Source organism: Anolis sagrei, chromosome 5 (genome assembly GCF_037176765.1).
Source record: "Anolis sagrei isolate rAnoSag1 chromosome 5, rAnoSag1.mat, whole genome shotgun sequence".
Classification (NCBI taxonomy): Eukaryota; Metazoa; Chordata; class Lepidosauria; order Squamata; family Dactyloidae; genus Anolis; species Anolis sagrei.
In genome coordinates this window covers 138,673,152-138,817,330 of record NC_090025.1, presented here as the reverse complement: position 1 = coordinate 138,817,330, position 144,179 = coordinate 138,673,152, and the positions used below count along the sequence as shown (strand labels likewise).

At 38.5% G+C, this 144,179-nt stretch overlaps 2 protein-coding genes across 2 annotated transcripts; one reads left to right on the top strand and one right to left on the bottom strand.

The window, feature by feature from the left end:
• Positions 1-50,736: 50,736 nt before the first annotated feature.
• On the bottom strand, positions 50,737-68,345 carry ATP23 (ATP23 metallopeptidase and ATP synthase assembly factor homolog). Its single transcript, XM_060777553.2, has 6 exons — positions 68,029-68,345; positions 63,278-63,323; positions 63,079-63,160; positions 60,986-61,123; positions 59,839-59,922; positions 50,737-51,191 (listed from the first exon to the last, which is right to left on the bottom strand). Exons 1-6 carry the CDS (start codon positions 68,207-68,209, stop codon positions 50,988-50,990), a joined length of 735 nt encoding a protein of 244 aa, XP_060633536.1. The 5' UTR covers positions 68,210-68,345; the 3' UTR covers positions 50,737-50,987.
• A 152-nt stretch (positions 68,346-68,497) lies between these two features.
• On the top strand, positions 68,498-95,393 carry RPAP3 (RNA polymerase II associated protein 3). Its single transcript, XM_060777551.2, has 17 exons — positions 68,498-68,891; positions 70,044-70,227; positions 70,896-71,036; positions 72,167-72,289; positions 72,735-72,862; positions 77,237-77,358; positions 79,700-79,770; positions 79,902-80,033; positions 80,527-80,654; positions 81,322-81,443; positions 82,739-82,809; positions 82,937-83,053; positions 84,040-84,269; positions 86,892-87,093; positions 88,930-89,027; positions 93,149-93,249; positions 94,873-95,393. Exons 2-17 carry the CDS (start codon positions 70,075-70,077, stop codon positions 94,956-94,958), a joined length of 2,025 nt encoding a protein of 674 aa, XP_060633534.2. The 5' UTR covers positions 68,498-68,891; positions 70,044-70,074; the 3' UTR covers positions 94,959-95,393.
• The last annotated feature ends 48,786 nt before the right edge of the window (positions 95,394-144,179 follow it).

Sequence of the window (144,179 nt, the reverse complement as noted above, 5' to 3'; positions counted from 1 at the left end):
ACAACTCCCAGAAATCCCAGCCAGTTTACTGGCTGTTAGGATTTCTGGGAGTTGATTTCTGGGAGATGATCTAGCACAGTGGTTCTCAACCTGGGATCCCCACATGTTTATGACCTACAACTCCCAGAAATCCTAGGCAGTATACCAGCTGTTAGGATTTCTGGGAGTTGAAGGCCAAAAACATCTGGGGACCCCAGGTTGAGAACCACTGATCTAGCAGATCATCTTTGGTTAACAGTTTGATTACTTGGTATTTTCTCTAGACTGTATTAATAATAGTTTTTCAAATGTTTTTCTGGAAGATCTTTTGTGACATAGCCCCCCTGTTGAAACATTGGCTGTTGCTAATAGATTGCAGATTGCATATTGTATGAGCCACAACATTGTTAATATATACAAAACATACCATATTATAAGAAAATACTGGGAACTGCACATTGCAATAACACTGGCTACAGAAAAGGAAACAAAACGCTCCTCTTCACGAATACATCCTTTCATCTGAATTTATAATGCAAATAAATCCATTGATTGAATGTGGCCCAACTCATATAACCCCAATAGGGAGAAATCTTCATGGTACTCTGTACTTTTAACAATATATATGAGCAATCATACTCTGACCTTGTGGAGGCAGTTCAGTGGAAAGAAAATTCTCTGCCCTGTCTTCCACAGAGACAGAATTAATTTTTCTCAACTGCATGAACCCATGCTACGAAAGAGCTTAATAGTTTGCAAATAGTTTTTCAATGTCACATTTCAGTTACAGTGTTATGGAACAAAACTAATTGCTGTCTGTAGTGGATTCAATTCTATTCACAGCAAGATAAATTGGATATCTAAACTGCGATTTCCATTGTATTACCTCCATGTATCACGAGAGCTATCCTGATATGCACAGCAGTGGGCCTCTTTACTTATACAGTGAGATACTGCTTTATGTTGAATCCATCACTATACTGTGTACTCTTTCTCCAGGTCAAAAGAAAACTGTAAGATTAATTACAGGCTAACATATATGAAAGGGGTTAACGAGGACACCAGCTATTTGGGATCAAGAGAAACATGCAAGAAAGGTGATAAAACTTTTTAAGAAAACGAGACTGGAAAATAAAAGTCCCCTTCAAAGGATTTAAACATTATTCTAAGCAATACATTTAGTTGCTGGATTTCAGCTATTGTGGGTTCAGACTCTCAGCGGGAGTTGTTTCCATTGAAGAATGTGAAGTGAATCAAAACTCACAGCTTGGGGGACTTTAAAATATTCCTTTTTGTAATGCCTGCTAGAAAACATGGCACAGATGAAAATATTAGCTGCCACAAGTTACCCGCAATAAATTCATGGACTGATTAGCCATTTTCATATTTCTCAAAGGGCAGTTAGTTATATGCTATTAAGGCTGTGATATTTCTTTTACAGACAAAGATACTGATAAAGCCCATAAATTTCAAGGTCAGTTTCTTTCACTATAAGGTACACACAGTGATTGTAGCCACGTTTCCTAAAAAGTAAGTCCCATTTTATTGGAGAGATCTTGCTCCCAGGGATTGTGTATCAGATGGGTGCTTTAGAATTTCAGGCTTTGTCTGCTGATATCAAGGGAGAAGGTTTGTTGAAATCCTGGTTAAGTGAACAGAAGGAAGGACATTGAAAATTATCTACCATCATAAACTTCAGAGAACTGTAACACATTATTTAGGATCAGGTGGCAGAAGTTTAGGGGCTTCCATTTGAAATGATTAGTAGAGCAGTGAATCAGAAAAAAAATATGCTGCATAAAAGGAGAGATATAGATTCAGTCCTGTGGGCTGAAAAATGTGCATCAGGGATATATTTCATGCTATAAATTGCAATGAAACTCCAATGGTTCCAGCGACCAAGGGACTCTTTTAGAGTTTAAAGCAAAATAGCATGCCACATTCAATACAGATAAGTTTGACTATCTGCACAAAGGGTGAAATGGTTGGAACCGTATAGGTCAAAACATTAGCATTAAAAATAATAGCTGCTAGGTTGGCCAAAGCAGAAGCAAATAAAAGTCAGCATGACTATATTGCCAAGGTAATGATGACCTGCAATAAGCAAAATAATAGCAACTTTTCAGTTTGACAGTATCTGTACTGATATACTGCAGTTCTATTCAACTGTAGACTCAGAAAAAATGTCTCTAACCAGAGTAGTAAAATCTTTTCACAAAGAAGGATTTTTTTGTAACTAATTCACAAGCTCTCTATTAAATGAATAAAATGGAATATGAATTCATTATACATTTGAATTAATGGGAAAGTATAAAGTTCTGTTCATTGGTCTCATGCCAATAGACTATCTTTTTAAAAATTATGATACTTCTAGCTTGGGTGTTATGTCATAAGTATACCAGGCTCTAAGATTTCAGATCTAAAACCTGAGATCTAAGGGTGATTCCTAGTAATGTCTTGGAGGACATTACCTAAGGACATCTTAAGGAGTGGGTACATAAAGTATTAATCACTATCAAACTGGGGTTCCAAACATTCAACCCCTATCAACCCCTATCACTATCAACTATCAAACTGGGGTTCCAAACATTCAACCCCTTCTGCGGAAGTTGCGCCTTTCGTCCAAGGAGGAAAAACCCAACAAAAACAAACTGTCTTTTAGCAAAGAAAAGTTTATATGAAGGTATTTACAAATAAAGCAGAGTCCTTAGAATATCCAGCTGCTTCCACACAATGGTTTGTAAACACAAAGTCCTTATCTCCAGATAAGATGCCACAGTCTTGCTCTTCAGACGTTGTAACGATAATACACCTCCGGCAGATCCAGCCTTGGGTTCCAAACTCTCTCTCCAATCTCCAAACTTTCTCCAGCCTATTTCCAGCCTTGAGTAACACAATGTACTTAGTCTCTATTATTAGTACTTCAACTCCCACAGGTGGCTTGATTGTTGCTGGCCATACAATGATTGGACATGATTCTTACAATCACTTACCCATTTTTCACTTAAGAAATGACCTAAACAATATAAAACTCTGACAAATTCCCTCCAAACCCCACCAGTATTCAGAGTTGGGCATGTTGTGTGTGGGTGCCAAAATGTGAGAAAAGAACATACAGTCTTTCTGGCTGAGGGTTTCTGAGAATTGTAGTCCATGTCCGTAGAGGAATAAAAAATTATGTGTATGAATTTCTGCAGTGTGTGAAGCAACCCTTAAAAGCTGCAATAAGGAAAGTTATGATTGTGTTAAACAAGGAGCCCTGGATTTTGATAAGTCATGTCTTACTCCTTACAGAAATGAACAGTAATCAGAGAAAGAATGGGATCTTGGATTTATACTGAGCGGTTCAAGGTTAGGAAAGGTTATGACTAATTGGCATGAATTAATAAACCTAAACCAAAGAAGCATACCATCCCTCCTGGACTCTGTCCACAGGTAAATGGGATGTGACAGTTATGTTAATAATTTAATTAATGCTATGCATACAATTAGCAGTTGTAGATTATCACTTGCAAATATTAATTACAAAGAGATAAGATGCTGGCTCCTTGTATTGAAAGTTACCTATTTAACCCTATTTCACATAAATTCCTCCTTTCATTTGAGCTAATTCATTAGCATGCTACTGGGAAGCCAGAGCTTAGGTCATTATTTGCATAATATCTCGACCTTAGTTTGATCGCATCATATCCTTCAGACTATACCTGTTTTTCTCGGGTGTCTATTTAAGACATTTCCATCTCAACCCTTTCAAGTAGAAATGTACATATTTGAACTGAACAGAATATGAGGACATGGATTCCACCTTGAAGATGGGCTTAGGTTTCCTCCTCCACTTCTACTACCTTTACCATTTAAATAATACATTTAATATTATCATAGCAACAAAATGGTCCAACATGTCTATTATACCTACTGTGAAAGAAACCTCCTAAACCTAGATACAGGGAATGGGCCAAAAGTTAGAGTCTGGAAAACCAGTAAAATAAGTTGACGTCATCTTAAAGAAATTATCCATTTGCGACTTCTTCCATGATATCATTAAGCTCACATGTTGACTGGTAGATCTCACATCAGAGAGATACAAGTCCTTCTGATGAAAAACCTGCACTTAATCTGCTAGTTTGTAGATTCATATCTTGAATGAGCTAACTAGTAACGTATAGGGCTGGGCGGTTTCGTTCGTTAATTTCGTAATTCGTTATTGATTCGTATTTAAATTAGCTTACGATCCGATATTGAGCCATGCAGGAGCAACTAAAAATCAAACGAATTTTTCAATTTATTTCGTAATTGGTTCGTAATTGGTTCGAAATCGTTTCGAAATCGTTTCAAAATCATTTCGAAATTGTTTCGTTATTATTTCCATATGTCTGGTGCAAGTTTTATAGTTGTTGTTTGTTTTATCAGTGATAAAAAAAATAAATTATCACTCCAACAGTCAACAACAGAGGGAGAGGGAAGCTTCAGAAGTTCCCCCTGTCCCATTTGGAGGTTTTTTTAGTGTATTGCGCAATCGCGTCCGCCATTAACGAATCAATTCGAAATTTACGAAATTTCGTAAATAACGAAAAAAATTTAAAGAAAAATTCGGAATTCTTTTAAAAAACAAAATGCAATGGACCCCCTAAAAATGAAACGAGTTTAGAAACAAATTTTTCCGTTGTTACCCAGCCCTATGTATACTTAATTAAATGGTCACTCCTGGCCCAACCCCTCCAACCTGATAGAAGTATCAGGCCCTTTCTACACTGTCCTATATCCCAGAATCTGATCCCAGATTATCTGTTTATGCCAGATTATCTGGCAGTGGTGACTCAGGACACTTCCAAACAGCCCTTTAACCTGTGCCCAATCGGGTTTAAGAAACCCAACTGGGCATGGGTTAAAGTCCACACACCACCTGCTAACATCCACACTTTCCTGAGGAGGTTTCCAGATGCCCTGCCAAACCTTCTGGCAGGGCACCCAGACACCAACAAAAAAAATCAGCAAAGCCGTAAAAACAAAAATTACTTACCTGGCCAGGTTTTACTTTTTAGAGTTTTTAAAGTGTTTTGGGGAGGGAGTGGGAGCTGCCTTCAGTTTTCCGGGCTCTAGGAGCCTGGAAATCCCAAGACATCTGTGTGGATTTGGGCCCAGAAGTCACATGAAACGAACCCTGGGCCCAATCCACACAGGGTCCACCGCTGGAAAGAACTGGGTCTTTCCATATGTCAGAATAATTCAGCACAGAGCATGGTTTTCCTGGTTTGTGCTGGACGAATTTGGACATCTCCAGTAAAAGTGTGGAAGCTTGTTCGTTTTGTGAGCTGTATGGATGCACCTCATTCATCTCTGCTCCAGTCACCAGCAGAATGTGCTTTTATTGCCTCGTGCAGCTGATGCCCAGTGAAGTCAGTTGGGAAATGAGTTATAAATATGGCAGTAATATTACAGTTATGACTAAACAACAATCACTAATATTAAATAGCTTCTTAGGAGCCCCCGGTGGCACAGTGGGCTAAAGCACTGAGCTGCTGAGCTTGTTGACCAAAAGATCATAGGTCCGAATCCGGGGAGTGGCCTGAGCTTCCTCTGTTAGCCCCAGCTTCTGCCAACCTAGCAGTTCGAAAACATGCAAATGTGAGTAGATCAATAGGTGCTGCTCCAGCAGGAAGGTAACAGTGCTTCATGCAGTCATGCCGGCCACATGACCTTGGAGGTGCCTATGGACAACGCCGGCTCATCGGCTTAGAAATGGAGATGAACACCAGAGTCAGACATGACTGGACTTAATGTCAGGGGAAAACCTTTACCTTTTTACCTAGGCTCCTTCTACACTGACATATAATCCAGATTATCAAATCAGATAATCTGCATTATCATATTCTGGGATATAGGGCAGTGTAAATCCAGCCTCAGTTAAGTATGCTTGAGTAACTACATAGCCCCCTTATTATTTTGATACATTTGTACTCACCTGGGGCATTGAATGCTTGCCTTTTTGTGTGTGTATACCACTCTGAGTCCCTTCCAGGAGAGAGGGCCATCTAGAAATAAAGTTTTATTATTATTATTGCACAACTGAATAAAATCCCACAATATCTGCTTTGAAATGGGATTTTGGCCTGCATCAATAGGAGCATAGTGTCTAGATCTAGGGAAGTAATGCTACCCCTCTATTCTGCTTTGGTTAGACCACACCTGGAATATTGTGTCCAATTCTGGGCACCACAATTCAAGAGAGATATTGACAAGCTGGAATGTGTCCAGAGGAGAGCGACTAAAATGATAAAAGGTCTGGAGAACAAGCCCTATGAGGAGCGGCTTAAGGAGCTGGGCATGTTTAGCCTGAAGAAGAGAAGGCTGAGAGGGGATATGATAGCCATGTATAAATATGTGAGAGGAAGCCAAAGGGAGGAGGGAGCAAGCTTGTTTTCTGCTTCCCTGGAGACTGGGACGCGGAACAATGGCTTCAAACTACAAGAGAGGAGATTCCATCTGAACATGAGGAAGAACTTCCTGACTGTGAGAGCCGTTCAGCAGTGGAACTCTCTGCCCCCGAGTGTGGTGGAGGCTTCTTCTTTGGAAGCTTTTAAACAGAGGCTGGATGGCCATCTGTCAGGGGTGATTTGAATGCAATATTCCTGCTTCTTGGCAGGGGGTTGGACTGGATAGCCCATGAGGTCTCTTCCAACTCTTTGATTCTATGATTCTATGATATAGCAGTTTGGATTCAGATAACCCAGTTCAAAGCAAATATTGTGATTTATTCTGCCTTGATATTCTGAGTTATAATGGCTGCATGGAAGAGCCCTTACTGGTACCTGAATATCACCAACTGCCTGGAAAGAGATATTGAATTTCACACTTTACATTTTATGTACTGCTGGTCATCCTCTTTTTCAAGTACAATTTGTACTTGATCTGTTAAGAGCAATCTATTAGGGCACAGGGCTAGTTGTAGGGTCAATAGCAATAAAACGGTTGCCAAGCTAGTTTTGAAGTTTATGCGTTTTTAGTTCTTTATACTTTTTAACTGATTAAATGTACATTAAATCATAGTGCAACAAACATTATTGTCATTTTAATTTTAAAAATAGTTATTGGCAAAATAAACCTCCTAAAAGAAAACTAAAGGACACACAGTGTATAAAGAGGAAAATAAGCAAGTAGAGATACTACTGTTACAATAAGCAGGTAGAATGGAAACCATTCTAGGAAGCCAGACAATAGCTTTTGACCCCATATACACTGACCACATAATGCAGTTGCAAACTACATTATATGGCAGTGTGGATGGAGCCAGAAAATATAATGCAGTTTGAAACTGCATTATATGGAACTGTAAATGGCACCGCAGTCTCAGGCCAACTGATGGAACAAGTTTCACTGCCCCAGCTTACTCTCTTTGCTACAGCCAGATGAAATAACTCTTAAATAGTAGATACTTGATCAATATGTTTTCCAATTGTGAGGGGAAACCCTGCAGATGTAAAAATGTACAAAAGTAGACGTACTAACATGAAGCTCCCAGGACTTTGACCAGTTAATGGTCCTGGTAAGCACAGAATCATTCTTCCCCCATGCTTATCTATATTTAGGATCAATTCATATGTTGTCTTGGACTATAATGGCTACTTAGATTAGTATGTCGTTGAATTATTCCGTGACGACAATAAAGAGTTTTCTCGGCCTTTTGACTAAGATCAAGTGTATGTGTAGAAGAGTTTTTCTTCAGAATTTTTCAAGGAACTCATATCCTATGAACCTTCAAAGGGATTTTAAATCACACTGGTGAATTTGTTTCTAATGATTTTGTCTCTATTTGATGTGGCATATAAAATCAGGACATTAACAATTACTGTTCATCATCTCATGTTTACTCTTGGTCTTTAAAACATTTTTTCAAGCCATCCCTTACTAATTGACATGCAGCTCGTCTCATCTTCAGAATATAATCAGGTAATTAGTATTAGGCTATGATTGTAATATGGTGCTCTATGCTTCTAGACATCACTCCTAAACAAATAGGCATGGGTAAACATATCTAAGTCAATGTTAAGCATATTTCTTGTTCATTTATTTGCAGCAATAGTTCAAAGCTGTTGGAAGCCCACTTTCCTCAAAGGTATTTTCATATTAAAAGACTTGAGTTCTATGTAAATTTCTTAAAAGTAAATTCTACAGCACACAAAGGAATGTATTTCACAAAATCAGTTGTCATAATTCACCATGTAGTACTCACACTTTTTATCCCTTTTTTTCTTCAGAAAAAGGGGGTGCAACCATTATGTGAAGATTTTTTTTTACAGAGCCAGCAATGTCTGGGGCTTTTCCTCTCTTACTTCCAAGGAGGCAGGAGGGAGAAGGCAAAGCCCCAGACCCAGCTTCCTCCTCCGAAGTAAAATCATTTTAAAAAGAAAGGAGCCGACTGAGTCTGGAGTTTCTCTCTCTTACTTCTAAGGAAGCAGGAGGGAGAAGGCAATGCCCCAAACCCAGCTGACTCCATTTGTATTTTTTTAACTGTCTTACCTCTGAGGAGCAGGCTGGGTCTGGGGCTCTCTAGTCTTCCTCCCGCCTCCTCAGAGGTAAAGCAATTTTAAAAAATGGAGCCAAGCTGGAATCTCTCCCTCCTGCCACCTCAGAAGTAGGAGAGGGAGAACCCCAGATCTAGCCTCTTACTCAGAGGAAAGAGTTTAAAAGAAAGAAATAAAGAAATAAAAAGGGAGCTAGCTGGATCTAGGGCTTTCCCTCTCTTACTTCCAAGGAGAAAGAAGATCCAGCTGACCCCATTTGTATTTCTTTTCTTTTTTTAAAAAAATTGCCTTACTTCTAAGGAGGCAAGAGGGAGAAAGGAGAGCCCCAGACACAGCCAGCTCTAATGTACATGAAGAAAGGAAAGGTACCAATTTGGGAGACTGAAAAACGTGGGGTTTTTATTCTGCCATTATTCTGTGGCAGCTATTATGCAGTAAATTACATCATTGTAATTGCACACAAGATCCATCAGCTGTTCCTAGGTTGCACCAACTCTCAGTGAATTCTATTTTGTACATCTTTATGGCAGCATGCTCTCTACTATATACGCCTCAAGTGTCCCAGTTTAGTGGGTACTATCTCAGTTAATCCAGTGAAATGTCTCACATTTTCAGCTGCTTTTAAAATGTCGTAGTTTTTCTCTCTTTTGCCCTCTTTTCCTCTTCATCCCCTTCAACTTAATTCATCTGCAAAGTGAGCTCAAAGTGTTTCAGTAGTTTGCACTGAGTTAATTCAGCAGGGGAAGGGAGAGGAGAAGAGGTGGTGGATCCTTATCCTCCCCAGTAGCTCAGGCAAAAACAAACTGCTCCAGCCTCTCCTTATGTGTTGCAACTTTTGTGTTCTTCCTCATGAATAATTTTATCCTCTTGTCTACACTCTGATATTGCATGATCACATGTGTCCCAGTTTTCAGCTGTAAAATGTTGGATGATATGCCATGATCATTATTTTTAAATATGAAATCTGTATAAACATTGGTTTAATTTTGGTGATTGCAATAGTCTTAACAGTGTTGCACTGGAAATATGTGTATTTTCAATTTTAAAACACTACAGAACGCTTGCATTTCAAAGTACATTCTTTGTGATATTGCTGGGAGAACTTTTTGAAATTTGTAATGTTAATTTACAAATTTATCAGGGAATCCCTCTTATCAGGATTTCTTGACACCTGGAGAATATGTTTGAGACCATTTTATTACTGGTGAATATTGTTTGCTTTTCAACCCCACACCAACTTGAATGTGACATCACCAAAGTCTATGTGTATATGCAATTCAATTGTGTACATTATAATCACTTTAAAATGTATATATCTTTCTGAGTGCTCTTCATTTTTCTGAAGCATATCATAAGCCTTGCAAATAATATGCATTTCTTCTTACAATGATTCTAAGGTTGTGAAAAGAGGCTACCTCAGTCAAAATTGTCAATCCCCCCCCCCCCCCAAGTAATTTTTTTTCCCATTCCTAGCAACATCAGAACCCAGAGTGAGGTGGGGATTTTCTGTTTTCGACTGCAGTTGATACTACACTATTGGTTTATGCAGGCTAGGGGTGGTAGATATTGCAGCCCAACATCTGTAGGGAGCCCCACATGTTTCCCTCATAATGAAACAGATGTCCAGCATATTACTATTATAGTCATCTATAATATTTTCTTCACAGACTGCTAAAATAAATGTCTTATTTATAATTTATTGACAATTCTATCTGACTCTTACTCTCAGGGCAGCATTCAATATAAACAATTTAAATTATCACAAGAGAAAGGACTTTATCACACAGACATGATACATTGGCATAGAGACAGGACCATAACCTTTACTGACCCAGTCCTAGTCTACAACCTATACTCCCCCCCCCCCCCCCCATGTAAAAACCATTTCCCTGCTATTCACAGGCAAAACCCATCTCTCTGTTTCATTCTACACTGGTAATAAAAAGTTTTTTTAATTTATTTTTTATGATACTTTCCTGGAATTGCAAATTTTCTTTAAAAGATTAAAAATAAACAAACTGGAGTAGCAGAACCTCAGGAAGGTGGTATTATACCACTAAACTGGAGGTATGGCCACAGGACATAAGATTGCTGAGGAGGTGCAATACCAAGAGGAAACTGCCATAATCCTGGATTGTGTGGATGGTACTAGATAGTGGCATCATGTTTTAAAAGTGCTAAAAGTTTAAATAATTTGAACAAGATAAAAGCATATTAAACACAGCAGTAGTTAAAATAGTTTAAAAGTACAACAATTTAAAACTATGCACATGTATACTTTAAACATATTAGTCCCTGCAATCATTTGTTAAAAGCCATGTTTTAAGTTGACACAAGAATGAAAGCAATATTGATCTGAGTTGAACCTCCAAGGGTCTCTGGTTTTGTAATAGCTAAACTCAAAATGCAATACAAATGAAGAATTTCATATTGAGAAGTAATAGGAAAGCTGAAGATTTCAAGTTGTACATATGTTGGGAACTCTAGAGAAGCAAGTGCCTCACTAGACATCTTTTCACCATCTAAATTGCCAAGCTCCTGACCCAAGCTATCAGTTTCCCAGGCAACAGAACATTTATCTTGACCACTGACCACATCAATTCACTGTCTAGCCATCAAATATGTATTAACATTTCTTTAAGTGCTGGGAAAAATCCTATCCCCGATAATGCAGCATTTGTAAAGTATAATTTGATATAATCATATACCAGTGCAAAAGAAAGAAGAAAAAACAAAGAGAGGAAGAAAGTGCAAAAGAAAAAAAAATAGAAAGAAAAATGGAAACACTAAAAGTTGTGGTACTTTATGCTATACTGTGATAGAAACACTGTCTTCATTCTACATAGAATTCAGTTAAAGCCTTGCCAGTTTATTTTAACATTAATCTCTTCTTGTAAATGTATATTAATAATATTTTTCAACAGCAGCAAGATTCTGAAGCCAAGTATTGATATTCAGAATTTTCCTAATTTCTGATTTTGCAAAATTATACCTTTAGCCATGAATGTAATTCTGTCAAAGCATTTCTCTGCCATTCTTCAAGTCCCACACATTAGAGATGCTGCCCAATAAGCTATCCACCTCATCACATGGTTGTTGGTTTTTTTTGGTCCCTTACTCCTCTTGGGCCATGGATCCTGTTGAATGCCATCATATGACACAGGCCATGTCCCAGCCCCTTTGATGGTCCAAGTGACGAGGAAGCATTGCAAGAAGCTTCCTCACCAACCACAGTAGGTAAATTGACTTTTGGGTAGCTCCAATCAACCTATCCACAGTTTTTGGACTTTCCCCCCATCTGATGGAGGAAACTTCAGTCCAGAAGAGAGTAATAACTGTGCATAACCACAAAATATGTGCCAAGTTGTCTTCCAACCACCTATATCTTCAGCACTCATTCCTAGGGTCAGAACCAATATCTAGAAATGAACCAGTAAAAAATATAAACAGTAGGATATCCAGTATTGAAAATTATCTACCCACCTAGTGGCCTACTAGATATTGAAGTATCTGTTGTTGATCGACCTATCCATCATAGCGGTCAAATTGGACAGCTTGTACTCCTCCCTGGAGAACTCTGGTCCTTCACCGAAATACAAATCTCAGGATTTTAAAGGATATTGTGATGTCAGTTAAGTGGAAACAGGCTCTAAATGTAGGTGATGACAACAAGTATTCTTCTCAATTTTTTTTTTCATGTCAGGAGTGACTTCAGAAACTGAAAGCTGCTTCTGGTATGAGGGAATTGGCCATCTGCAAAGACATTGCCCAGGGGACACCCAGATATTTTACCATCTTGTAGGAGGCTTCTCTCATGTCCCTGCATGAGAAGCTGGAACTGACAGATGGGAGTTCACCCCACTCCCCGGATTCAAACTGCTGACCTTTCAGTCAGCAGTCCTGCAGGCACCAGGGTTTAACCCATTGTGCCCAGGGCCGTAGCCAGAAAAATATGGGGGGGGGGGTTGAAAATTTTGGGGAGGGGGTTGAAACCTGCCTCCTAGCTCATACTGAAGGAAAAAACACAGCAGGGGGCAGAGCAGCCTTCAATAGCCTGCAGCTCTGCCCCTGTCAACCACCTCCACCAAGTCTGGGCTCCTTAATGAGAGCATTCAACACCCCTCCCCCCAACTTGGTTGCTTCGCTACATCGGCTATTGCTGCAAGTAATGACAGTGTGAATAAATTGTCAATATTTGCTTGAGATAGTGCTTGCAGTTCTGGAGGGACTCTTAATTTTTTGCATCTGATAGACTTAGCATGGGGATTTGGTTATCCAGTTAAAATTCATGAGCAAACCAGTATTTTTTAACCTGAAAAATTTCGGGGGGGGGGGTGGAACCCCTAACCCCACCCCCACCCCCCCAAGCTACAGGCCTGATTGTGCCACTGGGGGCTCCTTCTCATGTCATCTGAAGCATTGTTTCAAGCAGTGGTAAAGGCCAAGCCCATAAATACAGGGCTCTCAGTTACTACACATATAAACCTGGAAAGATACTTACACCACAAAGGGAAAGCATTTATCCTTCCTTACAGTATAAATGTGAATCAAAATGTAGTTATAACTTTATTAATTTCAAGTAACTAGTTCCTTATCACTAGTAATTTTGACTTACTGTTATCCATATAGAGGCTGAATTCTAACCATAAATATACTTAAGTTGCTTGCATGAAGTCTCTTTTTCTGCAATTCAAATTAGTCCATTTAAAAACCCACTTTCAAGTTCACAGGAAATTGTTATGTATTGTCTCCTTCTCTAAACTGTAACAACAGTGAACCAGAGAAAAGACTTAATTAAATATTGTACACTCTTAATTCAGGGTAGCAGATCACAATAGGTGGCATTTATCTATTTCATCATAAAAGAAATTTGATTTGAATTGCAGCAATGGAATTATCTTGATCAACAATACATTTGTTTTGGAGAAATCCACTGTTAAGGTTCTCTAGGGTCACTTTTTGGAAAGCTCATTAGTTAGATGTTTTCTATTTATTTTATTTTATTTTTCATTACTTTTGTCCCCTTGAGTAATGTTGCACGTTGATCAACAATAAATTTTATTTCCCTTATGCCAGTTGGATTTTAAAGCTCATATCAATCTCGTAAATCTTTCTTACCACTCAATATACATTCATTATTCTTCCAATCACTGTGTCACTAGCTCTCCATTTAGCTAGTTTACCCTCAGTTCATGAAATTTATGTAGATTCAAAAATGCAGAATTAAACAAAAAGCCTACAAGCATCTCAGTAGTTTCTTTGAAGGGCTGTGACCCTTTACTTGCCAAATAATCTTGTATTTTAACATTCTTCTTAGCTGCTCCGGATGTAATTTCTGTCATTAAAATGGAACCATTTGTAAAGAACTTCACCTCCACTTTGGGAATTAATGGGCAAGGCAATCTAGTAAACTGCAGGCTTAATTCAGCGATAAAAGAGAGACAATAAATAGCATGGACTGGCAAGTTTGAAAGAGTGGCAAGTTAGAACAGGGCTGGTGGGAAATGGATTAGAGCAGTTTTTCTTAACCTGGAAGTTGGGATCCCGGGGGGGGGGGGTCACAAGGGAGTTTCTGAGGGGTCGCCAAGGTCGCCAAGGATTGAGGGGTCTTAGGAACCCCTTTGGGGTGAAAATCTCTTCGCCTATCTTTCTCTTCCTTTTTGGAAACAGAAGGCGAATCTTCCCACCAAAAAGCCATCTTCTGCTGTGATTGGCCAGCCACACAGCTGGGAGGACTGTTTCTCCAAGGGGAGGGCTGTTTCTGAGACTCCAAACGGAGGGGAGAGCAAGAGTGCTCTCTCCTAAATCACTGTCAATTCCTCCCAAATCCTCCAGTATTTTCTGTTGGTCATGGGAGTTCTGTTTGGGAAATTTAGCCCAATCCTATCATTGGTGGGGTTCAAGAGGCTCTTTGATTGTAGGTGAATTATAAATCCCAGCAAATATAACTCCCAAATGTCAAGGTCTATTTTCCCCCAAACTCCACCAGGGTTCACATTTGGGCACATTGAATCTTTGTGCTAAGTTTGGTCCTGATCCATCATTGTTTGAGTCAACAGTACTCTCTGGATGTAGGTGAACTACAACTCTAAAACTCGAGATCAATGTCCACCAAACCCTTCCAGTATTTTCTGTTGGTCATGGGAGTTCTGTATGCCAAGTTTGGTTCAATTCCATTGTTGGTGGAGTTCGGAATGCTCTTTGCTTTTAGGTTAACTATAAACCCCAGCAACTACAACTTCCAAATGACAAAATCAATCTGTCCCAACCCCACCAGTATACAAATTGGGCATACCAGCCAAATTTGGTCCAGTGAATAAAAATACATCCTGCATATCAGATATTAATTACAATTCATAACAGTAACAAAATAGCAGTTATGAAGTAGCAACAAAAATAATATTATGCTTGGGGATCACCACAAAATCAGGAACTGTATTAAGGGGCCGTGGCATTAGGAAGGTTGAGAACCACTGGATTAGGTCAGGGCTAAATCTAGCATTTCTGGGGTATTTCTGAGATTTGTGCCTCCATCCCCCAGATGGCTACACAATTGTCTCCATGATACCATCATATGACATTCTAAGTTGTTGAAGTACTGTAACTCTCTTCTATTTTGTGTTAATGTAGCAAGAGCTTTATGCTAAAATTTGCTTGCATTTTCAGTTCCACCTTTGTAATTTTTTTACCCCTCCGACATCAAAATAAAGCCCCAAAGAACTTCTCTAAAATAGAATTCAACCCTCAGCCTGAAAGAGAGCAGAAACCAGGCATCTCCCTTTCTTGTTTTAAGCAAAAAAACCCGCTTGACCTGTAAATTTTATAATGATCAAGGATGGATACATGATCCACTTTGGCCTTTTAGACATTTGGATATCTGTTGTTATTTGAACCTATAACATTCTGGATATTGAATTACTCTTAAGTGGTAGAACCATTGTAATTGGACTGTTACTCATAGTTTCAAATTACATAACTTTATTCTTTGTAAAGCAGACAGCCGAATTTAGTATTGAGCATACACAGAAGGAGAGAGAGATTATCCTTAATGCTCACTTATATAGTATAATTCAAAACAAACTAGAAAACATTGCATCTGGAAAGGAAAGTGTCTCTTAAGAGGAGCTATGACATGCTGAAAGGCATTGGGAGACAATCCTATAACCATTGTTTAATGGGCTCATTTCTAATTCTATCAGCCTCTCAGCTTTTCAGCTTATTTTTGTTGATTCAGTGCATTGATGGTTCTTGTTTTCAGTAGATAATTACCTTTGGTTTATTTCCACTCCACCCACTACCCACCTCCCAATCTCTTACTGATATTGATTTTTGAAATGCAAAGCTAGCTTTAATATTCCAGAAATACTAACGGAGTCATAACTCACCCTTCATTAGCAAACACATTATGGGTGCCTAACTCGGTTTTCTTTCCTCGTTATTAGTAATAGCTCAAGGGCACGACAGTCAAAATGTAAGCAATCTATCTTCAGGTCCCCCTGCTTTGATGGTGAGGATGAGGCATATAAAGTCCCTTGTCTAGTTTGCATGTGAAAGGACACTGCTGGCAGGTGGTTGGTTGAAGATCAGAAGCTGCCTCTTCCCATGTCAGCAAGGGCAAACTCTTCTCACTGACATGAATTGATAATCAGAAGCATATTAAATACAATTAAAGAACTCTCTCACACACTCATTTTTCAATAAGTTCTGGGTATTTTGATTAGCTAGAATGTGAAGCTGATATTTTTCACTGTCCCACTTGGTTCTATTTCCTGGAGATGCTTGCATTCTAATTCCTTTTGAAATGTCACTAACCTCCAGGAATTTGCCAAAGAAGCTTGGAGAGCCATCAGTCAGTCAAAGGAGACACTATTCCATTGGATTGGAGGGTGTACTTATATACACAGGCTCACCAAGGGTGCAGATACACTATAAAATTCATGCAGTTTGACACCACTTTAACTGTAATGGTTTAAAACCATGGAATCATGGGAATCATAGTTTTACAAGATCTTTAGCCTTTTCTGCCAAGGAGTGTTGATGACTCACCAAACTACAACTGAATGCTTCCATAGAATTCAGCCATGGCAGTTAAAATAGTCTCAAACTGTATTAACTCTACAATGTAGACATACCAAGTGGAGACAGTCATTTAATTAAATCACTGTCAGTGAACAATCACTACCAATGAACAATATTTTTAACAATATGAAAACTTCTTTTTAGATATGGTAACATATAACATTTCTTTTTAATTTTCCCTCATATTCCTCAGGGATTGGGGTGACTGATATGATCTTGGCATCTAATATGTCTGAGAATTTAACCCAATCTGCCTTTTTGAAGTTGAATCTTCATTTAAATTGAACTTACTGCAGTCTTATAGTTGGGAACAACTAGCATACTATCGGCCGATGCTGCGTGTTTGGTATTGGTGGCCCCACTGATTTAGTGCATTGCTGCACAATGCTGTCGTTCACAAATAGGTGGTCTGGGTTATATCCTTGGTGTCATCTCCCAGTGTTGTAGAACTTACTATCATGAATAAGCAATAGTTTGTGCTTCAGCCCATTTTTATCCTCTTGAGCATAGCCCCATATAGGGCTATGGCTGTTTAAGTCACCAATTACTATCACACTTTGGTGCCCATCAAAGTTCTTAGGAGAGAAGAAACAGAACTCTTCATTTGGGGGCTTGTACAAACAGGTAATTGTGATGTTTTTAAGCTCTATTGTTATAACCTCTATATTGTTTTCTTGGGCACTGCTGACTTGGAGGCTTGGTTTTACAAAGACAGCGCTTCCATGCTGCACATGTGGTCTTTCCACCATTAAGACCATTCCTGGAACTTTTGGTTGTTTCTGATGTTTATTCCTATGTGTTTCTGGGACACATAGCACATCACATTTCTTATCTCTGCACAGTTCATAGAACAACTGTTCTTTGGCAGCTGACATGCCTTCGATGTTGATTGAGATTATTGTCATAGTTTGTCCTGAAAATGTCCGTTGGCTGGTTTGTTTGGTTTGTTGCATGCTGCAAGTTGCTTCTGGTTGCTTTTGGTGTGAGAGAATCAGCCCAGGGGACACAGAGATGTGTTGTATTCTGCAAGGGAGTCTTCTCTCATGTCCCCCAGTTTTTCCTGCTATGGTAGGAAAGAGTCCTGATTTATCCTCATCATCCCACATTTTCAGCTCCTTTTAATATGTGGCAATTTCTGCCATCCTTCCACTTTCCTCATTTGTCCTAAGTTTACTGCAGTTGGTGCTAACTATGCTCAAAGTTCAGTAATAGTTTGCACTGGGTTTATAGGAGAGAATGTCATCCTACCTTTCTCTGTAGATTAAGGTAAAAGCAAAATGCTAAAGCCTCTCCTAGCTTGTCAGTGCTTCCTTATTAATAACGGTGAAATTTTAGAATGTGTGTAGTGGACAGCATACAAATAGATCAAATTGTTCTGAAATAAATATGTGCATAAATATTTGAACTTGTCTTCTCTTTTGAAGAACAGTCCAGTCCAAATTGACTGTGCAGATGAAACCTAAAGAACGATAACTGAGGTCTTGAAGCTGCCTCTCAGCACTTTGCACATGGGCAGTGGACTGAGCAAGCTTGCAGATTCCCCACTGTAGTGTTTCTACTGAAAGTACCCTGATAATGTCTGGATTTGTTGCTCTACAAATTAATATATGCAGAATGTTTTCATATCTATGTCCCCCTTTGAACCGTCTTTTCTAAATGATGCATGTGCTTGTCTTGTGGCCACCTTACTTATATATTTAATGTGGCCATTGTACTTGTATTTAATGCACCTTCTACATTTATTTTGGAGAACTGAACAAAAGCACTTGAATAATGCATCAAGGCTAAAAAAGAAGCCACATGCCATTTGCTATAAAATGCTTTATAGTATTAAAGCCTTGTAAAATTATTACCATACATCGTTTTATTATGTAGCTCATTTTAAATGGGGCAGAATATTTTAATAGTCTAAAAATAATAGTTTATAGCTTAAAACTGAAGATACATCTGTAATTTTTTCCCCATTAAATATGCATGCATGATTTTCAGCACCATTTAACTAACGTGTTTTGGAAAGGTTTTACAATAGTAAATGCAAGAAACCTCAGTCAAGACAGAAAATAATGTATAAAGTCTGATTAATGGCAGCTGTGAATGTTTGTGCATGCATGTGTGTGTTTAATTCTGCAGAAGCCTGAATTTCGAAGCATGAATCACTTTAGGTAGATGGACTCAGTATTCCCATGCAGCTTAACAAAGCTGAATCCATTAGAGGTAAGGTGCAGAATTGAAAATTATGCTGGAGAATTAAACTGTCAAAACATCATAAACTACTCACAATGTATTTACCAAAAAAAGCAAAGAAGAAGAAAAAGGAATGTAACAGCTCTTTGAATTGCTTGGAAACCCAATCAAAAACAGGGTATCTGCTACTCCGATGATGCATGTTAATATAGATCTTTTTTAGGTTGAAGCCATGTTCCAAAAGAGATAACGGTCTTTTAAGAACAGGAAAGACCGCAGTCCACGATTGACATGCTTCCATTTATTCTCTGCTACAATTATTTGATTGGAAAAGATATACTGTTTGCATGTTGATCTTTGTCAGCACTCAAGGGTGACAAGTATGTTGCTTTCCACATGTTGTTGAACTACAACTCCCAGTAGCACCAGGTAATTTTACCATGGGGAGGGATGCTGTGGGTTGCAGTTGAACAGCATCAGTACAGCTACGTGATTGATATTACTAACTTAAAGCTTTTAAACAAATCTACAAACATGATAAAGGGCAGCTGTGATACTGACAGTCAAGCCCACAGCCAAGGGGATTATTTACATATTCAACCCTTCCCCCTTTTGAAATGTTTTCAGGTTTTCTAAAAAAAAACTGGTTCACTCATGAATTTTAACTGGTTAGTAAAATCCCAATGCTAAGTCTATTCAGAGCTAAAATTAGAGTTCCTCAAGAACTGCAAGCACTATCTTAACCAAATTTTGCTAATTTATTCACACTATCATTACCTACCATTCTGCCATTGCCTACATTGCAATAGCAGCAATAGCCAACATATTGGAAGTGACCAAGTTTTGACATTGGGGATGTTTAGTCAACATTTTTGAAGATGACACAATCCACCGAAACTGACATCATGATCAGACTCCCCAGATTAAACTCTAGGAGAAAAACTTAAATATAAATACAATTTTGATGTTTCCAGGTATATAACAACCACGATAATTTATGCTAACTCCAGAAGATGCCTAAATTCATAGATTCTATGTTTTTGAGTTAATAGACAAAAATGTAAAAGCCAGCTATTGAAGATCAAGAAGGCAGCAGGTTGAGAATCATTGCAGAATCTGCTACTTACAGTATGAAGACCCCAGAACCTGCACACCTGTATGAAGGCTAAAGATCTTGTAAAACTACAGCCCCCATAATTCATAGCATTGAACCATAGCAGTGGAAATGGTGTCAAATTGCACAGCATAAATGCCTAACACATCTGTTCTATTACCCACACCACTTTATAGAAATTAGAAAGGTCTAGAGCAGTGGTTCTGTTTTAGTCGTTCCTTCATAACTGTAATTTTGTTACTGTTATGAATTGTAAATATCCAATATGCAGGATGTATTTTCATTGACTGGACTAAATTTGGCACTAATACTCCATATACCCAAATTTAAATACTGCTGAGGTTGGGCGGTGGATTGATTTTGCCATTTGGGAGTTGTAGTTGCTTGGATTTATAGTTCAATCAAAGCACATTCTGAACTCTACCAACGATGGAATTAAACCAAACTTGGTACACAGAATTCCCATGGCCAACAGAAAATAGTGGAAGGGTTTGCTGTGCTGAGTTTTGGAGTTGTAGTTCACTTACATCCAGAGAGCGCTGTGGACTCAAACAATGATGGATCTGAACCTAACGGCACGAATACTCAATATGCCCAAATGTGAACACTGGCGGAGTTTGGGGAAAAGAGATCTTGACATTTGGGAGTTGTGGTTGCTGGGATTTATACTTCATCTACAATCAAAGAGCATTCTGAACTCCACCACCAATAGAATTGGGCCAAGCTTCCCACACAAAATCCTCATGACCAACAGAAAATACTGTGTTTTCTGATGGCCTTTAGTGACCCCTCTGACACTGGTTTAGATTTTCACTTCCTTTTCTAAAAAGCAGATTTGATAGTCAAAACCAAGTGTGTGGTTGTCACCTGTTCTACGCCAGAATTATACATGCTGTGTTTTCTGGAGATATGAATCTCCCTTTTGAGGAGATGGTTCAAGGGTCCAGGATACATGTGGAGTTATACTGATATTATTTAGGGGCTCATGTAACCCACACTGCATAAAGTTGCCACACTTAAATTTGTCCACTAAGGTTACACTAAGCCTAATTTTTCTCTTTTTTCTGTTCAGCAATCTGTGGGAGCTGTTAGTATCAAATGAACCATCTAATGTACTTGCAGTATACAGAGCCATCCTGTAGTGCATAACTGGTAATTTAAAACTAGCAGTCTTAAGGGGGGAAATTGCTTTGGGCAGGGAGGCAAACACAAACAATGGACTTCTGACATATTACAAAAAACCCCAACTTTTTGAGGCTTTTTTGTTTCCCGATAATATTGGAAATAATTAGATTTTGAAAAAATTGTTTGTCTCTGGAAAAGCGCATTGATCAAATAATGTGAAATACCTTGCAGGCCAATCTTATGCACTACCAATAAAACAGAGTAAAATCTTTAGGAAAGTCTCTTGCGTGAGCGCAAGACTACACTAACTTTATGTAACTTCAGTGATAATGCTAGAGTAGAGATGGAAAGAATACTAAAAATGGTCAAAGAGTGGTAAAAACATACATTTCTCAAGTGTCAGGAAAACCTGATGGGAAGAATTTAGGACTGATAAGAATCTTCACAACTTTGGACTTGTTCTGTACAAAATTCACATGGGTTTTTTGTATATAAATCTTCATTTTCTGCACAGGGACAGCATTTTCCTGACCTGCAAATAGTCTTCCAAACTTTTCAAAGATTTTCTTCAGGCTTTCATTTTCTTCTTCCAGTTTCCTTTCCCGGATAAGGGTAAAAAAAAATCCCAGAGTTAGAAAGCTCCTTGGAGAAGTGAACATAATCTTCCTCACATTTGTCCGTTATTTTGTATTTTGAATGGTAAACTCTGAGAAGCTGTGACTGATGCTTAATGTGCTATGTTTATTAACATCTCCAGGACCCACCCGTTGTGACATCACATTTGTGATACCACCAGGGCCGATGCTTTGTGATGTCACAAAGGCTTGTTCTTATGTGTCAGAATGGGACTAAAATCCCATGTAGCATGGAATAGTCCTTACTTGTCACCAGTATAGTGACTTTGTTTTTTTCTAAATCATAGCATATCAGTTACTAGATCACAATATTTCTTCCCATTATTTCATAATCTCAGAATTACATAAGGAAATTTATTGCAGAAAGTAAACGTGGAACTCTGGGGCTTCACCAATCACCATTGTTACTCCTGACGCTCTTTGCAGTAACATTTACAAAGGTTGAGTTGCACTGCAACCCCTAATACAAAATAAAATATATCTGAGAAGTTTCTCATAGGGTACCATATATATTTATGTACAAGTCAACCTTGTGTATAAGTCAATGGCAAGTTTTGTGGGTTTTGTTTTGACTCATGGATAAGTTGAGGGCTGTGATTAATTCCCTACCCGTAAGGCTAGGAAAAGCTCAGAAAAGTAGGCTCAGGAAGTCCAGCAGCCATTTTAGAAGGGTGCCTGGGGGCATCCATCTTAGAATCTCATTTCCTGGAGGGGACGTGGTTAGGAGCAGCTTGGAGGGAAATGAGGGGAGTTTGCAATTGGTTGGAAGAGAGTGGGCAGAGCTTAACTTGAGAAAAGAAAAAAATATCTTTAAGGGGACGTTTTAAAATCTGACAGCTCAGATTGAGTCTGGGTGTCAAAGAAGAAGGAATGTTAGGATTTGGTGTGAAGAAGAGAAGAGTTAGGGAAGCCTGAAGTTGGTCAATTAGCCAGCAGAGTTGGTTAGTAAGAAGATTTACAGCTATTGGGAAAGATAGCTGGTGGAGGAGTGAAAAGACAGATCCAAAAAGGAAAGGACTGTCTGTGGGGGAGTTTAGGGTTACTGGGCAGAGAGGAATCCTGTCAGTAGTTTCTGGAGGGAGAGAGGAGTGTTATGTGCAACTAAGTTTGAACTATTAAAGAAACCACATGCTTTATTCAACCTCAAAACAGCTGTTTAATGCCTGTTTTTTTCAAGTTTTCTCAAATAAACACTATTGTTATTTGTTCACAACATCTTCCTCACGTGTGCCTCTGTGTGTGAAGTTTTAAAGCAGTTTGCTGAAGAAATCAAAGTCTAATGGTGGCAGCGTGTATTATTTAAATAGGAATCCCTTTAGTGTTACCTCAGAGAGCAAAGCCTGAGTGCAAATCCAGCACATTCTAGCCTAAAGATACTTCAAGTAATCCATGGGCTTAACATTTCTTTTAAGGGTGGTGGTAACCAGTGTTCTTTTGAGAGGTTTTTCGGCCAGAAGATTGTTCTGGCTTATTGCAGCTTTTGATTTTTATTTACCTAAGCCACATTCCCATTATATTTGGTGGCAGCTTGTGGGATTTTAGTCCTTACCTCTTTATACTTGGTGACAAGCGCTGGGATTTATACTAAATAAGCCCCTGCCTTTTACAAGGGCCATTCCATAGAGAAAGGAAAACACTAATGCCTTCTCAGTGGGCCAACCACCCCTGGCTCCCACCACCATTTGCTCATGCAAGCCTTCTTAAAGCCCATAAGCGATGCCATGGTGGATAAGTAGGGAGAATCTGCACTTCTTTTAGATTCTTCAGGGATTAATACATTTTTGCCTTTATCCATTCCACTCAGAGAATAGGATGGTTCCTTTTCTAAATAAGAGTTAAGGGACAGTACTCACATTGATCCATGGATAAGTCAACCCAGGTGTTTTGGATTGATTTGTTGACTAAAATTTCTAGACATATAAGAGAATATTGGGTAGTTCTGATAAGGCACTTCTCACTTTTGCTTATAATGGCCTAAGAAATTCAAAACAAACCTTCCTCAATCTAGTATCCTCTTATGGTTTGTAACTATAACTACCATCAGATGTCTTCAGCAAGAGGATGATGGGAATTGTAGACCAGCATTACCCGAAAGTTCTGTATCCCTCAACCTAGAATTCTTCATGTTTGCATGGCCATATGGGGTAGTTTGTTGGCTAGGTAGACTGTTATCCAGATAAGTAACTTTTCCTAGTACAAGAATCTTGACTATTATGGAATGCATTCTGGTGTACCCCTAATTTTGTATCTACTGTTTTTCAATAAGTAAAACAAACCTCCCAACAAAAACATGACAATAAACTGAATAAAAGAGAACACAGAAAGAATTTGTGGGTGATTTTTTTTTAGTCTCCCAAGCATGTTTTTCTTTAAATGATGACTAGAATTAAAATACAGCATTTAAATTTTCACAGATTATATTTAAGTACATGTTTTTATTGATAAATATTCAAATTAGGTTGCTGTGTGCATCTTTTGAAAAATAGTGGCATTTAAACAGCTTCCAAAGACTTGCTTCAGCACAATTCAAAAATAAATCATAACTCACAGCTTCATAATTTGCAATTATGTCTTCTGAATACATATATCAGTGTTACAGTCCTAGTACTTGAGCACAAAGTACATAGGTTGCAGCCAGGTACCACAAATCTGAGCTCTGCGTGTTCATGACTTGAGTCTTTCTGACACATGGGTTTTTTTAGCCACCTGTCTTTTGCTCTCTTGCTTTTTTCCATTTGTGTGATACTCTTCTTCCTTCAGGGTTGACTGCAGCAAATGGAAGGTGATACACTTTCTCAGACAACATGGACAACTCATTCGGCAACAACCAGTAAAAAAATGGTTTACCAGCTTCCTGTAGACAAAGTCCTATGGTGTGGGATAGTGTGAGTAGGTAGAAAGCCAGTTTGATGTCTTCCTTTTCTGCATTCCATGATGAAGCCCCCCGAGGTGATATAAAAGTGAGTGGTGTTCACCAGTTAAATAATATAAGAAAACAAACACAACTAACCCAATCATAGCTTTCATACAACCAATGTACATTCCAGGGACCATTTCACACAATACAATTACAGTGCTGTAGTTCCATTTTAATTGCCACAACAATGTTCTATGATTCATGAGATTTGTAATTTTTGAAAGGTTTTTTTAGAATTTCCAGACAGAACATTCAAGATTCTAATTAAACTACAAATTGCAGGATTTCACAGGACACATCCTTGGCCTCATTGAAGTGGAATCATAACACTATAATTGTGTAGATCTCTGAACCAACTCAAATCTCTACTGAGCCATAAAATTGACTATATGATTTTGAGGCAGTTACTCTTTCTCAGCCTAACATAACTCACAGAGTTGTTGTGAAAATAAAGTGGAAGGGAAAACCATATTTGTTGCCTTGAGATCATTGGGGTAAAGTATACCTAATACAAAGATATTTATTTATTTATTTCAGACATTTATATCCCATCCTATCTCGACTTCCACAGAGGGACTCAGGGCGGCTAACAAACCGGCAGATACAGTATTAAAGGGAAGTTAAAACGTATAACTCACTGATTCTATATAAGTGTTTACTGAAATGCATTCTGGCATATGTTACCAAATCATACTTCCTGAAAGGCTCTAGTGCCTCTGAAAACTGTGAGAGACAGGGAAGTCAGGAATACAATTTGTCTTATATGACATATCAATGCTAAGCTGTATCTACATGTCCATCTGCATTTTTTCTTTAAAAGGGAACAGGGAGAGACAGCAATAGAAATTCTTGTGATGTAAGACAATACCCGGCAACTCAGAGTAGCAGCTAGTGGCTTCCATGTCGATGAGGTGATGAAAATCCTCTGGAGTTTGAAGGAGTTTTCCAAGGTGCTGAACCTTGTTCAGCAAACCGAATAACTCCTTTGAACTTCAGACTAAAACCCAGAGGGAATTCACCACCCCACAGGCATGGAAGCCATTGGAAACATAAGGTTCTGTCCTCAAGTCTCTTGTCAACTTATGGGAAAGCAGAGGGATTCATAGGATTTTCCAAGGCAAGAAATACTCAAAAGCAAGTTTGCCAGTTCTTTCCTCTATAGCACCAGGAATCAATTGGTGGCTTCCCATCCAAGTAGTTCCCCTTAACTTCCATGATCAGAAAATATCCTGTGCCTTTCAAGTATTTAGACCTGCTTCTGTCCTACACACACATTTTGTTTACATTTTGGACTTTTTCAGTTTAGGTTTGCAATAATCCTGTAGAGTAGACTTGTATGGTACCTGATTTATAAACAGAGAACTGCACAGCCTTCCTAATGCCACAACCCCTTAATACAGTTCCTCATGTTGTGGTGATCCACAACCATAAAATTATCTTTGTTGCTACTTCATAACTGTAATTCTGCTGTTGTTACAAATCGTAATGTAAGTATCTGGGATGTATTTTCATTAACTGGAACAAATTTGGCATAAATACCCAATATGCCCACATTTGAAAACTGGGGGGGGGGGGGGGGCTGGGGGGTGTTGATTTTGTCATTTGGGAGTTGTAGTTGCTGGAGTTTATAGTTAACCTACAATCAAAGAGCAATCTGTGCTCCAGCAATGATTGAACCAAACTTGGAACACAGAACTCCCATGACCAACAGAAAATACTGGAAGTATCTGGTGAGTATTGACCTTGAGTTTTAGAGTTGTAGTTCACCTACATCCAGAGAGCACTGTGAACTCAAACAATGATGGATATGGACCAAACTTGGCACGGATCCTCAACATGCCCAAATGTAAACATTGGTGGAGTTTGGGGAAAATAGACCTTGACATTTGGGAGTTGTAGTTGCTGGCATTTATAGTTCACCTACAACCAGAGCATTCTGAACCCCACCAATGGTAGAATTGGGCCAAACTTCCCACACAGAGTCTCCATGATCAACACAAAACACTGTTTTCTGATTGTCTTTGGCAGCCCCTCTGTTATCCCCTTGCAACCCCCCTCCCCCCCCCCAGGGGTCCTGACTTCCAGATTAAGAAACACTGCATTAGAGCAAGGTATAAATCTTGAAATAAATATTGAAGATATGAAAATAAATGTAAAGGTATGACCAGTGACCTGGGAGTAAGTCACCCTTGAATGGAGTTTAATTCTGAGAAGACCCAGGTAAACCTGCATTCATGCAAATGCAAATTTGAGCAATGATCCACACCACTCTTTCGTAACAGGAGGCCATCTTATATTTGTTATGCATAACAAGCCAGACACATCATAATGTAAGCCAGGTGTTAAAGCTAGTTTCTAATTTGGGCAAAAATAAAGAAATATTCAACAACTTCTCTTTTTCCAAGTTGTTGAATATGACACTAGAGAATACATCAGCATGAAGGAGTTTACAATACTTTGCAAGAAAGGTTAACTCTACAAATAATATTGCATAAACAGCAATATTAATGAGTTTATGTGTGGCAGCAGCAGGTAAGTGGAGAAATGGCAAAAGGAAGCTATTGTGATAGGCAGATAATTACAATGGAAGTCATGTCTTGGGTAATGACTAGGATTCACAGCACATATCTTTCCAGTCACAGTACAATTTCCCCAGCTCTGTTTATGGTAATCTATGGGATTATTTGACAGCAAGGTGACATTTTGACTTTGGTACAAATCTATTTCATAGACAGTGCAATTACTCACTGGTATTGTGACATTCAATTAGGCACAGGCTGCTATGCAATTTTTAAAAAAATTAAAGAGGGGAAATATACAAATATTGGATCTATTTCTCATTAGTGCATAGGGTCCTTTGCTGCTTAACATTCTGACCTTTCTATACAAAAAGCAACAATCTTACAAACATAATTGTACTAATGTTCAAGAGAAATTGCCATATGTAAGTTTTAAATATATATATCCAATTGGACTGTAGTAGGTAGTAGGCAGTGCTTTAAAAAGCAACAACAGAGAAAATAATATAGTATGCTTCAAAGACACAGTCCTGCTGGGAGTTAATATTACAGTTCAGAGGTAGGGTTTTTCCATGTCCTAAACTATGCTAAGAATGAATAAATTATGCATAGAATTTGAAATACTGCTCAAAAGGAGGACACAGAACCTGTGAATCGGCAGGTTTAGCTTCTGGCTCTAACCACTGCAGTATATTATAGTTGGGAAGCTGACAGAAGATGCCTGCAAGAATTCAAGCTGACAGGTGCAAAACTTGAAATGGCACAGCAGGTTGGTGTCATTGTTCTTCTTTGCCAAAAGGAAAAAGAAAGATCCGAAGAGATGTGTATACCATAGCAGTAACTAGAATAATATAGAGATATATTCTAAAATGACCAAGTATCACATGGTTCATTTCATGTTGTGCTCGCTCCATATACACTCAGCTTTCTCACTAGATTCATCTCAACAAAACGTTAGAACAATACAATGTCATCCATGCCACTTAGAAAATAGTCCAGTTGCCATAGAGAGTAGTGAAGAAAAATAGTGCCTAAATATTGTCTCATCTCCAGTTTTATACAAACAGAGGAATGAAGAGAGATGGGGGAAGGAAGAGACTATTCACGACCCCAAGACATTAGGAATACAAATCTTTGCTTCCTTCCTTTTTTCATGTGAGAATGAAACATTTCAAAAACCTTTATCCTTAATAGATGTGGTCAGAAGGGTTTTTAAAAAAAGATTTGCCCATCTTGGAAAGAAGTGACAAGTGGAGTGCCGCAGGGTTCCATCCTGGGCCCGGTCCTGTTCAACATCTTTATTAATGACTTAGATGAAGGGCTGGAAGGCATGATCATCAAGTTTGCAGACGACACCAAATTGGGAGGGATAGCCAATACTCCAGAGGACAGGAGCAGGATTCAAAATGATCTTGACAGATTAGAGAGATGGGCCAAAACTAACATAATGAAGATACTCCACTTTGGCAGGAAAAACGAAATGCAAAGATACAAAATGGGGGACGCCTGGCTCGAGAGCAGTACGTGTGAAAAAGATCTTGGAGTCCTCATGGACAACAAGTTAAACATGAACCAACAATGTGATGTGGTGGCAAAAAAAGCCAATGGGATTTTGGCCTGCATCAATAGGAGCATAGTGTCTAGATCTAGGGAAGTAATGCTACCCCTCTATTCCGCTTTGGTTAGACCACACCTGGAATATTGTGTCCAATTCTGGGCACCACAATTCAAGAGAGATATTGACAAGCTGGAATGTGTCCAGAGGAGGGCGACTAAAATGATCAAGGGTCTGGAGAACAAGCCCTATGAGGAGCGGCTTAAGGAGCTGTGCATATTTAGCCTGAAGAAGAGAAGGCTGAGAAGAGATATGATAGCCATGTATAAATATGTGAGAGGAAGTCACAGGGAGGAGGGAGCAAGCTTGTTTTCTGCTTCCTTGGAGACTAGGACGTGGAACAATGGCTTCAAACTACAAGAGAGGAGATTCCATCTGAACATGAGGAAGAACTTCCTGACTGTGAGAGCTGTTCAGCAGTGGAACTCTCTGCCCCGGAGTGTGGTGAAGGCTCCTTCTTTGGAAGCTTTTAAACAGAGGCTGGATGGCCATTTGTCAGGGGTGATTTGAATGCAATATTCCTGCTTCTTGGCAGGGGGTTGGACTGGATGGCCCATGAGGTATCTTCCAACTCTTTGATTCTATGATTCTATGATTTAAGTATATTTTATTACAATTGGATACATGTTTATGAAATTTGTATGAAATCGGCCAATTTTTTGGAAAACTGTTGTGCAAAATTAACGTTTTCTGCAAATGTTAAAAATGCGCTTTTATACAAAATACAACTTTTTTCTATTGTTGGTTATATGAAAGAAACACTGATCCTTTTGCTCTTGGTATGGAAATGCAGACAAGAGTCAGAATCCGAGTCCAGCTGAGTACATCATATTGGATTAATTTTAAGCATCCACATATTTTGGTATCTGGAACCAAACCCCAGAAGATACTTTATAGGTCAAATGGCAGTCAGCAAGAATGGTGGATCTGGGGCCCAGCCGTCTTCCCTGGGTTCTCCTGAGAGCTGTAATGGAATGGCCAGAAGTCTACTTTTGGATTTGAAAAACAGGTGTAGAGTAAAAGTGCTGTTGCAACCTATTTAAAACGTGAATTGCCTTACTCTAAAGTTTCTGGGAGATGCTATTCATCATATGGGGAGGCGGAAATGAAGCAAAATCATCTCTTTGGGGCACTTGCAACCCCACAGCTGCACATTACCCACCCTTAGAATAAAGAATCCACTTTCTTTCCAATGTTCAGGAAATCTGCCCTATAAATTATGACACTGGAGGAAATGAGGAAACCTGCATTCTTCTGTAATTGTTTGAAAGTGCAATTGAGCTGCTAGAACAGGATTTTTCCCCATACAATCATAAATGTAATTATTCAAAATTTAAGCTGTAATCCTAGGCATAACTAACAAGTTCTAGTAAACACAATGGCACTTAGTTTGAAGGAGGTGTGTCCATAGGATTGTCCCCTAAGATCCATTTAGCCCAAAAGGATTTACTACCCAATATTGTTGGTGTGTTTAGCACTGTAGCTGTATTTCTCCCTGAAATGTAAAAATATATGCATAATTTCCTAAAGTGGCAGTGATTGTATGGTAACAAATCAAATTTTGGCATAAGTAAACATTTTTGTGAAGGCACAAATTACAAAGAAAATAAAATTACCCTAAAATTGCAAAGAAAGTAATAAAAGCCCCGTACAGTTACAAAAATAAATCCATACATCTTAATAATCTTTTCAAAAACCCCAGCAGGCATCTATCTGCCAAAGTTCATCCACACATACATGCATGCACACACAGAGAGAGAATCAAATGAAGAGCCAGATAAATATTTTCCCATTCAAAATATATGTGTATGTATATGACAAATAATCTGTATAAAAAGATGGCAAAGCTTATTAATCATTTCCATATTATTCCTTCTGTCGGCTCTTGATTTAAATGACTAGACTGAAATCAGCTTCTGAAAAGTTGGCGTAGGTAACTTATTTATAGTCATGGTGTGGAAAAAGACAATTTTCTATCAGTATCCCATTATTTCCACTTCTGTTCAGTAATTTGTGACCTGAATGAATAAAGCCCAAGGCTTTAATAGGCTGAGGATGCTGCAAAGATTTATGAGAGCTAGTCGGGAATATCTCACTGTTTTCTCTCTTGAGTACCAAGTTGCAGTGATAATGATCTTACATTTATTTAGTGGCTTTCACACCAAGGGATCCCAAAGTACTTTACAAATGTAGCAAATTATATACAGAGATATTTTTATCCAGTGATAGGAGGCTGCAACCTCAGTTATGATTTTTTTTTTTAAAAAAAAAGCCATGTAAAGCAATGTGTATCTTTTGGGCAGGAAGTGAATGTCCCTGCCATATTCTAAGAATAATTAAGTGGGAACTCAACTACAAAACTCATTAAGTGGGAACTCAACTTCAGAACTGGTACCATAATAATGTTGCCTTCTAGATCATCTCTCTGACAAGATAGAGATATGGGGATAGGGTAATAATGCATTATAAAGGAAGGGTGGGGAGTTCTCCGGGGTTTTTGGATTTCAGATTGGAAGGCAAGAAATCATGGACCAAAATGTCTGAAACTTTTAAAATTGGGTTCAAAAATCTGAAGACTCACATATTCTCCATGAAGTTTAGTCATTCTCTCAAGCATAGGTCTTGCAGCATTCCAGGACATGAGATTTCATGTCCAAAAGGTGAGACCCAAAGATCATCCCTGGTGGTGTCATTTAGCATGATGCCAAAGCACCAGCCACAGATGATTAGAGCATGTTATTCAAATATGAAACTCAGAATCTTACAACTATTTCCCTCACTGACAATTAAATGCTCCAGATTCTGCACTGGAAGAAAGAAAAAAAATACTGAATCTTTTTTAAACATTTTATAAGCACTGATTTAATCATATGGAAGTTGTGGATCTGCTTATAGAAATTCCCATGTAAACAGAAAGTTTTCCAAACTCTGCTTCTACAGGATTGAACTTAACCAATGCTCCCTCACTGGATACACATCCTTTCCTTTTTCTTCTAGGGGAATATTTGCCCTGAGCTAAATTGTGACTTTTGAGTATAGTCAAGGAAGCTGCTCAGAATTGAAGACAGATCCAACTGCTGGTTTAGTCAGCTTTTGTACAAGGAACAGGAGGGATATCACCATGCTGTTTCCCTCAGGCAGCGAAATATCTCAGACCAGCCCTGCATACTGATACTTCAAGGCAACAAATTTTGTTTGTGTTTGTATGCACAGAATGGCATTTAATTTTCTTTTAGAGTATCTTTTGTGGGCGGGAGGGGGGGTGACTGCTCGCATTTTCATGACTCCTATCGAAAACATTTTTGTATGGAAGCAAAAAGAATACAGTTGTGGTTTTTCTGTGCCACATTCTGTTGCTTCTCAGAACTAAAAAAATGAAACCAGGAGTGACATGTTATTTCTGATCATGGCAGGAGCACTAAAGGTGAGTAGGATGTCAGTTCCATTCCCTCTCCCGTTCTAAAGAGGTGAGAGAGAGAGAGAGAGAGAATGAAGAGAACCAGTTCCCAGCTCTGGCTAGTATGAGTTTTGATCAACGTGTGCTCCAGTTATCCAGTATAAGAAGCATGCATAATAACAGCTTGCAACAAAGATTAATGGCTAGGTTGCAGGGCTGTTTGAAACATCCAGATCTTAGGAATAGAAAGAATATTGGGAAATACAGTCTCCACATTCTCTGAGACTAGGTGTAAGACCGCTGTGAGAGTGGGAAAACTCTGACTTTAAAATGCATTATTTTTAAGCTGAGATAATAGTTCTCTAGAAATCTCTAAATATTCCAGTGTGACTCTATGGTCAACTTCCAGCAGAAGTTGATCATAGAGTTGCAAAGAGAAAATCAAGAGATTCCTAGAGACAATTTTCTAATCAAATCCACAAAAAGTCAACCCCGCAAATGCAGAGGACCAATTTTATTCGAAAATGGTTTTTTGTGTGTCTAGAAATCTTGATGAGAAGAATCCTAGAGTGACAAAAGTATTCAGAGTTTAAGGTTAGTTCTACACTGTGATATGTTCCAGTTTCAGATGGCAGATTAACTGCATTGAACTGGATTATATGGCAGTGTAGACTCATATAATCCACTTCAATGCAGTTCAATCTGCATTATATTAATCAACACCAGGCATGGGCAAACTTTGACTCTCCAGATGTTTTGGACTTCAACTCCCAAAATTCATAAAAAATAGTAAGATAGCTAGGATTTCTGGGAGTTGAAATCCAAAACACCCGGAGAGCTGAATTTGCCCATTCCTGGTCTACACTGATAATTATAATGCAGTTCAAATTGGATGATATGGCTGTGTAGATGGGGCCTAAGACTTCTCTGCAACATTTGCACATGACTAATTGCACAGAAAATAATTTCACAACAAAAAATTGCACAGAAAAAAGGTTTCATGTGAAGAAACTGCTGTTGTTGGTGCAAATCATCCACGTGCAAATTTTGTACTGAATATGTCCCAAATTGTGAATAGACAAAAAAAAACCATAATCCAGTGTGCGCGCGTGTGCGTATGTGTACATGTGTATTGCATCGGGAGGAAAACTGCTAACATTACTCATTGCTTGCTTCAAGAAGAAAATTAGTGAATTACTCAAAAGCTGTGCCTTTCTCTCTCTTCTTAGAATACCTCTGAGACCTATGTGAGAACCTACTATCCAAACAACATCTTTGAAATAGCAGGCTATCATATCTCCAAGCAAAAAGTATAAGTAAAGTACATGTTTTGCATACAGGAGATTTCAGTTTCCTCCCTTACAGTTTGAGCTAAGAAAAGCTATTGTATGGTACTCTGGAGAGTTCCTGCTAGTCAAGGTAGACTAGAAGTGGGGAGGGATGTATGAGCCTCCAGTTGTGACTGAACTACAGCATCCATCATCCCTAACCACTGGTTTCACAGGTTAAGACTGTTCAGAGTTGCAATGTGACAAAATCTAGAAGACCTCCTGTTTCCCAGCATTAAAAAAAAAATACTCAGCTAGATCTTACCCTCCAAAAGGAGAGAGGAGTCAAACTGGGCCCCAGGAAGAAGGGAGAGGAGAAAAAGAGGAGGAGGAAGCAGAAGGAGAAGGAGAAGGAGAAGCAGAAGCAGAAGCAGAAGCAGAAGCAGAAGCAGAAGCAGAAGAAGAAGAAGAAAAAGAAGAAGAAGAAGAAGAAGAAGAAGAAGAATTTCATTACTTATCCACCTCTCCCTGTGGCTCAAGGTGGGTTACAACACAGTTAAAAAACATGAAAAAAATATTGCAAAAATTCAAAAAATACACATATTTCTATAAAAGATCCACATTAAAACGGCATTTCTATAAAATACATACTAAGATACACATAACAGATATCAAACAAAGGACATGAGTTTAAGATTTATAGTTAAAAACTGTCCAGGTAGGCCTGCTAGAAGAGATGTGTCTTTAGATGGTTTTTAAATTCCGACAGCTGATCTAGCTGTTGGAGCTCTACCAACAGGTCATTCCAAAGTCTTGGGGCGGCCGATGAAAAGGTCCTCTGGGGGAGGGTCACCAGTCAGGTTCTAGGAGGATGGAGTAGCTGCCCCCCAAAGAACCTAAGTGTTCAGGGTGGGTTGTATGTGAGAAGGCAATCCTGAAGTAACCTGGACCCAAACAATAGTCAAAAACAACACCTGTACTTTGCCCAGAAACTAATTGGCAGCCAGTGGAGTAGGCTCAGAGAGGGTCATGCACACATTCACATACATAATTTACTGTAAGGCAACTTCTAGAATTAAATGGCACTCTATCAGATAAGAATGAATGTGAAAAGATCAGATAAATAGCAATCTTTGCAAGCAAAAGCACAACCTCTTTTAGTCAGAGACAAATATACTTTATATAGGCATTGATAACATTTGAAAAGTGCCATAAAGATGTTGACAATGGTAGTGTGAGGCTTTCACAGTTCTTGTTCTTCCGGGGGAGGAAAAGGCTTGACAACACACACACACACACACACACACACACACACATGCTTTGTTGTTGCTCATTCATTCAGTCATTTCCGACTCTTTGTCATCTCATGGACCAGCCCACGCCAGAGCTCTCTGCCGGCCGTCATCACTCCCAGCTCCTTCAAGGTCAATCCAGTCATTTCAAGGATGCCATCCATCCATCTTACCCTTGGTCGGCCACTCTTCCTTTTTCCTTCCATTTTCCCCAGCATCATTGTCTTCTCTAAGCTTTCCTGTCTCCTCATGATGTAACCAAAGTACTTCATCTTTGCCTCTACTATCCTTCCCTCCAATGAGGAGTCGGGCTTTATTTCCAGGATGGACTGGTTGGATCTTTTTGCAGTCCAAGGCACTCTCAAACTTTCCTCCACACCACAGTTCAAAAGCATCTATCTTCCTTCGCTCAGCCTTCCCTAAGGTCCAGCTCTCACATTCGTAGGTGACTATGGGGAATACCATTGCTTTAACTATGCGGATCTTTGTTGCCAGTGAGATGTCTCTACTCTTCACTATTTTATCAAGATTGGACATTGTTCTCCTCCCAAGAAGTAAGCATCTGCTGATTTCCTGGCTGCAGTCTGCGTCTGCAGTAATCTTTGCACCTAGAAATACAAAGTCTGTCACTGCCTCCACATTTTCTCCCTCTTTTTCCCAGTTGTCAATCATACTTGTTGCCATAATTTTGGTTTTGTTTTTTTTTTTATGTTTAACTGCAACCCAGCCTTTGCACTTTCTTCTTTCACCTTGACTAGAAGGCTCCTCAGCTCCTCCTCACTTTCGGCCATCAAAGTGGTGCCATTGGCATATCTAAGGTTGTTAATGTTTCTTCCAGCAATTTTCACCCCAGCCTTGCATTCCTCAAGCCCTGCACATTGCATGATGTGTTCTGCATACAAGTTGAATAGGTTGGGTGAGAATGTACAACCCTGCCATACACCTTTCCCAATCTTGAACCAGTTTTGCTTACATGATAGTTTTCTTGACAAACATTGAGAAATGTTTCACGTTTCCATTTTTGCTCTTGGCAGAACAATGGTTTGTAAAGTCCATGCCAGTATATCTCACATTTGGAAATTGGTGCAAATGAATGATCAGTTCCATTTAAAGTTAAGCATATTTAAAGGTTGGTAGTTATGTCCATTTTCTGTTAGAGATAGCAACCTCAGCATGACTATAATCATTAATTTCTAGCTTCTGTAACAATTTAGGCATAGAATATAGTCATGTATTTTCCTGTTTGTTGGACCTAGACATATCCCTTCGCTTACTGCAGTTTTTTTGGTGCGCAGTCAGGCTGTGTTGGTTATCTTCCATCTTATAGTCTGCAATTGTTTCTCTTTTTCATGTTTGAAGATAATTTCACCATGAGATGTTATGTCTTCACAAAGAAGACAAGGACTGCTTTTATTTCTCTGCTACACTGATCTGGAAAAGCCTGGTAGCTACTCATCTTATGCTTGCAAATTGTAAAAACAATGCTTGCAAAATCTACTTCATGCTTCAAGGTGCATCTATACTGTAGAATTAATGCAGTTCGACACCACTTCAACTGCCATGCCTCAATGGTATGGAATCCTGGGATCTGAAGATTGATAATGCACCAGAACTCTTTGGGAGAGAAGACTCAAACTCTTAACAAACTAACAACTCCCACAATTCCATAGCATTGAGCCATGGCAGCTAAAGAGATGTCAAGTTGAATTAATTCTATACTGTAGATGCAGCCTTATATTCCCCAATATTTTCCATAGAGTCAATTTCATTTCATTCATTGGATTTCCTTAAGGCTGTTTTGTAAGTCCTCTTCATTAAATGAGAAGTTTTGTGCTTATATTGCAAATGGAAAGCATCTATTTTAGAAAGGATTATGCTTATATTCTTTAATATGATTGACCCCACAGCAAGCCCAGAAAATATGCCACTGTAGGATGTCAAAGAAACTAGCAGTCACCTTGGTTCATATGTTATGTGAGTTGCCCTGACCCACTAATATTATGAGGGGTATAATATTATGCACGTTCTCTCTCTTTCTTTCTCTCTCTCTAATAGTATGTACAAAATATTTGATGCCTCCACCTCTCTCTCTCTCTCTCTCTCTCTCTCTCTCTGATGGAGCATCTTAACTTCCTAATCAACACATCCTCATTGCAAATGCAGCAGCAGCAATAGCTAGCCAAATGTATTCCACTTGCATTCTCCAGATCATTATTATGAGGAAGTAAATATTTCATTTTTGAACTCTCTGGGAGCTGAACAATGCAGTGGAAGTGTGTTTAATTTCTAATCTATTTTAACATTAGAGTTATGTAAATTTGATTAAAATGCAGATTTAAATAAAAATGGAAATGCATGCTGAAGTCACTTTAGATTCCCCCCCCCCCCCTCCTCATCTGCCTCGCTGCGGAGGACTTTCCAATGATACACCAGCTCCCTCTGCTGTACAGATGACTTTCCAGAGGATGTGAAGGCAGGAGTCAAATATCTTCCTGAAACAATGAGGTAAACCATGAGGAAAAGTGGCAGGTTAATATAATATATAGAGCAGTAAAATAGCTCCTTGAGACAATAAACACTAATGCATTGGTTTTTTACTGTCTTTTTCTCTTGACAGTTTAAGGAGGTGAATGCATTCTTCATTATGACTGAAATAGATTTTATATAGAGATATAGATAGTTGTTACTGCATGACTTCAAGTCATTTCTGATTTATGGAAACCCTAAGATAAACTTCTCATATATATTTTGCCATGATTTGTTTAGAGAGGTTTCCCTTTGTCTTTCTCTAAAGCTAAGAGAGTGTGACTTGCCTAAAGTCACCAAGTGAGTTTCTGTAGCTGAACAGGGATTCAACTACAGAGTCTCCTAGAGTCCTGCTCAAATGTTCAAACCACTATGCAATACTAGCTGTCATATATGATCATCAGGATACATACTTTTCCAGTCACTGTTGGAGATGCTTCAGGCTGTACTTGTCCCTTGCCAAGTTCTTGTAGTTGAGCCAAGTCTCATGCCCCTTTTACACTGGTCTTTATCCCAGGAACTGATCCCAAATTATCTGATTATCTGGGTCTCCACTGCCAGGTAATCTAGGATAAGAACTTGGCCACGATAGTGACTTGGCCATGGTAGTCCACGCTCTGGTTACATCCCGTATAGATTACTGCAACACGCTCTACATGGGGTTGCCCTTGAAGACTGCCTGGAAGCTTCAAATGGTCCTAGGGACAGCAGCCAGATTGCTAATAGGAGCAGCGCTCAGGGAGCATACAACTCCTCTGCTTTTAACATTCCAAAAAAAGTCAAGACGTGGCTTTTTGAGCAGCGTTTGCAAATGCAGATTAACTGACATAGAAAAATGGAACGACTAGACGATGGGACCAGACAATATTTTTAACAAGGAGACAGTAATGATATATGTTTTATTGATTTTGTTATGGTTTTTATTATATGGTAATATTTTTAATTGTATTTACGGTATTGTGGGCATTGAATTTTGCCCTGTAAACCGCCTTGAGTCACCTACGGGCTGAGAAAGGCGGTATACAAATACAGTAAATAAATAAATAAATAAGAAAAGATAATCTGAGATCAGATCCTAGGATATTGGGGCAGTGTCTAAGGGGCCTCAGAGGGTTCAAGAACCAGAATTTTTGGATTAGCAGAGATGATGATATTTGCCACCCTCTTGAAGCTTCCCACTGCACTGTAGCCTTAATGCAGGTGGATGTGAAATAGATTTCCTCAACACCATCGAAGTAAGAAACTCGTAACTATGGAGCTTATACCCACAGCTTCGGTTACCTGCATCTGGGAAAAAAATCTCTTTAGGAATTCATGATGTCCTCCAGTTGATTTTATGGGATGCTTCCCATGGAAGAGACCACAGAGTTTTGCAGAAGAACATAGCAAATTCCTGGAGATTGTACCTCTCTAGTTATCTCTAGATCCTTCAGTTCAATTCTATAATATGCTGGGGCTAGAAGTTGGGTAATTTGTGTTCAGTCATATATGTGGTTTCAGGTAACTGCAGTCCCCCATAGGTAGAATCATAAGGGTGGAAGAAACTACAAGGGTTATCCAGTCCAACCCCCAAATATAGGGGTCCTATTTTATATTGCTGCAAGCTGTCTTGAAATGGGGAAAATACTTGGAGGTATCTTGGTCTGCAACATTTAATAAAGTCCCACTAGCTTTACGAAAGATATTGAAAACTCACATGTACACATACACATGGATCAACACAGATACCTGGATGGTTCAACTTTCCGTGGGGAATTATCTGGTGGTAGCTTCTAGATCCCATTACAGCGAGGTGGTAAATCTGCTATGGGTTTTAGTCCAAATTTTAAAGGAATTATCCAAGGTGCTAAACTTCAGGTGGTGATAGGATTTGGCACTTTGGACAGGAATTCCAGGCTAAAACCTAGAACAAATTCTCTGCCCTACTGGCATTTATTTATTTATTTATTTATTACAGCATTTTAGACTTCTCCTACACAGCCATATGTTGTTGTTGCTTTTTTTTTTGGAATCAGGTGAACCTAAGGGAACAAAGTAAGACTAAATCTGGATCCTGTCCAGCCTTTCCAAGATCCAACCATTTTTTTATTTTGATTTAGTCTTCAGAAAGAATTTCCGATCTCTTCTTTGACTTAATCTCTTGACAATTTTTCAGCATTTTTATCTGACAGAGTTTGTTATGTATTTTTTTCTGCTTTTCTGCATTCTTCTTTCTATATTTTCCTTAACTACATGTATCTACTATATTTTATATTACATGTAATATTACTAATAATATTACAATAGAATAGTGTAGTACAATATAGTAATATATAATACTGATATTGTACTATGCTAATAATTTTATATATTGTATGTGTGCATATATATATATATATATATATATATATATATATATATATATCTTTAAAGCTGCCCTGAGTCCCCTTTGGGGTGAGAAGGGCGGCATATAAATGTCGTAAATAAATAAATAAATATCTAAAGGGGCCGCGGTGGTGCAGCGGGTTATACCGGTAAGTTGCATAACTTGCTGATTGGAAGGTTGGTGATTTCAATCCGCAGAGTGGGGTGAGCTCCTGCTGTTAGCCCCAGCTTCTGCCAACCTAGCAGTTTGAAAACATGCAAATGTGAATAGATCCATAGGTACCACTTCGGCAGGAGCGTAACACTGTTCTATGCACTCATGCCAGCTACATGACTTAGGAGATGTCTATGGACAATGCCGGCCCTTTGGTTTAAAAATGGAGCTGAGCACCACCTCCCAGAGTCAGACTCAGCTAGACTTAATGTCAAGGGGAAATCTTTAGCTTTTTTACATGTATCTACTTTCTATATCAGGTAGAATTTAGATCTCTTCTGCTCATTTTATTAGTCTTTACTGTCTTATCTCTGAAATTTGGATTTATACTGCTATCTTCTCTGTAGGGCATATTGATGCAATCCTATATACACCTGTAGCACAATTATATACAAGTTAAGATAAGGTTAAGTCCCACAGTGTTCACAGATACTTAACTTTTTTGTGTATATAGGACACTCTTTCTCAATCTGGGGGTTGGGACACCAAATGGGGTTGTGGGGAGGAGTGTTGTCGGAGGGTTTTTCAAAGATCATCAAAACACAGTCTTTTCTGTTGGTCATGGGGGTTCTGTGTGGGAAGTTTGGCCCTATTCTATCATTGGTGGGGTTCAGAATGCTCTTTGATTGTAGTTGAACTGTAAATCCCAGTAACTATGACTCCCAAGTGCCAAGTTTGGTCCAGATCCAACATTGTTTGAGTCCACAGTCCTCTCTAGATGTAGGTGACCTACAGCTCCAAAACACAAGGTCAATGACCACCAAACCCTTCAAATATTTTCTGTTGGTCATGGAAGTTCTGTGTGCCAAGTTTGGTTCAATTCCATTGCTGGTGAAGTTCAGAATGCTCTTTGATTGTAGGTGAACTATAAATCCCAGCAACCACAACTCCCAAATAACAAAATAAAATCAATCCACCCCACACACACCCGCAACTCCACCAGTATTTAAATTTGGCCATATAGGATATTTGTGCCAAATTTGGTCCAGTGAATACACCCTGCATATCAGGTATTTACATTATGATTCATATCAGTAGAAAAATTACAGTTATGAAGTAGCAACAAAAATAATTTTATGGTTGGGGGTCACCACAACATGAGGAATTGTATTAAGGGGTCACAGCATTAGGAAGGTTGAGAACCCCTGATCTAGGACAACTTTTCTCTAAAGTAAACCTTCATTGACTATCAGGGGACTAAATTCCAAATAAACCTGCATACGATTAAGTTACAGTTTTCTCTTTAAGCCTCATTTGTCATGCACAATTTCTTCACTTCATTTTTATTTCATAGTTATAGTAACACTTATAAATATTTAAGAGAAATATATATATATAGAACAAATCACTGGCACCATTTAAAGGAATAGCTGTGTTAACAATCCCATTTTCATTTTTATGTTCCTGTTTCATGTGCTTTGAATCCTCCTCCCATCCTTGCACTGTTTTTCTTCCTTTATTTATTGGATCAATATCCCCCCTTTCTCTCAGAAATGGGTCTCTGGGTGGCACGCAGTACCATTCAATAAAGCTCAAAACGGAATTAAAGCAGTAGCACAATTTAAAATACAACTGAAGAATACTTCACTAAGTAAAATATAGCTTCCAGCTGGTAACAAGCCCCATTCTCAGCAGACAGCCAATTACCAAAACTGTGCCTGATTTCTTTTTTTAAAAAAAATCTTTATCTGTTTCTTTAGTGTGTCATTTCCTGCATTATTATTCTTGTTTCATTCTGGATTGACATTTGACATGTTATTCCGCTTCCTACACTCCTAGACCTGTTTCCGTTCCCTTGTGTATTATGTTTTATCTTATCACATTGTAAGAATGCTGATAAGATCACCGGGTATAATTTTGGTATAACAACCAATGTAGCATGAGACAATTATGAGTGGGTACTTACATGTTTATGGATCGTCATATAATTCAAAATATCTACAGAATTTTATACATCAGTTTGCACTCTTTTATCTCATGGGATATGGATAACATGAACTTGGAGACATTGCATTTTAGCATTAGTATCTTGAAACTGCAGAAAGGTCCACAAATGGCTTGAAAAAAAGATCACCACACAAAGAGAAATTCCAGTAGTCATATGTAATCATATAGATTCCTATGAGGGATTCTTGTCTAACACACTAAATTAAGGCCCTGTGATTTTGGTAGAAAATAATGTCCCCTCATGGCTATGAATAAGTTTACATCTACACCTGTAGAATAAAATTAATTCAGAGCTTCATGTATGCCAAGGGCATTATAACCAGAGGTCAGCTGTTGCCAATGGTGTTGTGGATTTTTATGAGGTATGAATACAGGATGAAAGGAAGACATGAGCCAAGAGGAAAGCATGTCAAGCAAATCCTTGTTGTGACTGCATTCCATCTGGAAATCTATGACCTCAGTGTAAAAGACCATCTGGATCCAGAATCGGTCTTAACAGTCATCTACCACCAAGACTCTACCTCTAGAAGACAATCATACTCTGTCATCAGTGATCACCTATGATGATGATCATGGTAAGTAAAAAAGTAAAGGTTTTCCCTTGACATTAAGTCTAGTCATGTCCAACCTGGGGGGAGGGGGCTGTGGGTGCTCATCATTTCTAAGCTGAAGAGTCGGTGTTGTCCATAGACGCCTCCAAGGTCATGTGGCCAGCATGAATGCATGGAGCACCGTTACCTTCATGCCAGAGCGGCACCTATTGATCTACTCACATTTGCATGTTTTCAAACTGCTAGGTTGGCAGAAGCTGGGGCTGACAGTGGGAGCTCACGCCACTCCCTGGATTTGAACCACTGACTTTCCAATCAGCAAGTTCAGCAGCTGAGCAGTTTAATCGACTGTAGCACCGGGGGCTCCACCTGATGACCATGGAGGAAGGTTTAAAAAATCAAAAATCAGACAACCACATCGACTAGGATTAGGCCTGTCACTAATTTGTGGGAAGCACACTTTTTAAAACTTGAGAGAACACCACTCTGGGAATCTCTTGGTCCAACATCCACTGGAAGATGGCCACAGAATCATACTGGAGGACCTAGAGATTCAAGAGAGGTGCTCCTTCTTGGAAACTCTAGGCCCAACAGTATGTCTTTGTGGTCAACTTCTGGTGGAGATTGGTCAGAGAGTTACACTGGAAGACTGAAAGATTGCTTGAGAGAACGCCTATAAATCCTCAATTAATTTATTAATCTACTAAGGTGAGACACAGAAATGTGGAGGGGTGGCTGTACATGCATTCTACACAGGACTGTCTCAAAAGGAGAGTTTGGGACCCTTGTTATATACATATACACAGACCAACAGTATAGTCACAGTGAAATCATTGTCCCTAAATAGGAATTCTCCCACATTCCCTCAATCCCCATTTTCTTAGTTTCACAATGATTTAAAAACCTTAGTTGAAAATTTAGAAATGCAGCTTAAGCATCCAAGGAAGGTGTGGAAACAAAGTTATCAAGAGAAAATGAGTACAGCACAATTAAGAGTTCCAGACGTGAACAATTTTCAGTCTCTCACTTTCTAAAATGCTGAAAATTTGGAGACTGATGAAACGTTTGTCTCAATCACCACTGAAATGCCACTTAAAGATCTTCCCCAAAATGAAGTTTACTCTCTGTATTGGAAATTATTTCTCACACATAGGACTTTATTACACAAACCTGCTATTCCTATACAGTCATCCTATCCTTGATGGTAGAACAAACTGGATTGAGTCCGATGTGTTGTCCAAGGCTTTCATGGCTGGAATGACTGGGTTCCTGTGAGTTTTCCAGGCTCCATGGCCATGTTCCAGAAGCATTCTCTCCTGACCTTTTGCCCACATCTGTGGCAGGCATCCTCTGAGCTTGTGAGGTTTATTGGAGTTTATATATGTATGGAATGTCCAGGGTGGGAGAAAGAACTCTTGTTTGTTTGAGGCAAGTATGAATGCTGCAGTTGATCACCTTGATTAGCATTGAATAGCCTTGTAGATTCAAGGTTTGGCTGCTTCCTGCCTGGGGGAATCCTTTGTTGGGAGGTGATTAGCTGGCCCTGATTTTTTCTTGTCTGGAATTCCTCTGTTTTTGAGTGTTGTTCTTTCTTTACTATCCTGATTTTAGAGTTTTTTAATACTCGTAGCCAGATTTTGTTTATTTTCATGGTTTCCTCTTTTCTGTTGAAATTTTTCACATGCTTGTGGATTTCAGTGGCTTCTCCGTGTAGTCTGACATAGTACTGTTAGATGGTCCAGCATTTCTGTGTTCTCAAATTACATGCTGTGTCCAGGTTGGTTCATCAAGTGCTCTGCTATGGCAGATTTCTCTGGTTGAATTAGTTTGCTGTGCCTTTTGTACTCCTTGGTTCATGTTTGGGCAATGCTACGTTTGGTAGTCTCTATGTAGACTTGTTCACAACTACATGGTAGACTCCTGCAGATGTGAGAGGATCCCTCTTGTCCTTTGCTGAACGTTGCATTTGTTGGATTTTCTTAGTGGATCTGCGATAGTTTGTAGGCTGTGTTTCTTCATCAGATTCCCTATGCAGTGAGTGGTTCTTTTGTTGTATGGGTAGATCTTTGTCTTTACTCTCATGGCTTGTTCTTGGTCTTTCAGCTCTTCTGAAAGGCCTTGGCCTGTGAGGCCTTGGCCTGTGTAAGCCGCATCGAGTCCTTCGGGAGATGCTAGCGGGGTACAAATAAAGCTAATAATAATAAAATAATAATAATTCTGACGATTGTGGTGAAATATCCATTGGCCTGTAGAGTCCAGTTTGATTGACTGAGTCCCTTCAATATCTCCTCTCTCTTCAATCATGCAATTGCATTGATTTGCCAATTTATGGTCCTGCAATAGTTTGTGTGTATACCTTGCCTTCTCGCACTGACAATGTTACTTTATTTTGGAAAAAAGTTATTTTTAAAACCATTGTGCAATATTTATTTATTTATTTGCCATATTATATACCGCCTTTCTCAGCCTGAAGGTGACTCAAGGTGGTTTACAGTCGGCACAATTCGATGTCCCCAACAACATAAAATACAATTAAAAACATTTAGCATTTAATATAAAAACCATACAGAACCAATAAAAACATAAATCCTCAGCGTCTTCTTACTAAAATCATTTCCCAGTCGCATTGTCCAGTCACATTTGCAGTGTAACAGGGAAATCCATATAAATAAAAATGTAATGTTAATTTGTGGGATTAACATAACTCAAAAACCACTGGACGAATTGACACCAAATTTGGACACAATACACCTCTCAGGCCAACGAGTGACCATCACTCATAAAAACACTGAAAACCACAGCGGAAGAGACTTTAAAAACCAACAAACAAAAAATACATTACAACACATGCGCAAAACCATACGAATAATAATAATAATAATCATCATCATCATCTTTATTTATACCCCGCCACCATCTCCCCAACAGGGACTTGGGGTGGCTTACATGAGGCCAAGCCCAGACAACATATTACAGCAAAATAAAACCAAAACAGAAGCAACAAGCAGCAACATCATAATTACATAAAACATATGAATACATTAACAATATAACATTACAATAAACACAATCACAGTGACAGTGGGCAGGCCACATGTGCAGGATATAATGTTAAAAAAACACACATATATACACACATACACACGCACACATATATACACACACAACACATATACACAGACTGGACCACAGCAACACGTGGCAGAGGATGGCTAGTATAGCTATAAATTAGTTATAAAATCTAATATAACTATAAAATATATGTTTTAAAAGAAAATGGACAGTTTGGGAATAGTGGAGGTAGGAGAGAAGGAGAAGTGGAGGGAAGAGGAGGAGGAGGAGGAGGAGGAGGAGGAGGAGGAGGAGGAGGAGGAGGAGGAGGAGGAGGAGGAGGAGGAGAGGAATTCCATCTCCTGAGACCACTTTACTGCCAGCCTCATATGAACAGAGAAAGTGGAAGGAATTCATTGCACCGAGGCAGATGATGGGAACACTGCCGAATTCAGAGTATTGATGAGTTTTAATCTTTGTACCATGTATTTGAATACATTAATGCATTTTATGTTGATATGTTTTGACTGTGTTGATGATGGGAGAATCACAGGGAGGAGGGAGACCGCCAGAGAGATGCCAACAGCATCATGCTAAAAGCAATGGTCCAGCTGCAGTGCTGATTTGCCTGCCTTGTGCCATAAAGTTCTTAATCTACAGTCTCCACCGGCATCATCTTGCACAAAATTTCAGGTACTGGCAGAGTTTCCAGGACAAGTTATGCACCAGCAGTGTTATGTCTCGGTGAAACCGAGACAGCTTGTTTAACTGACAAAAGCAAAGCCTGTGTGAGTTAAAAATTCAGGGTGAAAATACTTGATATAAATGTAGTAGTGTGATTTAAATATAATAGCAATCTTCACAGCAATGATGTCACGCCAAGTGTCAGATGAAGGACAGATATTCTATGCATGACTTTTATGTGCCTTCTGAAAATGCAGTCTCATGCAAAACATCATCAGAAATGGAGAGCTGGAAAAAAGCAAAGGTTAAAGGAATATTAACGAGCCAGATTATGCCATTGCAGGACTAAGCTTATCCCCAGGGAATGTAGAAAAATGCAGAAGGTCGGCTAGATTATATCAAAGGAGGCAACTTTTAGAATTTAGTGTGCAATTTTCTCCATAGGTGTGGAAAGTATTTCTCTAACGGCTTTTGTTCAGATATTCAGCCACTTTACAGCTAGCGGCTATGCAACAGTGGGCTGCTGATAAAATTACCTCTTGAAAACAAGATTAGAAAATTCTCCACATGAGATATTGGAGGAAGAAGATGGGAAGCAATATATTGCAAAATAACTAAGCAATATATCGTAAAATAACTAACATGAGGTAACTAACTCTGTGTACCTGTGAATGACAAGATGAATAACCATATGCACACCTTCCTGGAGTAATTGAATATAATAAGATTTTCTTTGGAGTAGTCATATCTAGGCTTGAGTTGTAAGATACTTCAACCCCAGAAGTTAATGTTAACTCTAGATGTACACCCTGATTCATAACCAGGGATGGCTCAACCCATTATGCAAAGTAAGCATTTGCAGTATAGTTGATTTTGCCCAGGGGCGCTCTTGAGGCGCTCCTGGGGGAAAATAGACCATGACATATGCGAGTTGTAGTTACTGGGATGTATAGTTCACCTAAAATCAAAGAGCATTCTAAACTCCACCAATGATGGAATTGAACCAAATATGGCACACAGAACTCCCACGACGAACACAAAATATATATCAATGATTGGTTGGGGAGGTGGGGTGTCAAAATACTGTTTGCTTACCAGTGAAAATTACCTAGGGCCGCTTCTGTTCATAACAATACATTTTTAAACATAAGTTGATAAATCACAGTTCAAGCCACTTTTAAAAGGATTCCTATCTAAACTAAAGAAGGGTCTTTCCTTCCATGATTCTCAGAATGGAATTTGGAAAACGTCACTTTTTTGACTACTGCACCCAGAATTGCATAGCAAAAAATTCTGGATACTGGAATTCAAAAAGTAATGTTTCCTAATTCTAGTTCGTGATACAAATACCAGGAATTCCAGAATGAAAAAAAATCTGTGTTAACTACTTCAAAATAATATGGTAGTTAACACAGATTTTTTTTCATTCTGGAATTCTTTGTATTTCTATCACTAAATGCACTACTATGAAAAAACTGCAGAAATCAGGAGAAATCTAGCAAATACATTCCACATTAAGTTGCTTTTGCAGTGAAAATCAACTGATATTCTACCAATCTGCTTCCAGGCAGAATTCCAAGCACTGGTTAAAACTCTACACAGATTGGTCTAAAGAACTATATAAAAGATACAAGCCTGAGTGAGATTTCAGACTTTCAAAGAAAAGTTTTTCCTCCAGCCCCAGCCTCAACACAGGCCCCACAATTCAAGAGGGTTATTGACAAAGAGGAATGTGTACAGAGGAGGGTGACTAAAATGATCAAAGTTTTGGAGACTATGCCCTATGAGGAGTGTCTTAAAGAACTGGGTATGTTTAGCCTGCAGAAGAGAAGGTTGAGAGGAGGCATGATAGACATGTATAAATATACGAACGGATGTCATAAGGAAGAGGGTGCTTGTTTTCTGCTACCCTGGACACGAAGACTTGGAGCAATGGGTTCAAATTACAGGAAAGGAGATTCTACTTGAACATTAGGAAGAACTTCCTTATGGTAAGAGCTATTCAGCAATGTAACTCTCTGCCTCAGAGTGTGGTGGTAGAAGCTCCTTTCTTGGAAGCTTTTAAACAGAGGCTGGATGGCCATCTGTCAGGGGTACTTTGATTGCACTTCTCCTGAATAGCAGGGGGTTGGCCCATGTGGTCTTTTCCATCTCTATGATTCTATCCAGCCAGTTTTATCATGAATTGCGAACTCACGTCTTGTGTTTTGATTTTTGTTCTGTGTATTTTAATATGTATTCTGTAGAAATACATTTTAATATGTGTATTTTATAGAATATTTGTGATGGTTGTGTGTTTTGAGCCATAAAATTAGCATCATCACTGTTGTTGTTGTTAAGGATTTTGGACGGAATCTTCTCAGTGGCTTCTCCCAGACTGTGGAGATTTGTTTGTCCCATCGCTGCTCTATCCACAGGCAAGGAAAGACAATTTGATCTAGGGTACATTTAGGTAAAGGTAAAGGTTTCCCTTTAACATTAAGTCTAGTCGTGTCCGACTCTGGAGTGGTGCTCATCTCCATTTCTAAGCCAAAGAACCGGCATTGTCCATAGACACCTCTAAGGTCATGTGACCAGCATGACTGCATGAAGTACCGTTACCTTCCCGCCAAAGTTGTACCTATTGATCCACTCACATTTGCATGTTTTTGAACTGCTAGGTTGGCAGAAGCTGAGGCTAACAGCAAGAGCTCACCCTGCTCCCCGGATTCAAACCGCTGACTTTTGATCAGCAAGTTCAGCAGCTCAGCAGTTTAATGGTACGTCTACAATGTAGAATTAATGCCACTTTAACTGCCATAGTGCACTACTATGGAATCATGGAACTTATAGTTTGATTTGACAGACAATAAAATTTGAATTCCCATGATTTAAATGCAAAGGCAGTTAAAGCTGTGTTGATTATGATTTTGCCATTTACATAAGGGAAACCATTTTACTATGACATTGAATGGGATGGGATTTGAGCATCCACAGGTTTTGGTATCCATGGGGTTGTGGGATGAAACCAAACATAAGTGAATACTAAGGGTCAATTGTGGATCTTTAATTAAAAAAAAAATCTTTTGTCCATCTCATTTAGTTTTTAAAACATCTTGAACCGTTATAAAAAACTCTCATCTTCAGTCTTCCATATGAATCCACTTCAGTAAACTGTCCATCCAGAAGCCTTTATTTAAAGCTTCCAGAAGGGTTTTCTCCAACCTTGCTGTCTGCTTTTTCATTCCAGTTTCTCTAAGTGTGGTGTTCTTGTATTTCTGATGCCAAGCTGTTCCTCAGCAATCTTAATTCACCCAAAATTTGGCTTAATTCAAAATGAGAACAATTTCAGCCTCTTTGGAATCAGATTCAATTGAATTAAGCCAAATTGTGTTAATATAGCTAAACATCAGGTGGCAGTAGAGTACACATTTTCCTTCAATTTTTTTTTGGCTTGCTGTTGCTAAGTACAGTAGTCTCACTTATCCAACATAAATGGGCTGGCAGAATGTTGGATAAGCGAAAATGTTGGATAATAAGGAGAGATTAAGGAAAAGTCTATTACATGTCAAATTACGTTATGATTTTGCAAATTCTGCACCAAAACATTTTTTTACAACAAATTGACAGAACCGTCCTGAGTCCCTCTACAGAGGTTAAAGAAGAACGGTATATACACCGTAACGTTATATAAGAATTACTGTATTTATGAATTTAGCACCAAAACATCACAATGTATTGAAACAACTGGATTGAGGTGGGAGGCGGGCTGTGTTGGATGAGTGAAGGTTGGATAAGCGAGACGACTATACAACTAACTTCCCCTATTTACTTCTGGTATCTTTTTTCCTGGGAAATTTATTTTGTTTTGGCTTCATAGACAAACAATACTTGAATCCTTTGATGGGTATGTATACTATTAGCTGTTATGATTAATCCATCCCGCAAAATTTAATAGATTTGGCATTTCTTGACTATCTTCTTGAAAGTCCATCAGCAATGTGGGGGAGTTAGCCGTGTCTCCATCTAGTTTCCCGATAATAAATTCAGATTACTCATATCTTCCAACAATAGAAGTTACAGTTTATGGGAGTAATTTTCCAGCAGGCAAGAGTGAGTCTCATAAAGTAAAATCTCTGTTCTTTCTTTAAAATGGCAATTAAGGAGTTCCTTTTTGCTGTGGGTTTAACACAGCTGCCATGCTGGGATGGGTATTTTTTCCTGACCCCTATCTCCTTTGGCCCCCGAGGCGCAAACAAATGCCTTGGTAAGCTATCAGAGGTAGAATCTTCAGGAAAACCTCAGTTTCTTCCTTGCCTGGAAGAACGCTGCCACCGGACTAAGATATCTCAGAACCGGTGATAATCCACAAATGGTGAGTTCTTCCCTAGGCACTTATCAAGAGAGAACTCTACAGTCCACCATCTTTACCCGATCTCTCCAAATCACCCAGTTGTGTTACATGTACATGATACATCACCAAAATACCCAACTATCCAAGTAATGATAACCATGTTTTCCCAGATATTCTGGACCACAGCTCTTATTGTTTCCATTCAAAATTATTACAATATTGATTTAAGTGTATTTTAAATGTGTTTGTGTATTTCGTTTATGCTTTACTAGGATGAGAGGTAAAAGATAATTAGTCATGTTGGCAAAGACTGATATCAGCTGCAGTTGAAAACTCTGGAGGGGTCTAGGTTGAGAAAAAACTGATCTATACATATAAGAATATGTGTGTTTATTCATGCTTACACACAGACACACACTCTTAGCAAAATAACATTTATTCAACCAATGCATTTACAAAACAAATTTCCAGTAACAGACATATATACCTTTATGTGCTCATTGGTGACACATCAACATTGCTAGATTCATTCTTATGTTGAATGAAAACTAGAACAGAGATTCAACAGTGTGGGTATTCTTTATTCCAAGGCTTCAGTTATCTTCATTTTTAATCTTTTGCAAAACTTTTCTCAAACGGCACAGTTCAGAAGAGGAGATGAATAGGCTCATCTATAAATTTCCATAGTATCTGTCACGGTTCTGAAAATTTCTATATGCATGCTTTGCATCAGATTTGCTGTGAGGCACTCTGCCAAAAGGTTCATGATCATTGAAACAGGATTCAAAGACTTCATCTACAGTCTTCTCTGCCATTTCTTTGCTAACTTTTCTAACAGCCAGGATGGAGCGAACAGCTCTGTATCTAACGCAGGCCTGTGAATTGTAAAAGAAAACAAGATCTGGTCACAAGAGGGTTCCGGTTGGTGGCCGCAGGATGGTGGACGTGCTCTGAGCTCTCTCCGGGAAGAGAGCCCAGAGCAACCGGGTTTTCGCTGGTCAGGGGGACGACTCCCCTCCTTTTGTCGATAGTCAGAGGTCGCAGAGGCAAGACCCCAAGGTGTTGTCGGCCGACGGCGTCTGAGAGGTGCCCCCCTCAAGGGGACACCCAAAAGACGTCCGGCAACGGACACACAAGGGTGGACGCAATTCCTCGGTAGGAGGCTATAGCCTTCACTTCCCCCATCGACCACCAACACACCGAAAAGGAAAAAAAAATGAATAAGAATCTTGAAACAAATACAAGGCGATCGGCACCGCTGGGATCTACAGCCGACGAGAAAAAAGGAAAAGAGAGTCAATCTACATGCAAGATGGAAAGATAGAGGAAAGCAACAACGGGACGCTCTATACCAAAAGGTAAAAGGTAAAACAGGGGAAGGAGGAAAAGAGGAAAGGAAAGAAAGGAAAGAAAAGCAAGAGTGGAAAGAGGAGAAAGGAAGGGGACAGAGGAGTGGCGAACGGAGAAGGGAAGAAAGGAAAGAAAGGAGAATACAAGAAAGAGGTGAACGAAGGGCCACAGCTGGGTAGAGCGAAATGCTCCCTCCCATAACAGGGACAGCATAACCAGGAGAGCCCCCATAACCCAAAAGACGACCCTTAAAGGGGCCGACGGATGGGAAATTGGAGGCTAGAGGTATAGCGGGCTGTGAGCATAACTGCAATATATCAATATAAATAAATTCACGAGAAAAATTAAAAGTAACAAGAGATTTGTACAATCCCCTCCCCTACCACCACTCCCAAGCTTACAATACATGCAAATATCCCGGCCTTGAAAACGCGCTGGATTAAGGCGAAGGCAGTAGAAAGACGGTGGTGTTGTTTACCCTACCTTATCTTAGAAGATAGGAGCGTCCTTGAGAAGTCCTCGTGGCCAGCGAAGGATTTAGAGGAGGGTTGGAACCGCCCGCCCTCCACTCCTCCCATCCTTGAAATAACAAGCCACGAGGCGAAGAAATCGCGCGAGATAGCAGAAGACAACGCGAGACTGCCGAAAGTACGGTAATCTCGCGAGAAAGCCCAAACTAACGCGAGCTCAAGCTGATCCCGCGAGAAGAAACGAGACGACGACGAGCAAGGGACGCAAAAAGCAGGAAGTAGGAAAGTAAGAAGAAAACAAACACCTGGACACCCAAAGCGGAAGAAACGGAGGAGTAAGTGGAAAGCCCAGAGGAAAGCCCAGGGGAAAGGGCAAAAAGTAAAGAGTATAGAGAGAGGTAGGACAAAAGGACAAAGCGGAGATATAGAAGGAATCCATGGCATATGAAAGCAAAGCAGTGAACAGTGAATAGAATAAGAAGACAGTGAAAAGAAAGAAAGTGAAGAAAAGGTAAGAGAATTTAAATCAGAATTAACTTAATTTAGAATAAATAATTAAACTCCTACAAACTATAAAATCACTATTGAACTGAACAAATCCATTTCCACTAATTGTAAAGAAAAGCAGCACGTTGAAAGATACAAACTCAGGCTAAATAATCAAAATTAAACTAAAACAAAAATGGCAACACAAAACATTAAGCGAAAAAACCCACAAACAAGCAAAGGGCAAGCAAGGAGAGATTCTTTATGTAAGCAGGATTTACAGACAGAGCCACAGATAAAGAAAGATTCTACGACGGAAGAATCTATATTGGGCAATATTTTAGCAGAGATAAAGAAACTCTCTGAAAAGCATGACAAACAACACAAGGAATTACAATCAGAAATTCAAAATATGAAGAAAGAAATTAAGGAGGAAATCGGCAAACTGCAAGAAGACGTTGATAAGGTGAAAAAAGAAAACCAGAAATTATGGAAAGTACAAGGAAAGGCAGAAACCAAAGTGAACAAATTGGAAACTATCACCCAGAAAATCCAACAACAGACAGAGAAATTGGAATATAGAGAATCCGAATATCAATTAAGAATTAGGAATCTGAAAGAAATAGAAAACGAAAATGTGAAACAAAACATGATTGTATTATTAGCAGAGTTGTTAGACGTGAGCACCGAAGTAATTGGGCAAGATGTCGATAGGGTGTATCGAGTGCCGACAGGATATTCTAAAAAACACAAGACGCCACAAGATGTTGTGATAAGTTTCTGCCGAAAAAGTACGAGAGATGAAATTTTAAAAGAAAACACAAAAAAATCAATTTTCTTCAAAGATCAAAAAGTCACAATTATGAAGGAAATTCCACAACAAATTTTGGCGAGACGACGGAAATTCTCCTTTCTGACGAAAGAATTAACTAGGAAAAGAATAAAATTTAGATGGGAGAAGACAGACGGACTAACGGCAACCCTGAATGACAAGAGATATTGGATAAACAGTGAAGAAAGTGCGAGGGCCTTCTATAACGACCATATTAAAGAAAAAACAAATGAGTCAACACAAAGGAATTTTCATGATGGCAGAAAGAAGGAGAGCCCCAAAAAAAACAACAAAGACTCCAAAAGTGCTGAAGAAATAGAAGATGAAGAAGAAGAAGGAGGAAAAGGTGCATACAAATGGCCTAGGGACACACAAGAAGAAGAGGTTGATGAAAGAGACCTTAAAAGACTGAGAGAATTCTCCCCGGAGAATTATCAACTAGTGGTACCGCAGGAAATGCTGCAATGGGAGATGACTGAAAACAACCATGAATAACAGAAACGTGAAAATATACTCCGTTAATATTAACGGATTGAACTCCCCCTGTAAGAGGAGGAAATTTTTCAGTTCCCTACAACAGAAAAAATATGATCTGATAATGCTGCAGGAGACACACATATCGGATAGACACACCAAACATCTAATTGATAACAAATTAAGAAAAATGTTTCAGGCATCCTACTATGAAAAAAAAGAGGGGTGGCGACGTATGCAAAGGAATGGTTAAACCCTACACAAATATTTAAGGACACACAAGGAAGATATTTAGGTATACAAATTGAAATAAAAAATAAAAAAATTCTTATGTGTAACATTTATTGCCCCAACGGCCCGAAATTACAATTTATAAAAGAACTAGTTAAAGAGATAGACAAAGCAGAATACGACGATTTAATTCTTTCAGGGGATTTCAATGGGGTAGTGGATGGTACCCTAGACAAATACCAAACTACGGGGAAGGCAAGAAAAGGTAATATTAAATCTGGTGTACTACCTAAAAAATTCTTAACACAACTAGATAAATTACACTTAAAAGACGCATGGAGGCATCACAACAACACAAAAAAAGATTATACATATTATTCCGGGAGACATGATTCGTGGTCCCGGATTGACATGACATGGGCTACCAATTCAATAAATTCAAAAATAAAGAAAATTGAGATAATACCTAGAGTGTTTTCAGATCACTGTGCCCAAGAAATAGTAATAAAGGGGGATGATATCCCATATCGGTGGAAGTTAAACGAAAACTTGTTAAAGAAGGAGGCGGATATCGAAAGAAACAAGAAACTACTAATAGAATATTTAAATTTAAATAAAGGGGGCGAGACCTCAAAAATAATCCAGTGGGAAGCAATGAAAGTAGTCATGAGGGGTTACTTGATACAACAAGAGGCTATCAGAAGAAAGATGAGGAAAAAAGAACTAGAAGATATAATGGCAAAACTAAACAAAAATGAAGAACTACTAAAAAGAAAACCAAAGGATAAAAAGTTAATAAATTCCTCTAAAGTACTTAGAAAGCAAATAGAATTAATGCAAACGGAATATTTAGAGAAACAAATGAAATTCACCAGAGTGAACTACTTTCAAAACGCCAACAAAATAGGGAAATGGCTCGCCAATAAAATTAAGAAACGTAAACAAAAGCGAGTAATCACAAAAATAAAAACGCAAGAGAAATTGTACACTGAAAGTCAGGACATTGCAGACCAATTTCTTCAATTTTACAAGGAGTTATATAAAAAAACAAATATCCCTCTGGAAAAAAATTTCAAATTACCTAGAAAATTTAAAAATACCTCAGTTAACAGAGGAACAAAGAGAAATTTTGAACGGCCCAATAACAACATGTGAAATTGATGATGCCATCCACAAGCTAAAACCTAACAAGTCTCCAGGACCAGACGGCTATACTGCCATCTTCTATAAAGTGTTTAAAGATGAATTAGGCCAATTACTAAAAGACATCTTAAACATCAGTCTGGAAGAAAAATTAATACCAAAATCATGGGAAAAAACTAACATTGTGTTGATACATAAAGAAGGCTCAGACCCAATAGAAATTAAAAATTATAGGCCTATATCGCTGTTAAATACTGATTATAAAATATTCGCGATAATTATGGCTGAAAGACTTAAAAAATTTCTAAAAAATTGGATTTCCACAGATCAAGTAGGCTTTCTCCCAAACAGACAAATAAAAGACAACATTAGAATTATTATTGACACAATAGAATATTACGAAAAACATAACGAAAAACAATTGGCTCTTATATTTATTGATGCGGAAAAGGCCTTCGACCGAATTAATTGGAATTACCTAAAATTGTTAATAAAAGGATTAGATATGGGATATCATTTTATAAATGCGGTAGAGGCCATATATTCAAATCAGGAGGCCACCTTAATAATAAACGGAGAAGAGACAAAAGAAACCATAAGTATTACCCAAGGTACCCGCCAAGGATGCCCCCTATCCCCCTTATTGTTCATCCTAATAATGGAAACACTGATAAGGACTATTAATGAGGACCAAACACTAAAAGGAATGAAAATTGGAAAATATCAATTTAAACTAAGAGTTTACGCGGATGATGTGGTGTGCATAACAGAGGATCCGATTCATAATATCAAACATTGGTTAGAGAAGATAGAAAACTTCGGCAATGTGGCAGGATTTAAATTAAACAAACAGAAAACAAAATTGCTGGTAAAAAATATGGATCAAAAGGCAAAATTTAAATTAGAGGAAATCTCAGAAATAAAAATTGAAAGTAAAATCAGATACCTAGGGATAAATATTTCAAACAGCAATATACATTTAGTAAAAAATAACTACGAAATATTATGGGAAAAAATACGTAAGGACTTGAACAGATGGAAACATCTGAACATCTCATTATTAGGTAGAATAGCGATAATTAAAATGACGGTACTGCCACAACTTTTGTTTCTGTTCCAAACCCTTCCGATATTGAGAAATAACTACTTATTCAAAAAATGGAACACTGACGTGACTAAATTTATATGGAAGGATCGAAAACCAAGAATTAGTCTAAAAATTTTAACGGATGATAAAAAGAGGGGAGGTCTGGGTCTACCGGACTTTAGGGCCTATTATGAGGCTTGTAATCTGGTTGCACTGAAGGAATGGGCCATATTAGAGAACAAACCATTATTAGCGCTGGAGGGGCATGAGTTAAGGGCCGGGTGGCACAGATACCTTTGGTATCAAAAGAGAAAGGTGGAAAAAGCATTCAGCGATCATTATATAAGAGCGGCCCTAATAAAAACGTGGGAAAAATACAAACCCAGATTATACACAAAAACACCACTATGGGTCTCCCCAGCAGAAGCCAAGCACAAAAGAGAATTGGAAGAACAGAGCTGGTTAACGTATAAGCAGTTACTAAAAAAGGATGAAATCAATGGGAATTTAATATTAAAATCTATAGATGAGATTAAACAGATAAATAGGAAAATTACATGGCTAAATTATTACCAAATTCACCAAGAGTATAAGGAAGATATGAAGCAGGGATTCAACCAAGAATACGGAATATGGGATCTAGTAATGGAAAAGAAAAGAAAACTAATCAAAGCTGTCTACCAGCAACTACTTACTTGGACCACCGAAGAAGAACAGATTAAAAATTGCCAGGTGATTTGGGCAAGAGATCTAGGGCATAGTATTTTAATAAAGCAGTGGGAAGAGATTTGGAGAATAAAAATAAAATACACAGAAGCTAGCGATCTAAGGGAGAACTGGTATAAAATGTTCTTCCGATGGTATTTTACACCAGAAAAAATCTCCAAATTCAATAAACATGGCTCAAATCGATGCTGGAAATGCGGAAAGGAAATAGGAACGTTCTTCCACCAATGGTGGTCCTGTAAGTCAGTTAAAAAATACTGGAAGGAGATACATAAAGCCACACAAAAAATTATAAAATCTAATTTCCCCCAAGCTCCAGAAATATACCTCCTAGGAATCACTAATCTAAAATTAAAATTAGATAAGAACCAAGAAAAAATACTCTTTTTATTAAGCACAGCAGCAAGAATGCTCCTCGCTAAAGTCTGGAAACTGAAAGTAATTCCAAGTTTGGAAGAATGGTGTTTGAAGATAATGGATATTATCCAAATGGACACTCTCTCACAGAGACTAAAAGGAACAAATAAATATACAAATTGGTCGGGATTCAAAGACTATATAAAAACCAAAGAGCTCCCTCTACACATAGATCTATCTAGCATTTGAAGAAAAAGACCACAAAATCTCCATCGGCTTGGATACATTGAATCAACAAGAGATGAAGACTCCCAAGGGACTGACGGGAAGCTTCGGCAAACCCTCCCCTCCCCTTTCTTACCCTCCCTTCCCCTCCTATATCCCCTAACCCCTTACCCCCCCCCTTCATTTCTGTTGCACCTACCTACCCACCAACTCTTCCATACCCTACCCCACCCCTACACCTAGCATACCCTATACCACCCTACCCTACCTTATCCCACCTTATCCCAAACTGTTGTATCTCTAAGTATAAATTTCAATAAAAAATTATTACAAAAAAAAGGATCTGGTCACAAGCTACAAAGTCTAATCAACCAATACATTTATGTTAGTAAGAGGAAACTGTTTTCTATAAGAAAAATGTTTGGGATCTGCAGAGGCATCTTTTCACAGGTCTGCAAAATTAAGGGTCATAAAAGCTTTCTAAAAATGTGTGCTGGCTTTCTAGGAATTTGGTGTTCTAAATCTACAAAGAGACCCCCTGGTGGCATAGCAGGTTAAACCGCTGAGCTGCTGAACTTGCTGAAAGGTTGGTGGTTCGAATCTGGGGAGCAGGGTGAGCACCCGCTGTTAGCCCCAGCTTCTGCCAACCTAGCAGTTTAAAAACATGCAAGTGTGAGTAGATCAATAGCTACTGCTTCTGCAGGAAGGTAATAGCGTTCCATGCAGTCATGCTAGCCACATGACTTTGGAGGTGTCTAGAGACAACGCCGGCTCTTTGGCTTAGAGATTGAGATGAGCACCACCCCCCAGAGTCAGACATGACTAGACAATGTCAGGGGAAACCTTTACCTTTTTTAAAATCTGCAAAGAAATATACTTGCACTACTTTATGACAAAGAGTAGGCACCTATAACAAACAACCAAATGGCACCACTACTATTTCCAGAACCTCACAACTATAGGGAACATATTGGGATTCAAAGAGGCACCTTAAGGGACAGAGTAAATTAAGCAAGAGGCTGAATCTGGTCCATGGCTTGAATCACTAGGTTGTTGTAGGTTTTTTCGGGCTGTATGGCCATGTTCTAGAAGCATTCTCTTCTGACATTTCACCTGCATCTATGGCAGTAATCCGCACAGGATGCCTGCCATAGATGCATGTGAACGCCAGGAGAGAATGCTTCTAGAACATGGCCATACAGCCCAAAAAAACTTAAGACAACCTATTAAAGGTTCAGTTTATTCTGTGTTTTTCCCCCTGCATACGCTGTACTTTTTATACACACATGTCAAGCACAAGGGCCTGTCCTTCCACATTCTAATTGCTATTGCACGACATCAGTGTGGAACCACAGAGCTCAATACAGACATAGTTTTAGGGTAAAAGTTTTATCTCAGTCTATTTGTCCATATCATCTGCCAGATGGTAACAATTAAAAAAAAAGAATATCCAGGGTGAGATGGGTCCTTAAGAATATTTTGAGCTATTTTAAGGCAGTGGGAATTATACAGTTCTTCCAGAGTGGGGAGAGGGCAACAAGTAAATTCTCTGGGCAGTCGTGGTAACTCTCTGGAGCACCTTCCTATTTACCACTCTACAGTTAACAAACTATATGCAGATGCAATAGGTTAGAACACCAGCAGTTTTTCATTCAAATGTTGGTTCCTTAAAAGTCTCAGATAATACCATCTTTGCTGGGCCCTCTTAACCAATGCTACAGTATGAATGCCCCGAGTCAGGTCTTCCTTAACAGTTACATCCAGGAGCTTAAAACTGGCTACCCGCTCCACTCGATCTCCATTTATAACCAAATGGCTCTTTGAAGGTAGCCATAAGGCTGGTGTGGTCCTCAGTGAAAAAGAAACCCCTGTTTAATATATCAAGCACACTACTTTTATGCTGAGGGAAGATACATATAGTGCATTTTATATTCTCAAAGTAATAAAGTGGTTGCTAATATAGCATTTTTTCACTCTACCCCTTAAATACATACCCAAAAAGAGGGGGGGGGGACAACTTATTTCTCCCCATAGCTTTAAAATTTGACATCTCTACTCCTTTAGTGAAAGCAATTATAGTCCTGAATACTACCCATAGTTTGTAAATCTCCCTCTCTGCATAATGGTTAGCATTAATTTACCTGGTGATGCTGCTTCAATCCAAAATTAAACCGGCTCATTTCATTGAGAAGTGAACAGTCTCCACTCAGGTTGGCAGCTCTAATCTATGAGAGAAACACAAGACCATCAAAACTGAATATAGACAGCTCAGAACAGTGTATCTCAAACTGTGCTCCTCCAGGTGTTTTGGACTTTAACTCCCAGAAATCCCAGCCTTCTTACCAGCTGTTAGGAATGGTGGGAGTTGAAATCCAAAACATCTGGAGGAGCACAGTTTGAAAAATTCTGGCTCAGAGAAAAACGATGCTTCTTATGGAAGGAAAAGATTCCCAAGATTTCTCTATATACGATGCCAGTAGCTAAACTTTAGTAAACACAATGGCTCAGTGATCTCTTTTGTAATCTGACTCATAATTAGTTTAAGAAACATTTAGACAAGTCAATGAAGGAAAAAGATATGATTGAGTCCACCTGGTTGTTCACACAGACACTTACTTAAAATTCACCTACTGCACCAAGAATGGTCTTCTTGGTAGTATGTATTAAAACAAGTAAAAAATTAACAAAAGTCTTCTAAATTTACCATTGATGGATGCTCCTTTCTTTCAGCAACAGAGAAGAGAAAATCTCAACTAGGTGCATTCTTTCATTTTATACAAAACTAACTCAAACATACTATGGCAGGTCATTTTTAAAATTGAAACACTGGGATTTCAGAACTGTTAAAATGACCCCATTTAGCACTGTGTGAACTTGGCATCTATTGCTCTTGATAAAACTGAAGATTGAAGGAAAACCATGGAATACATTCAAATGGAAGTGCAATGATAATTCGAAGCTATGTATGCAGTATGCTTCTTTTTTTCATGTCAGGAGCAACTTGAAAAACTGCAAGTCGCTTCTGGTGTGAGATAACTGGCCGTCTGCAAAGATGTTGCCCAGGAGACACCTAGATGTTTTGATGTTTTACCATCCTTGTGGGAGGCTTCTCTCATGTCTCGCACGGGGAGCTAGAGCTGACAGAGGGAGCTCATTCATGCTGTTCCTGGATTCAAACCTCTGACTTCAGTCCTGTCGGCACAAGGGTCTAACCCATTGCGTCACTGGGGAATGCTTCCTAAGAATGTTATTAATTCAAATGTATGTGAATGAAGAATTTTAACTTACCTCTGAGCAAGCAAGGTGTTTCATATTATTGAACCAGTCCACATGAGCGCGGCAATGATCGAAAGCATGGATGAGCTCATGAGTCACCACTCTGTCCATATGAGATTGATAATGAATATTGTTTTGGCACAAAACAATCTACCAAGGAAATAAGAAGGAAAGAAAACTCATGAGAAAATCGGGATGTTATATTTAGCTACAAATTGTATATGTTTTTGTACACCTAAACAGCGTGCTTTGCTTTCAATCTTTTCCTGTTCTCTATGTAGCACTAATCAACCATTCATTTGAACTGGCAAGTCAATCTTTAGAGACAGTCAAAGTCTATCTTATACCTCCCTAGGACCCACATTTCACTAATCAGACTACTTATAGGTAGGAAAAGATTCAGGGGGCATCTACACTGACCATTTTCAGACCAATATTGAAGAATTGTCTTCTGTGCAGATAATTTCATAGAAATCCTGGAATCAGCTTGAAGCCCAGATGGCAATTACACAAACTACAGAATACTGAAGTTTGAAGTTAGCTTAGAACTGCATGAAATGGTCAGTGGAAACGGGGCCACAATCCGTTCCCCAAATATACTACCTGTTATATGGTGCAAGTGGGGAATAGGGTCACAAAGGTGACACCATACACCTTGATCTGAAGTGTGACTGAAGCAATGCAATACAAAAACATGTTGTTTTCCTCCACAATTTTCTACCTCTGCTTTTATTCTCTCCTTTCTGTTGGATGAAGGCTTGCTATGTCATTAGGCTGCCTGGTATAAACTAAGTCTCTCTCCCCCCACTAATCTGCTTTAAAGGAGTCAACATAAGTATGGAACAACTCTGTTGGGTTGCCCTGCCATACGCCGAAATCCCCATTATGAAACCATTAGACCCGCACTATCTGTTCTTCTGGCTATACTAAATTCACTGAACTCACTGTGGTTAAAATATGTAACTCTACATTGCCCTTTATACATATATATTATTTATTTATATTTCTATCCCGCCTTTGTCGAACCCAAAGGTGACTCAAGGCGGCTTACAACCCAGTAGCCATTCAATGCTGTAACCATACACAATATAAAATTTAAACATTTACATAGATTTATCAAATTATACAATAAAAACCAATATTTTTACTGTTTATCACGCTGTCCAAAAAACATCGTCTGAGCTATTACATATTTCAGTTCCATATGAATCCATATTTAACTATTACACTGCATTCCCAAAGGCTTGTTCAAAAAGCCATGTATGATGAAATGTTATAACTGCCATAGGATGAATGAATCACAATTTCAGGTTTACAGAAAATTCAAACTGATGCATACAATGTCAAATTTAGGAAGCAATTGTATACACCATAAGAGGGCACATTGGGGGCCATAGAAGTAAATAAACCTTCCCTTATCTAAAGAAAGACAAGGAGATTTGTGCACACACACAAAATCCACTTGTAGAAGTCAGATAGTTGTTGAACTGTCACTGCCAGGGTTGTTTGGGGGCCAAATGAGGGACAGACATGAGGCAAAGCTCTCCCTCTTGAGACATGATCTTGGAAGACAGGAGAAATCACACAGCATTAAGCTGAAAGTGCTACTTTTCTATTCCCTGAAACCATATAAAGGGAGAAGGAAAGGGGATCAAAACTCACCTCATCCCCTGTCTGCCCTGAGACATGAAAGTCTAGTAAGACTTACAAAGAAATTGGACTTCCATCTCAGATTTTCTGATTGTTGTTATTGTTGTTAACTGCTACTGACTTTGACTTATAGAGACCCAATGGATGAGAAATCTTCAAGTCACTCTACCATTAACATTCTACCTTACCAAACATTATTGATTTTTCTAGTGAGTTGTGTCTTCTCATGACATGGGCAAATATATCACAAAATACTGGCCTGCTAATGATTTTGTTCACCACTATAATGAAGCAAAGTAACACCTCAGAGACGTCATGGTGATAGCCAAAATACTGAATATTAAGCATGCCTTCAGTTTAAGCATATTTTCAGTTAAAGCAATAATTTTATTTTGCTATCACAGAAATACATGTGATGATTTAAAGCAACCAGAGCTGACTGCTCAGTAATTTACCTGCGATGTTGAAGAATCAAATCCTCCACTGACACATCCATCACAATCTTCACATGAGAAGTGTCGGTCTTTGAAAACAGTGCTTAAAAATGCAGGAACAATATATGTAAGATTCAAGTATAATGACCACCTTCAACCAAAATGCATCTAATGTAACTATAGTATAAATACAATTGTGTAAGGCCAAAAATGAGCTTACCAGCCAGAATTCTTCATAGCGTCAAGTAACAGTTTAGCATATGGATCTAGAAAAAAAAAGTATTTATTCTAAGCAAGTGTCTTCTATAAAGCAAAGGCTCCACTCTACATAATTTAGATTATCAGAAAAAAGAACATTTTTATTGCCATAGTTCATTGTTTGTTCGTTCCAAGTATCAGTAAAACTTAAAGATGACACAGGTCATATGATAACTGACTGGGCTAATTCACTGAGTGGCTATCACCTACTTCCTTGCCAATTTATGGTTACAAAGAAGAAAATCTCACTACATTAAAAGTGGCTTTCTCCCAAGCAGATGTGTATAGGGTTGCAGCATGAATATCTAAGAGTAAATACGAGAACATTTTACATGTCAGTGTTACACCATGTTAAACCACAGTCTATCACTCACAATCTGGAGGTTCCCTACTCTTGGTGACTTCCCAGGATTTAACTTTTAAAAAAAGAACAACGTTCATCCATACCAGCTTTGACTTCAGGAAGAAAAAATATCTATGTCTAGAAGAGAATTGAGAACTTTTGGCTCTTTATGTAGGTGAGCCTAGTAAGCTATAGAACTGCATAATACTGCAGTAGTAACATCCATAGAGATTGTGTGTGCTTGTGCCTTGAAGCTACAAACAATTTATGATGACTCCATAAATTATTCACAGGTTAATGAATGTGGGATTAGAGTTCAATCATAGTTCATCCAAGATAAATTACTAATTCCTCCTAATGCAAAATATAAGAAGTACAGCTCTATATGAACTGACTTCACAATGCATTATTCATACAAACCTAAAGTAGCCAAAGATTAAAACATATATCCTCTCTCAGATTACATTATGTAACACAATTTTTGTTCCTGGGTTATAAATGTCATTTCCTAATTGGTTCTATCATAAAACATGTAAAAAGTTTATTAACCTGTAAAAAACTTTGTTTTTTTGGGAGGGAGGGGACATACTGCAGCACATTGTAGCTGTAGTATTTCAATGACTATCTCCTAGAGTCTCAACCAATTTCAACACAGTTTGTAGCAGTCACAAAAATGAAGTTTCTGGAGTATAACAACTACTTTCAAAGTAAGTACCGCCACAATTAAACAGGAAATAACACTTTCAAACCAGGAACAGAAAATCTTTCAAATTTTGTTAACCTAGTGGGTGAAACAACAAAAAGATAACACCAGTATTGATGACAAAAGTATATATTAACTGGGAAAGGACATGAAATGTTTGCTTTACCATTTTGATGAGATTTTTTTTCAGAGCAGTCAAGAGAACTGATGTTAACTATTAACTTGGCAAGATAATAATCATGACTATATGCATGTCCATGGAAAAGGCTAAATCCACCCCACCCCCAAGTTAAAAATTAGTTTTCTAAACTTCTTGTAAACAAAGTCATAAAGAAAAACTGGCCCTTCTATTGGGCAAATTGAAACAAACCCCTTAAGCTGAGTAAGGAGGCAGTAAGGGCAGGTGTGTGGCCATTCTTCCTGGGCCCAGTGGCTAATGTCCTCTGTGGAAGCACAGATATATATATATATATATATATATATATATATATTATTTATTATTACACTTGTATACCGCTAATATCTCAGCCTAAGTCGGCGACTCATTGTGGTTTACAACATCTAAAAACAACAATATTCCATTTAAAAACATAAAAACACATATAAAATACAGAATTATTGGGCCACCAATAACAATCCAAATGCATCTCGTAACTGGAATCACAATCCAAATTCGTCGTCTGTAATTACCAATCCTTAATCGTCAAAATTCGTTTCGTCGGATTATCCGAATGCTTGTTCAAACATCCATGTCTTTAGTTTTTTCCGAAACGCCATCAGCGTTCTGTCACTTCTGTCACTGACTCTGTCCTTCTGGTCTCAGTTCAGATTAAATATAAATAATATATATATGCGCAAATATTCCTGAATTTTTCAAAAGCCCAAACATCCCTGATCTCAAGTACTTCAGGTAAGGGATACCCAACAAAGCTGGAGGGGAACAAATCACCCAAGAGAGGCAAGGATATTGACAAGCTGGAACATGTCCAAAAAAAGAACGGAAAAAAAAGGAACATGTCCAGAGGAGGAGAATCAAAATGAAATGAAATGCAAAAATTAAAATATGAAATGTACGATAGGGTGGGTGACACCTGACTTGGGAAAGGGATCTAGGAGTCTTAGACCACAAGGTGAACAGCTTTAAAAAGCCAATGTGATTCTAGGCTGAATCAATAGGACCATAGTGTCAAGATTGAGGGAAGTCATAGAGCCCTTCCACACAACGCTATATCCCAGAATATCAAGGCAGGAAATCCCACATTATCTGAATGTGGACTCAAATAACTCCATTCAAAGCAAATATTGTGGGATTTTCTGCCTTGATATTCTAGGATATAGCACTGTGTGGAAGGGCCCATAGTCCCACTCTATTTTGCTTTGGTTGGACCTCACCTGGAATACTGTGTCCAGTTCTGAGCACCACAATTCCGAAAGGATATTGAAAAGGTGGAATGTGTCCAGAGGAGAGCAACCAAAATGGTAAAAGGTCTGAAAACCAAGCCCTACGAGGAGCAGTTTAGGGAGCTGGGTTTGTTTAACTTGGAGAAGAAAAGGCTGGGAGGGTAAATTAGAGCTGCGTTTAAATGTTTGAAAGGATGTCACATTGAGGACAGGGCAAGTTTTTATTTTTTATTTTATTTTATTTTGCTGTTCTGGAAAACAGGACATAATTGAGCATGGATCTAAATCATAGGAGAAGATATTCCATCTAAACAACAGGAATAATTTCCTGATGGTAAGAGCTGTTTGGCAGTAGAATATGTTGGCTTGGAGCAGTCCTGTCTGAAAGCAAGACACATTTAGAAGTTGCCTGGTGGCCTGATTATCATAGGGCCCCCCTGCTAATCTATGCACAGACCAGAATGTAATATCCATATTTCAGTCACCTGCCTCAACATTCAAATCTCCTGCTAACTCTGAAGGGAAAAAATATCAGCTGTAGTGAAGTGTGTAGTTTGCATTCACAAGAGAAATTTTACTGTTTTTATAGCTTGCAATGTTATGGAAGCAGAGTATTGCAATGCAATGGATTCGCGGGAGGCAATTCACAGCCGTGAACCATTGCTGACACTGCACATTTCCATTAGTAAAAGCAGAGCCTCCTTTGTTTGTGCTCCAAGAAGTCTATAGGTGTGCCGAGATGTTAGAGGAAGTGTAAGAAATTTAAGTCTAGAAAAAGAAACTGTAGAGTTATTACGCAATACCAATAAATATACCGCATTGATTCAAATCTAAGGTAGGGATTTGCCACGGGGGGGGGGGGGGGGGCTCATGTTTTTGTTTTAATGGTCTTACCTCCAAGATAGGAGGAGAATGAGCATGAAGGGTCCCAGCCCCAAACAACTTCATGACATTTCACCCACAACTACTTCACTTCCATGAGAGGAAAAAAAGAAGAAATGGGCACAGCGCCAAACAGGTCCATTTGGATGGATAACTTCCTTACCTCAAAGAAAAGAGGAGGGGGACAGCCCCTAATGGCGCCATTTGGGGTTTCTTTTAATTGACCTCGGAGAGGAGGAGCAGGAAGAAGGGCCCCAGATACTGCTATTATTATTATTATTATTATTATTATTATTAATAATACCCTACTTTTTCTCTCCAAAGCAGCTTACAATAAAAGCATTTCAATACAATTCAAAATCTAAATATATTTCCTATCCTATTTGTCGTTGACACACTCCTTTGGGCTTCACGCAAATCCACCATTTGTCAAAATATACAATCTTTTACTTTTCCATTTCTGGCCTAAATATTGGTCCATCTCATTGAAAACGTGGTCTGCCCAAGGGCTGCTTATGGTGTGTGTGTGTGTATATATATATATACACAAACACACACATACACAAACATATACATTGACTACAGCCTAAAAAATGGATTTTAATTGAGATGTTAATTCTATTGAACATTTAAATTATGTTGGGGTAGTCACTTATTATGTTGCTGCATGCTTTATAATTTTTCATTAGATGTTGTGTTTTGATTACTATGTTTATTTTTATGGTTGTAATGTTTTTGTTTAGATATTGAATCCCAATCTGGGAAAAAGTGGGATAAATATAAATCATAATAATATACAAACATTGTGGTATTGTGTCATTGAAGGCTTTCATGACCAGAATCACTGGGTTGCCGTGAGTTTTCTGGGCTGTCTGGCCATGTTCCAGAAGCATTTGCTCCTGACATTTCACCCACATCTATGGCAGGCATCCTCAGAGACTGCTTTGGAAACTAGGCAAGTGGGGTGTATAGATCTGTGAAACGTCCACGGTGGGAGAAAGAACTCTTGTCTGTTGGAGGCAGGTGTGAATGTTGCAACTGGCCAGCTTTATTAGCACTGAATAGCCTGGCAGATTCAAAATAAAGAACAACAGGGGAATTCCAGGCCAGGGCCAGCTAACACCTCCCAACAAAGGATTCCCCCAGGCAGGAAGCAGCCAGGCTTTGAAGCTGCCAGGCTATTCAAAGCAATAAAGAACAGCACTCAGAAAGCAGGGGAATTCCAGACCAGGGCCAGCTAACACCTCCCAACAAAGGATTCCCCCAGGCAGGAAGCAGCCAGGCTTTGAAGCTGCCAGGCTATTCAAAGGTAACCCTACACAATTTGCCTGAGCCTCTGCCAGAGCTTTCTCTACCTCCCCCTACTAAGACCCAGGGCACCTACTGTTCTCCAGGGCGATCTTCAACATAACTTGGCACTTGTGGTTGAAGGTGAACAGGCTCTTATAGAGGAAGCTCTTCGGGGCCTTCTTCTCGCCGCGGTTTCGCTCCGGGAACAGCCCGTAGCCGAAGTCATCCTCCTCTTCGCTGGACCCACGGCCGCTCTCCGGTTGCTCTGAAGCCATTCCAGCCCAGCGGACAGGCTTCGCGTTGCTTTTGCTTTTATACCTTCCCGGCTACCGTATCCAAAATGCCACGCGAGTCAGCTGACTGACGCACTGGTGATAGTAGGAGAGCTGGGTCCGGAAGCGCCGAGCGTTACGCACATTCCGCAACGGCGGTTGTGAATAAGGGAAGGGGAGAGCGGCAGGCCTGCCGCTCTCCCCTTCCCTTATTCACAACCGCCGTTGCGGAATGTGCGTAACGCTCGGCGCTTCCGCACCCAGCTATCCTATAACCCCACAATAATTTACTTATTTCCATTACATCTCAATGTTGGGCCTCCCCATGTTTTGGACTTCATTTCCCAGGAGCCCCAGCCAGCATAGCCGGTGGCGCGGAACTCTGGGAGTTGAAGTTCAAAAGGTTTGAGAGCCGAAGATTTTCTAACCAATCCCCAACAGGAACTGAGCGAGGGGCGGGGCGGGAGAGCGGAAATAGGGACCGGGACCACCTCGCCGCCATGACACCAGAGGCAGAACGGGAAGTCAGTGCGCATGCGGACTGCGCACATTTCTCTTCTGCCTCTTTCGTTCTCTTTCCGGCAATAACGCCTACACTTCCTTCTTCTCGCGAACGGCATTTCGGGAAAGGAAAGAGGCCGGAGTGACGGTTGAAATCCCGCAAGGCAGTATTTGAGCTGCGCAGGTGGGAGTGTGTTGTTTTCTCTGATTTTCCTTGTGGTCACTCATAGAATCAAAGAGTTGGAAGAGACCTCATGTGGTCCAGTCCAACCTCCTGCCAAGAAGCAGGAAAACTGCATTCAGAGCGCGCGCACACCCCCGACAGATGGCCATCCAGCCTCTGTTGAAAAGCTTCCAAAGAAGGAGCCTCCACCACACTCCGGGGCAGAGAGTTCCACTGCTGAACGGCTCTCACAGTCAGGAAATTCTTCCAAATGTTTATTACGACCCTATTACATTATGAAAGGAAGCGGCTCTCATTTGATGCCCAACTTCTGCAGAATATTAATGAGACTCTCAGTCCCTGAGGAAAATGAGAAGAGAGCTGCACTGCAGCAGACTAATCTGGCTCAATAGGGTGGCCACTCCATAGCTGATCACTAGGGGAAGCCCACAAATAGGTCCTGAGTGCAGTTCTAAGTCCTTGGCCTGGTATTTCCCAGCAAATGATAAACAGAGAAGTCCTGAAAACATCAGTAAAGGATTGTATGTTCTACCGTGTGTGTTTGGGTATGCATGTATATGCACACATACATGCATATGTGCTACATAGATATATATGTGTTCGTAGAGTTAAATATGAGAGATATTAATATATAGACAGCCCAGAAACTTCAGTTGGTCCAACGCTCGGCAGCCAGACTCCTAACTTTGGCGAATTACATCCCCATATAAAGCTGGAGGTGAGCTGGCGGTCATGTTTTAGCATTAGAAGGACTGTATGGCAGATTGGTGCTGAGTCTTTTGCTGTTCCTCACTTTACCTGATGCATTTCAGTGCTCTGGATAGCGCTCCCCATTCGTTGCTCTAGAAGTGGGGAAAGTGGAAAGGGCTACTAAATGCTGGCAAAACCAAAGGAGGAAGATTTAGTATTTGCCTGCTTACAGTACCCTTTGCAGTAAAAGGAAGACCCATTTTCATCTGCTATGTTAGAACAGGTCTAACATAGTCTCATTGGATTTGGTTTGTTATTCCTCTGTGTCCTTTATTGTTAAAATGTGTTCCAAATACATTGCATACCCCACTAATTGCATCATACCAGCAAATAATTTGGTTCATTGTATTAATAGAAAGCATTGATTTCCATCATTTTGTCTTTTAATATTTTTCAACACAGGCCTACATTCCTTCACAGAACAAGCCACCAGATGACTTCACCAAGTAAAGCGATAGAGTTACAGCTACAATTACGGCAAAATGCCGAAGAGATGCAGGATATGGTGAAAGAATTAGAACGTTGGGAAAAGGATATTAAAGAAAAGGATTGTGATTTGAGACGGCAGAGCGGAGTCCCAGAAAAGGTAACTATGGTTTAGAAGTAATGAGACAGGCACTTCAAGCAAAATTTGGCTCCATTGAGTAGTTCTTTAGGTTGCAGATAGAACTACAAACTTTTTATCTTTTGATAGCATGTTGTACTTGAAGGTTAAATTGTAACCTAATGTTTTCTCTTACAAACAGAAGTTGTTGATGTGTTTTGATGGCACTCTCCAGATTATTACAAAATAAGATGATCTGTTCAGGTGCAGAACCTTTCTAAATCAGAGCCTTTGCCAGCAGGCATCCTCAAACTGTGGCCCTCCTGCTATTTGAGCCTCCAACTCCAAGAATTTCTGACAATTGAACAAGCTGGCTAGGGCTTCTGGCAGTTGGAGGGCCAGAGAAATAATTCAGTATTTGTTCTCTGGATTGTTGGGACTATCAAGCCAGAGGGTGTCTGCTGTGCTGGGTTCAAATATTAGATTTCTTTACCTTTCCTTGTGCAACAAGGAACGGGCCTGAGCACTCAGCTCCCCCATTGTATACCATGGTTCGTGGAGTATCCTAGCATATTGTTTGAAATCTTCTAGTAAAATTGATATCAGGGCCTAAACCAAGTCAAACTGAATTGTATAAATTTGATAAATGTAAATCATTTGTTGCTTCTTTGAAGTTGTGTTTAGATGAACTGATCTTTTCTGCTATTTAGGATTTACCACCAATCCGAAATGAAGCTTATAAAAAAAAGAAGAAATCCAAAGTTAGAACAGTATCCAAAAAAACAACTGAAGAAAATAAAAAGAACAAAATAAAATCCAATGATTATGAAGCATGGGGAAAGCTTGATGTGGTAAGTTAAAACATTACAGAAACCATAATTTTGTTTTATGAAATGTTGATACATAGTGTTTAAGCTTTCCACACTTTTTTAAAAAAAGTATTGATATGAACTGTTACATTTGTAAATCCATGTCTACTTCAATCAAAACATGTTTCACTCCTGATAACAGCTAACATTCTCATTGAAAATATCCTAGTTCATTGCTGGAACCAAATAGTTCATTTTAGAAATAACCTTTCTTATGTCTGTTTGTGACAGCATTTTTAAGTTGTATAAATTCAGCCTTTATTGATCTAATATAGGCATTTTTACATTTTTTTTAATATTTAAGGTATACACTTTTTATCTCTCAATATGTGGCCATAATTTTTTTTAAAAAAAGGAATAATTCTAAAATGCATAAATTGCATGGCTTAAATTGGGAATCCTAATTCATGGATTCCATAAAATGAGGTGCTTGGGTTAATCAGTATGTCTCTTTTTTATTTGTAGAGAAACCGTTGTGTTAGGCATATGGTAAAATGCCATGATGATATATTTCTGTGAACTGAACAGAGGAGGAATGATGTTCTCATTTTCTAGAATTAACAGAATTCTTAAAAATTAGTTTGAAACATTAAAGCAGGGGTCCTCAAACTTTTTAAACAGAGGGCCAGGTCACAGTCCCTCAGACTGTTGTAGGGCCGGATTATAATTTGAAAAAAAACTTGAATGAATTCCTATGCACGCTGCACATATCTTATTTGTAGTGCAAAAACACTTAAAAATACAATAATTAAAATAAAGAACAATTTTAACAACTATAAATTTATTAGTAGTATGGGTAGTGTGGGTCTGCTTTTGGCTGATGAGATAGGATTGTTGTTGTGTGTTTTCAAGTCATTTCAGATTTAGATTGACCCTGACTGAGAGCCGGATCGGGCCCTCGGGCCTTAGTTTGAGGACCCCTGCGTTAAAGGGTGTAGCATTGTAATTGAGGTGTTCATGTACATCACGTTTTCCATGTGTTGCCACATTTTGTGGAATCCTCTTTGGTACAGCATTTGTTCCCTTTTGTTTAGTGTTTCCCTATAAATGTATGTACATTTGTTTTCTTGAACATATTAAGTATTTTAATTCTTAAGTATTTCTCATTTCAGGATAAGATACTTGAAGAACTTGATAAGGAAGACAGCACACATGATTCGGTGTCTCTGGAATCAGATTCTGAAGAAGATGGCATTCATATAGATATGGAAAAGGCTATTGCTGAAAAAGAAAAGGTGATTCATGAGCAATTTATTTTTCTTCTGATTGTGCTTTTGCAAAAATTTACCTCAGACTATGGAATCTGTGGGGTTCTGTATGTTTTGTAGTATATTTTCTATTAGCCCTACAGTGCAGCAACTGAAGGATTTATGTGGGTATGTATTTATTTAATAAGGGAATGTTACATTATGTAGGATGCCAGATTTAGAAGATTTTGGGAAAGGGAAAATATTAAAGAAACTGATAAGTGGAGAAATTTCTGGATATCTGTATGGTGAACTGTTCCAAGAGGGGAAAACAAGGTTCAAGGGATGCGTATGGATAACAGTTGAATGAGGGCAATTCACTCTTAAAGACAGGCAAATTCCAAATCATTCTGCCATTCCAAATACTTGAATAGTACCAAAAATCAGATTTAATTGGCAGTATACTCATGTCATTCATATTTTGTTTTAACAGGGCAATAATTATTTTAAACAAGGAAATTTTGATGCTGCGATAGAATGTTATACAAGAGGAATGAATGCAGATCCTTATAATCCAGTTTTGCCTACAAACAGGTCATCTGCTTTTTTCCGACTGAAAAAGTAAGGCTTTTACTGCACAACTTTGTTGTTTAATTCACATAAAACATTAAGAGTGTCTCTTATTTATTTATTTATTTATTTATTTAATCATTCATTCATTCATTCGTTGAATTTATATTCTACTCTTCTCAGGAAGTTCACAACAAATTAACAGAGAACATATAAAGTTATTAATACAAAATAAAAATGTCTATCACAAGTTAAAACAATTTAAAAAAGTTTACAACATAATAAAAAAGATAAAGGCACAGCATATGCCCTTAAAGAACTTTTTTGCCACATGAATTAAGAACCAAAGGCCTGTCTAAATAAAAAATGTCTTTGTCTGTTGACAGAAACCTCCCATAGGAGGAGACGATTCCTTAATCTGAGAATATCTACTGGAAAGACTCTCTTTAGCCCACTGATGGTGATGGGAGTGAGAAAGTTGTTCTATACAGAAAGCAGGATTCTATAGATGTAATATAATTCAATACAGAAATATTGATCCCTCTGCAGAAAATATTGTTTTCTGTGCTGAAAAAAAATCTGCAATTGAAGATTTATTCCGTGTCAAATTTACACCTGGTTAATTTGAATGGAAACAGCATTTTCTGCATAAAATTAATGCTGCATTCTGCATAAATAACCATGTATCAGCCCTACATAGCCTGTGCTATACTTGTCCAACTGTAATCAAGTTATCTGTCACTATGGGACATCAAACCAAAATGTAAGTTAAAGTCATATGTCACCATATGTCACTGCATGTAGTGCAGTACTTTTAATCCATGAAATTGCACTTCTTGGTTATTGCTAAAAGCTGGATATCCAGGCTCAGATCTAAGTCTAAGATTAGCAGCAAGTCTAAATTTCAGAAAATCCAACACAGACTGAATTCATATTAACTGATCTGTCTTTCAGTTGAAAGTACATTTGTTTGCCCCCATCTAAGTCATTAGTGACAGCAGACACTGATTTCACACAGCTTCTTTGAAGTTAGAGCAAAAGGAGACATAAGAGTCTTTCCAAGAAACATGCTTATCTTTAGAAATGTGCTTATCGTTTAATGCTGTTTTAACAGGTTTTAAAAATAGAAATTTAATTTATTAACTTTTGTATTGCCGATGTATGATATTGTTGTGTAAGCGCACAGGCCGTTTTCCATCTGTCCTCAGGCCTTATGCGCAACTTGTGATAGGCCTCGATCAAGTCAATTTTCGTGAACACCCTTGCTTCTGATAACCTCGACAGCAAGTCCTTGGTTAGTGGCATGGGGTAGTTGTTGGTGGTGCTCACTGCATTCAGCCCCCTATAGTCCACGCACAGTCTCAATGAACCGTCCTTTTTGTGCCTAAACAGCACTGGGGCTCCCAAGGGTGACTCGGATGGCCTTATAAACCCTCGGGCCAAGTTTTTTTCAATATATTTTCTCAGTTCCTCCATCTCCTTGACCGACATGGGGTACAATTTACTCCTAGGCAACTTAGCATCCTCATTGAGTTCAATCTTTACTTCGACCCTCCTAGGAGGGGGAAGCTGGTCCGCCTCCTTTTCGTCAAATACATCCTCAAAGTCTTTGTACTCAGGGGGAATTTCCTGCACCCCACCCGCCGTGTTTTCTTCCCCCTTGCAACATTTTCCCCTTTCTTCGCTCTGGAATGTTATGCTGCCTTCCCTCCAATTGATCTGTGGGTTGGCTTCCTTTAACCATGGCATCCCCAGTATTACATTGTAAGTGGCCATAGGGGATACTACAAAGGTTATGCTGCCTTCCCAGCTCCCCACTTTACATCTCACTTCTCCTACTTCAAATCGCGCCGGGGCCCCAGCCGCCACTGACCCATCTAGCTGCGAGAATGCTATGGGGCTCTGCAAGGGGGTTTTCTCACATTTCAGTTCGTCTGCTAACTCTGGGGCCATAATGTTTCTTGAGCAGCCGCAATCCATGAGGGCTTTGCAGCTGGCCCACTTCCCCTCCCCTTCTAGCCTGATCGGGAATACTAGCATTCCTGGGCTGTGACTCACCAGATCTCCCACTGGGGCCCTAGAAGGGGGGCTTTCCTCCGCTCTCTTCCCTGCAGCCGGTTTGAACTTTGGGAAATGGGATTCTCCCCCTTTCCTTTGTCGGCATTCGGCAGCCCGATGGCCCAGGCGACCGCATACATAACAGCCGCCCCTCTGCTCCTTGGGCCCTCCGGTTGGGGCTTTCCCGACCGTGCCTCTCTCCGTCCTCCGACTCTCCTCCTTTGCTCTCGTCTGCTGCGGCGCCGCTCCTTGATGCCTCTTGACCTGGGCCAAGGTCATCTCGATGCGGCCGGCCAGCTCAATCCATCCGCCTATCTCCTCCGGGTCGTCGCGATGAAGCGCCCAGGTCAAGATTTCCTTCCGCAGGCCCTCTTTGAAGATCTGGACTTTAGTGGTGTTGGACCACTCTGGGACCTTCTCCGCCCTCAACCGGAATTCCTCCACGTACTCGGATACGGAACGATGTCCTTGGGTTATCGTCTGCAGCTTTTCCCTCGCCCGGACCCTCTCGAGCGGATCCCTGAAGCGCGCCTCCATCGCAGCCAGGAATCGCCTTGTAGATCCCAAACATGGGTCGTGCCTGGCGTGGAGCTGGACGTACCACTCCGCTGCTCCCCCTCTCAGTGCTGCGCCCACTGCTCGCACCCTGCTTGCCTCTGACCCGAAGGTAAGGGCGTTATCTTCTAGATATCCCCTCACCATAATCAGGAAGTATGCGAGGTTCCCGGCTTCTCCTCCGAACTCGATCCTCAGCTCCTCCCTCCTAGGTTAGTATGGAAGGGGCTGCCTCTCCCGGTTCTCCGCTCGCGGTGGCCCTCCCTGGAGCCCTCTCTGCTCCGGGGGCAATTCCTGACGCCCTGTGCCGCGCCCGGCTCCGGCCGGGGGCACCAGGAACGTCTGCTGGGACGCCAGTCCCCGGGGTCGTTCCTCCTCCTCATCGCTCTCCGCCGTAGCCCTCCAACTTGTCTGCGCTTTAGGACGTGCCCCGGGTCCCCGGTCACTCCTCTCCCCCGCGCTCCACATCAATTCCCCTCGGGGTGGTGGTTCCTCTAACAGGGGGGCCACCCTCTCCATCACCTTTGACATCATCGCGAGGGTGGTCTCCATTGATGCCATCTTTTCCTCCAGGAAATCCAACCTCTGCGGGGAGGAAAACTCTAGCCCGCTGCTTTCTCTCGTTGCTGCCCCTGCCCCCTTCACTCGCCTCTGTGTGACTCCGTTGGGCTGGGCGTACGCAGTCGACGAAGCCAAGGCATTCACTCTCTCCAGCTCCTCTTCCGCATTCTCGAAAGGGGATGCTGGCTCTCCCCCTTCCGTTGGATCTTCCTCCTGTTGCATAGGGATGCCTCACCACAGCCGTGGGATGGCACCGAGGAATCCTGGCTTAATGTAAGCTCACAGCAGCCGCTCCCAGAAATGACACAGGACGCCAATCCGTGATCAAACAGGAAACTTTTACTACTGGATGCATATACACAATGAAAGCCAGGATTGGCACACAGACGCAAGTCAACCCTTATACACCCTCCCCCACATTCGAATCCCCTCTTCCCGCCTGACAAAGATCCCGCACAATATTCCCCGCCAAACCACCAACGGCCCCTCCCAAGGCCACCAGCTGCAATTCCTTATCAGTTCTCCATGTCAGGAATCCGGTTTTTTGCGCCAACATCCAAGGCCAGGAAACCGAGTCCTGACATTGTTGTGCTTTAAAATATATGCCTAGATTCCATTTTAGGAGAAAGGCAGGATCTAAATTAAATAAACAATAAGAGTTGATAACGAAAATAACACCAAAAAGGATTATGAAGTCCGCAGTCATCAAACAATAGCAAGGTCCTGTCACCTCTGTTCTGTTTCCTAGCTCCAAAATCACAGATCAAGTCTAATCACCTATTTCCTTGAAATAGGAAATTCCACATTATCTCTCCACCTAGTTTTATCTTCCAACTTAGGGCCCTTCCACACAACCATATAACCCAGAATATCAAGGCAGAAAATCCCACAATTTCTGCTTTCAACTGAGTTATCTGAGGGCCCTTCCAGACAGGCCCTATATTCCAGGATCTGATCCCAGGTTTTCTGTTTATCCTAGATTGTCTGACAGTTTATCCAGTTTGCAGTAGAAAACCTGGGATCATATCCTGGAATATAGGGCCTGTCTGGAAGGGCCCAGAGCCATATATTCCAGTTCAAAGCAGATAATGTAGGGTTTTATTCAGCTGTGTTAAAGGGGCTTTACTGATTGTTTTGTTGTCCTTGAATATTGTGCTTTTATTGTGGTTTATTCTCATTTTCATAAACTTTGTGTCTGGATGTATTTAATGAATTAGTATTTATAGTGAAAAATATTTATCATTGTTGCAGGTATTCTGTGGCTGAATCTGATTGTAACTTGGCACTTGCTCTAAATAAAAACCATACAAAGGCTTATGCCAGAAGAGGAGCAGCACGATTTGCTTTGGAAAAATTTAAAGAGGCCAAAGAAGGTATGTATATACTTGTAGTGTCAGTTTATAATATTGAGCAGACTTTTTTGTGTTTCTGTATATTTCCTGATTGCTATGCCTCTGGATCAAAAACATTTGATGACTCAAATAAGAGACACATTCAAATGCTGATTTCAGCATAAATTCCTAGTTTTATCTCAATTTTCCTTGAAACATGCATAGAAAAATACAGCCAGTGGTGATGATTAGAAATGTCTCTTTTGAACTCAATTTTGAGATACACTTATACTCTTTTCCCTCTTCCTAGAGAAAAAATATATGACATTGCAACAATTTTATTCATGTTAATTGAGTGATAGAAGTGCCTTGATTTTCTTTCATGTAATCATTTCAAGAAGGGGTATTTAAAAAAAAATTCTTTTAGATCATTGTACAGATTAGCTATAAATGAAATTGCTTTCTCTTACACCAGTCAGATTTAGTTTTAAGAAAGCCAACTTTATTTGTATCCCCTGGATGGCAGCCATTGGATGCACACAAATACACTGTTAGGAACAGAGATTATGCCAATGCACAAAGTATGGCAGCTCTTCAGAAGTGTTCTTTTCAGTGCACAAAAACATCTACTCCCATAAATATCTTTCTATATCATGCTCTTAAGAGAGAAAAATAAAATAGACTTCATTAATAGTAGCATATTTTGTTTACTCACAACCTTCATGTATTCAGCATACAAGTACATAACTTATCAATTCAGTTACAGATAAGTTTTGAAGTAGTTTCTCTGTGTAGATAACACAGGACATCTTTCTTACAATCAAACCGCAATATCTTTATATTCTGAGAGTCTAATGGAGTCCCAGCTCTGAGCAGTCTCAGTCTCAGATCTAATTGTGTGGTCTGCAGCCCCTCCCACAACTTCCAAGAAACATAGACTAAAGGGAAAGCTGCACACCAAAACATACATATACAATACAGTAAGCAACAGATCTTATACAAACCATTTACTAGTGGAGGCTTGAAGAAGGTTGCTATTTCCAACAGTTAAAAACCGTATCCATCTTCAATGCCCTGTCGATAAACCGTTCATTGTGTGGGAGCCAGATATTCAAGTGTTTCATTCTCCATAAGTCTGGGAGCTTATATACATTTTTCATTGTTTCCTGAAAGAGGAGAATGTGGGGGCCATTTTAATCTCCTCCGGGAGAGAGTTTCAGAGGCAGGGGGCAACTACAGAAAAGTCCCTCTCTCCCCCCACTAGCTGGGTTTGGGATGGGGGTGGGACCGAGAGGAGGGCCTCGCTTGATGAATGCAGTGACTAAAAGATCCTTCCCTGTATTTGACACCTATTAAAACATTTATTGTTGAAAGAAAAAATCAACATTACATGAGATTTTGAAACAACAATGAAATCTGTTCTGTTGTAAAGTGACTGTGTTCTGAAATACAGAAAAGGAAGCTTGACCCGTTTCCTTACAAACTGAAAAGGTTTTTTAAAAAATTATGCTTAATACACATTTTTGATGTAATCTAGTCTGTGTAGCTTGTATGTTTTTGGAATAGATGTATTCCAGTTCATTCCCTCTATTCCCTTCTGTTCATAAGGCCCTCTGTTGGATTAATTAGTGAACTTACACCAACACTTTTATAGGATTTTTTTGCTAGATTTATTCAAAGTTTTGCTGTTGCCATGCTCTGAGCTCAAGACTTCACTTATATCAGTGGTTCTTAACCTGTGGGCCATGGACCACCAGTGGGCCTCGAGGACGAGAATCTGGTCTGCATACCTCCTTCCTCTTTATTTATTTGTTTCATTTTATTTCCTCTCCTTTCGCACTGCCTGCCACTCCTTCCCTGACACATCATGGCATATGTTCTGTATCAGAAACTAGAGCTGATGTGGTCTGTTTCAAGCAGTTTTCTGAATCAGCACCCCAAATCAAATCTAAAGTTGACCAAAAACTGATTCGTAATCCTTTTGGTACTAATATTGGAGAGTGGTTGCTGGTCAAAGTGGTCCCCGATTAAGTGATCCCTGGTAAAAAAAGGTTGGGAATCACAGATCTACATTGTAGAATTAAAGTAGTTTGACATCAGTTTAATGGCCATGGCTCAGTGCTATAGACTCATGGTCTCTTCCAAAGAGTGCTGGTGCCTCACCAAACTACAATTAGTAATTAAAGTGGTTTCAAACTGCATTCTGCAGTATATATGCACCTTAGCAAGTGACTTGCCCAAGTGTTTCCATCAGGGATTTGGAGATTTCACCCATGATTTCCTAGTCCAACATGCAAATCACTATCCTGAGAGCACTAGTTAAAATTATTCATCTTCCTTTTAATTACAACACCACATTTTCATATCTTCTTTTACTGTTTAGATTATGAAAAAGTTCTGGAATTGGATCCCAACAACTTTGAAGCAAAAAATGAACTTCTAAAGATTGAACAGGTAAAAAATATATTAGTTTACCCAACTTTTCCAGTAAACTTAAATTTCTTTTCTTTTTCTTTTCTTTTCTTTCCCTTTTTTTTTTTTTTTTTTGGAAATTTAATATAAATCTTTTGTACCTTTTGTATTAGGTACTTACATTGAAAGAAAATCCTCAGCCTGATGGAGGAGATGCCAAAAAGATTCAGGATGCTGTAAAAGAGGACGTGAAGCAGATAGAAGTGGAACAGCTTAAACAAAAGGCTGTGGCAGAAAAAGATTTGGTAAACCGAACAGTATTTAAAAGAAATGGTCTAGTATTTGGAATTATTCTGAAATAGTTTGTATAACCAAGACAGACATGTATATCTAGTGAGAAATGGATACACATTTAATAGTTAATAGTTAATTATGATTTATTCCAATATGACAATAATTTTTAAACAACAAAATGTTATATTATTTACAATAAAATATTATATTAAATATATTAATGTTATATTAATTGGATGTGTTTGTTCCTCCTATTTTGGCAAGGTGGCATGGCAGTAGCTTTGGTGCAGATGCCACACGATACATTGTGTTGCCTTCTGCCAAACATAAAATGCTTTGCAAAACTATCAGAAAAACATCCTCTATGATCACCACTTCCTTTCCTCCTTTTATTTGTTGGTGGAATTAATGGAATAACATCTGAAAATGTTACTCACTTGTATGAGCATACGGAGACATCCCACATGACTGTTTATGTCTTTTTCCTCTTCCCAAATATCACAGGGTAATGGGTATTTCAAAGAAGGTAAATATGAGGCAGCAATAGAATGCTATACACGTGGAATGGCAGCAGATGGCGCCAATGCCCTACTTCCAGCAAACAGAGCTATGGCCTACCTGAAAATTCAGAAGTGAGTGGGGTTGAACATAGCATTCCAAATCTACTGTGGATTTCCTTGATAATCAGTTTCCTCCCTTTTTTAATGACTCTTACAATGTTTTAAATTAATGTTAATTCTACTGTCAAGATGGTTTGCAAACAGTTTTGTGAGAAATTAAAACGGGTGCAGTTACGGTAATTAACCCAACATTCGTTTCTAACGCTGAGAAAGGGGTCGGCTCTAAGATCTCTTCCCACATATATTTTAGTTGTATATGAACTCACATAAGTGTGTATGTTTCAGCCCTGTGGCACCATGTTCTGGAATGTGGACTTCAATTCTTTTGTTTCTAATTTTGGGATTCGTTTTCCTGTTAGCCATTTATAGAAACGTGAATGAAAGTTGAGATATTTCAAGTTCCTACTGGAGCCTGCAAGGCACATTTAAGTAATGTCAGCATCCCATATCTTATCTAATGATTGAATGAACTACATTCTTTATAACATGTTCATGTTCACTAGAAGTTTCTAAATAATAGTAAATTAAATCTTTAACCTATTCATGAAAGCACTCTTTAATGTCATGGCTGCACAAAAAAAGCATTTGATTCTGTATCACACTGTTATATAAAACCTGTGGTCTGTATATTTGTGTGTGTGTGTGTAGTAATACTTTTTAAAACTATCTTGATCTTAAGATATATAGAGGCGGAAGAAGATTGCACTAAAGCTGTATTACTAGATTCTTCATACTCTAAAGCTTATGCTAGAAGAGGGACCGCTAGAACTGCCCTAGGAAAGCTGCAAGAAGCTCTGCAAGGTAGGATTTCAAATAAAGATAGCATTTTCCATGTCTACATTGTGAAACAGTCTGGATCCAGCATTTGTAATAATAGACAAGCTAACCTTTTCGCACTTTTTCCCTGTATTGTCACAATGCTGAAGATAATTGGACCATTATGTAAGGGCAGATGTGTGGGTTCGTTTCTGCTTCATATCTTCACTCTGAAGCTTTTATTTACATCAGGCGAAAATGTTTCTACATGAATGAAGGCATGGCAGAATCTGAACTTAGTCTGAATTGCAACTTGACAGTATAGTCAATTTACCACAGATTGCATTCTTAGACACATTAGACCAGAGCCCACGGTGCACAATCGGTTAAATCCTTCTGCTGGAAGGACTGCTGACTGACAGGTCAGCGGTTCGAATCAGGGGAGAGCGGGTCGAGCTCCCTCTGTAAGTTCCAGCTCCCCATGCGGGGACATCACAGAAGCCTTCCTCAAGGATGGTTAAAACATCAAACATCCGGGCATCCCTGGGCAAAGTCTTTGCAGACAGCCAATTCTCTCATACCAGAAGTGACTTGCAGTTTCTCAGTTCACTCCTGGCATGGAAAAAAAATCAGGAAATAAGGAGCAGTTCTGAATAGGCATGATGTATATAATTGCAGTGTGAATTATTGAAGTTCATAATAGATGATGCTACTGTTTTGGAATCATTGCTAGTTTAGCTGAGAGAGAAAAAACAGTAAGCTGTGTGTGCATAGTTGCAAAAAACCTTGGAAGTATGTTTACTTGGTTTCCATATCCGTGCCCTTGCTACACTTCTTGCCCAAACTTTCACAAACTGTTGCATTTTGGGACCAGATTTAATCCATAATAGTGTACAAGCTGGTTGTTTATCAATCTTGCATTAAAATTAGATACAAATTCTACTTTAAAACAAGTATAGCCATTTTAGCAGAAGAAATCTGATTTGGAAATCCTACTGGATTATTGTGTTTGAACAATTGTTTATAATGATGTGTAGTTGAAGACTTTTTTTTTAGAAGATCTATACATTCCATAAATTATTCATTAACAGTAACTTTTATTGGAATGTTCTGTGGTTTTTGGACTATATGGCCATGTTCTAGCAGCATTTTCCCCCTGATGTTTAGCCTACATCTGTGACTGGCATATTCACAGATGCAGGCAAACGTCAGAAGAAAATGCAGCTGGAACACAACCATACAGACCAGAAACACTCCAGTGATTCCAGCTGTGAAAGCCTTCGGCAATACAGCAAATTCTATTGTTAATATTTTGGTCTTTTTTTTTTTTTTTTTTTTAGATTTTGAGACAGTCTTGAACCTGGAACCTGGTAATAAGCAAGCAATAAATGAAATAATGAAAATCAAGAATGTAAGTACCTTAATACATTTTTAGCCTTTTTGTGAGTGAAGGAAATTTAAGGGTTTTTTTTACATAGACATTTTGTGAGTTTTAAATCAGCTATATTTGCTTCAATAGTTTACTAATTCTTTTTAAGGAATTGATTGCCAAAGGACAATGGACAGACGTGGAGCGTCCTAGACTATTGCAGAATGAAAATGAAATACAAAATGAAGTGAAACCCATTAATAAGCCTATACATCTTAGATCAGCAGTAAGTACAAGTAATAAGGAATATTTTTAAAGAAAATACCATCTGTATAAACTACAGTTTTGACAGTAAATTCTTGAGAAAAAAAATGTGCATGTATAAACGTCTTTGCTAACAGTAAATCTGTGAGCCGCAGTGGTGCATTGGGTTAAACCCTTATGCCAGATGAACTGCTGACCCGAAGATCGGTGGTTCGAATCCGCAAGATGGGTTGAGCTCCCATCTGTCAGCTCCAGCTTCCCATGCAGGGATATGAGAGAAGCCTCCCACAGGATGGTAAAACATCTAAGTGTCCCCTGGGCAACGTCCCTGCAGATGGCTAATTCTCTCAAACCAGAAGTGACTTGCAGTTTCTCAAGCCGCTTCTGACACAATAAAAAAACATAGTCAATCTTGGGTCATACTCCTGTCTTCTCTTCTCTTGATCCATCAGCAGCTAGCACCTTTTATCAAAATCCAAGCTTCTCGTGCAATTTTATTTTCATACCAAATAAAATTGGCATGAAAGGGGCAGACTCCTGAATTCTTGAATTTATGTAGAGGAGAAAACCAAATGGTCTGGGAAACAAAAGGATCACAGAGTGAATTATGAGTTGAATTTTTGCTGTTAAAAAAAAAGATTGAATTCCACAAATGGGGTATGTTTGGAAAAATAAAGGAATATGTTAAGATGTCTCAGTAAACAAATAGTAGAATTAGAATGTGCATCTATGTTTCCTTTCACTTATGTAGTCAAATTCATATACTTGAGACAGAATTCTCCTTGTGGCGCTTTATGCTAAAGAGGCAGTACAGTCTGAAGAAGAAAACCAATGTTCCGCCTGCTGAGCTTCATGCCACAATGAACTTGTTAATCGTTTAGTATGCCATAGAGCTTTTCATTTTTGTTACGGCAGATGCAGCTACTCTTCAAGAATATGTTTTGCTCAGCAGTATGCTAAAACTGCCTCTGCTGTAATTAACTTGCTGCATGGCCGTTTTCTCTTTAGAAACCCTTGAGAAGAATAATCATTGAAGAAGTTGGTAATGAGATGCTGAGCTTGAATCTGGGGGCTACTGCTAGTCTAGAGCCTCCTCAGCCTGTTTCTTCAAGTGCAGAAGCAGCAAAGGCCTTTGTGTCTGCCAAGGATCTAAGTGAGAATGACTTTTCTTCTTCAAGTGATACTCCTAAAGCAAAGCTGTTGAAAATAGAAGAAATGGGTGATTCTATAAACATGGGGTAAGCACACTGATTTTAGCACCAAATATTAGTAGGAGATTCATTTAAATCAATACTCTGGGCATTGCAATGCCCTAATAATGGAATTATAAGGAAAAAAAGATTACAATTTTATTAATTATTCCAAATAAGCTTTTAAAGCTATGTGTTGACTTTTGTCAATACAATTCATATTGGAAATAATTGTTGATAAAGTACAGGTAGTCCCAGGGTTACGCTGAAAACATTTTTTTAAAAATTTGAATAAGGATCAGCACCTCTGTTAACATTTGTTTTGCAATCTGTGTCCGTATTCAAAAAATTGCTGTCCCTGTGACAACTGAATTTTGAAAAAAAAAATGGTTGTTGTGGAAATAAGAATTGGTGATAAGGCCTCAGTGAACACACCTCTCTACCATGATAACTTTCCAGGAATGATTTTTCATACCTAGGAGTATGTAAGTCGAATGTTTATAACTGGGTCTGTCTATATACTTTTTTACAGTTAGTTGTGGACGTATGCCAGGATTGGTGGGCCTACATTTCCTCCACAGGAACCTGGGAAACTGAAGCCCCTCAATTTCCACCCCATTCCATTACTTGATACCATCCTTTTCCTCAAAGGCTGTAGCTTAGTACAAGATAAAAAAAAAGAAATCTAGGAAAAAGTTAAGGTTTAAAAGGACATTGAGCTATATCTAAAATTAAACTTGTACCCCACCTCCCCTTTCAGTCTCATTGGCTTGTTTCCCAAACTAAGTGTCTGTTCGCTCCCCTGGTGGTGCAGCGGATTAAACTGATGAGCTGCTGAACTTTCTGACCAAAAGGTTGGCGGTTCAGATCTGTGGAGCAGGGCGAGCTCCTGCTGTTAGCCCCAGCTTCTACCAACCTTGCAGTTCGAAAACATGCAAAGGTGAGTAGATCAATATGTACCACTTCTGTGGAAAGGTAACAGAAGGTAACGGTGCTCCATGCAGTCATGCTGACCACATGAACTTGGAAGTGTCTACAGACAACGTCGGCTCTTCGGCCTAGAAATGAAGATGAGCACCATCCCCCAGTCGGACACAACTAGACTTAATGTCAGGGGAAACCTTTACCTTAACTTAACTTCAGGCCTAAGGAACAATCATGAAGCCTCCAACAACAACAACTCAAAGGACATAAGAATGCCTGCTATTGCAGGTATTGGAGCATTAGGGGCAAATCAAAACATATTTTGACTCATGTGGGGATGGGAATCAACAATGTGGTCATTGCCCAAGACAAATGGAAATTATCTAGGAAGTGTTTGTACCTGCCACATTTGTCCAGTGTGATTTAAATTAACCTTAAAGGCTTCTTTTTCATCTCTCCTGAATTATGGAATTATACAGATGGGAAGTACATGATTGCTTTTTTTTTTTTTTAAGTTTTTCAACTTTATAGAAAATAGGGTCTGTGCTGTACTTTTTATTTTAAAAAACATTATTTTGGCAAAATTTCAACCCCTGAAAATAAGCCAAGTGGATTGACAAATACATTGCAAGTGAGCAAATGGCTATGCTGTAATCAGTGTTCAGAGTTTTTATGTATTTGGCATGCATTTTCTTTTATGCAATGAAATTGCAGGGAGGCTTTTACTTTTGTATTTGTGGAAAATTTCTTCTGGTGCTTAAGCTCCACAGGCGTTTCTTTAAAAACAGGCTATAAAATGTGTTTGTTCTCTTTTCTTTTCCTCCATAACCTAATATATCTTAAAAATAAAGATGCATATGACAGTGTTTTAGAAATACTTGGTGCATAGCACTTTATCTAACCCTTTTTTTAAAAGAACTGTTGTTATTTCAGCTTCCCTATTAATCATCAAGCTCTGTTGTATGTTTGCCAAAAGCAATATAATCCTCTAGAATCATACTTTGAAGGAACTGCCCTTCAAAAAAGCATGTGAGATTACATTGATTTTAATTATAATAGAAGTTTAGCTTTTGAAAGCTTTGTGTTATGCTGTGTGGTCAGTCATCTTCCAGGCAACTTTTATATTAGGAAAGTTTGCACTTTTGTCATGCAAAATAATTTACCTCTTTTTTTAGACAGGGAATCTCTCTTTAGTCAGGTAATGTTTTAAAATCCTGAAAAGTATTTTCCTCTTACTATATTTATCTCCTTCCTTCCTTCAAGTATAAAGATTCACATTAGCTAATGGATTTTAGCAAGTGACACATTTGAGGACATCTATTATTTTAATGTATTAATTATTACTATGTTTCATTGACTATTTTATTTAAATTGAGTTTGCTTTTGTCATTTCTGTAAGTGTCATTTCTGTAAGTCATTTCTGTAAGTGTTATCTTAATGTTAATTGATATGGTTTTGTTTTAAATGTTGATGTATTTTATGTATTTTTATGGTACTTCATATGCTATTTTGTAAGCCACCCCGAGTCCCCTTTGAGAGATGCTGGTGGGATATTATTATTTTATCATCATTATTGAGTTGCAGTTAAACAATGGCCTCGAGATATCTGCAAGAATTCAAGGGATTGTGCAACAGGAGGGTGATATGCCCTATACTATATACCAGGAATAGTATGTTTCCTAAAACGTGTCTCCAAATAGAAGGCTAAATAATCATCCTTGTCATGCCTGTTTTATTTTTTTCCAGGCCTCTTACCACCAAAGGTGCAATGAAAGAAAAAACAAGCCCACAGTCTTGTTCGATGAAAAAACAAACAGAGATGAAAATCCAAACACTCCCTCCTGTGTTTGCATTTTCTGTGCCTCCAGTTCCTGTGAATTCTTTCCAACTTGAATCAGATTTCAGAAAATTAAAAGAACACCCAGATCAGTTATTCTCATATTTAAAGGTAAGATAGCTGATGTGTTATGGCTGAGCAAGTTTGAGTTTAGTGGAACATAATGACACCATGCAAGCTTGTAATACCTTGTTTTAGGATAAAAGTTTCAACTTTTGTCCAGCTTTCTCTCTCTCTCTCTCTCTCTCTCACACACACACACACACACACACACACACATATTTACTGTATTTTCCGGCCTATAAGATGACCCCCAAATTTTCTAGTTAAAATATAGAGCTTAGGATATACACGCCGTATAAGACTACCCCTCTTCCAACGCAAACCAAATAAAAATCGAAAAAACATCAGATTTGATTTCAATACGGTAATTTTCCTATTACCGTACCTCCTTCTCTGCCTCTTGCACATGCACGGCTGCATCACTTCACTGCAGTCCTCAGAAGAGAAATCTGAGAGGCAGAGAACGAGGTACAGTAATAGGATGCAAGGGTGGGACAGACGGGTGAAAGAGATGTGTTTTTCTGGGCACAACGCCAATCCATCTCTTTCCAGCACCTTCCCTATAAGATGACACCTGCCATATAAGACAACCTCTGACTTTTGAGAAAATTTTCCTAGGTTATGAAGTAGTCTTATACACCAGAAAATATAAATACTTGCCTTGTATGTAAATAGACCTTTTTGAGATTCATATTGTTCCATTAACCTCTCATATAATGCGGCCTTACTGCTTAAGTACTCATCTCAAGCAAGTAGGCTGTGAATATTCAGCTATCGCCAGTGGCAGTTCCATGGAGTCTAGCCACGGAGATTAATGCCTTGGTATTAGAAGGGCTGCAGTGATGCTTATACAGTTCTGTAATGACTTAGAAGATTGAGTGGACATAAGCTCTCTCCAGCCTCCATTATTTCTTGAATAATGGTTTATTCCTTGGACGTAGATGCTCAAACTCCCACTGGTATGTCTTGGTCCTCCCTCTTTGATTCCTAATCCCCAGAACATTTGTGCAACTGCAGTTCTTTAAAATAGATGTAGTAAATATTTGTGTTCCTTATACATCCTCTGTGTTCCCTCTTTTGATTGTATACATCAGATGGTGATGTACAACCTGTGTTCACTTTCCTGTCAGTGGAAGAGATAATTAAGCAGAAACCGTTTTAGACCAATCAGTGGTAGACAAGAGTCGTTTTCCAACTTTCTAGTTTCTGTAACCCCATTTTGCATCATATTGTCAGCAGAGGAAGCTCTGGATGTTATAGATAAATTACCTTTGTGCCAACATCTTTCTCCATAGAACTTGGTGCAATGCATCCCTCTGAGATATGGTAGCTTGAGAGAGCATGTGTGATTGAACCCAGATGTATTATCACAAGATAACCATTTAGTATGTTGTACATAGGGAATAGGGTGTATGCATTTTTCTTGTATGCATTTTTTCTGATGCTGGCCAGTGCCACTACAAGGGGAAACAGCAACAAAGGCAAGTAGATAGACAGATAGACCTTTCACTGTTTTTCAAGGCCTTGAAACTGCCAAAGGTTTTTCAAGAGGAGACCACGAATGGCAAGCAAGTTGGGGAGGTGGCATTGCAGTGGTCTAAAACACTGCTTCTTCAACTGTGAATCTAGACCCCAAATGGAGTCACCCAAATTTTGCAATGTTAGAATAATAATAATAACAATAACAACAAAATCTATAATAATGGCTGCTGCAAGTGAAATAAACTGCCCTATCTGAGAAACTGATAAATGTCCAGAGGAATTCAGGGTTTCACAGAAGAATGTGAAAAGTAGTTATGAGGAGCTAGAATATCTGAAATAAAGTAATGTATTGAAAGTTGTTTAATGTTTAAGATACGTTCTGATGTATTTTTTCTTTCTTAGCAAATTGATCCTTCACTCTATCCTAATTTATTCCAAAAATCATTGGATCCAGATGTGTTCAGCCAAATTCTGAAAATTCTACAAGATTTTTATATTGGGTGAGTTTAAATCTGTGGCTTTTTCAACTTACTTCACTATTAAACATTTCTGCTCTTTGGTTAACCTGTGCTCGTAACTGAAAAGCAGTTTTGGTGGTTTCTACAAGATATTTATGGCTATCTTCAGAGACATTTTTGTTCTGCCTGGCCAGCAGTATTCCAATATCTAGAATTAATACTGCCTGAGATTAACTGATAAGATATAGGACATTTTATTAAGCAAAGTAAACAATTTCAAAAGTCTAGGGAAATAGCAGCAGAACCATGATGGTGACATTTTAGAATCTGTCTCAAGGTTGCTGTTGCTAACTACTGTCAATTTGATTTCATCTGATGGCAATGAATAAAAGACCTCCAAGTCACCTTATCAAAAACCTTGCACATTTCTTGCAGATATGACTTTCTTAATTGAGTCCATCCAACTTTAATGTGGTCTTACTCATTTCCTACTGCCTTCTACCTTACCAACATTATTGTATTTTTTAGTGAGTTGCCTTCTCATGATCTGACCAAAGTATACACTAGCAGTCTCAATGTAATCATCTTTGCTTTTAGTTAGAAGAGAATTCAGACTTGATTTGCTCTTGGACCCATATATTTGTCTTTTTAATAGTCTGTGGTATTGATAAAATCCTTCACCAAACCACATTTCAGATGAGTTGATTTTCTTCCTATCAGCTTTCCCAGCCACACATATAAATAGGAAAAACAATGGCACAGACCAGTGTTTTTCAAACTCTGCTCCTCCAGATGTCTTGGACTTCAGCTCCTACAATTCCTAACAACTTGTGAGCTGGCTGGGATTTCTGGAAGTTAAAGTCCAAAACTCCTGGAGAAGAGCACAGTTTGAACAATACTGACATGGACAATCCTAAATAGCATTCAATTATATATCTTTATATTTAATGATCTTGTCTAGTTTCTTCATAGCTGGACTTCCAAGTCCTAAGCGTCTTCTGATTTCTTGACTGTTAATAATTAATTAACTAATTAATTAATTAACTGAGTCAAGAACTATTTCAGTGTCTTCATTGTCAACTTTAAAGTTATGTAACTCCTTTAAATATATTTTTGCTTTCTTAATGTTCAGTTATAAGACTGCCTTTGCACTTTCTTCTATTACTTTCTTCAACAATTATTCCAAATCTTATTTCCTGCTAGTAGCATGGGGTTTTCTGCATTGATTCTCTTGCCTCCAGTAATTGTGCCACATTCCTCTAAGTCTAATCCTGCATTACATATGATTTGTTCAGCATACAGATTCAACAGGTAGCATGGTAAAATGCAGCCTTATCTGTTTGAAATAATTCTGTTTTTCCATATTCTGTCCTGACAGTATCCTCTTGTCCCAATTACAGTAGAATAATTGCATGTTGTGGCACATCTATGTTTTTAAGAGCAGTACAAAGGTTTTTTAATGATCTACACAATTTGTAAAGCTTTGGTGTAAGCTCTCCATTATCCTGTGTATGTTCACAGTGGGATCTCTACTGCCTCTTCTTTTCCTAAACCCAGCTTAGGCAGCTGGCATTCCTTACACCATATATGGTAAAAGTCTTTATCATACAATTTGGGGTGTCACTTTACTTGCATTGCATATTCATGTAGTTGTCCTGTGGTTATTACAATCCCTGATGTCCCCTTTCTTTGGGGATTGGTATTCTTAATCAGTGTTATCCTATGTTTCTAGTAGGTGCACCAATTTTTTGTTTCCCGTATTTATTGACAGACTAGAGGATTCTGTCTGCTTGAAGCAGCTCTGTTGGTATTTATTTCTCCAAGAATTTCTTCCACTTCACTTTCTAAAATTGTAGGTTTATCTTCAACTTGTTCTTGCTTGGATGAATCTGTCACCTCTTCATTGCTTTTATATAATTCTTCAATGTATTGTTTCCATTACTAGTACTTAGTAATATATAATGTGTTCTCCTGCTACTCATATAGCTACTCATTCTTACCTTACATTTCCATTTGATTTCTAGGATCTTGTGGATGTAATCTCTTGTTCTTCCTTTTTTATAGTCACTTTGTATTTTTCTACTGAAAAGCAGCTCTCATTGTCCCTGTGCACAAATAAGCGATCGATTGTTTTCATGCTTCTGACCCTATTTCTCTTCCCTTTTATTTTTGCTTCTCATCTGGCCTTTACTGCTTGAGGAGTTTTATTTATCATCCATTAAGGCTTTCTTTTTTCCTTTTTGGCTGTAGCTAGTGTGTTTTTGCACTTCTTCCTGACAATGTCCTTGACTTCAGTCTAGAGTTTTTCTGGCTTCCAGATTTACCAATACTCTTTCTGCACTGTAATAATATGGACTATGATATTGGTTTGTGTGATTTTAAATAAGTAGTTTTAAGGTTTTGATTTGTTTTTAATGAGTGTTTAAATCTATATATTTATTTTACTATATAAGTTTGTGTGTGTGTGTGTGTGTGTCTCATTCATATATATATATATGAATGAGAGCCTATATATGTGAGCCGCCTTGAGTCCCCTACTGGGTGAGAAAGTTGGGGGTATACATATGGTAAATAAATTAAATAAATATTAAGTGTGAACTATGGTGTGACTGCTGTTATGTCTGAGAAATCCTGCACCAGTATCACCCTCTACTATTGTTGCTGGCTAGTAACTGCTTGGTGCGTTTAGCCCAGGCTCCTCAGGAAAAGTCATTCTGACATGGGAGACCCTACCAAGAGGATGCAATCCCACCATCGTCAAAAGATAGCAGAATAGTTGGGGGTACTTGGTGTGTTTCCATAAAAAATCCTGTATGTCACTATTACAAGTACATCACAATTAAAGAGCTCTGCCACATGCACAATGGAGGACCGCCTTATAACAACACCAGAGGCACTTCAAGTGGCCAGCTACTGGTCAAAGGACATTTAATATAATTTAAGTTTTTAAACTTTGTGTTTTTTAAATACATTACAACTGTACCCTTGGTTTGCTTCTGATATGATAAATAAATAAATAAATAAATAAATAAACAATTACAGTTATTTCATTTCAGTCATTTCACTTTGTACTATGGTCATAGTTTTGAGTTCTGAAGAGCAGTTTGGTTTCAAGTGACAACTTCCTTTTCAGACTGGTAGCTTGGGAGAGGTGGAGAGAAAACATCTCATCACTTTCTGCAGTGAATTCTGAACTCTGCAAGGACAATGAAGTCAGCATAGTGTTATCTTTTGCTCAAGTTCCAGTTTAATAGGAGACACATTGTTAATCGCAGCATAAAGCCTGAGAGAAGCTGTTCTACCTATACTGCTTTCAGCATGTATATTTAGTGAAGTAAAGGTTGTTGGAATTTACAAATAATGTTTTCCCTTAAGGCTGATGTGCCTGCTGTTACAACAAGTACCTATTGATTAAACCAGTGGGTCATCTTAAATAAAAACAACATTTTATCACTCAGGAGCTGCTGTCCTAGATGGTTTGGCCTGGAAGTGCCAGTAATTGAACTTTGAATCCCTTGAATTTGCAGTATCTGTTCTGCTAACAAAGTATATTGCACTTTAAGCAGTTTGTGTCATTGGGGGCTTTTTCTTATTTTTAGATTGAAGTACCTTCTTATTACTTTCTGAACACACAAAAGGGATGAGTTGAAAAAGGGCCAGCAAGAAAAGATAAAGTTTGTCAGGAGTAAGGAAATAAATACCAGATGAATATCTATTTCTCATAACTTTGGCAAGGAAATAGGTAAATAATAGCATACATCAACTATGTGAAAATATTTCAGAATATTACAATATGGGATATTTTTCATAGCAAAACGACAACAAAATCAAACCGTGTAGTTCCACCTTAAAAAGGACTAACTACAATTTTTTTGGTAATAGAAAGGCTATGATGTTGAAAGAAAATTAATCTAAGAAATATGTTTATTAGTATGCCTTGGTTTGCGAGATTTAATCTAATTTTAAAAATTACCAACACTTTTACAAGGGACTTTCAGATTACAGATTAATGACGTATATATTTCACATATTCACATTCATTATTTTTATTTCAGCATTCTGATTTCCACTTTCTAAGGACTGAAAATATTATATATTCAGATATGGGTTTTTTTATATTCAGAAAGAGCTATTTATATGTTTAATATATCAATCTCCTATAGGAAAGAAGAGCCTTTGCTTATCTTAGAGATTCTGCAAAAACTGTCAGAATCAAGAAGATTTGATATGGCCGTGATGTTTATGTCAGATTCAGAGAAAAAGAGTAAGTAAATACGTTTTTTGCATCACTCTTGGAATCTATTAGTAGGTTGAGAGGTTAGCAAAAATACTGGGAATGTAGAATAGATGAAAGCATAGAGCCTAATGGCTGCTATATTGCAGTCTTGAAAATTAGATTTCTATCCAGCATAATTGTGGAAGAAAATGAGAATATTTTTCACTGCACATGTAGGAGGTTTTAAAAACTCCATTTTTGTAGCTTAGGTTTCTCAAGCAAAAAAGAGGGGGATGCATAGTCTGTTCTCCACTACTCTCCATAATCTTTTCCTTTATCCTCAGACCCAACTGATCACAGCATTTTGTTGTTAATAATGTTTTTAATGGATATTTTATAATTTAATATTTGAACCAATGTTTAAATGGTGTTTATATTGCTCTTGTTTGTTTTGTTCTTGGCATCTAATGGTCGTTGGTTGTAAGTCATCCTGAGTCGTGTGGTTCCCCCTCCCCCCCCCCGGGCCGGAGGTTGAGAAGGGCAGGATATAAATATTTGAAATATTTGAAATAAATAAATAAATAAAAATTTTGCCAAAACATTCATTCATTTATGCAGACCACTACCAGCCAGTTTATTCCATTTCTGAAACCATCTGTTTTTCTTTTCTGGCTGAATCAGTATTTATTTTTTTCTACCTGATTAAGTGTCCCAACTCTACTCAAGATGCTAAATTCTTATTGGGCTATTTTGATCTGCACCTTCTTAATGTTTTTTATACTGCTGACAGCATGGGGGTTTCACCATTGTCTGGAACTTCTCTTTTGCGCACATGGTGATGTTTTGTCTAGATAAGAATCGGCACTCACCCCAATTACTATCAAATAGAAGGAATGATTGACCTGTTGGCATACCAGTTATTTCCCATTTAGTCCATTACATACTCATCTTGTGCAGCACACTGAAATAGGTTGCCCAGTAAGTCAAGCTGATACGCTGTAAGGACTTCTAGCTTAACCCTTCATCCATTTCATCTTACACTAAATAGATTTAGTGCCAGTCTCACCTCCTTTCTTTTGAACTTCTAATATAAAGGTAATGGTAAAAGTTTTTCCTGACATTAAGTCTAGTCATGTCTGCTTATGAGGGGCAGTGTACATCTCCATTTCTAAGCCAACAAGCCAGCATTGTCCATAGACACCTTCTAGGTCATGTGGCCAGCATGACTGCATGGAACGCTATTAACTTCCCGCAAAAGCGGTACCTATTGATCTAATGACATTTGCATGTTTTCGAACTGCTAGGTTGGCAGAAGCTGGGCTTAACAGCGGAAGCTCACCCCACTCCCCAGATTCAAACTGCCAACCTTTCAGTCAGGAAGTTCTGCAGCTCAGTGGTTTAACCCGCTGCCCCACTGGGGGGGGGGGGGGTACTTTTAATACAGTAGCTGTGTTTTGTTCCTTCTTACTTGCATAAGAGTGACATTTATTCTATTCAGTTTAAAACATAATTGTATTTTGGATACTTTGTCTGCCAATATTGTATGGTGACTCTTTCTGAATTCAATTTTTCAATTCATATATACTACCTGTAATTAAAGCTGTATTCTCAACAGGTTTTGCCTATGCTTGATAAAAACCTTAAGATGTATACTATTCTCTCCTCTTATAGCTGTACGGTCAATATTTGGTCATTTGGAACAATTGGGATTGGAAGATTCTTCCATTGAACAGCTCAAGAAAAGATACAGTGTTTGAGACAAATAGCTTTAAGTATTTATATGTGCAAATGCAGCTGAATATTTGCCTGGAAATCACTGGCTCCTGATGATGGGACACTATGGCTGGAAGAATACAGACTGCCTTCCATTTGTGAAAATCTGGAGTATCCATTTCACTTCTCCCCAAGAAAGAAACATTCTGTTTTGTGTGCATTGTTCAATGCCGAGGTCTTTGAATCAAAGCCTCTGAAGACATGTAAATAATTTTTTTCATTTCTGAAGAGATGGTGGGGCATTTAGCATGGCTGAACTTCATTTAAACAATTTTCATCCCCTTCCATCACGCAGAATTAAGGGTCACATTGAGCTTTTAAAATATTGTATAAATTTTATTTTTGTGCGTATTAATTATTTTGTGTGGTAGAAATTATTCTGCAGCTTTGTTCTTGTTAATAAATCTACAAAGGTTTAATTGCATTGCCCTCATTTCTTTTCTTTAATTATTAGTTGGAAGTCATTTAGAGACAGAGAATATTTGGTAAACAGATTACGGATTTGTGAGCCGTTATCTTTAGTGCTTATAGCTATGCTAGAACAGTGACTTGTTCCTGTGCTATGTGTTAAGAGTAAAAAAAAGAACACTAAAAGCTATCATGGTGTAGTGGTTTGCACATTGGGTTATGACTCTGGAAAACAAGTTTCAAATCCCTGCTTGGTACTAGAAACCCAATGGTTAACTTTGGGCAAGTTGTATTTTCTCACCCCTAGAGGAGGGTAAAAACAAATCCCCTTTGAACAAATCTTGCCAAGAAAATCCTGTGATAGGGACATCATAAGTCGGAAATAGGTTGCTGTGAGTTTTCTGGGCCATATGACCATGTTCCAGAAGCATTCTTTCCTGACATTTCGCCCACATCTATGGCAGGCATCCTCAGAGGTGTGAGATCTGGTGGAAACTCGGGAAGTGGGGTTTATATATCTGTAGAATGTCCAGGGTGAGAGAAGGAACTTTTGTCTGCTTGAGGCAAGTTTGAATGTTGCAACTGGCCACCTTGATTAGTATTTAATGGTCTTGTAGCTTCAAAGCCTGGCTGATTGCTGCCAGGGGATCCTTTGTTGGGGATGTTAGCTGGTCCTGATTGTTTCTTGTCTGGAATTCCCCTGTTTTCTAGTGTTCCTCTTTAATTTACTGTCCTGACTTTAGAGTTGTTTTAATACAGGTAGCCAGATTTTGTTCATTTTCATAGTTTCCTCCTTTCTGTTTAAATTGTCTACATGCTTGTGGATTTCAGTGGCATCTCTGTGTAGTCTGACGTGGTGGTTGTTAGAGTGGTCCAGCATTTCTGTGTTCTGACATAATATGCTGTGTCCAGGTTGATTCATCAGGTGACTCTGCTATCGCTGACTTCTCAGGTTGAATTAGTCTGCAGTACCTTTCATGTTCCTTGATTCATGTCTGGGCAATGCTGCATTTGTTGGTCCCTATGTAGACTTGTCTACAGCTGCATGGTATACAGTAGACTCCTGCAGAGGTGAGAGGATCCATCTTGTCCTTTGCTGAATGTAGTATTTGTTGGATTTTCTTAGTGGATCTGTAGATAGTTTGTAAGTTGTGTTGGAGATGATTTGAAGGCACACAACAGTATTAACATAATTCTGATTAATTTGTGTCATGTGACAGGAATTCATTCTTCTTTTCTTCTTTTCTTTTTTGGTTTTACAGATTCTATTCTTGGGCAGTATAGTGATGGTACAATGTTTCACATATCTGGTTAAAAGATCAATCCTACCTGGTTCAGTGAAGCCAATTCTGAGATAAATATGAATAATATTGTTGCCCAAAAATGTAGGGTGCAGCTATACTGTAGGATTAATGCAGTTTGACACCACTTTAACTGCCATGACTCAGTGCTATGGAGTTCTAGGAGTTGTAGTTCTGTGAGGCTTTTAGTCTCTTCTGTCAAATAGCCCCACCAAACTCCAAATACCAGAATTCTATAGCTGCATTAATTCTACAACGTAGATGGACCCTTAGTTCTCTGCTTTGTGATATATTCAATTGGACACTCAGCATTTTGGTTACTCAGATTGTGAATCCACAACCAGATTAATCACAATTCTTAAACAAATTCAGCACTAGGCCAATTTACATTTTATAGATAGAGTGATACATTTCCATTTCCATTTTATTGGAATTGTATAATATGTCTTATTCCACAAGAATAGTTTTTAGACTGAATAATATCCTATTCAACATAGGTATAAATGAGCATCAGTTATACTTAGGCAGGGAAATGAGCAATTTAAACCAAACTGTCAATTTATGAATAAAACAACATACATCTACAGTCAACCAGTGTTTGACATTCCGAATCACAGATTTATCTTTTGTTGGCTGAGCTATATATGAAAGTATTTTTGAAAATGCCAGCTATATGATTCAGTAAATGCTAAAATAGACAAACTATGCTTGGAATATAAGAAACAAGATATTGTTCCCTTAGCTCAAACAGGCACTATTTGAACTTGTCAAAGTAATACTCAGATGGCCAGATTTCAAGTATGAAGGCAACTTGAGTGTCTTTTGGTCTATATAGCAATACAATTGTCATGAAAACATTAGAAATCCAATTATTTTACACATTTTACTACCAGGTCTGAATTGTATAGATTAGGTGTTGGAAACATAGCAAAACCAGGGGAAGTTTTTCTGCTTCTGAAACCCCAAAATTATCATGTATCCAGAAAACTCCATTTCTGGTTTTGAAAAGCAGGTATTTCTTATGTTTCAATTATTGGGGCAGGAAATCTGCAAACCATTTAAAAGGTAGACTGCCCGTCCTAGAGACTTCCAAAAGTCTGTGTTTTAAGGGAGTCAGAAAATAAGTGTCTATGCAGCCTGGGGCGATCAATGTTAGTAAAGCCACCTTGGGGACTATACATGTTTATTATGACCACACTATGCCTAGTTCTGATTTTTATGAAGTATGGTTTTGCAGAATGTGTAGATAAAATATAGGGCATTGTTACAGCAAAAATAGCACATGAGTCATAAAAATTAGTGAGACTGGACCCAAGCCCTGGATCCTGCTGGCTATTTCTTCTCAAGGCTGTAAATACCCATTCAAGGTAACAGCCCAATCCCAGATAACTCCTGAAAAGCACATTAGTTTTACTCACCAATCCTACAAGGTGGACTGATAATGCCTTCTGTTCAACTCAGCCAAAGGGAGAAATCATTTCTCACAATGCATCTTACTATTGCAGCTTACAGCCATTAAAAGAACCCTTGCTTCTTTTCTCCAAAGCTTTGTTTTCAGCAGCAATAACCAAGTAACAAGGTGGTAGGTTTAGAAATGACGAGAATCAAAGGATGTACACACAGAATGCAAGTTGAATTGAGAAGATACATTTACAAAGAAGTAAAACAAACAAAACATTTGGTTTCTCTTACAACAGCAAGAAACAGCATTATAATATTATGCAAATAGGCTTTAAAAGGGGTTGCTGTGAGTTTTTCAATCTGGCCATGTTTCAGAAGCATTCTCTCCTGATGTTTTGCCCAAATCTATGGCAGGCATCTTCAGAGAGTGAGGTCAGTTGGAAACTACGCAAGTGAGGTTTATATATCTGTGGAACGTCCAGGGTGGGAGAAAGAACTCTTGTCTGCTTGAGGCAAGTGTGAATGTTGCAACTGGCCACTCTACTTATATCCAATTCACAAATAGATAGGACCGGGCTGTAGAAGAAAAGACTATATCAGCAGAGTAAGGTAACGTCTATCAGATCATGCATAGATAGTCCAGTAGGTGCGCAAGAAATAAAACTTAGAGTGATGGAGGCCTTACTTTTTGGCCCAACCTTGTATAATATGTCCTTGCCTAAAATGGAGATTTTATTTATGGAGAGTATTTTGTATCTTGCTTTCATTCCTACACCAGCGATTTCTGTTCCCTTCTACAGCCCGGTCCTATCTTGTCTGCTTGAGGCAAGTGTGAATGTTGCAACTGGCCACTCTACTTATATCCAATTCACAAATAGATGCACATACAGAAATCCATCTCATGTAATGATTCTCCTGATGAAAATGGCATGCAAAAATATAAAGTAGTTCTCAGTTCATTAACTTCAGATGAAGGCAGTGAACTACACATTTTGAGGACAAAAGAGCATTTCTCCCCAAATGTCTGTCTGTGCATGATATAATTGCATTGCTTAATGTTCTCACAGCCTCCTCTTTGTCGTTATTTTAGGCAACCAAACTGGTGACATCACTTTATGTTATTTTTCATAATTAGGCTGCTGCTGCCTGAAATGTAATGGGGAGAAAACTTTATGAAACTGAAATTTTGCACAGAGCCGAAATAATTATCATAGGCTCAGGCAAGAACAAGTTAGTATCAAGTTTTTCTACAGTAATTAAGAAGATTGCAAATGTGTTTTGGCATCATGTCACTTTGGGACTCTGCAGCTAAGACAAATGACGCCAATGGCATTGGGGAGACAAAATTCCTAATTTGGAGTCTGGAACAAAAAATTATCACAAAACTGGGGGGAAAGACTGAGAAACGTATAACACTATGTAACACGATTTTTGTTCCTGGGGTATAAATGTCATTTCCTAATTGGTTCTATTAAATTGCAAAAACTTTGTGTTTGCTGGACATCCTGCAGCACATGTTGCTAGAGTTTTTCAATGAATATTTTGAAGCTCAACCAATTCAACATAGTTTGTGGCAGCCACAAAAACAAAGTTTCTAAAGTATAATTACTACTTTCAAATTAAGTACAACATAATTAAAAGTAAGTAACAGTTTCAAACTAGAAACAGACTCTACTCTCTGTGTATGTGTATGAATATGGGGTGGAAATAGTGGTGTCTAATCTCTCTAGTTGTATTAGTGTGTGCTATATAGTATCACGTATTGTTGGAATGCAATAAACCTTAAACATATTTTTTTAAAGGAAGAGGAAAAAATGAGATTCTTCATGCATTCTGCCACTTAATCCTTACTAATTTCTTCATGGAGGCGTCAAGAGGGGTAGGGATGTATGAATACAGCATCTTCATAATAATGTTGCTGATAGATGGAAATGAAGCACGAGCATATGGACAAATGGGGGGTTCAATCTGTATTTGACAAACAACATCTCTTCAGACACCAGCAGGAATGAGTATAACAACCAAGACCCTCATGGACACATGATTGGGATAAAGATTCTGCCAATGGGGCCCTTTCACATCATGAAGTTACAACACTTTGATTCCACTATAACTGCCATGGCAACCGCATTTGGAATCCTGAGATTTGTAATTCAAGGAGGCATATTTAGAACTCCCAACAAGAGAACTGTAAAACCACCAAACTATAAACCCCAGATTTCCATAGGATGTTGCCATAGTAGCCACAATGGAATCATAGTGTTATAATTGTGTTTTAACATGTGATTTCAGGAGTTAAAAACCCACACTTTTGAGATAAGAAATATAATCGTAGAAGGTAGCAATTTCTGTAACATTAACAATACCACTATTAGGCTGTGATTGACAGTCTCGGTCCTTATTCTTATTTTTCTGAGAAAGGAAAAGTATTCGTCAGCCAATTCTTTCTACAATTATTTGGATAGGATCTGAGAATGACAAGAATTGCTTGCCTGCTTGAAAAGGTTCAGGCCTAGTCTGTCATGCTGTCCTCTGGACCACATCTACTCCCACTACATTAGTTCATTCCAGTTGAATTCATGAATAAAATGGGGGCTATTAGAAAACTGGCATTGTGACTTTTTAGCTAATACAAACCACGTCAAAAACTTCAAGCTATATTTGTCACTATGTAGCAGGTCTGCAAACCCTGTGTTTTTCTTCAATTAACAAAAGGGATGTAATGTTTTGCTCATGAAAGATAGGTATTATTAGATAATGCCAGAAATTACCTGGATGTTGACTGAGAGGGAACGTATTTCATTTGGAAACAGAGGTTCTCACTTGAAAATGAAGAAACAATGCCTAATTCTACCATTGTGTTGTCATTGTTGAGCCTATATTCTTTCCTGTTGGAGGACAGAGCTGTTCTACTATTGCTCTCTGGTGTGGTGGAAGATGCTATCCCAACACTATAGGAAACTTTGCATGGAAACTGTACATATTTATGTTGTGAGTAATAATTAAAATGGGAAAATATTGATAAGTGTAGAGAGGAACTTAAACAGGATAAACTGAAATAAAAATGGGGGAAATCAAGAAAAGCGCTCCCTCACATTGAAGCTGAATTCCACGAGCAGTCCAGTCAACTTCTATATGTGGAATAAGGGAGTAGTGTCATCTCTGGTACAACAATGTATTCTGATCCAGGACCATTGTCTTTTGCTTCCAAAAATGTGTTGGCCCATACCGAATAATGCCTGATGGGTGGGCAATGCTTTATTTTTTTAAAGCTGTCTTGTTACAATTGAGAGGTAAAGGAGAAATTAATCATGTGATCTAGATATAACACCAAGAATTAAGAAGCCCTGGCATTTGAGCATTGTAACCAGGTCAGGTGTGCTATGGATTTTGAAGAGGCACAAATACAGGATGAAAGGAAGAAACATGCTAAGTGGAAGGCACATCAGGCAAATCCTTGTTCTGATTGTTTTCCATCTAGAAAGACCAATGGGATCTAGAATAGGTATTCACAATCATTTATGGATCCACTGCCAGGACTCTATCTCTGGAAGACAATCTTACTACTTAGCCATGGGGGATCGTCCATGATGATCTGAAGAGCCTAGTCCTGAGGTCTATCAGGGAAACAGAGGAGCATTGGCTTTAACAGCAGATCCAAGATCACCCTAAGGTCCTCAACACTTTGAGGTCCTGAAGCCAGGGAACAGTGGGGGCCTTCATTGGGTGGCGGGGCAAATCTGGCGGGCAGCATGGAAACCTGTTGCCCCGTGCCCCACATTGCCCCCTTCCTATCCCATGGGAAAAGCATCACCATTTGACTTCCCCCTGCACTTTCTGCGTAATACTTTATGAGAACATGGGGAGCTTTCTGTGTTCTCCTTGCTTCAGCATAGAATGCTTCCAGTACAATTCCTGTATGGATTCCTACCGGAAGTAGTTGTGCATCATTTGATGGAATCCAGCAGCCTTCATCCAGGAACTGTAATGAAAGCATACTATGATGGATCTGTTTGCCCGTGATATGAAGTTGTCAGTCAATTCCTAGAATACCTCACATTATTATTATTATTATTATTATTATTATTATTATTATTATATTTCTTAAATGCATCTCCTCGTTGCTCTAAAACACACACAATCATGGCATAAAATATACATATTAAAATCTATTTGTAGAAAATACATATATTAAAATGCACAGGACAATGATTAAAATATAGTGGACACAAGACACATCTTTAAAATTCATGATTAAAAATACTCTGCGATGTCCTACATTTCCCATTGAATGGGATGATAGTTGCTCTATTGTTGTTCTTGTGTGGCTTCAAATCATTTCTAAGGTAGGGCAATCCTAAGTTGAACCTTTTTGTGGAGGGGGTTTCAGGGATAGCTTATTGACTTGCCCAAGGTCACCCGGTGGTTTTTCATGACTGAGTGGGGATTAGAAAGCTGTTCTGCAGGGTAATTGTCCTATGCTCAAACCACTATGCCAACTGACTCATTGCTCTCTTAGTGAGTATTTTCAATAGTGTCCTATAAAATGACGGTTCTGCTTTTTTATTTTCACTTATAAGGTAGTCTCACCTGTTTAACAAAGAAACAAATAAAGTGTACATCAGTCCGAAGGAAAACAGAATAGAGTAAAAAAAAGGATCTTTTCATTTCCTCTTGTCAAACTGTTACATAGGACTATGCAGAAATGCAGGAATACTGTTAGACAGAGACCCTTCAACTTTCATTAAATTATGCCTGCTAAGTAAACAGGTCTTTCACCTTTCATTTATTTGTATTTGCCTCTAAGGTTTCTTTATTCGCCCCACCATGTGTAATCACACTAGCTGTCTGCAGTTTTGTTTGGTTTTAATTCCAGTTTAATTCCAAAATCAAGGTGCTTGATCTCCTCTTTGTCTTGGTTTGACAACAGCCACAGCAGGGCACTGAGTGTGGGAAATGAATAAAGTTATTACTGAAACTTTCGGACTAAACTTCAGCAACGCTCATTATATTATGCCTGCTATTTTATGTTTAGAAAAAGTCTCTTTTATTTCAATAGCAAATCCAGATTGTGTGTGTGAACAAGATGACGATAAAAAGGGGACAACTGAGAAATAGCAGGGAGGAGAATCAACCCGCTTGGAGAAACACTCAAGTTCACAATCATAATAATTTTAAAACTATTGAAATATAATCTAGATCTACCCGCCCACACTTAAAGCCCAGCAAGGATAAGTACCTTTAATACCCATAATTTGTGAGTGTTGGTTACAAAATAAAATATTAGATAGGGAAGGAAAGGGGGAATGACCTCCCTGAGAAGCCTCAAGAATGCTGTCCTTGGCTGGAACCCCCAACTTTCAAAGATCACCCTACCTCACATTGCCTCCTACCCCAGAAAAACTGAAATAAAAATTATCCATAAATATCAATATCTAGATCAGTTTATGTTGAAAAATAGGCCTCGTCTGTGCCTTAAATGGCTATTGGGAGGTGTGTGTGTTTGTGTGTTGGGGGCGGGTTACAGGAAAATATGGCCCTGGGAAGTGGGCAAATTGTTTTTAAAATCAAGTTTTGAGTCCCTGGTGGTTACAAAAACCATGGCTGCACTTTCTACACACTATTGTAGTGGTGTCCCAATGTTTAGAGATGCAGCAAAACACTTTCCAGTTTGAGTAGCATTAAAATGAAGTACCATAACCCTTTAAATAGAAGTGCTTCCTTGGGGGAAGCTTTATCATTTTTGTACAGCAAACAAACAATCTATAATTAGATAGTGAATCAGTTAATTAATGTTGTAAACCTGTAGTCCGGAATGACCCTAGAAGCTGTAGGACCATGAAACTGGCTGGGGAGTATTCTCCAGCTAATTCAATTAATTCAACATGTTTTTTTTAAAGAAAGCAACACTTGCCATTCTGGGATTTTATTTTTTTAGTAAATGTTTTGTACTTGCTATTGTTTTAATTTTCCCTTTAGTACACACACAAGCAGTTTAAAATGTATTGCATTCACTGATGTTCATTAATTAGAGTGGAAACGAGGAGAGGTTTTTTATGATTACATTTTTCAGAAGATTCACCTCCATAAAGAGATGCAAAGAAAAGTTGTCTGTTTTTTTTTCAATCTAGAATGATTTTATAGACAGGTTTTCCTTTTTTTATACACACAGCATTGCCAACCCCATGGATTCCCTTGACAGCACAAGGGATTAAAATTGACATTCATGTCAAATGACTGCAGTACCCTTTCTTTCTTTCTTTCTTTCCTTCCTTCCTTCCTTCCTTCCTTCCTTCCTTCCTTCCTTCCTTCTTTCTTTCTTTTCTAAAAACATTTATTTACTGCCTGGGTGTTATTGACATAGACATGCACAATGAGCAGTAAACAGACTTCAATAAATATTTACCCCGGCTTGGCATTGCATTAAATAAAGAAATGAGATCATACATTTGCTACCGGTTCTCAGCCTAGCTGTGAAAGAGAAAGGAGGGGGCAGCCCACTCCTCCCTTTGTGGAGTTTCCAGAAGAATAAGAGACTTTTTATTTTATTTTATCTATAGTCCCTGTTTGCAGCCACATTTTTGGCCTTGTTTTAGATTAGAAAATACGGTGGACCCTTGGTATCCATTGTGGTTTGGTTCTTCACTCCACATGGATAGCAAAATCAGTGGAAATTCAAGTTCCATGATGTATAGTGGCATAGTGAAAATGTGTCCTTTATATACAAAATGTCAAAATTAAGGTTTGGTTTTTGGATTTTTAAAATATTTTCAAACCATAGTAAAAGTAAAGGTAAAGGTTTCCTCTGACATTAAGTCTAGTCGTGTCCGACTCTGAAGGGTGGTGCTCACCTCCATTCCTAAGCTGAAGAGCCGGCGTTGTTCGTAGACACCTCCAAGGTCACGTGGCCAGCATGGCTGCATGGAGCAACATTATCTTCCCACCAAGGTAGTACCTATTGATCTCACATTTGCATGTTTTCGTACTGCTAGGTTGGCAGATGCTGGGCCTACCAGCAGGAGCTCACCCCACTCCCCAGATTCAAACCACCGACATTTCAGTCAGCAAGTTCAGCAGCTCAGTGGTTTAACCTGCTGCCCCATGAGAGAGCCCTAGATGGTTTCAAACCATAGGTGGTTCAATTTATGAATGCAGAATCCATAGATCCTGAGGGTCAAGGGAGATATGGTGTGCTTCATAGGGTGTTTTTCCTGAGCTGTCCTACCTACTGCAGTAGTGAAGGAAATAGTACTTCCTTTGCTATGAAACACCTTCTATATCCATTGATCACCAATAAATCTTTTACTCTACTTCTTTTGTTTCATCCTGATCACTTACAAATCTGCTATCGTTTGATGGCTGTCATAAAATTTACAGAATTAATGTAGTGTGATATTACATTAATAAAAGAAATATTACCTAAGTGGTAAAATCACTACCTTTATCACATCAAATAATATAATTTCATATTCATCTAACATTGCTAATGAGTGAAATCATGCATTTTACTCATAAGAAGCGCTAGCTGCCTTAGAGCTGGTCAGGACCAAGGAAGATGTAAGCCAAGTGAAGTTCTGGTTGAGCCATTGCTTCCAGGGAGCAGCACCTGAGCGAGAACTTGCTAATCCTGTATCTTATTAAAGCATGGAGGATATGAAGAAGGTGAGGCATTGAGCTGCTATGCCATTAGAGAACACTCCTCACTATATTACAGTTTAGTTAAGGGATCTGAGCTGGGAGATAAATAAAAAAGGAAGGGGAGAGTGCAGTTCAAGGAAAGGACATTCGACTGTTGATGTGCTCAGAACCAACAGGAAAGTCTGAATCTGCACAACACATTATAGGAAGATGAAATGTGAGAAGCATGAATCAGGGGAAGCTTGACATAGTAAAATAAGAAATGGAACATATAAACATTGCAATACTTGGAGTGGGCAAGCTAAACTGGACAGGAATAGGATATTTGAGTCAGAGAATTGCACAGTGTTTCACACAGAAAATGAAAATCTAAGAAATGGGCTGGCATTTATAGTGAGGAGAAATAGAAAAGCATCTTTTTGGGCCAGATTGAAGAGCAAAACTGGCTCGATTTACTCTATTAATGTGACGAGATGGTTATAATTTCACACTTAGATTTGGGAAACCGAGGATTGTGTCCAGCTAAGGCATGAAATCCATTGAATGCTGTTGAGCCAGTTTTTCTCTAAGATCTTACATGGTTATTCTGCTGTTTAAAGCCCCCTCCACACAGCTGAATAAAATCCCACATTTTCTGCTTTGAACTGGGATATAGAGTGGTGTGGATTCAGATAACCCAGTTCAAAGCAGATATTGTGGGGTTTTGTGCTTTGATATTCTAGGTTATGTGGCTCTATGGAAGGGCCCTAAGTTGGGAGTAGGGAGGAATGAACCTTGAGCTCTGTGGAGAAAAGATAGGATGCACTTTTGTTAGTAACTGATAAATAATAATAATAATAATAATAATAATAATAATAATAATTGTCATTGGATTTTTTTTAAAAAAATGATTTTTTTTCTACCTATCTCATTAGCAAGTGCAGTTTTTAGGCAGCTGTAAAGTCTGTTTGTGCGGCCTAACTATTACAAGCTACCAAATTGTTTTTCCCACATTTTATCAGGTTTTAATCCATGACTTTTAAAAATTTCACTTCCTAATGGCTTCAGATGGAAGAATGAAGCAGAGAGTGTTTGAGGATCGGGAGATCCGTAGAGATACCAAGGTGCTTGCTTATAAAGCTATTGTCCTCCCACCCTGCTATACGCCTGCAAAACGTGGACTGTCTACAGATATCACACTCAACTCCTGGAACGATTCCATAAGTGTTGCTTCCGACAAATCCTGCAAATCTCTTGAGAAGACAGGTGGATAAATGTCAGCACGCTGGAAGAAACAAAGACCTACGCCATCAACTCCGCTGGACTGGTCACGTTGTCTGAATGTCTCCCAAAGCGGTTACTCTACTTCCAACTCAAGTACAGGAAATGTACTGTTGGTGGACAGGAAAAGAGATTTAAAGATGGAGTTAAAGTCAACCTTAAAAACTGTGGCATAGACACCAAGAATAGGGAAACCACTATTCACCATATTGACTGATTGAAAAGGAGAATGCAAAAATCGAGAGTTTTCATAAAGAGAAGAAATAGACAACCAAGATTGATTTGCACTATACTGTGTTTATGTTTCTCCAACCACTATCTAAGAAACAAGTAAATGAGCAAGTGAGACTAAAGAAAAATGAGGAACTGACAATGCAACTTGGGAATAATAGCTGGGTTTTTCTACCTTTGCATGTCCATCTTTGACTTGTGTGCATGTTTCAGTGTTTCCACAGATAATAGTGTAACATTCCATCTAGTTCTGATAAGTTCTCTTTCACTTGATTGTTTTTTCCAATCATACTGCGCATCTCTAGACTCAACAGCTTTTCTGGTATTGTTATAGTATTCCCACAGGTCATTTTTATATTTTTCTGGCTTATTTATTGCAATAGTGATCATTCACAGCTGAAACACTACAGAATATTAAACAGAGATTGGAAGTGATATACTACAAGTAACATTGATATTTGTAGCTTCTTATGGTTCTTGGTAATGAGTGTGAGAAGATTACATTTCAGAAAAAATGTAACAATCGGGAATTCCATTAAGTTATTGTACAAAATGAGGAATAGTTTCATATTGCTTTCATTACATTTTAATAGCATACTTTATGCCATTCTCTGTTTGGTCCTTAGGGATTTTTAAAAAGCAAGTAATGGAAAAGTAATTGAAAAATAAAGAAAAATATAAGGAGTCACTTTAAAATATATCAACACTTAGATACATTGGAGCTTACATAATGTTGCATAAATTACGGTACTTTTTAATAATTCACACAATCTGTAAATTGCAATGGTTGACAGTGGCCAAGTGTTCACAGAATAAAAGTATTCAAATAATGATACCATATGTATAGAGAGTGTATATTATTCCTACATCGAGAGAAAGAGGCAAGGCCTTTCTGTGCCATTTATGTGTCTGTTGAAGTAGCCAGATTCTTCTTGAAATAGTATTTCTTAAATCCAGATCAATCTCATTCTCATGGGTAATGACACTTGAGACTTGTAGGATTACTTTGATTGCAGTAAGTAAAACATTCAGAGAACTTGTTCATGACAAACAACATATCCTCCAACATCACATAGATTACAAGTCAGGGCTCCTGGAGCACTACATAAATTATAGTGCTGTATTTCACTTTAACTGCCACAGACTCTGGCCTTTGCAGTTTTGTTGTTGCTGTTGTGTTTTCTCATGCCGTTTCCAATTTATGGCAACTCCAAGGTGAAGCTATCTTTCAGGATTCCATAGCATACTGCCATGGCAGTTAAAATGGAAAAATAACATCACAATTGTGTTGTGTGAAAATGCTCCAGGAGCAACAATAAAATGTGGTCAAAGAAGCATGACCAGGCAACAGGGGGACAAAAGTTAGTAATGAGGAAAAAAACACAAAGCTATCATCTTGAGCAAAGAAACTCTGCAATTTCTCTTCTTATTGATTAAGATGTTTATGAAAAGAAAAGATACAAAACAATAATTCCAATACTCTGTATAAGGACATGTGTATATGCTAATAAATATAGTGATGTAACATAACATAGCTTCTTATGACCTCATCACACAGGCGAAATTGCCGGTGCTACAACACTTTCACCTTAGTTCAGAGATGGAGCCCACCAGATCTTGTCATATGGCGTACATCTACTTCTGGCGAGGCTCTGTCCTGAAATGAGCTGAAAGTGTCATAAGAAGGAGCAAAAGTAACACAGGAGGTTTCCCATGTTCTCACTATGAAGAATGGGAGGAAGCAAGGTGATGATTCCCTCCACAGAATAAATAAGGGGAGATGCAGGGAGAGGGGTGATGGGTGATGGGTTCCCTAAACTGCCTGCTCAACTTGCCATGATACATAGCAAATCCCCCTGCTATTGCCCACCATGTGGACCTCAACATGATGAGACCTTTAGTCTAACTACTCCACATCACTGTTCTCATAATAAAATGGGTATGTGTGGAAAGTATTGTGCACTGCAAGAGATAAATGGACTGTAGCCAGTTAAGAAAGATTTAGGGCCCATCTACACTGCCACATAATCCAGTTTCTGAATCCAGGCTATCTACTTTGAGCTGGTTTACATGGCAGTGCAGATTCTTATAATCCATAAAACTGTGTTATATGGCAGTGTAGATCCATCCTTAGTGGCAGGGGAACAATGACTGCTTTCAAAAAATACAGCAGACATTCAGTTAACCAGAACTCAAGCAAACTGAACTTTCAAGCAAGCTCTTCTATTTGATGATAATCTTTTCCCAGCATGAGGAAAGAAGAGAGGTTTTGATACTAGAGTGGAACAAGACCAGACTACTTGACACAGAAACAACAATTTGAGGATAAGTCTTATATTCCATTGGAAATAGGAGGCACAGCTGGAAGTCCACATTAACTGAACAAAAGCATAGCTGGTGCCCACACAAACTGAAAATGAAGTTCGACAGCTCTTGTATCTCATCTGTTATGGAAGATCATGTTATTGTACTCTAACTGAATACTTTTGCATTAAAGTATTGCTTTAAGGTATTGTGTTGTATATACAATACCTTAAAGCCAGATATAACTGCTAAAGCCACAATATGGTAGTAAGCAAAACATACTTTTGGGAGGATGGTGAAGTTGTTCCTTGTGTTCCATAGTTTACGGACATATATATTATTAATATTATTTTTATCCCTACCATGGTTCAAAGCTACAGAATCAAAGGAGTTATAGTTTAACAGGGCATTTAGCCTTTTCTACCAGAGTGCTGGTGTCTCACCAAATTACAAATTCCTGGATTCCATGGCATTGAACCATGGCAGTTAAAGTGCTGTCACACAGCATTAATTCTACAATGAGCATGCACCCTAGTATTCTACAAAGCCAGTAGTCAAATCTCTATCCAGTCATGGAAATCCACCGAGCTACTTTGGACAAATCCCTCTATCTGATCCTCAGAAGAAGACAATGTCAAACTCACACTGAACAAATTTTGCCAAGAAAGCCCTATACTTGGTTTGCCTTAACATGCTGAAAAGTTAGAAGTGACAAGAAATAACCAAGTTGTTTAAACTCAGTGAGACCTAACTGTTGACTGGATAAGAACATTAAACACTAATTTCCCCATGTCTTGTGATTTCTAGGACTTTTTCAAGGTGCTTCACAACAGGGTTTAGCAAGAATTGTTCCATATCCACAGCTGGGGTTGGTATCTCCTCTAATCATGCAAATGATATAGCAATGTAGGAAATTACTTTCAAGTAAAATATACAGATTTGCTACATTCTTCTTGATGAAAATATATTTCCTATTTCCCCTAACTGTTGAGCATCCTGTACATCTGTACTTTGAATGCCTAGGCCTAAAATGTTACCAAAAGAGGAAAAACAATAATTTTGTTCAAATAGTATTTCAAAATCAGAATCCATTCCATTATCTCATTCTTATTTATTCCAAAATCAGTTTAGATTTGCTTTTTAAAGTTCTATTTTTCTCTGAAGGAAACATTCATTTAAGTAGCAATCTTAAACAATAGTTCGTTTCCTTATTATGAACACAGATTGCAAAATGAAGTGAGAAGCCATCACGATAATAAATCACTATCTAGATAAACTTGAGATTAAATATATCTCACTTCACACAACAGATGGGAAAAAGAAAAAAGGCTAATTATCAGCATCATAGATACTAAGCAAATGTTTGACTTATTGATGATAAAGAAGCACCGTTAATAGTGGGAATTACTCCTTCCTGATGTATTGTTTTAATCGTTCCTGTGGACTAGGATTCTTTTTGTGCAGAAACAAACACCTGATTTGCCCGAGAGAAAAGCTATAGGCATGAGGATAGGTTTTTCAAAAAGTAATTGACTACATCTGTACAAACTTCTGGGGAGAACAAAATGGATTAGTCAAAGAGAATCTGCTCCTTAATTTGAAGCAACCAGGGCTCTTTTTCTTCTTGGTCTCTCCAGATGACAGAAGCTGCATAAATCAGTAACATGATGCATATGTTTGTGTCAGACAGGCTCCTGGCAGATTCTAATCGATATGCAAAGCAATTTATTTATTTATTTAGAACACTTTTACCCTGCCCTTCTCAACTCCTGGAGGGACTCAGGGCAGCTTCCAATTGGCAACAATTCGATGCCGCATAATAAAATACAAAACAATGGTATGTAAGGTACATGAGGGGTGGGAAAAATTCACTCCATGACCTTAAAGTGGGTCACACTGGTGTGTCAGCAAAACACTGGAAATGACATCAAATCCAGACTGGAACCACCCCAAACTCCTAGATTTCTGAGCCAAGACTAGAGACCTACGGGCAGCCTTTGGTGATGATGCCCTGAGGGACCTGGCAATGTTATTAAGCAGCAACCATAGTTGCTGAGTGCGTGCCATTCAAACACACACACACACCATATTTTCCTAAGTACTTGTACAATTGCAACACTTGATTAAAATAAGTTAACATTTGCAAAATGCAGAAAGCTGCACAGTCAACTAGAAGGTCCCCTGCTTGACTGAAGGTTAAATGCAACATTGCATAATTTTGGCATCTGAAAATCACCTGGCGATGGTCCATGGAAAATAAGTTGTAAAGTTAGCACCTGAAATTCATCAACCCTACTTCTAGTAAATAATAATAATAATAATAATAACAACAACAACAACAACAACAACAACAACAACAACAACAACAAAATTTTATTTATATTCCACTCTCTTTCCCCGGAAGAACACAGGATGGATTCCAAACATAAAAGGCCAACATTCAATGCCCAAACAGAATAACAATACTCAGTTCTTGTGGGTTTTTTTTTTCGGGCTATATGGCCATGTTCTAGAGGCATTTCTCCTGACGTTTCGCCTGCATCTATGGCAGGCTTCCTCAGAGGTCTGCTGGAGCTGGGAAAAAAGGGGGTTTATATATCTGTGGAATGACCAGGGTGAGACAAAAGGCTTTTGTAAGTTGGGCTAGGTGTGAATCTTTTCAACTGACCACCTTGATTAGCATACAATGGGCTGACTGTGCCTGGAGTCACCTTTCAAGAAGAGTTTGCTCCAGGCACAGTCAGCCCATTGTATGCTAATCAAGGTGGTCAGTTGAAAAGATTCACACCTAGCCCAACTTACAAAAGCCTTTTGTCTCACCCTGGTCATTCCACAGATATATAAACCCCCTTTTTTCCCAGCTCCAGCAGACCTCTGAGGAAGCCTGCCATAGATGCAGGCGAAACGTCAGGAGAAATGCCTCTAGAACATGGCCATATAGCCCGAAAAAAAAACCCACAAGAACTGAGTGATTCCGGCCATGAAAGCCTTCGACAATACATAGAATAACAATACACCCATAGTAACGGATTTCCCCTCCCAAAGAAATCCTTTGTTTGGACAGGGAGGAGGTATGGAAAAATGAAGAAAAATTGCTCAATTTTCAAGCAGATTTTTGTTTGGAGAGTGTTTTGTTTTAAAATCTCATAGCAATATTAACACATGACATTTTTTTGGAGACCTCATTCAGTTTATACATAGCTCTTTCTTTATCTGTGTTATAATGAGTCAAGGCCAATTTCCCTTGGATCCTCTTCTTCCACAAAGAATATTTCTGTTTTAGAGATCATGAAAAACTATTTTGCTATATTACACACACACACCTCCAATATTTAAGGGATCTAGTGAATGGTATTTCCAAACTCAAAATAACCATCTAGTCCAGTGGTTTTCAGCCTGTGGGTCCCCAGATATTTTGGCCTTCAACTCCCAGAAATCCCAACAGCTGGTAAATTGGCTGGGATTTCTGGGAGTTGTAGGACAAAACACCTGAGGACCCACAGGTTCAGAACCACTGATGTACTCCAATGGGTCCCAGACTCTGGTCCTCCAGATGTTTTGAACTTCAGCTCCCAGAATTACTAACTGTTGGCCAAGCTGCCTGCAGCTTTTGGAAATTGAAACTAAAAGACTTCAGTGACCAAAGTTTGGGAACCACTAATTTAGTCACAGCACACTGAATAGCACTTTTCTAATAAATTCTGCTTCCTCTGGTGTGTTAGAAGTACTAGACCAGGCCAAGAGGAAATAGCTGGTGTAGATGGCTTCTGTACGTGCAAGAGGGAGGAGTCTCTATTTTGTCCTTTGAGTTAAGGAAGAAAATATATTGGACCAGTCCTGTATTTGGGTGCTAAGCAGAAAGACACACTTTGGGATAAGGCCCTAAGAGTTACCACTACAGAAAGACCCACTATATTGTAAAATAAGGAATAGGCGAGAATATGGGGCTTTCAAAAAGCAGTATGGAAGGGAACATGGAGAAAAGCTTTATGTGTCTCTCTCCCAAAGAAACCTCTTTCCAGTTGGTCCTGGGAATCAAAAACCAAGGTGATTGGGAAGAAATGACTGTAGAACAGAAATCCTGAGCAAAAAAGTACAGCCCTCTACTCCTGGCTGTCCATGCTGCCCTTTAACTTGCTGTCTGTGGTTTTACTGTATGCAGTTTGAGAACTAACATTATAAAGACATAGAACTTTGATCACTTAATTTGTCCCCAGATCTGAACTTTGCTTTGGGGCAACAGAAAACTACCAACCAACATCTGACTAGGTTTGGATTTGCCCAGGACACAATATTCATTGCAAACATTATATATCTGCCAAAGCAAATTAGTAGCAAGCAAAACTCTTATTAGTGAAAAACAAATATGAATGACATAAAAGTACAGAACCTAATATTGATGATGTACAGAACTTAATATTGATGATGTAGCTCAAGGATATTGATGATGTAGCACTGCATGACTACATTGACAATTACAACTACAAAAACTTTGCATTCCCCTGGCAACATATTTAGAAATTTACAGTGAATGTTTTGAGTTGCTACTCTGAAAGTGGTAACCTTGACTGTGATTGATTTACTATGGCTTGCCAACAAATCATGAACTAAATCAGCCAGCACCCAACTGTGTCTCACTTTCAAAAATCTCCCAAGAAATAGGTTTTGGAATCAGTGTATAATTGACAGTATGCTTAAAAATGCACTTCCTCTTCCAGTTCCCTTGAGCTATAAATACATAAATGCCGTGAAGAGGGAATTATTTTAAACCTTTCTTTCAAGTAAAACTTAAACCCTTGTTTGGAAAAGAAAGGCAATTAAAGTATTTTTTCCGAAAGCAACAAATATTGAAAATATTGTTGGAAATATTGTGCAATCTTTAACAGACTAAACTATGGAGTGAATGCTTGACATTGAATGACATGTATATTTTCATAACAATTTACCTTGGAAATCCCATCTCTAAGTAAACAATGATCTTATGGATTAAAATAAGTCTGAATATCTGGGTTGTTGTAGGTTTTTAGGGCTATATGGCCATGTTCTAGAGGCATTCTCTCCTGACATTTCACCTGCATCTATGACATTTTGCCTGCACCTCTGAGGATGCTTGCCATAGATGCAGACGAAACATCAAGAGCAGAGAAGGATGGGACAAATACTATTTAATCTAAGATTTAAATATAAATTCACAAGTCAATTGGTGGGATATGGAGAGAGCTTTGATAAACTATAATCCCCAAAATGTATTTATTCAGCACCTATTTCTCAGAAAAGTTCCACATTTATGTCGGCTGTGGATTTTTCTTTCTTTTTGTAAAAGGCAAATCTGGAAAACTGCCATCCACATGAAAGTCAATTTTTGAAAGATTTAATTCCTATGGTTCTGCACAAAACCATCTCCATTGCTACAACAATTACACATTTCATTATCCCATTCATTTTCATTGTTATAACATGTTTATGGTTCATTCACTTAATCCGCATCTGTTCCCATATTCCTTTGTTTAAATTACACAGATCTTCATTACTCACATTTCCTTTTGTTCTCCCTTCTTCTTCTTTTTTTTTAAAAAAATCTAGTCATGATAACAGCAGAATTTATTATTATAGTTGCTCTCCTGGCTGTTGCCATTTAATTTTTCCAAAATGCCTTAAGCAGTATCTCATTTTACACATCCTGGATTAAAAATGCCATTTGCTATACAGAAATCCCAATTCCCCACCTATCACAAATGTTGCAAAGCAATACAATGTCTGGGATAATAAAAACAAAAGCTATTTGTACCCATTTGTTTCAATTCATTTCTCGTTGCATTCACTGAATGATGAGTAAGAACTGAACTAAATGGATCAAATTTCATTCAGTTTTTCATTTGCTATGGAATTAATGAATCCACCAGTTGCAATTACTGTGCAAGACAGAAGAACTATATCACCTTATATAATAAGGAAGGCCCTTATTATAATAACTTCTACAGGCCCAGGGTCCATTTTTGCCCTCCCTAGAGCCTATTATGGGCTGCAAGTAAAATTTCCATTAAAATTCAGCAGTACATAAGCAGTAACACAGAATTCCCTTTATGCTCAAGGCATCCAGTGAGACACACTTAGGTTTAAAATAAACAGAAAATTGCCACATGTTGAGTCAAACCACTGGTCTACCTAGCTCATTGGAACCAATAGCTCTCCAGGATTTCAGGAAGGATTCATTATTTGTCCTTTTCAGAGTTCTGTGATATATCTATCTGTCCTACTGAGAGTAGATCTATTATTATTTATTTAGCTAAAAACCCTTCACACCCCAAAGGGGACTCAGAGCAGCTCACATATATATAGGCAACAATTTGATGCCATACAAACATGCATCTGACAAAATAAACCTATACATTAAAAACCAACTGCTAAAAATATATCAAACATTAAAACCAATTTTAAAACCACGCAATCCAATATCATAGTCTTCCCAGGCCTTCCCAATTGTCATTGCACTATTCCATATTTGCTTATTGCACAGAACACTTATCTGAACGCTTGTTCCCATATCCACATTTTTAGGTTTTTTCTGAAGGTCAGGAGGGAGGGGGACTGATCTGATTTCACTAAGGAGGGAGATCCACAGCCAAGGGCCCACCACTGAGGCCCTGTCTCTTGTCCCCCACCAACCACACATGCAAAGGAGGTGGGACAGAGAGCAGGGCCTCCCCTGATCTTAACCTCTGAGATGGTTCATAGAGGGAGATAGATTCAGACAGGTAACCTGGGTTGGAACTATTTAGGGCTTTATAGGCTACCGCCAGCACTTACAATTGTGCTTGGTAGCAGACTGGCAGTCAGTGAAGCTGACATATCAGGGGGGGTTGTATGCTCCCTGTACATCGCTCCGGTTAGAAATCTGGCTGCCACTTGTAGCTTCCAAACAATCTTTAAAGGCAACCCCACGTAGAGCGCATTGCAGTAATCTATTCAGGATGTAACAGCAACATAGACTGCCGTGGCCAATTCTGACTTCCCAAGGTACAGGCGCAACTGGCGCACAAGTTTTAATTGTGCAAAAGCTCCCCTGGTCACCACCGGGATCTGGAGTCCCAGGCTCAGTGATTAATCCAGGAGAACTCCCAAGCTGCAAACCTGTGTCTTCAGGGGGAGCGTAACCCCATCCAACATAGGCTGTAACCCTATATCCTGTTTGGCCTTCCGACTGACCAGGAGTACCTCTGTCTTGCCTGGATTCAATTTCAATTTGTTCGCCCTCATCCAGATCGTCACAGCTATCAAACATCTATGGCCCCTTCCACACAGCTGTATAAAATCCATATTGAGCTAGATTATATGGCAGTGTGGACCGAAATAATCCCAGTCCAATGACCTGGATTATATGGCTGTGTAGAAGAATCGTACAATGTAGAATTAATGCAGTTTATACCACATTTACTGCCAAGGCTCAATGCTATGGAATCATGGGAGTAGTAGTTTTACAAGATCTTTAGCCTTTTCTGCCAAAGAGTGCTAGTGTATCACCAAATTACAACATTCTGGGATTCTATAGCATTCATCCATGGCAGTTAAAGTGGTGTCAAATTGCATGAATTCCACAGTGTAGATGCATCCCAAGCATCACTGTGCTTGACTTTCAAAAGCAGGGAAAATTGTTAGGTTCAGGGTGCCCCAGATAGGCTTTGACATACTTTTCATTGCATTACAGAAACTCAGAAGTTTTTTGAGGGATCACAGTGAAAACTAGAGAGATGCCATGTTTTTTTTTTTTTTTGGGGGGGGGGGGGGAGTTTGGTTTACTGCTATTAAGTTGACTTTGACTTTTGGTGACCTCTAAGTCATCCTATCCTCAACAACTCTGCAAACTTGTGCCCTTGATTGAGCTTATCCATACGGAATGAATTCTTCCTCTTTTCCTACTGCCTTCTACTCTTTCAAGGATATTGTTTTAGTCATGCCTTCTCATGAGAAGACCAAAGTATGACAGTTTATTTTTTTAAAACTGTCAAGTGATAATCTCTAGTGTCTCCTTCCCCACTTGCTGGATTATCACTTTGTGGTGGTGAGTGGCCTTGTGCATTACCTATGAGTAAAACTGTCAGGAGGTCCAGCAGGGTGACCCACGGCAGCAAGGTCACAGGGAGGAACCAGACTAAAAGTGATCCAAGAAAGTGCTGAATGGCAGAACAAGCAGATGATAACATGGTGAATGTTACAACAGCTGTGAAGACAGGCAAAGTCTGCAACAGATAAGATGCTGCCAATGGTATGGCATTCATGCCATTGGATTAGAACCTTTTTTTCTATGAAGACTGTTTGTTGGTCACTGTGTATTCATCCCCACATATAAAACAAATTCACACACAGTCTGAAAGACAATCATACTCAGCCACAAGTGATTGCCCATGATGATGAGTGTCTCCTTTGAACATTCACATTTGTTTGGTCTTTATGTTTGGGATCAGTACAACTAAAGTAGCACTATATCTCTGCAGGCTTTGCTTTGCAGTAACCTGTGCAAATGTGTATTGTTACCAAAACAGTTGCTGTAGGTATGGCAGAAAGTTGAAAGATTCCTATAAATGTTTATGAGATGCCAACACCATCCAAACACCTTTTTTCTTGGAAGGCTCCTTGTGTTTCTTTACTTGCAGGAGTCAGTCTTCTAATCCCCGCTCTCTTGCTTTAAAATGTAGAAAACACTCTTAACTTACAGTTTATTGTCTAGAAAAAGACCAGCAACTCAAAGTGTAGAAAAAAAGAACAAAAATAATTTGTCAAGTCATGTTTTACATTTTACAAATGTTTTAATAACACAGAAACACTCAAGTATTAAAAGCCTATCATGAAGGTCTGGGGCCCATGCCAAAGGGTATGTGTCTACTGCCTACTCATTGAGTAAATTTACTGCTTGGTGCCTAGAATAATACTAAATGATAGGTATTGAGCTGGCATCTTAATTGTTCTGGCATCTTGCATTAAAAATCCCAGTGGAATCCTTCATTGTCTAAATACAGGGCGCATCAACTGAAATGAGCAAAACTCCTAGGAGCAAGTGAATGCAGTTAGTGTTGTTCTGTTATTTAAATGAGTAGCACTATAATTACTCCTTCATATACATTTTAATAGAAATGTTCAGCACTTAATTTATAATTAGAAACCTGGGTAATACTTAGCAACTGAAGAGTCAGATTCACATATTCGCATTGTCTCTAGACAGCAGAGAAGACCAATGTTTATTGTTCCCTAACCTTTAAGGAAATAACAAGTTAATACATTTGATTTAGTTAAATGTGTGTTTCTTTATTTCATGTACAATCATTTTTCCCCGAGTAGTTTAAGGTTGTATTTGTAGTTCCCCCATATTTTACCCTCAAAACTGTGAGGTAGGCTAAGAATTGGTAACTAGTCCAACATCACACTGCAAGTATTATAACTGGAGGTGAAAATTTAAAAATCCTACTTCTCTACTTGTCAGTGTCTTCTTCTAGGAAAGAGGAGGCAACTTGTGATGCTGCACATTTTGATGCTCTGCAAAACCATTAGCCCCAGACAACATAGCCAATAGTGTAGACCAGTGGTTCTTAACCTGTGGGCTGCAGACCAGTGGGTCATGAGGACAGAAATCTGGTCCACGAGCTTCCTTCCTCTTTATTTTATTTTATTTTATTTCCGATCCTTTCACACTGTCTGCCACTCCTCCCCTGACTAGCCCTGACCCCTTGGATAGACCACATCAGCTCTAGATTATTAAATATGGTTTTCTGTGGATGAGCAAATGGTGACAACTGGATGGCATATGTTCTGTATCAGAAACTAGAGCCTATGTGCTCTATCCAATGCAATTTTCTGAATCAGCACCCCAAATAACCAAACCAAATCTAAAGTTGGCCAAAAACAGATTCATAACCCTTTTGGTACTAATGTTGGAGAGTGATCCCTGGTCAAAGTGTTCCCTGGTCAAGTAGTCCCTGGTCCAAAAATGTTGGGAACCACTGGTAGTTCTAAGCTTTAAAATTGGTAACTGATCTCTACTGTAGATTTTCAGAGGATAAGAGTTCCTATCTTGCCATATAGCAAGGCCACAGTTATCAAAATGAAGCACAAACATTCACCCAGGAAAGCAAAACTATTTCACAAGCAGAAAGCCTATATTGGTGAGGCATTCTCTGGTGAGACCAAATATTTTGTTGAGCTTAACCACTATCTAATTATAACCATAGGAGGTGCTGTGCTGGATGAGACCCAAGGTTCACTTTAATTCAAACCCAAGGGCATCAGAACTTTTCTTTGTTTAGAAGTCTCCATTCGGTTTTAAAAAAAAAAACCTTGAATAAAACATACATCCCAGGTACCCTTTTGTGTAATGAGGGCTTTTGGCAGTTATAATAAGTAGCCTATTTCATTCAGTTTCATATCCTGATAGCTGGATTGCTAAGAAAAGTGTAGTCTGAATAAAGATAATTTGAGAGCAGTTTAGAAATCTAGCATAGAAGAAAATTATATACTAAAAACACCATTATTTTAGGTTTTAAGATGGAACCGTGCCTTCCCACCTTCTGCACTTAATAGATTCATAAAGTCCTAAATACTGCTATTAGTATTTCATGCCTTACTAGAATTGTAGTAATAGAAATGGAACAAACCAGCTGGATTAAAATATCACCTATGAGCTGTACCAGTGTTAAGAAAATACAGCTACTGAAATGCAGTACAATAACCTAATCCTGCAGTTCTCATCTTGTGCCATTTTCATCTTTTGTTATTCTTGCAGCCCATTATTCAAAAAGTACATATAGAACAGAGCTTGAGAAGTTACTTACATAAAGTAATTAATCTCAGCTCAGACGTCCCTCAAACTAGTTATCATTATTGTTTTGTAAAACCATACTCATAACAATAAATTATAGGTTGCATTATGTAAAAAGAATGAATGTGCTCCTTGCCAAAGATTAGTCTCGACACTGTTGGCTAAAGCCCTGGTGCAACAATAATGGCCTGCGCCTCCTACAGCATCCAATGGTGCAGCTGAGCTGAGACCTCTAACATCACCGCTGCTCTTTGCAGGCCACAAAGTCTTTTTCATGTGTTGTCTGTCACATCTGTCATGTCAGAATAAGGTGCTCACACAACCAGTAAAAACAAGGGGAAATCAAATTCACCCCCTTCCCATGTGATGATCAGTATAGGGAAAGGGAGATGGCACAAGGTCTATGGTGGATTGGTCCAAACCTGATCCAATTGTTCCGACTGCTTTGAATCCCCTGGATCAGAGTTTCTCAAACTGTGCTCCTACAGATGTTTTGGACTTCAGCTCCCGCAATTCCTAACAGCTGTTAAGATAGCTAGAATTTCTGGGAGCTGAAGTCCAAAACACCTGAAGGGGCACAGTTTGAGAAACACTGCTCAGGATACTCCAGTTTCCAATAGACTCCAGAACTTCCCCTAACTCTGCCTAAAGCAGAGCAATATTGGATTTAGACAATAAAACCAGGAATATTCCCTGGAAGTCAGTGTATGTCAAAGGGACAGACAGTGCTGGATTTGAGTCCATGTTTTCTTGTAGACTCAAAGTTACATTTATTACTGGGGAAAATAGCAATTTACAAGCAACTTGATATTTTTAACTCATTAATTCTAGGAAAATACATCAGTCACACCGTGTGTGTGTGTGTGTGTGTGTGTGTGTGTGTGTGTATATATATATATATATATATATATATATATATATATAATCAAGCGTGATTCATCGCAAAGGGACCTATAAAAGAAGCATCAGCACAAATGTATCTTAAAACTATTTTAATATAAAATTATGGATATTTAAAATGTGATGGGAGCCCCTGGTGGTGCAGCAGGTTAAACCGCAGAGCTGCTGAACTTGCTGACCAAAAGGTCAGCGGTTCAAATCCAGCGGTTCAAATCCAGTCAGTGGTTCAAATCCAGTGAGCTCCTGCTGTTAGCTCCAGCTTCCACCAACCTAGCAGTTTGAAAACATGCAAATATGACTAGATCAATAGGTACCATTTCAGTGGGAAGGTAATGATGCTCCATGCAGTCACGTTGGCAGCATGACCTTGGAGGTTTATACCGACTTAGAAATTAAGATGAGCACTACCCCCCAGCGTCGGACACAACTAGATTTAATGTCAAATGATAATGATGATGATAGTGGTGATTTGCAACATGTAAAATGAACATTATTTAGTAGCAAATGATTAAGACAGAGAAATCTCTGCTTTTATGTTTAACAGATATTACTGAAATTATTAAATGGATGTAAAGGAAAAAACTATAATGTGCTGGTTATGTGCGAGATACTCTCTACTGTAAGGGGAAAAAACATAGTAGAAAAACAGGTACCGCAAAACCACAGAATTGCCTCTGCTGGATGACTGAAAACAAAATTGTTGGATTCTAGGGCCCCATTTACATTGTACAATTATAGCACTATAATTTCATTTTAACTGCATTGGCAATATCATTGGATTCTTGAGATATTTAATTTAGGGAGAAGCATTTTGATTTCTCAGTCAGAGAGCTGCAGAACCCCACCAAAATACATCAAGACTCTGAATTTCAAAAAAGAAATATAAAGTAATATAAATTATTTTTAGCATGGAAAAAATCACATTCCCTATGATTCTACAGCACCACAGCACCTGGAAAGCCATATTATGATGAGATAAAAGTTATGCAAAAATAAAATTAATCCTCCACTATTATGGTATGATAGCATTGTATGACCGAGTTCACAAAAGCTTGTGCTAGAAAATGCCTTTTCTTAGGTACAAAGGAAGTTACATGATGCTTTCATATCTGTTTATGTAGAAATAGACTATTCCTGCTTTTTAAAATACTACAATTTTTTATGGGAAACTTTTCTGATTTCTCAATTTATTTTTAGATTAGACTTGGACTGGGCAGCCTTTTCAGATAAAAGACCTTCAGAAGAGAACTGTCCTCAAACAGAGGAATGTCCTTTTGTAAACTGAGACCTATGGCCAGGCCATCCTACCTCCACATGCTCTTTTTTTCCATTCCCAAGAACTTTTCAGAACACAAAGGGCGATAACTATCAGAGATGTTTTTATGGTTTATTCTTGCATGCTAGGACTGATTGACCCTTGTGGTCTCTTCCAACTCTGATTCTATAATCTTGTTGAAGTTTTAGATATCATCCAGCATGTTATAATTATATCCAAATTTGTTGGTATTAAGTTAAAGCATGGTTTGAAATGAAAGCAATTCATGTTGCGTTAAAGAAAACATTTTAAAAAGTAGCTCAGTGATGTCATTCTTTAATTTGTCTTGTGCAATAGCTGGTCTTATATAAGCAACATCCGGGGGAGGGGGGCTCTAAATCATCCATTTTTTGTTCAAAGCTGACTGCATGCAGTTGAAAGCTCTATTGTTCCTTCTTTTTAAAAACAACTGCACAGATTCCATAAATCCCCAAAACAACAATAGCTAGGAAGTGTTTTTGTAAAGCAGCTGTACACGGTCCACTTCAAGCCATGGAAATGAATCACTATTTTGACAGCTGGGGCAGCAACGCTGAGATACTAAAAGCCAGTTTCTGCATCATTAAACTCAGCCTCCCGCACAGTATTCACAACTCTTTGGTGAAAAGGTACATTCTAGTTTGTGGCATGATGCTTTCTCCATAATTTATTTTCTGATACATTAATCCCAAATGTCTTCATGCTTTGAAGAAAAATAAATTTTGCCAAGGTATCATGTAAGCTAAAGTGACTAGAAGCCAGTCTAACAATCACTTTGACCCACGAGCTCATTAATCATTTTATTCTTTTAATAACTATTATGAAAAAAAAGTCTTTTTGCTAATTTGATATTAACAAGCCAGTCCAAGAAATGTTGTGTTCTGAGATATAATAATAATAATTTTTAAAAACTTAATTTTTATACCCTGCCTCCATCTCCCTGAAGGGACTCAGGGTGGTTTACAAAGGGACAAGCCCAAGGATTACAAGTTAAAACAGAGATGAAGCAGCTGCCATCATACGAAGGTACAGTGCTGTTCCATTATCCTGGAAGAGACCACAAAGGGGCGCTAGACAGAGAAAGATAGTCCATTTAATGGGGAGGGGGGTTGAAGGAGTTAAACCATTTCCCCCTGTTTTCCGAAGGTACATACTATCCAAAACTAATCGATTTACTTGGTCTAATGTGGCAGAAAATTCTGTAATGATCTACCATATTGCTATCCCTAGCAGTAAAAACACTGTAATAACTAATCAAGGTTCATTGCATAAGACAGTTGCCACTATCAGGGCGTTTACAGACAGGTTGTTATTCCAGGAGCATCCACATTCAAAAAATGTGGATGTTCCTGGGGGTCCATCTACACTCACCTCAAAAAGTGCATGCTTTTTCAGATGGCTGGCCAGATGTTCTACTGGAACATCCCAGTAGAACACCGGAACACTTAACCCCCTCCCCAGAAGACCCCTAAATACAGTAAAACAAGGAAAAAACTCAACCTGACTCCATGCAACGGCTGCCAGAATTTTCCTGGCGCATACAAATGACGCACCAGGAGAAAGGGGGAATCAGGAGCGATTTTCCTCCTCCCATCCCCTTTCTCCTGGCATGTCATTTGTACGTGCCAGGAGAACTTTGGTAGCCATCGCATGGAAGCAGAATGAGTTCTTTTCCTTTTTACTGTGTTTAGGGGAGCTTCTGAGGAGGGAGTTGGCATTCCCAAAGTTTTCCAGGCTAATTTAGACTGGAAAACTGTAGAATTACTGTCTGGACTGCAGTATTCTGCAGTCCAGACACCAGAAGTAGTGAGTTTATCCCGCGCCTCCCAAGAAGGTGCAGAATAAACCCACTATCAAATTAATGGGTCACAAACCAGAGTTTTCCCTCATTTGTGGCAAATTAATTTGATAGTGGGTTTGTGTTGAATTAATTCCAGTTTGGTCAGAATGTTGTCTGGACAGCCTCCTTTTTATTGTAGAAGTATATTCTTAACTTTCTGTTTGTACCAATACATACAGTCAATACAATCTCTGTCAGCATCATAAAAGCTAAATGGAAATATTCCTTGAAAGGTTTACTCAAGTTACTAACATAGACAATAGCTGTGTCAGCTCTGTGTTACTTTATGCTATTTCCAAATAATATTTTTAGACCTAAACTGATATTGGAATAAGATCAGTTTGAAAACTGCAGACTTGCATCTTACAGAATTAGTTAGATTCTTCTTTATACACAAACATTGACATTTTATTAAAATGAGCTATACAACTCTATTTTCTCAGTTCAGAAGAGGCCAGGACAATTAACAAGAAAACAAAGCATATATTTAAATTTATTTATGATTTCTACATGACAGTACTAGTGATTAATTAGGACTCTGTAATCAACAAGTAAAACCAATGCATATTAGAAATATTTGTGTATTACCAATGTTTTAATCTTGGAATACAAGTGCTATGAATTACTTTTGCCAAAGTTTGTTAGCTGGTTTGTGTGCCTTTGTTTCATTAGAACAGCAAGATTAACATACAGAAAGTCGAATATACAAAATCTGCTAAAAAGCTGTTTATAAATATATTATTTTTAGAGATTTCCAGTACAGAGGTTACATTTTTTGAATTTGAGCTCCAACTTTTGTTTTTGATCATATACATACACAACAAAGCCCAGTAGCTATTGGAACATGAATATGACATAACCTCCAAAATACAGAAAGCATATTCAGGAATAATCATGTTGGTCAAACAAAACACAAAATCCAAAAATGAGTGGCACCTTTATCGACCACCCAAAATCCACAAAACCATCATGCAAACTTTCAAAGCTCAACTGGCAAAAAAATGTTTAAATTCTCATACAGGAGAAGTAGAGTAGTGGTGTTAGAGTTGCAGGTCTACATTTTGTATCAGATGTTGTCTCTGTTCTAGTTCAGTTGGTTTTGAGGGATCTCCATGCAGGCAAAAGCCATGTGGGGACCAAGATAAAGGACAGTGCAATTTAAAATACATTAAGCAGGAAAATAACTCATTTCAGAGCCCTGAGTTCCCAAGAAAAGATCATCTACAAAAACTTACAAGGGGAAGTTGCCTACAAAAAAAAATATTATACTCTGGAAGGCAATAGTCCTTCTGACTTCAGTCCAAAATTCGTGTCCAGACATGCTGAAAATTTATCAGGTGCATTTGCAATTCTTTATATTCATTTATGTCCAAATAACATAAACACAGACCAGAGATTAGAAAAAGATTCATTATCTTTGATTAAAATGAGAAGCCTGCTTTCAGATATTCTTATACAATCTTTACAATCTTTACAATCTTTACTGGGAAAAGAAAGTTAAAAGTATCTAAGTAACTGATAAGATGGTTAAGTAGTTTTATAATAAGAGAGTTATTTTTTTGTTCTCTCTCTCTCTCTCTCTCTCTCTCTCTCTCTCCCTCACACACACACACACACACACACACACACACACACCTCCTCTGTTGAATTCACTTTTTGGTAATGAGTTGGTGTTATTTGTATATGAGAGATAAACGCATACATTTCTCATGTCAGCTATTACAAAACAGAAGATGAATCAAAGAACTTGAATTAAATTTTAAAGCACAGTCCAGGAAATATTATTGGAGATGGTATGGGTTATGATTTAGTATATCTAATATAAATGTGGAACCTTTGAACAAATTCTCTGACAAATTTTGTGTGCTTTTACAGATCACAGTGCCCTTGGTCCCAGTGTCAAAATTCATTGGTGGCAAGGAGCACATTTTCACTATGTAAAAAGCATGGTGTGGGGGGCACACCTTGTTTTTAAGCCAAATTGCCCTACTAAAAGTACTGTTTGAGTGCAAAGTGGATGTGCAATCCCTGTAGGATTGATTTGAAACAGAAATATGTCTTTGCCCCAGCACTGGTAGATCTTTACACACAACACAAATATGATTCCACTTTAAGTGGCATTGTACCATTTTGTGAAATCCTGGACTTGTGAAAATCTCAGCCATGGAGCTTTAGCACCTCAACCAATTGCAAAGCCCAAGTAGGCTAAGAGTATGCATCCCATTGGAAATCCTGTGGCTACCTCTTGCTGAATTCTAGAGTTTGTAATTTAGTGAGACTTAGGACCTCTCAGGCTGAGCATTATAAAAACCCTTCTCCTAAACTACAAGCCCCCAAATTCTGCAGTAGGCAGCCATGTGATTTCAGATGGGATGCATGCTCTGCCTACGCTTTAAGTGTGATACCAGCACTGAATTGACTCATGGGGCTAAAGTGGCATAGTCCCAACATTCACAGTGAAAGATCTTAGTGGTTCAATGTGGTTCTTTCTTGTTGGAAGTTGGTGACTGTGGTTTTGGAATAATGCTTCTAGCATTTAGGTTTGTCATCAAACTGTAAAAGAAGGACTTTTCCATGTAAATGTAACTGTAAACCAAACTACACTGAAATTAATGTATAGCTGACATTTGCAAGGTACAATGTTTGCAAAATGAACAGACTACTATTTTGAGCCACTGAAAAGCTCAGATAAATAGTTTTATGTATAAAGCATTTAGATTTTAGACTTGTACCCACTTGTGAAAGTACAAGTTCTCTAAAACTCTGTGGGACTTCCTTTTATGCAGACGTGTACAAGACTGTGACATTCAAATTTCATACATTTGGTTTATCCATCAAAGAAGTCTCAAGCTGTTTCTGATAAACTCCAAGTTTTAGCCACAACTTTAAATGAGATATCTAGTGTGCTGAACTCATTTTAAGGATAAGTGCATTTGAATCCTGTGAGAGAAGGAGAATGGAGATTTAAGTACCATCCCTAGCCCATAGCATTTTGTTGCCTGAAACAAAGCACTACTGTAGAAGTACATTGTATTTGAAGTTATTATAATGCTTTTAACATAAAGTTCCATGATATATTATCCCACTACTGGCTGCAAAAGAAATAGAGTAGAGTCTCGCTTACCCAACATAAACAGGCTGGCAAAATGCTGCATAAGTGAAAATGTTGGATAATAAGGCAGGAATAAGGAAAAGCCTATTAAATGTAAAATTATGTTATGATTTTACAACTTAAGTATCAAAACATCACATCTTACAACAAATTTACAGAAAAAGCAGTTCAATACACAGTAATGTTATGTAGTAATTACTGTATTTACTAATTTAGCACCAAAACAGACAAGGGTTCTTTCTTTCTCCCACCCTGGACATTATTCTGGGCAGGAGGCAGACTGTGTTGGATAATACAGAACATTGGATGAGTGAAGGTTGGATAAGTGAGACTCGACTGTAATAGGTGATCACTGGGGGCCAAGTATGATTGCCTTCCAAAGATAGAGTCTTAGCAGTGGGTCCGTAAATAACTGTGGGCCCATCCAAACAGGCCTAAAACATGGGACCTGTCTCAGTTTTACCAGAGGTGTCCAAACAGTGCTTCTGGTAAAAGTGAATTAATGTGGAGAAACCAAGGTTTCCTTGGTGTATTCTGTATTAATTAAATACCTCATTCAATTCGGGTCTTCTTGAAAGGCCTGGGTCTAACGAGGCTTGGGCCTGTGGGGACTGACTCCCAGACTGCCTCCACAGTTCTGGGGGTGAGTCTCACAGCCATCTCGCTTCTTCGGGCTTTGAAAAACCCAGAGGATCAGAATGGCACCCACCTCCTCCCCCACGCCCCAAATTTATCCCCAAAATATTACTGAAAATGCTCCCTGGCAGCCATGAAGCTTCTCCATGTTTCACCCTGAGGGGGAAAAATGACATGTGAGGAGACCGGGGGGGGGGGGCAAAGGGGGTTTCCTCCTTCCCCTTCCCATCTTATCAGGTGTCATTTCCTCCCCTTAGGATGATGCAAGGAGAGGCTTCATGGCTGCCAGGAGCCTTTTCCAGTAAGTTTTAAGGGCTAAATGGGGGGTGGGGTGCTCCAGGGTGGCTTCATGGAATCCTAATTTCAATAAAAAATCCCAGGGTTGTGGGAGGGAGTAGGGACTAGAACCCATGCTGCAACAGGTTACTTTAACCCATTTCAGAGCAGGTTTTGGCAGTGTCTGGCCGCTCCTTGTGAAGACCTATTCTAGATCCACATGGTATTTTACAATAATAACAATCATTACATAACTGTTGCCTTTAATGACCCCTTCAAGGCTGGATTCCTGTTAGTTGCAAATATATGCCTACATTTGTCCATTTTCAGTTGTTTTCTAACCTCCACACTAACCAAAATCCCCTTCTGAAACCAACCATGAATTCCCCCCCCCCCCCACACACACACACACACGCTAGTATCCATTTGTGGTGCAGAACAGGAGGCATTACAAAATGTCTGTCTTTGTACCTGTAGCCAGGTTCAAAATAGTTTTATCTGCCGCTGACAAACCTCAGTGGGCAGCAGTACAGAAGTATCTGGCTAGGTTATTGTGATCTGACACTTCATGTCTGGTCACAAGAACATAGCTAGACACTTCTATAACCCCACCTGCCACATTCTCCACCAGGTATGGAATACTTGGATCTACCACAAAGTTCACAAACTCTATAATAGTTCATAGGATAGCAGCATAGTGTACTTTCATATTTCAAACTATTTATGGTATTCTGAGTCATGCATGATGGTGGCCCAAGTCACCATCATGAGTCATAGGAGTTGCCTCATTTTGCTCAGTGGTAGGACTGTCCTTGCCCAATCACTTTTGGCATATAATTTAAACCTTTAGCATAGTGGAAGCCTATCAGGTTATACAAATCAAGATTATACCTTTAAAAAAACAAGTGGTACTTTTAAAAGTATCAATGTCTTTCTTTGTATCCTGGTAAATACAAATGCAGATTGAAATCACTCACTTTAAATACTGTCTTAATAGCAGAAAATTCCACCTCAGCCCATCCTCTCTCAAATATATGTGCATTAATAAGATCTACCTTTACAGAAGTTCGTAGTTCTGCATGCCTGTTAGAGCAATAAAACCCATTCTCTTGCCAGCCTATCATTTCATTTGCTCCCATTCTGTCAAATTCATTCCCTGTAGCTATAAACCAGTTATTTTGAACATGTGGCTGCTCTACTTAAATGTATGTTGAAATGTATCAGGGGCTCACTTTAAAACCTCTTTTTTCTTCATTGTGGAAGCCTTCAAAACAAATGCACACTAATGAGATTGGCCTTGACCTTGACAGACACATTGTGGCTTGTGGGGAAGCAAAGAACATGGCTTGAGCTTCCCCATGTTTGAAATTCACCTTAGAGAAGAATGTGTTTCTTTCTTTAAAGGTGAATATTTTGAGTACTCACTGTTGATTTAAAAATCCGGTTTTTACATGATGAAAACAAATATATGTCTCTTAAGGACATTATCACATGAAGGAGGCAGGCCAACACTGAAGCAGAACTATCATCTTCCATGACGGTCCCTATTGCATGACACCATGTGCCATTGCCACCTCCCCATAATTAAAACCCCACCCCACCCCCAATTGAAGGACAACATCTCATCCTTTCCCTTTCTCTCTCCCTCTCTCTCCCTCTCCCTCCTTCCCTATATCAGAGGCAGTATTTTTGTACTATTTGGTTGTTGTTTTTTAATCTTGAAAAAAATACTTTAAAATTACAGTAAGAGGTCAGGGTTACAAGCTCCAGTTAACATATCCCAAGCAACAACCCTACTAGTCAAAGAATGCCAATTTATAAGGATCAGACTATTGAGCCGAAAAATAATCATTTCTTGATTTGTGTGGCTTTGCCCAGTATGTTTTTTATGCTGTTGGGCAAGCATTATAGTATGGAGAACTCTCAAGAGATGAGTCCGACTCAGGAAAAAATATCTGTGAGGACTCTGACTAAGGATGTCAGTATACCCTAAGTCTCAACAGTGGTTCTCAACCATTGGGTTCCCAGATGGTTTGGCCTTCAAATCCCAGAAAACCTAACAGCTGGTAAACTGACTAGGATTTTTGGGAGTTGTAGGCCAAAATACCTGGGGGTCCACAAGTTGAGAACCACTGCCCTAAGACATCACTTAATATAGAAGCTTTGTCAAAAGACTGATGGTTGTAGCAAATGACTCATGTTCCATTTCTTCTGCTGCTTAAATATATGAGAGAGCTATGATGTAACTGTTTTCTCTGAAGTTGTTTGTTATGCTTTAAAATAGTTCTTTTTAAACAATTAAAATGTCTTCATATAATTCAAGATGCTAGGACTTTCCATCTGAGTTAGACTCATCCCTTGTTTTGTTATACTGTGATAAGATCAGGGGGCTGAATAAACAGGAAAATACAAATATTTATCAACCACAGAGACCATTCTGGTATATAAAATGCTCTCAAAAATAATGACAGCTACTATATCTGAGTGAAAAAGATGGTGCCATCTTATCTAAGAGAAGCAGTAGTAAGAAATCATTCCAGAACAAACAATATTAAAAAAGGAAAGGATCCATGACATTGCTGTGCCATCAATCCACATTTTTACATATCTGTCTCTGCTACAGACCTGGCCTCACCATACTACAACTCTGATTATTCCATGCCACTGAGCATTAGCAGTTAAAGTGGAGCCAAACTGCATTCATTCTACTGTGTAGATGCACCCATAGAGCCATTGGAAGGGACAACATGGTCCTTCTAGCCCAACTCCATTCTGCTATACAGGAAAAGCCAAACTGATGGTCACCCAGGTTCCTTTTAAAAACCTCTATAAAATGAGAGTTCACAATGCTTTGAGGCAGTATATTTCACTCTTGAGCAGCTGTTGAATATGATTTTTAAAATCACTTATAAAATAATTAAAATAGCACAAGAGGAAGCATTGATGGGTTGAAATGTCAAAACATATCATTAATGCAATTCATATACTTGATAGGTTTACTTCAATTAATGAAATAGTTGTGTTCTTGATCATTACTCCTTTAACAGAAGTAACATGAAACGTGTTTGGAATCATTCCTACACTACGTGCAAAAAAAGAGCAATTCCAGCAAACTTTTTATCCTTAACTGTATGTACAGATCTGTATGTACAGATGAAATGAAACAATCAGGCCTTGTGCCTTGTATAAGCAAACAAAAACTGTGTAAACATTCTGTAGACTACTGGTAACCTTTTTCTAAAATGTTTCTGAGGATTTTTTTTCTTACAATTTCCATTTTAATGGCCAGACTTATAAACTTAACCTTTTTTAAAAAAAATGGGTTAGGGAAAGGTAATCTGCTTTCCCACCATTCCCCTGTTTTGCTGTTCACTGATGTTCAGTAAGGGATTCTGGAGGCAACTATTATTTTCCTTGCCTATAGTAGGCAGGTTCACATCTACACCAAAATCAGCTAGAGTGGAATTCTATTTTCTCCTATTTCTATTTACTGCAAACTTCCTGCTGCAGCCCAAAACCAAAATTCTCTGTAGCTCCAACCCCTTTTTACCATATCCCAATGTCTATGATACTTAAAAACAATCTAGCCAGTCAAAGGACAAGTTGGAAATGGGACAGTGTTAAATATAAAAATACTTTGTAGAAACGAGTTTCCTTTTTAGCTGAGGTATGCCTGTATTTCATCAAATTGATTATCTCTGTAGATCTTCTCTAAATAGATCTTAAAGCCAGCAGGGCCAGGCTTCATCACAGCAGGTTAACCACCTGATGCAGTAAATTGAAAGGTTGACAGTTTGAAGCCTGGGTCAAGGTGCTTTAAGCAGGGAGATATTTATGATGCCCATAAGTAGATACCAGAAAAATGCTAGCAATTCGATCAAGGAGTAAGTTTACAAACAAAGCACATTGGCAGGGAAGATGGAGTGACAGCACACACACACACATACACACACACCATGGCCAGAACTGAGCACAGCCTCCAAGATGCTGAAGATGAGAAAACCTATATATACCTCTATCTATGTACAGTTGTCTGTCTTGTCTGTGTGTAGCAGCATTGAGTGTTTGCCGTATATATGTTCTGTAATCTGCTCTGATTCCTGTTTGGGGTGAGAAGGGTGGAATATAAATACTGTAAATAAATAAAATAATAAATCTAATGGAGATCACATTTACCTGAATTATTATATAATTTTATAGTGTTATGCACAACAAAGGGAAGAGTACCAGTAGCATAGAAACTACCATCCCTCAACTACTCTGATCTACTATATTGTCTCTTATGTGACTTGCTTGTTTACATCCCTACATTAGGAAATTGTGTTGTTGTTTTTTAAGTTGATTTCTGGCCTGCTTCCATTCAGGGTGGCTGCTACGTGGCAGAAAGTAACAAGATTTTCATGGTATAATTTGTCATCGCCCCCACACTAGTACAGGGAAATTGGCCCAGTTCTGGCAGCATTATTGTTGCCTGGACTGTAATTTTACTTGCTGCCTGGAAGATTTGTGAGTGAAATTCTAGAACAAGAATATTGATTAATCTATTAATTACACTATTCTAAAAGTACCATTTCTCAATAGTATTGTTTTAAATGGAATTTTTACTAATCAACTCTGAAAACATTTAAGAAGCTGGGCATCATATAGTACATTGATTTGGCTGCAAAAGTTTGTGGGTAAAGCTTTGTCTGGATAGTAACAAAGATTCTTTTATTTCTGGAAGAAAATTATCCAAACTATGTAAAGACGAATTATTTTGGTTTAAATGATAAAGCAGAGGGAAGATAAATTAAACTATTATGAGGGGAAGTTGTGATTCAGCTAAACTAAATATATTTAAAACCCAGTGATATCTACAAAAGATTAAGACCTTTTTCTCCTACTGGTCTAAACATACTTTATGGGTTTTTACATCTAACTCCACCTTATTCCTTGATCATGTGCTCTATCTACCACCTTTCCCTTGTCCAGATTTTTTTTGAATAGATCTTATTAGCTTTGATCTTTACAAGAAAGCAACTCAATTTGAGATTATCCTTTATGCATGGTGTTTGAACCTTCCATTTCCCATGGTTGTTGCCTGAACTTCCAACAGGTACCAAATATTAGTGCAATATAAATAATCAGAGAAAACTTTTCAGATTCATTTTGTGGGATTTTTAAATTTCAAATATACTATGTGCTAGCACTAGAGTTTTTCAAGTTCTCATGTACAACTATAGAATATCTGCAACATGAAGAGTGATTGTCAGAACTATTGTAATTGTTTAAGCATTAGCTAGATTTTGTTTTGTTTTTCTGGCCATTTCAACTGAGTGGTGAGTTTTATGTCTGTGAGGTATTTCTGGGAATAAAACAATCCAAAACAAACATAAAACTGGATATAATCAGAAAGCATTATCATATAATAATCCCAGTGTATCATCACCATAACCAGACCTTTAAGCTCTTTTTATATGAATGCAGTTGATCTGATCGGAAGTACTCAAGAAACAATACATAATCCACTCATAACCTCAATGTAATCTTTTCTGTAGCTCTATTGTTTTTCAGCAACACTTTTTTCATCTGATTACATTCAGATTTCATTCAAATGGAAAATGATCCCATTTGCGAAACCAGAAGAGCAGGCAGAGTAAAATTCATCACAAAAGGTCCTAAACTAAATACATTTAAATCACAGAACTCAGAACCCTGTGGAGTACTTCTGCTGAAAGGAATTGTTTGAAACAGATAGATCATTTCGGGAAGTACATTCATTTTAATTTTTCAATATTCGTCCAAGTAGAGAAAAAATAAAGTCCAAATTATTCCATCTTTGTAAATCTTTTTGTATCTTTTTCATGGTTATTTTTGAATAGTTGAGAGTTATTATTTGTCAATTGAATTCCCAGATAGTTTACTTTTGCATGAGCAGGGGCAACCACTCTTCCCCTGTGCCAGTCAGAAAAAAACAATTTCACACAAGTTGTTGGGATAATCAAAGGCCACGACTTTATTAGTTCAAATGGAAATGGGTCTGGAAGATCAAGGATTGGACAGTTTGCCACTGATCGATGCAACACAAAAATGATAGAGGGTGCAGTACAGGTTCCCATCCATTTCCATCCCAGGACAGCTGCATCGCCCCACCCTCTAGCAGCCACCTTGGCACTCCTCCCCCCACACACACTCACACACCTGAAAGTGTGGGGGAGGCACACAAATCGAATCCAGGGCCCATGCTACATGCTCTCAAGTTGTGATGAAGAAACAGAAATAAATCAAACAATAACATAAAACAATCCCAGCTAAATACAACTTGAAGGCAACTGAGCGGGAAGAATCAGCATGCCTGCTTTTATCCTCAGCAGGCAGACCAAAAGAAAGAGATCTTCCCTCTGGTCCATCTGTCCCAGCCAGTCAGGGTACAGAGAGGGGCCTGCCTCTGATTGACTAGCCTACATGTATGCCGGGCAGGGTATTAGTTATAATATCAATTTTAGTCTCTTTGTTTCAGCATATCTTTAGTCTCTTTATTCATATTATGTTATATATTTTGTTTTGTCTCAATTGATTCATAGTCCTACCACAATTCCCAATTCCATTATTATTTTTATGCTTTTGTAAAGGATTTTGTCTCAAAATCACAATATCATCTGCAATTAATCTTATCTTGTAGTTCTTTTGCTTAATTGTTAAACCTTCCATATTGGTGTTTGATCGAATTTGCCTTGCCGATACTTCCACTGCTAGTATCAAAAGTAGAGGTGAAAGTGGGCATCCTTGTCTGACCCCTTTTTGATGTTCTCTGCATCCAAGAGCATCAATGCTCCTTGTTGTTATTTATGAATATGTAAATATTCAACTACATTTAAAATTATTCCCTTGTTATCTTTAATTTGTTTACCAGGAAGAAATCCTGATTGATCTTCCTGGATCCAGGTTTTTAATATATTTTAAAGTCTATCAGCCAGGCTAGTTCAAATACATTTTATAGTTCACATTTAGCAAGGAAACTGATCCATATTTTTGAACTAATGTAACATCACTGCCTTCTTTTTGAATAAGTGTTATTATAACTTAAGCCTTTCTTGAGGAGTTTAACCTGGGGAGTCCAATTCTGATGTCGGTTTTGGTGGATTATGTCGTCTTCATGTCAACAATGTTAATTAAACATCCACAATGTCAAAACTTGGTCGCTTCCACTATGTTGACTATTGCTGCTATTATAATGTAAATTAGCAGAAATGGAGAGAAGACCCTGTTTTCAGGAATTAGGTATTACCAGACTCCTGATTGAAGACAGAAAGGGGAAGTGGGGAGAAGCAGGAAGAAGACGGGGAAAGAACGTGTATGGCTGGCCATCCCCGAAGACAAATCCCCACTTTTCCAACTGCTTACCTTTGCTTTCCCCCATTTCTCTCCGGCCTTAGTTCTGTCATACATGGAGTTTAGGGAAACACAAAAATATTTAATAGATCATAAGTCAGTATATTTATATGGAACATTTTCCTGGAAATACTTGTTACTGTCAATTTTGGCACATGAACAATACTTCAATGGAAGTCAAATTAACACAGCTGAACAAGGGCATACAATGTGGCAACTTTCTTTATGAAATGATCTCTCTTTGACTTCTGCCATGAAATCTACTAGAGTAATTAATTTCTTTTCATTAAGTAATAATAGCAGGGCTTTGTAGCTTATAGGCTTTGAAAATCAAATAAAAGAGAATGAGATAATAAATGAGAGGTTGGGGTGTGGGTGGAAAAGATCCACTTGTAACTTGAAAAGTCACTTTTTTCTGTAACAAGGTATTTCATAATATTCACACTTCCTAATGATTCATTATGAGGCCAAAGTTGCATCACTGGCAGGCATTCTGAATGTTTTAGTAGTCCCTGCAGTAATATATATGTGACCTATTACCCTGCCCTTTATTTTTCTTTTATGCCTCATTATCTATTAAAGTCACAATTTATCTAGGTAGCAGGAAAACAGAAATATATTTGAAAGGAAGCACTTCCTTCCCAATGAACTATTTACCATGCATGCCATTGTCATGCTTTCTTCTATGGGAAGTGAAGAGGCAGAGACATCTCCAGCTCATCCCTTGTTTGGGTATCAGCCAGCACGCCAACGACTTAAATCTAGACATAGTTTTCTAAGATCTACAGAGACACTCGCTGGAACACCTCAGCAAGCGAGAGTCCAAAAGTGGCAGGCCCAAACCCAGCACCTCAACCAATGGCTGATACCCAATGAGAGACTCCCTCCTGGGCACACAGAAGACTGGGCGACTTGGAAGGCACTGAACAGACTGCGCTCTGGCACCACGAGATGCAGAGCCAACCTTCAGAAATGGGGCTACAAAGTGGAATCCTCGGCATGCGAGTGTGGAGAAAAGCAAACCACTGACACCTGCTGCAATGCAACCTGAGCCCTGCCACATGCACCATGGAGGACCTTCTTGCAGCAACACCGGAAGCACTCCAAGTGGCCAGATACTGGTCAAAGGACATTTAACCAACTACCAAACTCACAAGATGTGTATTTTTCTGTCTGTTTGCTTTGTTTTGTTAGAAATGTAATATATAATGGACTGGTTGCTCTGACACGACAAATTCTATGGGAGATCTAGACAATATTGTGATCTTTCTGAAAATTGTCAGTAGTTTGTTTGCAATTTTCCTTTTCTATTTTTTGTATTTTAGTAATTTTGCCCTATTTTTTTCCACATCACAGAAAACCCAGTATTGAAGAAAAGAGTCTCATGCTAAATGAAGGCAATAGTTCTGTGATTAGTGCAATCCTTGGCATATCCTTTCTTGAGGATTAGAATGTACATTTAGAATTTCCAATATGTGAGTCATTGTTTTGTTTTCCATACTTGTTGACATATTTTAGTTAGAACTTGAATATGTATTTCTGAAGGCTTTCATGGCTGGAATCACTGGGTTGTTCTATGTTTTCCAGGCTGTATGGCCATGCTCCAGAAGCTCCTGGCTTTTATCCCAGCTTCTGCCTATGTAGGAGTTTGAAAATAAATGTGAGTTGATAAATAGGTACTGCTTTAAAGCAGGTAGGTATTTAAGGCACCCATAAGGAAATGCCAGAAAAATGTTGGCAATTCGACTAAGGAGTAAGTTCATGAACAAAGCTCTTCAACAGGGAATATGGAGCAACAGCATCCCCCTGTGGCTGGAACTGAGCACAAGCCTTCAAGATGCCGATGATGGAATAGCCTATATACCCCTATCTATGTACAGTTATCTGTGTATAATGGCATTGAATGGGTTGTTGTAGGTTTTTCCGGGCTATATGGCCATGTTCTGGAGGCAATTTTTCTCCTGACGTTTCGCCTGCATCTATGGCAAGCATCCTCAGAGGTAGTGAGGTCAGAGGCATTGAATGTTTGCCATACATGTGTTCTATAATCAGCCCTGAGTCCCCTTTGGAGTGAGAAGGGCAGAATATAAATGCTGTAAATAAATAAAATAAATAAATTGTATGGTTCTTCAGTATCTACAGAAAACATACTTTGATCTGAATCCTATTACACTATTTAACACAATGTTCGTTCCTGGGTTATAAACATCATTTCTTAATTGGTTCTATGATTTAAAACATGGAAGATGTTTATTAAACTACAAAAACTTTGTTGCAGTCTGTGCATTAAATGGCATATTTTCATTCAGGAAAATTACAAACCAAGTGCTTAGACTGAAGAATATAATAGTACTACTCTCAGTCACAAAAATGAACTTTCTGGAGTATGACAACTACTGCCAAAGTAAATACCACACAATTAAACAGGAAATAACACTTTCAGAGACAGAAAATGTTTCAAATGTTGTTACACAATATTATTAGTCCTGATTAGAATTACTGAATTTATTGTATTTCACTATGTGTTGACCTACAATTCAAAACTCAATTGAGTGATAGTTGGTATTCATTTTTAATGAAACCATTTAATGAAACCTCAGCCTAAGAAATGTCTCAGCAGTAAGAATCTCAGTGAAAATAAGAGACAGTCAAGTCAAAATATTTTGTAAACTTCTTCCTTCTAGAATTCAATGACAAAATATTGAATGCATGGATCTTGCAAGTATTGGTGTAATATGGGTGGATAAACACAAACAAGAATTGTTCATGTTTACAATATAATGTGTAATCCTATCATAACTATTTAAACAAGTCTGCATAGAAATTATTCATTAGAAAGTGTGGTGAAATCATGCAATACTGCTTCTGAGAAGTCATTTTATAGCTATCAATGACCTAATATTAACACCAAACATTTATAACACTCAAATAAATGGGCAAATATATTGACAATGGTCTTTGTTCAACTTCCCCTCAGTAACATAATACTCTTTATATGTTTATACTATGCTAGCCAATATATCACTCGCACACACCAACTTTATTGTGACTTTCTGTGTAGCAACATGAGCAGGAAGGATCAGAGAAGTTCTGACAAGCCTCTCCCACATCCACCAATGATATCAGCACAGACAATAATGGCACTCAAATAAAATATTGTGATGAATACTGTTCCATGCTAACTAATAAAAAAAGCAGAATTCTCCACTGGCAATTTGTGTGTTTGCTTTAGTGTATTCACTAGGGGTATGCAAAATTATTTCTTCTTTATTTCTTGTAAGTCGTATCAACTTTGTTAAATTTGTGCATACGAATCGATATTAGAAACATGCAGGAAAGTGGGGATTTTAGAATCGAAACACTCACTGATCATTTTTGTTAAGATTCTGTAACATTCGGATGCCTCCCAAAGTCAGTTTAATTTTTAGTATAAGCATTAAGCAACTTTGGCAAAGTCTTGGCCAGATACAAAGCTATGGTATCTCATACTGGGCACACCTCCAGGGGTTGGTCATGAAATTTGAAGTTGTCCAAAGTAGAGTTTGCCTTGCAATATTTTACTGATATTCAAGTATAATGAATATTATTAAAATAAGAGTATTATACCACCTTTTTCTCTTTCATTCTCCTTCTTTCTTATCTGCCTCTCCCTGTGGATCAAGGGAAGGAACACTAACAAATAAAACATAATATCAGTTAAAATAACACATAAAACAATACATTAAAATCCATTGGCAAATATTTTCAAAGCCATAATTTTTAAAAATAAGTTGGATAGGATCTGCAGGAAGACTGGTCTTTGCTGCTGATTTGAACTCAGACAGCGTCTTGAGCTGACAAATCTCTTCTGGCAGGTCATTTCACTGTCTGGGGGAAGCTGAAGAAAATGTCCTTTGGAACACAAATCTTGTGTTCCCAATGAAGCATTGACCAAAACATGAGGCTGTGATGTCTCATAGCATACTCCTTGATTTGTTAACTCTTAAGCCATTATTTGTGGCTGATGCTCCAAATTCTTTATTCCATTATTCCTGTTTTGGCCATTATTGACATAATGACATGCATGTTTCTACTTATTTCTTTCTATGTGCTTTTATCAGTATTGGGGGGGGGGTTGGAAGCAATAACAACAATAACATTAAAGATAGACAGTGAGTGTTATCTAGAAAAGAGATAGGAAAGGGTATAAGAATTTATCGTGGATACTGTGTGGACAGAATGTTATGAAATGTATGTAGACACATATATACCACTGAGCTATAGAGTTCTAAGCTACTGCATCTGCGCATGTTTGCTAATTGAACAGTGGCAGATAGGAAGGCAGATAGGAGGGTTACCACTACTGACCAGAGAATTATTGGTTGCCCTCTCCCCTCTCTGGAAGAACTGTATATTCTTAAGGATCCATCTCACCCTGGATATTCTTTTTTAAAATTGTTACCATCTTCTAGATGATATAGGATGATAAAAACAAGACCAAAAAGGCTGAGAGATAGGTTTTATCCTAAAGCTGTGACTATATTGAACTCTATGGTTTCACACTGATGTGGCATTAGGGGTTTGTCCAGTAGAGATTAGAATGTGGAAAGATGGGTGCTTGTTTTGTAATTTGTACATATATAATGTGATTGGGGATGTCACTTAAATTTGTTGTACAATGTACAATGACAATAAAGTTATTCTATTCTGTTATCTTCTATCATTATATTCTATATACATACACATACATGCCAGATAACTGAAGTCCAAAAAAGTCCATTTCAATTCTGCTTTTAGCTTACAGTAGAAAAGAAATGATTGGATATCAGCCGCAGGCTTGTTCTTCATGTATTATGCATACCTGTCTGTAAAATATAGTCTGCTCCCTGCAGCGTTTGCATCCATGTACTTTAGGAATATGATTTTGACAAAAAAAACCCCTAACAATATTGTTTTAGGAACATGTTTAGACTAAAATTTTATTTTATAAGTGTGCAGTATTTTCAAGAAAATACTGTGCAAGGAAAGACATTAGTCATAGTCACCCCTATCTGTAGTTCAATAAAAGCTCAGAAGTCTTACAATTTCATTACATTTAAATAATGCACTTCTAATATCTACAATGAAGTCAGAGGATATTTAACTTCCCTTCAGCATATAACAACAGGTAAATAATTCCGACTGATCTAAGGATTTGATTTTTCAAAATACAGCATGCAAAGCATATCAACTGCATTGAAATGCATTATATGGCAGTGTAGACTCATACAATGCAGTTCAAAGCACTTAAAGCACATTACAAAATTGCATTATAGGGCAGTGTTGATGGGGCTCAGAATACCCTGTCTTGTTTTGTGTTCTCAGCAGATGTGCATATGAACGTGATAAGGGCATACCCTAAGAATTTCATGTCTCAGTTGGGCTCAAAAGGCAAGATGGGAATTTATCTATCTATCATCTATTGATGTTTGATTTTGTTTATTGAATTCCTATCTCACTTTTTTCACACCACAGACAAGGTGGTGTTAATCCTACTGTTTAGTCACAACTAGACATGGCCCACTGAATCAATTTACAAATAGTGGATCAACAGTGAAAACCCAATTGATTCAAGAGGTTGTTCTCCAATACTATGAACCCTCCCTTGTAATATAATTCTTACACTATCGTTTGAGGGATTATCCCTAAGTGACAGGTTTGTGCTCTGGAACCCCGGCAACTCTAGTACTCTCCATATCCAAAGATTCTGCACCCGATGATTCAACCATAAATAACTTTAAAATATTTTTAACACTCCAAAATATAGATCTTGATTTTACCATTTTATATAAAAGACACCAATTTTCTACACCAACATATATAATGAGACTGTGAAATGCACTCCTAATATGAATGCTTAGGATTTCAACTCAATCAAAGATGTGATATTAAATTTCTTTCATGGTCTTAATTGATGTATAGCAAAATATATTTACACTCTCCAAACAGCTTTTTCTTTATCTAGAATGCACACTGGACAATATGAATACAATACTGTCTGATTTTCCTCCTCCTCTTTGTCCTCCTCCATCTTCACAACAAACTCCATCAGTACATAGCGCCTTGTCTGTTCTCTAACAACTTGATGTCTGGTAAGACAGCTAACCTTGTTGACAGTCTTGATATGGAGGGGTTGAGACCCTGTGTTTACTCTCAGCATCAGAGGAACAAAAACCTACCCGAATTTATACAGGCAAAACCATTAGAAGCATCAAACCAGCTGTTTAAGTGAAGCCAACCATTTCCCTAGTCAGGAACTCAATAATTATCATTAGTTTCCAAATTTCTACTTTCTGTGCAAATGTCAGTCAGGAAGTTATTATATATTTTCCAGATGGAGGATCTCATTTAATAACTCATCAGACTACACAAGGTTCATTAGTTTAGCTTGCTACATACAATAGACTTTCCATTGATACCATAACTGCTTTGTAATATAGTGATAATTGACACTAAGCTTCACAGACCAGGTTTGACCCTTTACACAAATAATTCATTTTTTCTTTCTTTTACATCATCATCCACTGCCTTGTTCCAGGCCAAAAAGGTCAATATCGTATAGTCATGGTTTTTTAAAAAAATCAATTTTCAATTTCTACCATGGTAATCATTTCATGATGATGATGATGAAGTTCATGAGGTGACCAGGAAGATCATGAGGGGCTCAGAAGATAAACTTCTGTCATTTAACAACTCAAGACTCTATCAAAGGAGCTATGGGATATGAAGAATTTCTTGAAGGTTTGAGAACAGAATAAGACAGTTCCATATTGTCATCATTCCACATAAATTCCCTTCCCTAAATCATTTTGATGTAATGTATCAAGATGTAGTAAAATGCTACATGTCTGGTAGGAATATCTCCTGAAGACCAGATTCATCCTAGTTCCTGCTTCAGAACTTCAAAAAAATGGCCTTTACTTCAGGTTTGACTTGCTTCAGTTTGACTTCTAAGCAGAACCTCAGTTCAGGAAATCTGTGGTTTTCTATACTGCCCCTTGTCATATACAGGATATGGATAAATGGCTAATGCTCTTAAATTTTTTGAGAGAATTGGGAAATTTACTGAAGCTCTAACCCTTTCTAGTATTTTCTGAGTCCATACACTGATTGAGTTCTGCTTTGAACTTGTGTTTCACAAACAGAAGATAAGAAACTACTTCTGAAACTTTGGAGAACACTTTCAAAAGAAGTTTGCATAACCTGCTGATTAGGCTAGTGAAAAACAAAGACCTCACTAAAACAAAACAAAACCCGAAGTTCAACACTTATTTTGTGCCTTCACATTGTTTCTGGGTTATGGAGATATTGCGGCAGATCTATCAATGGGTTGGAGATGGAGAACTGAAAATTAATTTATATTGGCTTATTAGTCCAGAGCCAGTCTGGATCAGAAATGTTCTCTTCTGGCCCTCTAGGTGTCAGTAGCAGTAGCAGATCCATTGAAGTAGCAGATCAGAGTCCAGATGGTCCAACCAGACAGAAATCACATTGACCCTACTGTCTGTGTTGCTGTTGCCACTCTCAAACAGCTGCAGAGCTCTGTGGGAGCTCCTGACCATTGCAGGCATCCCATGTAGACATCAGCAGAGAAAGACACAATCTTCCCTTCTCCTTCCTGGTTGCACTTCTTACGATGTTACCATCCACAATGGCTAAGAACTCTCATGGAACTCTGGAACCATATGGGGAAAATAACAGCAGTGTTCTGGGCCCAGTCTGCTGTCTTTTCTCTATGCTCATCAGTGCACGGAGAAGGCGATGTGGTGATGGCCTGAATGGACAGATAAGACCCAATCCTGCTGTGCACACTGTGCAGAACCTGGTAGGAGAGGGAGCTTAGGAGATTCAGGCAAACTCTGGAATAGCCCTCCCCCAATCTTTTATTAATGTGGAGGTAATCGAGTAAACCAGGTTTAACCCCACAAAACCTAATGGCAGTGAAAGTGCATCATGAAGGCAAACAGAATCCAACACATGCTGAAAACAGAATATTACTCCTTGTAGATGAGTCCAAAGTTTGTTTAAACAGGGTTTGTCATTACATTCAATTGAGTCTAAAGTATATGACTTGCCCAAAGTCACCCAGTGAGTTGCCTTGGCTAATAAAAGATTCAAATCCTTGTCTCCCTTAACAGTAAAATAATTATTGGATACTGACCTGCACTATCTCGTTCTTTAGGTTTTTAACCCAGAGATGCATGAAATGAACTTCAAACATTGATAGCTTAAGCTGAAAATAAACGAAACCTACAGAAGCCTAGCATAGAAGATGGATTTTCTGGCACTTAGCCAAAGGAGAAACATGTGGTCCACATATAATTGCGCTACGATATGGACTTTCATATTTCTAATCTTCTATGGTTTATGAAGTTGTGTAAGAAAAAGCTCTTGATATCAACCAACAT

What these genes read in the sequence shown, in the direction of transcription:
- ATP23 (XM_060777553.2), bottom strand. Translation starts at nt 68,209, where the DNA reads ATGGCTTCAGAGCAACCGGAGAGCGGCCGTGGGTCCAGCGAAGAGGAG. An exon ending in AACACCTTGCTTGCTCAGAG is followed by an intron (nt 59,923 to 60,985) that starts GTAAGTTAAAAT and finishes TTTCTCTCATAG; the next exon opens with ATTAGAGCTGCCAACCTGAG. An exon ending in GATTGAAGCAGCATCACCAG is followed by an intron (nt 51,192 to 59,838) that starts GTAAATTAATGC and finishes TACAATTCACAG; the next exon opens with GCCTGCGTTAGATACAGAGC.
- RPAP3 (XM_060777551.2), top strand. Translation starts at nt 70,075, where the DNA reads ATGACTTCACCAAGTAAAGCGATAGAGTTACAGCTACAATTACGGCAA. An exon ending in AACTTCTAAAGATTGAACAG is followed by an intron (nt 79,771 to 79,901) that starts GTAAAAAATATA and finishes CTTTTGTATTAG; the next exon opens with GTACTTACATTGAAAGAAAA. An exon ending in GGTGATTCTATAAACATGGG is followed by an intron (nt 84,270 to 86,891) that starts GTAAGCACACTG and finishes ATTTTTTTCCAG; the next exon opens with GCCTCTTACCACCAAAGGTG.